The 144179-nt window shown below is 38.0% G+C and overlaps 8 protein-coding genes across 20 annotated transcripts; 4 read left to right on the plus strand and 4 right to left on the minus strand.

Annotated features, from left to right (window-relative positions):
- Positions 1 to 6780: 6780 nt before the first annotated feature.
- On the plus strand, positions 6781 to 7945 carry wfdc2 (WAP four-disulfide core domain 2). The gene is made up of 4 exons (XM_047374379.1): positions 6781 to 7084; positions 7241 to 7384; positions 7516 to 7647; positions 7731 to 7945. The coding sequence occupies exons 1-4, from the start codon at positions 6964 to 6966 to the stop codon at positions 7859 to 7861; spliced, it is 528 nt and encodes a 175-aa protein (XP_047230335.1). The 5' UTR covers positions 6781 to 6963; the 3' UTR covers positions 7862 to 7945.
- Positions 7946 to 16353: 8408 nt separating this feature from the next.
- pigt (phosphatidylinositol glycan anchor biosynthesis, class T) lies at positions 16354 to 28169 on the minus strand. The gene is made up of 11 exons (XM_047379027.1): positions 27737 to 28169; positions 25686 to 25863; positions 25175 to 25302; positions 23823 to 23923; positions 23536 to 23710; positions 23344 to 23441; positions 23032 to 23188; positions 22517 to 22717; positions 18836 to 19001; positions 18624 to 18707; positions 16354 to 18526 (listed from the first exon to the last, which is right to left on the minus strand). The coding sequence occupies exons 1-11, from the start codon at positions 28125 to 28127 to the stop codon at positions 18277 to 18279; spliced, it is 1929 nt and encodes a 642-aa protein (XP_047234983.1). The 5' UTR covers positions 28128 to 28169; the 3' UTR covers positions 16354 to 18276.
- Positions 28170 to 28882: 713 nt separating this feature from the next.
- On the plus strand, positions 28883 to 72558 carry phactr3a (phosphatase and actin regulator 3a). Of its 3 annotated transcripts, none has more exons than XM_047372747.1 (12): positions 28883 to 29200; positions 57103 to 57264; positions 58683 to 58850; positions 59620 to 59826; positions 61634 to 61862; positions 64060 to 64310; positions 64841 to 64994; positions 70680 to 70735; positions 70918 to 70979; positions 71066 to 71206; positions 71518 to 71594; positions 71934 to 72558. In XM_047372747.1, the coding sequence occupies exons 1-12, from the start codon at positions 29098 to 29100 to the stop codon at positions 71947 to 71949; spliced, it is 1626 nt and encodes a 541-aa protein (XP_047228703.1). In that variant the 5' UTR covers positions 28883 to 29097; the 3' UTR covers positions 71950 to 72558. The 3 variants fall into 3 exon arrangements, with proteins under 3 accessions (XP_047228703.1, XP_047228712.1, XP_047228720.1); XM_047372756.1 differs by having other exon boundaries at positions 57106 to 57264; XM_047372764.1 differs by lacking the exon at positions 28883 to 29200 and adding an exon at positions 56632 to 56705.
- On the minus strand, positions 72059 to 92422 carry sycp2 (synaptonemal complex protein 2). 6 transcript variants are annotated; one of them, XM_047372735.1, is made up of 47 exons: positions 92279 to 92421; positions 91498 to 91592; positions 91268 to 91408; positions 91042 to 91170; positions 90855 to 90959; positions 90745 to 90769; positions 90391 to 90476; positions 90204 to 90298; positions 90070 to 90104; positions 89843 to 89985; positions 89696 to 89748; positions 89366 to 89411; positions 89119 to 89217; positions 88935 to 88995; positions 88696 to 88844; positions 88429 to 88485; positions 88154 to 88231; positions 87948 to 88053; positions 87460 to 87575; positions 85608 to 85668; positions 85475 to 85520; positions 85290 to 85363; positions 84723 to 85162; positions 84504 to 84631; positions 84369 to 84405; positions 84211 to 84278; positions 84056 to 84101; positions 83428 to 83468; positions 83245 to 83305; positions 82949 to 83114; positions 82786 to 82850; positions 82524 to 82685; positions 81921 to 82061; positions 81693 to 81809; positions 81239 to 81389; positions 80369 to 80530; positions 80229 to 80275; positions 78131 to 78412; positions 77630 to 77681; positions 77302 to 77442; positions 76792 to 76964; positions 76482 to 76576; positions 76250 to 76349; positions 76011 to 76069; positions 74107 to 74185; positions 73802 to 73858; positions 72059 to 73055 (listed from the first exon to the last, which is right to left on the minus strand). In XM_047372735.1, the coding sequence occupies exons 2-47, from the start codon at positions 91519 to 91521 to the stop codon at positions 72999 to 73001; spliced, it is 4656 nt and encodes a 1551-aa protein (XP_047228691.1). In that variant the 5' UTR covers positions 91522 to 91592; positions 92279 to 92421; the 3' UTR covers positions 72059 to 72998. The 6 variants fall into 6 exon arrangements, with proteins under 6 accessions (XP_047228691.1, XP_047228681.1, XP_047228671.1 ...); XM_047372725.1 differs by having other exon boundaries at positions 81693 to 81812; XM_047372715.1 differs by having other exon boundaries at positions 81915 to 82061.
- A 2158-nt stretch (positions 92423 to 94580) lies between these two features.
- ppp1r3da (protein phosphatase 1, regulatory subunit 3Da) lies at positions 94581 to 100503 on the minus strand. Of its 4 annotated transcripts, none has more exons than XM_047369835.1 (2): positions 100379 to 100503; positions 94581 to 96850 (listed from the first exon to the last, which is right to left on the minus strand). In XM_047369835.1, exon 2 carries the CDS (start codon positions 96829 to 96831, stop codon positions 95899 to 95901), a length of 933 nt encoding a protein of 310 aa, XP_047225791.1. In that variant the 5' UTR covers positions 96832 to 96850; positions 100379 to 100503; the 3' UTR covers positions 94581 to 95898. The 4 variants fall into 4 exon arrangements, with proteins under 4 accessions (XP_047225791.1, XP_047225774.1, XP_047225764.1 ...); XM_047369818.1 differs by lacking the exon at positions 100379 to 100503 and adding an exon at positions 97160 to 97416; XM_047369808.1 differs by lacking the exon at positions 100379 to 100503 and adding an exon at positions 97155 to 97416.
- Positions 100504 to 100680: 177 nt separating this feature from the next.
- On the plus strand, positions 100681 to 106205 carry fam217ba (family with sequence similarity 217 member Ba). Its single transcript, XM_047369797.1, has 4 exons — positions 100681 to 100816; positions 100906 to 101002; positions 102703 to 102767; positions 102882 to 106205. Exons 1-4 carry the CDS (start codon positions 100698 to 100700, stop codon positions 104323 to 104325), a joined length of 1725 nt encoding a protein of 574 aa, XP_047225753.1. The 5' UTR covers positions 100681 to 100697; the 3' UTR covers positions 104326 to 106205.
- Positions 106206 to 107037: 832 nt separating this feature from the next.
- On the minus strand, positions 107038 to 114028 carry ttll9 (tubulin tyrosine ligase-like family, member 9). Of its 3 annotated transcripts, XM_047373875.1 has the most exons (15): positions 113910 to 114028; positions 111293 to 111339; positions 111117 to 111209; positions 110878 to 110989; positions 110736 to 110773; positions 110588 to 110651; positions 110414 to 110482; positions 110218 to 110308; positions 110066 to 110106; positions 109880 to 109967; positions 109681 to 109739; positions 108432 to 108628; positions 108064 to 108177; positions 107692 to 107816; positions 107038 to 107517 (listed from the first exon to the last, which is right to left on the minus strand). In XM_047373875.1, the coding sequence occupies exons 1-15, from the start codon at positions 113922 to 113924 to the stop codon at positions 107447 to 107449; spliced, it is 1224 nt and encodes a 407-aa protein (XP_047229831.1). In that variant the 5' UTR covers positions 113925 to 114028; the 3' UTR covers positions 107038 to 107446. The 3 variants fall into 3 exon arrangements, 2 of the variants coding, with proteins under 2 accessions (XP_047229831.1, XP_047229823.1); XR_007039498.1 differs by having other exon boundaries at positions 108069 to 108177; positions 110588 to 110773; XM_047373867.1 differs by having other exon boundaries at positions 110588 to 110773.
- A 10323-nt stretch (positions 114029 to 124351) lies between these two features.
- edn3b (endothelin 3b) lies at positions 124352 to 135363 on the plus strand. Its single transcript, XM_047377416.1, has 4 exons — positions 124352 to 124668; positions 124784 to 124985; positions 132654 to 132812; positions 134308 to 135363. Exons 1-4 carry the CDS (start codon positions 124614 to 124616, stop codon positions 134360 to 134362), a joined length of 471 nt encoding a protein of 156 aa, XP_047233372.1. The 5' UTR covers positions 124352 to 124613; the 3' UTR covers positions 134363 to 135363.
- The last annotated feature ends 8816 nt before the right edge of the window (positions 135364 to 144179 follow it).

Below are 144179 nucleotides of genomic sequence, written 5' to 3' on the forward strand. Positions count from 1 at the left end.
CAGGTGGAGTAAAGTGCCATGCGCAAATAATCTTTAGTTGGAAATATACCAAAGTGTCCATTAAATTAGCCCTCTTAAATTTATCTTCATTTTAACCTAGTAGGTTAATGAATATGTCCAAATAGGACATGGATTTCTTTTTTTTTTTACACAGTAACTTTATAAAATATCCCGACTGTGTGTGTCCCAGTTCATGGACTCATAATTATAGAATTTATCTGGGAGCAGCCAACTGCACAGGAGCACTGATGTGGTAGATGTTCAGTTCTGAAATGATCCTGTATCGTGTCCTGTCTGCCGTCTGATGGAGGGTGCAGGAGCCAGCAGAAAAAGGCACCGGGAGGAGCCAAGAGAGGAACAAGCTTTGATGAAGAAAAAAAAAGAGAACCAGGGGAGGAGGTGTAGGGAATGAGGAAGGAGGGGGTTAAAAAAACAGGGTTCTGAGACAGATCTAACTCTAGCATAAAAGTAAATTCAAATACATTATTCATGGATCTCTATGTCAAAATATCATTTACGTGTGCTGTGTTGACTCATGGTTTGTAAAATGAGAAGGACATGAAAAGAAAGAAAGGATGAAGGAAATAAACAACTCAGGAGGCTTCTCCTCTATTCTTGGCCAGAAAATAAAAAAAGAACCCCGGTGTACTCTCCCCTGACTTATTAGGCATAAATTATTTATTGGTGCCCCTGTTTATTATTCTTTATCCACCCATTAAGCAGCTACCTTGTCAGAGAACGTCTATCATCGAAGTTTGCATATTTTAAGAGAGACTGAGGAAGTCATGGATGTATTTTCTAAAAAATATTGACCTGAAGACTTATTGCATTGAGATTCAGGTTTTTTAAAGGTGAAATTTGCTAAATGGGCCATGATTGAATTGTCATGATTGATTAAGTCTTCTAGTCCCTGCTTAAAATCTGAGCCAAGCAAACCAGCTGTATGTGAGACTTTTTGGTTGTTCAAGCCTTTTTGGATTTCCTTCACAATGAAGGAGGCCACTACTGTACAGACATGAGCCTCCTCTGTCTCTCTGACAAGTACAACAACACCACAGCAACCCCCACAGGTGTACAGCAGTACTACCGACACAATCAGCTTTAGTCGTGTTTAATTACAGTAATAGTGGTTTCCAAATAGCAGGCCACTAGCAGGATAAAGCCAAAAGGTCATGAGACAATTAACTGGATAGAAAATCGGGCTACAATGTTCCCATGCATAAAAACATGTAGTGCATTTCAAGTTTACCAAATGTCAATAAGTAAAATAGAGTAAAGCATAAAAGAGGATCGTATAGATGATCATATATGTGTGCATGTGTGCAGAGGTCATCCAGCACATGTGACCTGCTCCACTTTTATTGTGATTTATAAGCCTGCTGGAGAGCCTCATCACTGAATCGCTTCATCCTCTCTTCTTTATTACACCACATTTGTTTTCATTTTCTTCCCAAGTTGGGGCTAAATAAATTACCTTACAGATTTCCCATGGGGCCGCAGAGCGGCCAGCTCCACCACCAATGGGAGGGCAGAATGACAAAAAGGGATTTCTCTGTGTGTTTCATCATTAGAGGCATTAGCATTATTTTAAACACTAAAAACATTATCACAGGATGATTATTTGTGGTACTAGCACAACTCATGATGGTCTACAAATTGATCAGGTTGACAACAAATGTAGCTTCTCAAGCCACCAGTCAAGAAGTGGTGATTAAGTAACAGTATCAAAACCTAAAAAGAAGCGGTTTATTTTAATCAGATGAACCATAGTTTACTCTGATTTATGTTAGATTTTAAATTAGGAGGCCTGCCTGTGTCATCCCTTTATGCCTGAGGATAAAATGAGAGTCTGAATCTGGTTCAGACTTTGAAAGATATACCTAAGATAAGGACATGAGAGTGGAGATAATCTGGCAATTGAGTTTAGCATACAGAGGTCAGTGACAGGTTAATGCACACTCTAATGGGGGAGGGTAGCTGAGGCCAAGGGGAGTAAGAATCATCATGGTGCAAATATTATAATTTGCTTTTAAAATACTGCATTTGTTTTGTTTAAAAAGGGAATTGATGAAGGCAATCATTATTTACTGCTCCATCCACTCCATACCTGTGTCTTCCATACAGGGTCACAGGGGAGCAGGTGCCAATCATCAGCAGTCTTTGGGCGAGAGGCGGGCTACACCTTGGAGAGGTTGCCAGTCCATTGCATGGCAACACAGACACATAGGGCAACCGAGGACACACCCATTCACACCTAAGGGCAATTTAGAGAGACCAATTAACCTAACAGTCATTTTTTTTGGACTGTTGGAAGAAGCCAGAGTACCCGGAGAGAACCCATGCATGCACGGCAAGAACATGGAAAATACACGCAGAAGTACCCTAGGCCGGGACTCAAGCCCAAGACCTTCTTGCAGACACTTATTAGTCACTCATACTTAGAGATGTTGAAAAATGCAACAAACCGTAGTGCTGCCTGACACAACTTTGTTTTATATAAATAAAAGTTATCAAATTTGTCTAAATTACCTTACCATGCATGATTAAACATGTACATGTTCAATTTTATATTCTAACTGCAATCAATTCTTTGTTAGAATTTAATTGTGTCATATATAACATTTTACAGGACCTTAAAAAATTATTCAGTACCTTTTGAGTTTTTTTATATTTTGAAACATTACAACCAAATATTTCAGTTGTTCATTATTAAGTAGAACGCAAATGGTAGAAGCTCTCCAAACATTTTGATACATCTAACTTTGCCAACTGTCATGCATAAGAATTCAGTCAGATATTGCTGATTAAAATTCACTTTGAACATTTCCTTCAGAGGTTGCCTGATTGATAGAAACAGTCCATGTCTGCGTAATTTAATCTCAGTATAAATCCAGTCCTGTGAAGGCCTTAGAGGTTTGTTAGAGAACATTAGTGAACTTACAGTATCAGGAAGACATAGGGACATAGCAGGCTGGTCTGGGAGAAAGTTGTTAAGAAGTTTAAAAATTTAAAACAAAATCACAAGGTTTGAAGAGGTATTTCTACAAAGCATTGACTTAGGGGGGGTTAATGCAAAATCATGCAAACTGTTTAGATTTTCATTTGCAAAACAAAAATCCTCCACCTTCCACCTAAGCACTACTTTGTGTTGGTCTATCACACAACTTCCAAATAAAAGACATTGGGTTGAAGTTCTAACCTGATAAATGTAAAAATAGTTCCAGGTGTATGAAAGCTTTTGCCACGGGGAGTCAGCTCTCCAGACTTTGTTGCACATCCACACATCTTACTTTCACTTACTGTCATTGTTGGTCATCTCTTTTCTCACCTCATGTTCAACATTCACAGCCAGCAGTGAAGTTGATAGCATCTACATCATTTCAAGGACATACAGTAACACCTACCACACAGCCAAAGCTGCTCACACAAATATAAAAAAAATCCAGTAACACTGTTTCAATGAATGAATTCCCAAGGAAAAAACAACAACAACAACAACAACAACAGAGGTATAGGAATGCAACATGGTTAATCTGTGTAAAAACAAGGTGTTTTCAAAGTTTGATTTTATGAGAGGTCAACATAAAATCCACATTTGTCTAGACAATATTAATAGGCTGTATGTGAACACATGCAACACACATCCTTGATGATGTCAAATATCATGTGCTTTTTGAAAACAAATGAGATAAACAACAACTAAGAACCCACTGACTGCTAAGCTTTGATAAGAACCAGCTGAACATGTAAAGTGGATGATTCCTAAACTCATGGGGAGAAAATTTCTCCTTGTTGCTCTCTGCAGCCCCTAAAATAACCATGTGGGCCAATCTGGTAAATTTCACCAAGACAATACAGTATTACATATTTACATCACATCTTAGTATTTGAAAGTCCACAATTAAAATCACATCTACATCAAAAACTCACATAATGTTCTCATATCCTATATTTTGGTTCATAGATGCAAAAAACGGACTAATTTCTAAGATTAATTTATTGTCAAGAAAGGCTTTCTCATCAGTTGTAGTTATTTAAAATTTTTGATTGATGGAAGATAAAAAAACGACTGTTCAGACTGTGAATATTGTTAAATAAAGAGCCCCACCTAGAGGTTTTAGTACTGCACCACAATTTCTGTTATTTTTCCAAACTGATGTAAGAAGACGTTGTGTTTGTCGTGTTGTGGTTTACATAGTTTAAGAAATTTGGAACCCGGTTTATAATCACATAGAACAATGTATCTTTGTTTAAATAAAAGAGCAGAGTGTTACTTTACAGGAAATTATTTTTGTCGTGTCGAAACAAGGCCACAAGTATGTCTTTGCATAACCTTTTTCTAGTTACCCAAGAGGTGTTGAAATTGGAATAATGAATAAAATTAGTCTTAGTGGTCTTTCTCCTTCACTATTTCACTTGTAATTTAGAATTATATCTTTCACAGACATTTCATGTTTTAACAAGTAATACATTGTGTCCTACATACATTTAAATTGCTATAGTTACATGCTACTTAAGCAAAGGATTGTGAGTATTTAAGAAAATAAAGTTATTATTGCAGATATCTGTCCAAAAAGTTAAAATGAGTTCAATCTGGGCAAACCATAACATGAATATAATACTTACATAATAGTAAAGTTTTAAAATGTCATGTTTCCAGGTTGCATTGAAACCCTCTCCCAGAAAAATATACTTAAATACTTCACTGGTTTGCTTCAAACAATATTAGCAAGATTGAAAAGCTTTAAAAATGATCTCCAAAATGTTTTACATACACATGTCGAAAAGATACACCGACACACTCTTATCACACTTTGAAGCACCACAAGGCACTAAGTGTGTAGTTACTATCTAACCGCAAGAAGGAATCAGAAGGTCGAAGATAGAAAATTCCTCTTTATACAAAACTATACAAAAAATACATTTTACAGACCTCTAGTGGTGCTTATTATTATTGCATCCACTAGAGGGTTAAACTGCACTCCTCAACCTCACTTGTCCTGCTACAGATGCACTTTCCTAGATTTTCAGTAGTAATATGTGTTCCTCTGTAATAAACTGGAGAACTGTCCAGGGTTTACACTGCCTGTGGCCCAATGACCTCTGGAAATAGGTACCGATCTCCCTGGTACCCTCGACATACAAGAGGGTATAGACAATCAATAGATGGATTACTTTACTCAGTGAGACAAGTGAATGAAACTGTCATTTCAAAACTGAAATTTAAAATACACTCAGGTTTATTTTGTGTGTTAAAACTCATTTGATCTGAAACATTTAAGGGTGACAAACAGAGGAAATCTGTCCAATCTGTATATTAAAATGTCTTTAAATGTGAATGCCTCCAGTCTGATTGCCAGATGTATCCAACAACAGCTGGTTCCAAGATAAATGATGAATGCAAAGTTACTCTTTATTTATTTCCTCATGTATAATATTCATCATGGACATCTACTGGTTTCTAATGCAGCTGTGTTGTCTGGAAAAGTTTTGCACTTTTAGAGTCTCAGTGTCCTTCAGAACAAAACACATAATTTTGTACAAAAGATATAAACATACCAGCAGATGGTCATAAATAACCGGAACACTTAAAGTTCTCATGACAGGTCGGTATTTACCGAAAAAAATACACCATTTCCCACACCCACTTCTTCTGTACAGGGTCGCGGGGTAATTGCTGCGTATCTCCAGCAGCCATGGGCGAGGGCGGCAGGGTACATCCCGGACAGGTCGCCAGTCCATCACAGGGTAACACACGGGACAAACAACCACATCCGTTCAGACCTAAGGGCAATTTAGGGAACAATTAACCTAACAGTCATGCTTTTGGACTGTGGTGGAGAACCCACGTATGCACTGGGAGCAGTGGCGTGCACAGACATTTTGGGGGGCAGGTGCTCAAGTGGAAAAAAAGGGCACCTTGTGCGGCACATGGAGCTGTCGGTTGCCTTTGTAGTGTGAGATTTATTGCAGGCACAACATGAATATAATTTATATGTATTACTAAGCACCCCCAAACCAAACTGTCTTGTGGGTTGAAGGGAAATGACCACCCAGGAAAAAAAAACTCAAAACAAGAATGCATTTGACAAAATTCTTAAGATTAATAAGGCAACAAAATTATCATAGACTGATTTAAAGTTAGATTACTGATTCACAACCTGAACGTCCTGAGTCAAATTTGAAATTTACGTTATCCTTCATTTTTTTTCTTTTTACACACTGAGCACAACGTGTTTGTCTTGACTATATCATTCTGTAGTTTTATCACAAAATGCCTTCTGCACCAAATAACCTTATGTTGTAGCAAAGCAGGTTACACTGCCAAGTTTACCAGGTAGGTCACACTAAATGAGTTATCTTCAGAAATGTGAGTAACCAGTGACCATTCTACAGTGTAAATCAACTATACCCAGAAAATGAGTTATAAAATCTTTATAGTCAAAATGAAACCAAAATCAGAGAATATGATATAGGTAAGCTGGACCAGCGCAGGTCCACCTCTCCGCTCTGCACGCAGTCCGTCTCCGTTGAGAGACACACGAGGCGGGACACGTACGTGTGTTGGCGAAGGAGGGATTTCAAAACGTGGGGCAATGGTATTATAGGCCTTTAAATTAAGAAATTTTACCGTGGGCCGCACACTATATACTGTAAAAAATAAAAATAAAATAAAAAGATTTCAGGAGGGCACTTTTTTCTCCAAAGGATAAAAGGGCAGGTGCTCTAGCACCACCTAGCGTCTGTCTGTGCACATCCCTGACTGGGAGAACATGCAGACTAGACCCCTGGCTGGGAGTTGAACCAAGGACCTTCTTGCTGCAAGGCAACAGTGCTACCAACTGCACCACTGTGTAATCCAGAACAAAACCAGATCAGATTAATAATTAAAAGTAAGGGCAGGCACAGGGACCCAGCAGCTGCACAGCCACCCTTAGTGTACTTAGATAATTATTCAAACAGATGTATAGGCGCACAGTTTATCTGTCACAAACAGTCATGGGGACACACTGGTATGCAATAGGTGCATTGATTTTAGCATTTGGGACATTTGTGCAGTCTTACACAATTTTATTTCCAAAAGGTAAGTTTATTTCTTGAAATCTTCTAAAAACTATTTGTCAGACTCACCATTATCTTTGAGAAAATTAGTTTGAATGTTTTACCCAGAAACAATTTGGTAACCAGGCTTCTTTAATTTTGTGATCTTACTTTATACTTCATTTTTTCCTTCTTTAAGATCCCCCAACCAAACCAGGCCAATGTCCACGTTTCATAACACACTTTCCAACTGGTGTGGGCTGTAATTGTGATCAAGACTGTCCTGGAGACGATAAATGCTGCAATTACCAATGTGGATCTTTCTGCCTGCATCCAGATTTCAGTAAGATTCATCATTTCCACACATTATTGATTATTTTTTATTTATTTCAGTGTATCATCTTAAACATATACAATTCAGTAAGAAGCATTAATCTTCATGTAAAAGTATTTTAAGTTTCTGTGTCCATTCAGTAAGGGCAGAGTGTCCTAAACCAAGTGGTGTGGGCACATGTGATGAAAAATGCCAAGAAGACAAGGACTGCTGCTGTGGTAGGAGATGCTGCTCCAACGGCTGTGGGCTTGAGTGCATGATACCAAAAATAGGTAATATATGAACAATGTAGCAACATCTCTCAGTTGTAGCTGGAGTATTTTGTAGCTGACTCTTTCTGTTTCTGCTGTGCCAGTGAAGCCAGGTCACTGTGGTCTGTGGTCACCGCATGAATGTGGGGACTTCTGCAAAGATGATGGTTATTGTACAGGTGACAAAAAGTGCTGCCCATCCTTCTGTGGTAATTTTTGTAAAGACCCCATCTAATCGGCTACATTTGGCAGATATACATTGTGTATCCTTGATTGCAATTGTTTGCATTCATTAATTGAATAAATAATTACAAGCTTGTTTTGTCTTTGAGTGTTTTTTCCTGCTTTAATTCTACTGTGCTGCATTAAGTTTGAATTTGTTTAGACATAATTTTTTTTTGTGGTTTTGTAAATGTATTAACAGAAGTTAATACATACAACTTATCTTCTACTTGATCAACAATCGCCAACATTACCAATAAGGTGACCCGTATGAAGAGGACACTGTAAACAATATTGCTGAAAAGTAGACAATTTAGGGGATTAGTTGTCATAAAAAGACTCAAAGGTTTCAAAACAGAAATGATCAGTATAAATGTAATGTAAAAATTGCAACATCTAACAGTTCAAGTTAAAGTTATTACAGAAAAAGCCAAAGTGAGATTTCCAAATCAAAATCTGGCAATAAGTATTTATTATTGTTTTTATTATTCAAAAACAAATGTAGTTCTGAAGACTTTATCTCTGACTGTGATGTTTTTTTCAATACCCAAGGTAACACAATAACAGATCTCTAGGCTTAAATGTTTTTAGATCATCAAATCATCATACAGTTTTTATTTTTGGACAAATGCAACATGAGCAAATGCAAAAATACGTTCTCACCCAAGAGGTTTCAAGGCCAAAAGCAATGCTGACTAAAAACAACAAAAAAGCCTCACATTTCCTAAAAGAAATGATCCCCAAGACTTTGGAGTTCAGTATGTAAAGGAGAATGTACAGCCATCAGTTTGTACCTTTAAGCTCAAGAGTTGATTGAGATGGAGTAGCACAAAGTTGTTTAACCTCAAACAAACCTCCAGTTTGGCTGAATTAAAACAAGTATGTAAAGAAGAGTGGACCACAACTTAACCACAGCAACATAGCCAGGTTGGTTCGCATAACGTTTTCCCCTTAATAAATGAAATCTGTATGTCTGATATAAAGATTTGTGTGATGTTATGAAACGAAATAAAAAAAGAAATCTGTATTAGATACACCTACAAACTAGTACTGGGTTGGGTACCATCGTTTACACCCTTCCATGTGAATCACACAGCTAAAATCGAGACTCAGCAAACTAGACAACTTTTTCTGTTCTCTTATGATACTATTTTGGTGAGCCTGTGTGAATTGTTGCCTCAGTTTCCTGTTCTTTGCTGTCAGGAGTGGCAGCTGATGTGGTTTTCTGCTGATGAAGCCCATATGGTTTGAGGTCTTGTGTGTTCAGAGATGCTATTCTGAAAAACGTGTTGCTAATTATAGGGTATTTGAGCTACTGTTGCTACCGTTATCTAACATGGTCTGATATCAACAGGCCGTTTTATTTTATTTTATTTTTTTTTTAAATGCCACTCGCTAGATATTTTTACTTTTTTTGGGCCATTCTTTGTAAAGCGGAAAGATGGCTGAGTGTAAAAATTCAACTAGATGAGCTTGATAATCCTTTCTTCCTCAAGTTGTCTTCATCATGTCTAGATGCCTAAATGTGTTGAGTTATCAGCAGGTCATTGGAAAACTTGCTGATAGTCAAAAATTGATAGTCAAAATTGCACCAAGCAGGGCAAAGGATAGACCAGCAACAGGCCATGGATTAACATACAGCTGCAAACAGCTTCTGCACAACTCATGTTTTCAGGGAGTTTGGTCCAGAGGTGAGGAGAAGTGAAACTAAACTGTACGTCTCCTTGTTTAATTCTGATCCTGAGAAAACTGAGTTGTCATATTCCTAATGAGGTTAGGCAGGGGTCTGCAGATCGCACGTGCCTCTTTTTGCCCTCCATAGTGACTCTTCATAACTTGGGGCCAAAAAGAATATATAAATATAAATAAAACTATAAAAGTATTTTTAAAAATTGCTAGTTTAGTTGTCTACTTTTTAAAAAAAATATAAAATAACCGCTTAAAATTTCCGCAATGGAACACAAAATAGAATAAATAGAATCTTGTTTTTTTTTTTAAGAATTTGATCACTTTTGGCAAATTTCAGATGTTTCTAAAAATTGTTATAATAATATGGTTATTTCATTTACCTTTAAAGATTTTTTTTTTACAATAGATACTCATAAAATCTGATTTTCAAAGGGCCATTTAGAGGACAAAATCTTTGTCCAGTAAGAAAAAGTCCTAAAATGGCTCTTTGAATTGTTAAAGTTCTTGACCACTTCGTTAAGGTAAGAAGATGGTTCTGAAAAACCACAGTTAACTGTCTGTATCATGGTAGTGTATATAGAAAAAAGAAAGTTTTGTAACATAGTAAAAATGTCTAATACATATGTATTGAAGAATCAGGCCTTTTAAAAACTGCTGAAAAACACAAAATTCAAAAACTGACACACAATTTATTAGCATATTTTATCAAAGCATTTGTTAAATTGAAACTGGATCTGTGCAGCTCAGTAGCAGTGTGGGTGGTATGGTGTCAACCAGAGGCCTTTGCGGCTGGATTACCAGTGAGAAATAAGAGTGACGGCAGAGGAAGGTGGAAGTAGCAGTGGATTTATTCAGGCGCACACCATCAAGCCCAACAGCATCAAGCCTCACACCATCAAGCCCAACAGCATCAAGCCTCACAGCATCAAGCCACAATTGCAGCCTTAAATAGGCACAGCTGATAAAAGGACTAAATCATTCTCCACATGGAATTTAACATCTCACAACTTCCAACACAAACATACATTTTATCAAATATATACATATTCCCCCTTACTTTTTATAAATATATATATATATTTTTTTAACTACACACCCAAACACCATAAAACCTCACAAATACTAAGTGCACAAATCCCCCACATTTTCCATGGTCTCTCCCGGAACCTATAAATGGTGTCTGGACCCCTGGGGAAGTATTTGTCCAAACACCCTGGAGAGGACACAGAAAAGACAGGTGAGTCACTTCCTTAGCACAACATTTGTCCTTCACTGACACTTTTTAAAACAGACTTTACACAAACATTTGCTCAAGTTTCACAACAGTAGACCTTATTTGCTCTGACTCACAATTCTCCGGGGCTCCAGCCAGCGTCCTCCACTGTGGTACAATCCACTCACCTGCCGGGGCTCCAGCCTGCGTCGTCTGCTGTGGTCCAGTCCACTGTTTCGTCGGGGTTACCTGGGCAAACTACATCTTCAGAGCAAGTTGTAAGTTAAATATCAGTGTGCTTTAAATGTGTGTATATATGTTCATTTATATATATGATGTTAATGTGTATATATATGTTCTTTTATATATATGATGTTAATGTGTGTATATATGTTCATTTATATATACGATGTTAATGTGTGTATATATGTTCATTTATATATACGATGTTAATGTGTGTATATATGTTCATTTATATATATGATGTTAATGTATGTATATATGTTCATTTATATATATGATGTTAATGTGTGTATATATGTTCATTTATATAAAGGATGTGTGTGTGTATATATGTTCATTTACATATACGATGTTAATGTGTGTATATATGTTCATTTATATATATGATGTTAATGTGTGTATATATGTTCATTTATATATATGATGTTAATGTATGTATATATGTTCATTTATATATATGATGTTAATGTGTGTATATATGTTCATTTATATAAAGGATGTGTGTGTGTATATATGTTCATTTACATATACGATGTTAATGTGTGTATATATGTTCATTTATATATATGATGTTAGTGTGTGTATATATGTTCATTTATATATATGATGTTAGTGTGTGTATATATGTTCATTTATATATATGATGTTAGTGTGTGTATATATGTTCATTTATATATATGATGTTAGTGTGTGTATATATGTTCATTTATATATATGATGTTAGTGTGTGTATATATGTTCATTTATATAAAGGATGTGTGTGTGTATATATGTTCATTTATATATATGATGTTAGTGTGTGTATATATGTTCATTTATATATACGATGTTAATGTGTGTATATATGTTCATTTATATAAAGGATGTGTGTGTGTGTATATATGTTCATTTATATATACGATGTTAATGTGTGTATATATGTTCATTTATATATATGATGTTAGTGTGTGTATATATGTTCATTTATATATATGATGTTAGTGTGTGTATATATGTTCATTTATATATATGATGTTAGTGTGTGTATATATGTTCATTTATATATATGATGTTAGTGTGTATATATATGTTCATTTATATATATGATGTTAGTGTGTGTATATATGTTCATTTATATATATGATGTTAGTGTGTGTATATATGTTCATTTATATATATGATGTTAGTGTGTGTATATATGTTCATTTATATATATGATGTTAGTGTGTGTATATATGTTCATTTATATATATGATGTTAGTGTGTGTATATATGTTCATTTATATAAAGGATGTGTGTGTGTATATATGTTCATTTATATAAAGGATGTGTGTGTGTATATATGTTCATTTATATAAAGGATGTGTGTGTGTATATATGTTCATTTATATAAAGGATGTGTGTGTGTATATATGTTCATTTATATAAAGGATGTGTGTGTGTATATATGTTCATTTATATAAAGGATGTGTGTGTGTATATATGTTCATTTATATATATGATGTTAGTGTGTGTATATATGTTCATTTATATATATGATGTTAGTGTGTGTATATATGTTCATTTATATATATGATGTTAGTGTGTGTATATATGTTCATTTATATATATGATGTTAGTGTGTGTATATATGTTCATTTATATATATGATGTTAGTGTGTGTATATATGTTCATTTATATATATGATGTTAGTGTGTGTATATATGTTCATTTATATATATGATGTTAGTGTGTATATATATGTTCATTTATATATATGATGTTAGTGTGTGTATATATGTTCATTTATATATATGATGTTAGTGTGTGTATATATGTTCATTTATATATATGATGTTAGTGTGTGTATATATGTTCATTTATATATATGATGTTAGTGTGTGTATATATGTTCATTTATATATATGATGTTAGTGTGTGTATATATGTTCATTTATATATATGATGTTAGTGTGTATATATATGTTCATTTATATATATGATGTTAGTGTGTGTATATATGTTCATTTATATATATGATGTTAGTGTGTGTATATATGTTCATTTATATAAAGGATGTGTGTGTGTATATGTTCATTTATATAAAGGATGTGTGTGTGTATATATGTTCATTTATATAAAGGATGTGTGTGTGTATATATGTTCATTTATATAAAGGATGTGTGTGTGTATATATGTTCATTTATATAAAGGATGTGTGTGTGTATATATGTTCATTTATATAAAGGATGTGTGTGTGTATATATGTTCATTTATATAAAGGATGTGTGTGTGTATATATGTTCATTTATATAAAGGATGTGTGTGTGTATATATGTTCATTTATATAAAGGATGTGTGTGTGTATACATAACACGTTTTTAAATAAATACTAACAAATGAAAATTACTCAGCTTATTGACCTCTTTGTTTAGATATTTGCTGATATTGACTGTAATGTGCTCTAGCATGCTTATGTGAAGGTAACCATATAAAAGGGAAAACAACTATATATTCAGTAGGTCCATACATGCTAATAGGTTGCTGTATACTCTACATCATGAATAAATTGAGATATCCATGTGCAATAAATGCACATTCATTGGGGCCCATTACACCTTGAAAGTCTTGTACTTCAAACAGTAATGAAGTGTCAACAACCTTAAGTGGACTGGTCATAAAACTTAGAACAAAGGGTTTATCTGAAGGTCATGCACCTGCTGTTCTGGTGTCAAAACAACTTTGACAACTTAAATTAACCTGGCATAAGAATTACTGTGCTTTATGCTCAAATTTCCCATTTGATAATACTGGGTCCTCAATGCAGAATTTTTTATAAAGCCAAGATCATTGTGCCCAAGTGGGCTTTAGTTACTCTTTTTGATATACACGCAAGAGTTAATGTTATTTACAGAACAATCTGTCTCCTGCCAGGTTAACTAATTGAGTGTAAAATAGAAATCACATTTAGATTACATTGTTTTAGCAGTTTACAGCTCTATGATAGCACTTATGAAGCACTAAATTGTAGCTTAAAATACTTTAAAACGGTCTACAATGCACAATAAGCAACCATATTATGCTTTATTTGTGGCTAAAAAAGTTAACAAAAAAAAGGTGCTTTAGAACGCATGTCCTTTTGGTGGGATCGAACCCGGCTCTCTCCCCTCCCCTTCTCCCCGTCCCCCTCAAATCTTCCCCATCTTATACAGACGATTGTTCCCCAGCTTGAGCGGTCTGTATGACTGGAAAGGCACTATATAAATTCAGTCCATTTACCATTTTTAGCATTTTGCTAAAACATGAAACAACTGACTATACATAATCTAATAGTAGTGATTCCACAATTAAATTTCTTTTTTTTTTTAGGATTTAGTTGAACTTTTTAGGTCATTTTTTTGTTGATTTTCCTGTGTCGTATAGATTGTTGTCCCAGTGCTTTGACTAATCTTTTCATTTATCAAGCTTGTTCTCACTCTACAGGAACAGAGCAAAATTAATATAAGGATGTTCAATATATAGCACAATCTGCATTTTTCTTAACAAACTCAAATATTTACTGTATAAACTGAATGAAGCTCAAAGACAGAGCTTTTCTGTGCAAATATTATTATTATACAACACTGTTTTTAAGAACTCGCTCACATCTCTGTTGCATGGAGCCGACCAGCTTTTGTCACCGGTACACAGGTCTGGATCACATTTCCCAATCCCACTACAGTTCTTGGTTTTGCTTCTGAAACATCATGTCTGATGTCACTCCCCATGTTTCTATTGCATGAAGGTCTGGGGTTGGGACTGAACACTTCAAAACATTAATCTCATGGAAATGAAATCAACATGTTTTTTGCTTACTGGTGTGTTTGAGGTTGTTGTCTTGTTAAAATATCCATTTCAGGGTTTTTTTCCTTATGGGCAAGAGGCAACAGGACCTCCTCAAGAACTTTGATGAATGAAGACTGATCCATGATCTCTGATATGTGATAAATAGTCAGTCAGTCAGTCATTTTCTACCGCTTATTCCATAGTGGGTCGCGGGGGAGCTGGTGCCTATCTCCAGCAGGCAATGGGTGAGAGGCGGGGTACACCCTGGACAGGTCACCAGTCCATTGCAGGGCAACACACAAACAACCACACACACACTCATTCATACACCTAAGGACAATTTAGATTGACCAATTAACCTAACAGGCATGTCTTTGGACTGTGGGAGGAAGCCGGAGTACCCGGTGAGAACCCACGCATGCACAGGGAGAACATGCAAACTCCTGGTTTGTCAAACAATAGGTTTGACATTAAACATCTATCTTGACACTTGAGCTACCATGCTCTGTGCACAGTTTACTGTGGCTTGAATACAGTATTTGGAGGTCAACTGACAATTTTTCTGCAGTCCCTACTCAAAGAACGATATTGCTTGTGTCAATGTGTTCTTCATCAGATTGCAATCCTCAGTATCTTATTCCAGTTTTGAGAGGCTTTTTATCAGTAGCTTGGTTTTATATAAATGTCTTCTAATTGTATGATTTTTTTTTTAACCAGGGGTTGATCATTGGCTGAGTCCATTTTTAATGGCAGTTTTCCATTTTCTTCCAGAGCTTTCTGGTATGGTTTCAATGCACTATATTTACTGCCTTTATCCTTGGATAAAGGCAATTTGATGCCTGCACAGAATGAATGAGCTCACTAACTGAACATCACATTACTCCTATACTCCTATTACTGTATCACTAACATATTTTTCAGGCTATAAATGGGCCAGTAACTAAGTTTTAAAGGTATATTTTATTCATCCATTGTCTATACCCGTGCAGGATTGCGGGGGAGCTGGTGCCATATCTCCAGCGGTCATTGGGTGAGAGGCAGGGTACACCCTGGACAGGTTGCCAATTCATCACAATCAATACATATCATCTTATTTATGATTAGCAAAGATTTACAACAAACCAGCTAAAGGTGCAGTACAGCATAAACAGCTAATTTCTTATTGAATCCAAATGTATGCCTTTTACAACTACAATTTCCATGTTGTTTAAACCAGATTGACTTTAACTGTAACATTACATTCAATATTTTTATGAATAATTGTTTTCACTGTTTCTCATCTGACTTGGTGGATCCACTTGCCTGGACTGAACATGGTTTAAAGCTGACCAGATACCAACCTATTTAGAATATTGGTTTATCATTTAGATACACACTGTTGCTTTGTTTGCAGAGGGGAAAATGGCAGACTGACCGTGTAGATATCTGGATTTACTCTCGTCTCATCTGCCAACAGCAGGGTTGATTTTTGTTTACACTAAAACGGTCACAAGATCAAATAATCTTCAGTTGTAATCAGAAAATAAATGTTGTGAACACATTTCTTAAATACAGAATAAGTTTGTTACTCAGAGAATTCTGCTCAGTCACCTCTGTTTATTAATATTAATTGGTTAAAAGCATGATAAATGGGAGCATAGGTAAGTTCAAAAAGATAAAAATATTTTAAACTGATTAAACACAGTGCTATAAAAAAAGCATTTGCCTCCAGTTTTCAGTTTTTTCTACTCATACTTAAATGTTTCAAGCATCAAACTAATTTTAGATGAAGATGACCAGAATAAATAAAAAATGCTATTTTCAAATGATGATTGCATTTATTAAGGGTAAAATAATCTAACCAAACCAGCCTGGTCTTACGTGAAAAAGTTTCCCACAAACCTAATAAATAGTGGTGCCCCCCTTGGCACCAACAACCTCAAACAAGCATTTACAATAACTGGCAATGGGTCTTTTACATCACTGTAGAAGAGTTTTAGTTGACCGTATTGTGTAGAATTATTTCAATTCAGCCACACTAGAGGGTTTTCAAACATGAACAGGTTGTTTGAGGTCATAGTACATGAAAACCTTCCTTTTTGTACCATTCGGAGGTGGACTAACCCATATACTTCGGATCATTTTATTGCTGGATAACCCGGCCTTGATTAATGGCTGGATCATCTCCTTCAGGATTTTCTGATAGAGACCAGAAGTCATGTTCTGTTAAATTGTAGAAAATCACCCTGGACCTGAATCAGGAAAGCAATCCTAGATCATCACACTACTACCACCTTTTATTGGAGCTATGATCTTCTTATAATGATATGCTGTTAGTTTACCACCAATGTAATAGGATGTTATCTTTGGCAAATAGACAGGGTTTTGTGTTCTTTATGATCGGTGGATTTTGCCTTGGAATTTTTGCCCAGTCTCTTTCGTTTCGTTGAATTCTGAATACTGATCTGAACGTAGGCAAAGTGAAGCCGTTTTTCTAGGGTTTTTTCTGTCTTCTGGATGAGTCGATTTACTCTTCAATTACTCTCAGATAATGACTAATAATCTCACTGAGGTTTGCTTAGAAAACAGCTTCGTAGCCCCATTAAGACTGATTAGATTTGTTTCTCTTGAGTTCTTGAGTTTTGTTTTTAGATCAGGACATTTTGTGTTGCTTTTGATGTCTTTTAGCCTACTTCATGTTGTCATGGAGGTTCTATCTGTCTGATTTCTTGATTCTACAGGCCTGCTAGTAATCAGGCCTGTGGGTGACAAGTGAATCCTACTTGAACATTTAAAAAAAATGTGGTTCATTACAGTTAATTCCTGTTTTAACAAAGGGGCAATTACTTTTTCACAGAATCAGTATGGTTTGAATAGCTTTTTACCTTAATAAATTAATCATTTAAAAACTGTTTTTTGTATTTAGTCAAGATATGTCTGTCTGATTTTAAATTAGTTGGATGAACCAATTCATTTAAGGGAGGGAACAAAAATACGTGGAGGATGAAAATACCCACAGAAAGATTGTTGTTAAAAGCTTCTTAGTGTTTGGAACAGGTGTTTGGAAACATGATGTTTGGCTATGGGAAACCAAATTTCATCGTCCAAGCTGAGAGTTGCCAAAAGGAAAAAAATGTCACACTGACAAAAGACACTGTGACTTAACGTGTCATTTTGTCTTATCTCTCCTGGCATGGAGATATCAAACAGCAGGTCAGAAACACAACCAAAGCTAAAGGGTAAAAACTCAGAACTATGTTAACAGCAACAATATAATGTAATAATGTTCATGTTTTAAACATTAACAAAACACCTTTACAGTTATCAAGAGCACATTTTCCACTCTCTTACATTTAAAAAACAATAACAAAAAAATCCCAATAAAACTTCAAGTTGTCCTTTTTATGTACATTCATACCAGTGCTCGATTTCTTCCCTGAATGTTAGCGCTTTTGGGTTTTTCTCTATTTTGTGAAGGGCCCACTTCTGTAACAAGCTAATGGGCCCCTCTGATACTGCCTCAGAGAGGCGGTACACCCCTCATCTTGCGGATAATGTTGGCTATCCGCTTGGCCAGTCCTGGGTTGGGTTCTTCTATCTGGAAGCTTCGGGTCAGCAAGTTGTAAAGGGAGCCATAACCCACGGCCACAACAGTACACGTTAAACAGATGACATTGTAAGGCATGCTAAAGTCTGGAGTTGGCAGGTTGACCAACAGAGGCTCTGTGTAGACGCGCACGAAGTAGCTGGACTCTTCTTTGCAAGGAAAACTGGAAGGAGAAGTGAAAATTGTAATTTTTAAACACAACGAGAAAACAAGAAGTAAGCAGGAAAATTTAAGCGCAAATTTAAAAAAACTCAACTCACAAAGTGCTGAACAGAGGTTGCTCCTCAGTGATGTTTGTATTCATGGCTACAGTACTTGGCACAAGAGCACTGATAACTGAAGAGCTACATTTAAATGAGAAACAAGTTTTAATTACTGAAAAGAAGGAAAGGAAGTCGAGCTCAGAAATATACGTTCATTTTTTACTTGGAGGAGAAACTTCTGACTGATGTGACAGGAAGTGTGTTCATACCCGACGTAGAATCCGTGGTTGGGATCAGGTGTGTACTCGGTCCATTTGAGCAGAGCCCTCTCGAACTGCACTGTAATCTCAGTGACGGAGTGTGGAGGAAGCTGGACCAGCATCTCCAGCAGGTGGGGCCGCACTCGGTCCTTAGATGGCTCATAGTGGATATAACCTGGCATAAGAAGACAAGAAGAAGAGCAACAACAACAAAAGTTTTTATGTTTGCACCACTCCCTTCTAATATATAAATAATATAATAACACATTCAATTACATATATCATTACTTGTTGAATGAAGCAATTATATAAAAGTTTAAGGAAACAAAATCAGAACAAAGCTATAACCATTAACATATAAAGCTGCCTAACTCTTTCAAACAGGAAACCAGTCTCATGTGCACCACCTTGTGGTAATACTATGCAACTACAGAGAAGCAAAAAAATATTCCTGATGAAAACCTGCCTTTTAAAAGTATGCCTACATGTTCAACTAAGTAAAATGCTCTTACTCATCTTTCAAGGGGTGAACATTTACAAATACTCCTGCTTCTTTGTTTTTTTTTTTTACAAAAATATAAAAAAGAAAAAAAATATTTGTATATTTCATGCATATGTGACAAAAAGAGGAAACATCTTTCAAATAATTTACAGGTCCTTCTCAAAATATTAGCATATTGTGATAAAGTTCATTATTTTCCATAATGTCATGATGAAAATTTAATATTCATATATTTTAGATTCATTGCACACTAACTGAAATATTTCAGGTCTTTTATTGTCTTAATACGGATGATTTTGGCATACAGCTCATGAAAACCCAAAATTCCTATCTCACAAAATTAGCATATTTCATCCGACCAATAAAAGAAAAGTTTTTTTAATACAAAAAACGTCAACCTTCAAATAATCATGTACAGTTGTGCACTCAATACTTGGTCGGGAATCCTTTTGCAGAAATGACTGCTTCAATGCGGCGTGGCATGGAGGCAATCAGCCTGCGGCACTGAGGTCTTATGGAGGCCCAGGATGCTTCGATAGCGGCCTTTAGCTCATCCAGAGTGTTGGGTCTTGAGTCTCTCAACGTTCTCTTCACAATATCCCACAGATTCTCTATGGGGTTCAGGTCAGGAGAGTTGGCAGGCCAATTGAGCACAGTGATACCATGGTCAGTAAACCATTTACCAGTGGTTTTGGCACTGTGAGCAGGTGCCAGGTGGTGCTGAAAAATGAAATCTTCATCTCCATAAAGCTTTTCAGCAGATGGAAGCATGAAGTGCTCCAAAATCTCCTGATAGCTAGCTGCATTGACCCTGCCCTTGATAAAACACAGTGGACCAACACCAGCAGCTGACACGGCACCCCAGACCATCACTGACTGTGGGTACTTGACACTGAACTTCTGGCATTTTGGCATTTCCTTCTCCCCAGTCTTCCTCCAGACTCTGGCACCTTGATTTCCGAATGACATGCAGAATTTGCTTTCATCCGAAAAAAGTACTTTGGACCACTGAGCAACAGTCCAGTGCTGCTTCTCTGTAGCCCAGGTCAGGCGCTTCTGCCGCTGTTTCTGGTTCAAAAGTGACTTGACCTGGGGAATGCGGCACCTGTAGCCCATTTCCTGCACACGCCTGTGCACGGTGGCTCTGGATGTTTCTACTCCAGACTCAGTCCACTGCTTCCGCAGGTCCCCCAAGGTCTGGAATCGGCCCTTCTCCACAATCTTCCTCAGGGTCCGGTCACCTCTTCTCGTTGTGCAGCGTTTTCTGCCACACTTTTTCCTTCCCACAGACTTCCCACTGAGGTGCCTTGATACAGCACTCTGGGAACAGCCTATTTGTTCAGAAATTTCTTTCTGTGTCTTACCCTCTTGCTTGAGGGTGTCAATAGTGGCCTTCTGGACAGCAGTCAGGTCGGCAGTCTTACCCATGATTGGGGTTTTGAGTGATGAACCAGGCTGGGAGTTTTAAAGGCCTCAGGAATCTTTTGCAGGTGTTTAGAGTTAACTCGTTGATTCAGATGATTAGGTTCATAGCTCGTTTAGAGACCCTTTTAATGATATGCTAATTTTGTGAGATAGGAATTTTGGGTTTTCATGAGCTGTATGCCAAAATCTTCCGTATGAAGACAATAAAAGACCTGAAATATGTCAGTTAGTGTGCAATGAATCTAAAATATATGAATGTTAAATTTTCATTATGACATTATGGAAAATAATGAACTTTATCACAATATGCTAATATTTTGAGAAGGACCTGTATCTACTTTTTCACAGTACTGTAGATCATAACATAACCTTTAATTAGCTTAACAATGATGTCACTGTGCAGCATTTGTCCCCTGGCCAAGCCCCCGTATGTATGCATTTTTATTCTTCCTTGTTGCATTTACACACAAACTATATGGTAATTTAGTTAAGTTCCCAATACAGCTGTTTCAGACATTTATCTGTTTTACCTACAAAATAGGTCTAAAATTTGGATTTAAAAAAACCTTTCATTAAGACAGCATTTCTAATTGCACCCACCCTAAAGACCTTCAAGGCTGACATTTCTCTAATAATTTTCTCTGATAATCTCTAAAAAATCTCCACATTTTTTTAAACATAGCTGCTGCTGTAATCTCACATAAATCTAAGACAAAACCTGTGCTGTTATTTAAGCTATTGGAAATGGCCAGGGACATCACACCGCAGTGCATTCTGGGATTGTGTTGGCTGCCTGTCAAATCAACCAAGATGCCATCTATAGGAGGCGGTAGGAGGATAGGGAGAAAACTAAAAGATGGACAGTTGTATTTATTCTAACAGTAACTAATGTAATAATTGACTTCATGGCAAACGAAGCCTTTAAATGTTTTGGATAAGTATGAGATTCCAGATGAAGTGAACCGGTGAACCTGACTTACTACTACAATTTTTACAGTTTTGTTGATTTTCTTGAATTTTTAGTGTGTGTTTACAAAGACACACACACATAAAAATAAACCAAATTCAGCTATTTGATCTCGTTGGGCCCCGTCTTGCTTGGTACATGACAACTCAAAAAAAGTAAAAGCAATAAACATTTTACTATTTAAAATAAAACAACAAAAAAAACTCCTTAAATAATTATGGCTGTTTTTAAATTTAGTGGAGTTTTTCCAACATCTCAAGGACAGAAGTTGGTCAAAGCACAGCAAACGGTAACAATTTTATAGAGAAATCATCATCACAGAAGGATCATATTCATGGGTAGCTACACAGTTAAAGTGTGCTTTAATGATAATGCTGGTGATAAACTCTCAAGGTAAATTCGGAAATGAGCAATCATCTTTGTTTACATCGTGTTGATAGCCTCCAACTCTCCATCTGTAAATGCTGGGATCTTAATCCCAGCGCACATGAATCTTAGACTTTGTCTGATGTCAAAGTCTAGATCTACCAAAGTCCGACACAGTAGTCACAGACAGCGAAGCTACAAACAGAGACCACTTGCTACAGTCATCTGTACGATTGTTGAGAAAAGTTAGAAGTTGCTAATTTATGCTGTAGCAAACCCAAAGCTAAACCCACTCGTTGCCTGCAGCAAGCTTCAGCACAAAAATAACTGAGGCTTGAGTTTGCATTGTTAAGTTTAAAGTTTCCTTATCTCTACTTTTATTTTGGCGACAAACTCCTCTACTTAAATATGCATTAAAATATGCACTCACTGGGCTTGTTGTCCTTTCCCTTGCTGGTGACGGTCAGTGTGTGGATGTAGAGACGCAGATACCAAGGCACAGAGTCCAGAAGCAGCACAGGAAAAGACCTGAAGGGGTGGTTGTTGTACATTAAGGTGTGGATCTCTCCGGTCTGCAGCCCGTATCCGGCCACGTAACGCTCAGCATGGAGCAAGGGCCGAAGCATGTCACCTTCACGAAGAAAATGAGACAGACGGTAATGATTTGAAACAGAAAATCATTCTTAAAAAACATTAACCAAAAGAAAACAACTTTTGTTTAGGCAATGTAAAGTGAGAACTTCATAGAATAAAGTGTATAACTGAAAAAAATGTTTTTTTTTATTTTATTTAACTGGTCCAAAACAATGTCAGAAAAATAAGGAAAAAATTCACAGGTTCAGGTAAAACAAATCTACCCTCTCCTCCTCCTTGTGTCGTAAAACGTCAAAGACAACATTCAGTCAATGCAGCAAAGCTGTGTCAGCCATCGCTTTTGTCACTCACCCTCTTTGGATTTCCAGCGAATCAGCACATTAAGGGAGCGCACAGTCCCAAAGGTGACTTGTTGGGTCAGGTCGTAGACAGAAAAGGTCCGTCTGTCCCCCAGCACCACCGCCTGGCTCAGCAGTGGAGTAGCTGGACTGAGCTCAAACTGCTCCTCCTGGACAAAAACGAAACCCTCTTCTTTCAATATAACCTTGAACCAACAGAACAGTTTTCTCCCCTGCCACATTAATCTGACACTTCTTTGACGATTTAATTAGTTTATCTGAAATGTTTGCATTATTAAGAAGAAAACATTATTTGAAGTGGAACCTGAGGGTTGTCTGTGATGTCGATGTATATTTTACTGGAGGCCGCCAGTGGGCAGGCGTCTGTCAGGGTCCGAGAGAACATCTTAAACAACGACCACTCTGAAGATAGAAGTGAATTATATTACCAAAGACCAAAGGTATATTACGAAAATTCAATTGTGGACGAATGCAGGATGAGCCGTCTTTTTCTGACCTCGTTTGCCCTGTCCAGAGGTGTGAAGGTCGAACACCACATTCAGCGTCTGCCTCAGCTCCAAGGACATAGTTTTGCACTGCTGGTCCTGACAAACTGGTCTTATATGCACAGCCTGGGAATGAAAACTGCTGTGGAAGAGTTTCTCGGACTTTAACAGCACAGCGAGACCTGCCTGCAAATTCATAGTTGCCACATGGAGGGAAAGAAATGTTGGTTGATAAAACAAAAAAATAAAATAAAAGGCATCAAGAAGGCAGAGACAGACACCAGCAAAAGGAATTCACCTTGGATCCACAGGGCAACAGTTTTTTCCAGGGTGTCAAATTTTCAGTGCAGACTATTTCTCGTGGGAGGGTGGCATAGCGAAGGAAGCGATGGTCTGTACCTTGAATGTCAACATGGAAAACAGAAATGCGTCTTTCAAGAAGCACATTTTGAATAGAGGGTTTAATCAAAATCTAGAGTAGTGTGAAAAAGCCCTCCAATTGTTGTGGGTTAATGTGTCAGACCTTTTAAGAAAACCAAGCAATACAAAGATGAGTTGCATAAACATGAAATGCAAGTTATGACTAATAATAATAATAATCAAGGATGTTCTCAAATAAATGCAGGCCATGTGAAATAATGTGGAGAGCTTTCTTTAGAATTCAACCATAAATCCTCTAAACATTGCTGATAACTGGTTGATGTTAGAAAAAGACAAAACAAGTCTAAAGAAAAAATAAGCGAATTGGTTATATTTCTATGACACACACGATAACAAACAGCAGTGCACAAAACTTCATGATCGGACTCAAATAAATAAATCCGAATGCACCAATTTTCCCATTACTGATAAATGGCAGGTGAAACTCTGAAGAATCGGATTTTTTTTCCACATACATTGAATGCAAGAAAACTAAAAACTAACACTGTTATCTGGCTTTAAGCTAAAAATTATCAGAGAAATCAGGCAGGTGACCAGAAGCGGACGATTTTTAGCTTGATTGGCTCTGACCGGTTTTTTGAACAGACAACGTCCTACACTATGTGCTACAAGGTTGCGCCTACAACAACAACCTTTAGGTTGGATGCTGTTCCTGAGGGCAATGTGAGCCATTTTTAATATCAGTGAGGTGTTTAAAATAATGTCATGGAGCAGGGAAATGTAAGAAGCTATTTAAAAAGAAACAATATTTTCTACATGTTGAGACACATCCGTAGTTCATTCTGGCAGTGAGAGAATGACACTTTTGGCAGATAACAGAAAGGCTAAACATATGACAGTCGAGTTGCTCTTTTTTCATTTTGAACTTTAAACTTCTGTGTCTTATAGATCATGCTGGCTTTGGAGATGCTGGCAACCTTTTGAAAATTGTAGAGTTCAAGGTAATGATGTACCTTCTCTAGAATATACACATGTAATGCTAGCCCCACTAGCTGCTAACATAAGATGTTACACTAGCCTAAACTCCAACTCCATTATCATCATGACTGTTCTAAAATAATAGTAAACCCAGCTTTACAGTGACTGCTCTCTCAAGCAGCAGAGAGAGGTCTCCTCTGCTCTAAATATAAATAACAATTGTTTGTATGAGTTATACACCTTAGAAATTCATAAAATGCAAAAATGGAGGCTGAAAAAGCTTTGCTGTACCGTTTGCAATTCCCAGGGGTTTGAAGGAGGCGCTGGGCTGAACAGTGTTGGTGGAGTCAATGAAGTTTAGTGATGCACAGAAGATGCCTGACAAAACATTAGTCAGCTCCTTCCATGTGGCATCCACACTACAAAACCAGAGAGAAGGCAGGAAAACGTTGACATGACAGACAGAAACATCAGAAAGCAGCAAAACGTAAACTATATATGTATATATATATATATATATATATATATATATATATATATATATATATATATACATATATATATATATGTATATATATATATATATATATATATATATATATATATATATATATATATATATATATATATATATATATATATATATATATATATATATATATATATATATATATATATATATATATATAAAACAAAAATAACTATGCTTATGTTAAACGTTTTATTTTTAACTTTTGTTTCACAGATGTGTCCCAGGTAAACAATCTATAACACTCTGCAGTCACCAGATGGCAGCACTCACTCAGTCACAGTGTCCTGGAACCAAACCCAGAGCTCAGCTCCAGGAGGGGACGGGTGATAGGGCTGCCCCCACTGCATGGTCCTCCAGTAGCCCTGTGTGAAGGAGATGTGCAGCTCTTGCACTGAGAACTTGGAGATGACCTGACCCAAGGACTTGGGGAAAAGCCTGTAGTGGGACACTAAGAAATAGAACCACAAATTTAATATTAAGAAATGCAAAGCAGGTTACATATGAAAGAAAGACTTGCTTGAGACATTTATGTTTTGCATCCTTCTTCTTCTCTTTAGCTCTTCTTGCAGTAAATTTTCAGGAGCAAATTCACAAATTTCGTGGTCTTTCTTCACTGTTTCGGTTAATCGGTTAGTTCGCTTAGCTTGAAACTCAGCGTTAGAGTTGTGGTGGGGAATCAATGTAACACAAAGTAGAATATGTTGCTGTCCAAATGGTTAAGTTCTGTTTACATCATGTATCGGACTTTATGTGACATGCATTTCAATATAAAGTGACTTGGAAAAGGGTTCATTCCCCTTTAACTTTTTCACATTTTCTCATGTTAAAACTGCAAACATCGACTTGTTGGCATTTTATGGGATGTTTCATGTGTCATAAACATGGTGGATAATTGAGGAGTGAAAGGAAAATGATTAAACATGGTTCTCAATTGTTTTTATGTATAAAAATCTGACAAGAGCAGTGTGAACGTGTTTTCAACACCTTGAGTCAATCCTTTGAAGAAATACCTTCCATGGCAATTACATCTGCAAGTCATTTGTCCCTAATTGTTTTTTGGTCAGAAAAGTGGGCTTGGTTACTATAATGGCAAATGGTGCAATGAGTTACTATGAAGGTCTCAAAGGAGTTCTGAAGTTGGGTTAGTTTTCTTTATTTCTTGCCATGCCCAGCTTGTCAGTTTAGGTGGAAAGATGTTTCTTGCTAGGTTTGCTGTTGTGTGTGTCTCAGCGCCCCCTTGAATGTTCAGAGTTTGGATATTATTTTGCAAAATAATCCGGCTTAAACGTTTGTCTGCTGGAAACCTTGGACTTCATGTTCACAAATGTTCTCCTACAAACCTCAGAAGCCTTCACAGAAAAGCTGTTTTTATAATAAGATTAAATTACACACGGATGACTTGTAAAGTCAAATTATAATACTGGAATTTATTTAGGGGTATTAAGAGTAAAAAAAAAGGCTGAATACAAAAGCAAACCACATTTTTAATAATCCTGTATTACAGTTACAGTTATGCATTAATTTGTGGTGATCTATAACATAAAATCACCTAAAATTTGACAAGATTGATGTGAATAGCTTTAACACACATTGTATGTGTTTCCACTATGTGAGTGGAAAAAAAAACACATAGCAGATTAGGAACGTGAAGCAGCAATCATACAAATATACACTTTACACATCTGCAATAAATCTAATTGCTCTAATATTTATTAGAGACATTATTTAATGGCCCCATAATGTCAAGAATAACAGAATTCGGTATTTCTAAAACGAGATTCTGGATTATAAATCGTAGACAAATAGAGTTGAAAGATTTTGTTGTACAGTATTTGCTAACGTGTCAGAAGTCTAAATGGATTCAGGCTTGCATCTATTAATGGGCCACACTGTTGTAATACATGCAGAACAAAGTCTGGTACAGCCTTGCTGATAAACGTCAGGCTTACTCTGTGTGGTACTTCAAAACCTGAGTACTGAGTACCTTTATGCAACCACTTCACCACAGATCATTTTATATCTGTGATCCTAATAAGTGGGGTGGCCTCCTTGTTTCTTCAAACTGCATTCTGAGTATTGATTTGAGGCACCAATATATTATTATCCTATCCTTTGTGATTCAGTTAGTCCTGGGATTTGATAAAACAGAACTCTTACTATGTCTACCATGTAAAGGGGACAACGATTGATCTTAATTAAATTGAACATTAGAAAACGCATATTTAATTGAATTTAAAATAGGCATTTTTTTCTTCATTGAGAGCGATCGGTTATGATATGACCTTTCATCCATGGTCAGTCACTGCTGTCGGCTGGCTTACCTTTGCTTCCTCTGGTGAAGTCTGTTTCCCACACGGTGCGGAACTGGAAGCTAGCATAAATATCTCCTGAGTGAAGCGGTCTGATGACAAGCTCCTCCTTAAATTCGTCGTTAAGCTGCGGAGTTGGTGTCAGGACCGAATCTGGGACAGGAAAGTCCTGTTTGTGGGCTGCTGCTGCAGCATCATCGGGAACTGCTTTGTCAACCTGGGTTGCTTCCCACCGTCTCTCCTCTAACGGCTGTTTCGCCGTGTCGGCGGCTGTCTGTGGATTATCAGCCACACTGACACGATCGTGACCCTGCGTGGTTTCTTCACTGCTTACTACCACGTACCACGTAGAAATAAATACAAGAAGTAACCAAGCGCAGCGAAGGCACCTGTAGGCTGCCATGTTTCTACTGAAGGGGTGATTTCCTTCCGCCTACTGACGTCACATATGAAACCAGCCAATAGCCTGTTACCATTTTGAGTCCCGTGACAGTGACTTAGCTGGGCTTTGTTTTAAGCAACACATTTTATTTAGGGGGACTATTTTATTTGTAATAAAGATGCCTGTTGGAAATCTGTATGGAAATTATTAAAAAAATTATTTACATGTTCTAAACTACTGCTGATATTTGTCAACCATAATAAAGAGCTCAGTTTTATTATTAGAAAACCATTAAGTAGCCTAATACAGAAAATTAGAACACACGAAATACAGGCAGGAATTATTATCATTAGTATTATTAATACAAAGAAGAAGGGTTTTATCTACACCTGTAGCAGACGGCTTACATCCTACATATATTCCTCTGACCAATGTTGCTTTATATGCGCATTTTTAAATCAAATTACAAATTAGGGGGCAGCACACCTGTTATTATTTTGACAACTCAATCTAATATGGTATTAGCTTGTAGCTACCCAAAGCTATGGACCCTGAACCCACTATGCAGGTTCGGGTTACTGTATGGTCGTTTAAACCACCATAAAAACATTCAATACAAAATATTGTTTGCAGCGTTCTGGGGTTGAAATTTTGATTGTGTCGCTGGACAGGGATGGGCATCATCACCCCGCTGGTACCACCGGGGGCACATCACCCCCCCCCCCCCCCCTTTCACATCCACACATCGTCACACACGGCCCAGACACACACACACACACACACACACAGGCACACATCCACGCGCGGTGAATTTCAGCCCGGCCATGGCTCCCTGGTAGATGCTCAAAGCGGCTGTTGTCAGAGCGAATTAAATCTCCCCCCTTTCCTCTGCTCTCCTCTGCTCCGCTTGCTGGTTCTCCTCCTGACCTCACTTGCCTCCGCTCGGGCTTTTCAATATTTTATTCAGGATTCCTGCGCTGTCTTCTTCTACATGGCTACATCAGATGGACTAGACGGCTGTCTGCAGCGAGGCAGATCTCAAAGTGACCCGAACATACTCACGGAACCGGGCATCGATTTGGCTGACGGCACAGGTAAAGATGAACTTGGCATTCTTATGGTTATTTTTAACATTTATTTAGAATTTAGCCGTGTGCTTATATGCTTTATTTCTTAACGATGGAAAGATGGTCTTATACCCGCTGGGATGTCACAACAGCAAGGACAATTAGCGCTATGCTTCCAACGCTGGATGTAGAGTATTGACTGAAACAGTGAATCGTTGCGCTGCAAATTGAAAATTAATGTGCCATATCAGCGTCTCTGAACGGCTGCTATGGCTGCACGCCTTGCCACATTATTATAAAGACGCCTGTAGCTCGCTGACGTGGATGCAAGCAGTGGGCTATTTAGGCTGTTTAATATTATATTGATGTGTGAAGCTTTCACTTATTGGCGGATTTTTGGCTGCAAACAGCCTCCCTGGTTAGGGCATGTTTGGTAGTATCACCAAATCCGCATGCATGTGTGGTCCATGATGCCAGGCTAAGCGTATTTGTTGTCTTATCTCAGCCTATGCTGCCGCGCTGTCGGTATTATGGGGAGGAAACATGGGTCTTGGCTTTAGGGTTTAACACAGTTTAAAGCTGCACATGCACATCTTATATTAGGATACCGAAACCTCTGGCTCTAAATATTGACAGCACTCACAACCCCACCCCCCTTTATTACTTCCCCCATACTGAAGTGATGACTGGTCAATGCCAGGCTGCACACGTGATGCAAGCCATAGATGGAGATACTCCCCTCAAATCAGGCTATAATTTTAAAGACAATATTGGGTACTGCTTCCAACATGGAGTCATTGTTTGTTTCCCTGGGGCCTGTTAGTCATCCTCTTGAATGTGGCATAGGGCTAATGAAATGATCTTTCATTAATAACAAATAACCAGTGGTGCTCTGCACTTCTATTGCAGATAAGGTGCTTCCCCCTTCAGCTTCCCATTCTTAATTTGTCCATATAACTCCTCTGAAAATGCATGGATTGATTTTTACGTAAGCGTGAGGCTATTTATGGTCAATTCATGTGGGCTTGGAAAGGGCTCATTGTTTCCTCCCACACGTGGTGAGTTTTACGCACATGAAGAATGCTTGAGTGGATGATTCAGAAAAAAATGCCATGTCTTTTCACCTTTCGACTCATTTCTAATGAAGCCAGCTTGTTCACACCTGGCTGCACTCATCAGCTGCCCGCAGAACATTTTTAATGGACCACTGGCTGAATTCGGCCCTCCCAAGGATGGTTTAATTCACACGTAGGTGAATGTGATGATGTCACAGCAGGTCTTTGACACACCTGAATAAACAACACAGCAGCTTGGCAGATCCGCCACACAAGTGACAAGAGCTGAAGCCATCAGCGTGCAGTGAAATCAGCCTTTAAAGACAACAATATATAAAAAGGGGAGAATAAATAAAATTATGACAGCAAAGTACAGCGTCAGTGTCTGGTGGTCCAAAGTACACAACATGGCCCAGCCCTCCTTTGTATCAGATCATCACTGCACCAATGTCTGGGGCACAGGTCTTTGCCAAAGGATTACTTTGGCAAAGACTGCCTTTTTCTCATTTTACAGTGGCTCATGCAGCTGCAGAGGAGAGGCTGACACTGTATTCATCCCCTGACTCAACACTGACGAGAAGAGTCAATAGAGACAAGTAACAGCTGAACATCCCACAGAATCTGAGCAATGTTGTCTTAGAAAGAGATAACAGAAGACTTCCACTGAGAAGTCTCCAATAGTCTAATTCTACTTATCTATCATTTACTGAGAATGCCATTTTTAGTTCAGTGGGTTTATATACTCACTGGCCACTTTAAGAGGTACACTAGTTCAATTGCTTGTTAACACTAATAGCAAATTAGCCAATCAGATGCCATGGAATCAGAGTGCACTAAGACATGTTGACATGGTAGAGACAGGTTTACAGAGGATGGTCAGTAGCTCAAATAAGCGCTTGTTAAAACCAAGGTATGCAGAATACCACCTAGTACTGTCAAACCTTGAAGTAGATGGGCTGCAGAAGATCACATCAGGTGTCACTCCTGTCAGCTAAGAACAGGAACCTAAGGCTACAATTCACAAAGGTTCAAGAAAATTTTATAATAATAGATAGGAAATATGTTACCTGATCCAAAAGCTCCTGATTTTAGCTGCAATGTTAAAATGGTAGGATTAGATTTTGGTGTAAACAACATGAAAGCAGGAATCTTGCATCGTATCACTGGTTTACGCCGCTGGTGTAATGGCGTAAGGCATATTTTCATGGCACACGTTAGGTCCCTTAGTACCAATTGAGTGTCATTTAAATGCCCTCTCCTCACTGCTTATTGTTGCTGACCATGTGCATCCCTTTATAACCACAATGTATTCTGATCTCTACCGCCAGCAATACAAAGCACCATGTCATGAAGCTCCAAGCATCTCAAGCCAGTTTCTTGAACATGACAATGCGTTCTCTGTATTTCAGTGGATATTATCATGTCAATATGGACCATATTCTGGTTCATATCTCTGAAGTCTTGCTGAATCTATGCCAAGAAGGATTTAGGAACTTATGTAGGCAAAAGCAATTTAACCTGGTATTAGTTGGATGCACCTAATAAAGTGGCCAGTGAGTGTATGATCAAAAGAAAGGTTTTCAGTGTACTATACAGAAAAAGACCAAAATGGTCAATTCAAATTTCACATTGTTCAATTTTGGAAATCCTCATTTACCTATAACTTTCTGTCAATATAGATGTAGCACTGTTATAAATTGTTTAGTCACTACATTTAGACAGCCACCTTTCAGAGTCCCCTGCTAACAAAACGCCACTTTCACTCTAAGCTCCACTTTGTCATTGCAGAGTGAGGACCAAGGTAATGGGGTGGAGAGGACATCTTGAAGCTTTGCAGACAGAAAATCTGTCCAGGGGAGGATTTTTCCTTTCTGTTGTTTTTATTCTGTGAAATAGCTCAGCTGTCCTACAGAAAGCTGAACATAGCTAGATGATCACAAACAAATACTTCAGAACAAGAAGTGTGGACAAAGTTTCAAAGACACAACAAGACCAGAGATATCAACTGTAATTTCAAATAAATACAAAACATGACTTGATAAAAATCAAAATCCTATATATATTGCCATTATTTTTATTATTGAGTAATTAATTTAATAACAGTCCAAGAAGTTTTATTGTTTTCTATGTTTGTGTAGCTGTGGCCCTACATCTGTTAATGAAGCTTGAGAATGATAATGATGAATTATGTTCAAAGGAAAAACACATTTTTTAACAAGTCATTTAGTTTCCCATAGTCTTGTAAAGTCTGGAAAAGTATGTTATGTGCTTTTTTCATTTTTCCACACCTGGGAGGCATAGAAAAGGTTTCCAGATTTCATTCTTTAAAAGACAGAAATCAGAATTTCCCTCACTCATTCAAGAAATAATCGCCACTGTATTTTTTTAATGGTGTTTCAGCTAATACAAAAAGCATTAAACGGATATTTTAAACAAACAGAAAAGGGGTTTAAGGGTCACAAACCATGACTGAAGGACTCAAGGTAAGTATTTAATGCTTAAATGTCCAGAACGTCCCCTCCTTGAACCGCCACCTTAACGTAGTGGAGGGGTTTGAGTGCTCGAACAATCCTAGAGGCTATGTTGTCTGGGGCTTAAACGCCCTGGTAGGGTCTCTCATGGCAAACAGGGTCTGGGTGACGGGTCAGACTAAGAGCAGTTGTTCAGTTGTTCAACATTTTGTGGCAGTTGGGGTCAGGGCCTCTGGACTGGCAGACCGGGGTGGTGGTCCCCTTTCATAAGAAGGGTGACCAGAGGGTTCCAACTATAGGGGGATCACACTCCTCAGTCTCCCTGGTAAGGCCTAAGCCAGGGTATTGGAGAGGAGAGTCCGGCCGATAGTTGAACCTCGGATTCAGGAGGAGCAGCGTTGTTTTCGTCCTGGCTGTGGAACACTGGACCAGCTCTACACCCTCTGCAGGGTACTCGAGGGTTCATAGGAGTTTGCCCAACCGGTCCACATGTGTTTTGTGGACCTGGAGAAGGCATTTGAGTGTGTCCCTCGTGGTGCCCTGTGGGGGGTGCTCCAGGAGTATGGGGTCGGGGGCCCTTTATTAGGGGCCATTTGTTTGAACTGGTCATTGGTGAAACCAGTATAAACATCTTAGAGCTGATGTCAAAAGAGTTTTGGCAAACTGCAGATGTAGCATAAGCCCCCTCGAAAATCAGATTGTTACAGTCTTATGAACAATGGACCATTCTCCTATCCTACCAAAAGCAGGATGTAACGTAAGAGCAGCATATTTGAGATGAAGAAGAAGAAGTAGAGGAAAATCAAAATAAGAGCGCAACTCTAAAGATAAATGAGTTTGAAAATGTCTCGTGTGGCTACATGGAGTAGTGAAGAAATGCAGATGCACTAATACATTTGAAAACCAAAGTAGCAACAGAAACCTTGGTGAGACTGACTTTCTTCTTCTTGATTTGTTTCTTTTCGATCAGTGTAATACTGCCACTGAAACAATCCGTTGCAACTGCATGACTTTGTTTGGTCAAGTCTAAGAAATCTTTGTGTGAAAGCAACCCGGCCAACTGCAGGTGTGAATATTCTCACTTTTACTGATCCTTGAATCGGACCAAGAGTGTAAATGCGCCTTAAATATAAGGTTGTCCCAGTATCAAAAAATGCATTGAAATAGCTCCGTTTAGCATTTTTTCACAAATAAAAAAGTTCTCATAAGTTTGACCAGTTTAAGAATTTTAGATTTTAAATAAGATTAATTAGTCCAGATTCCATTAAAGACTTGACTGGACATGCATACGGGCAATGTACAACCCATTCAGGGCACAACTGACATAATAATTTTTATTTGTATTTGCCAAGTGCTAGTGCCACCCCCTTGGCCATGCCACCCTGGGAGCTGAGCCATATCACCCAAATCAAAACTTACAAATGTTTTTGACGGCGACTGCCTCCCCTCAGATTAGAGCAATGTCTTATTCATAAATCCTCTGTTACAGTCAGGCGTTGATCAGTAAATATGAGTCAGCCTTATATAACATGCTCACTGTTTAGCTTCTTAAAAATATAGAAATAATAATTTATACAAAATAGGATTAGTGACACAAAATACCTTACGTAACATTAATTTCAAACGCAGTTTGAAATTTTAATGAGTTGCGTTAGGGTAAAAACATTATAATTGGACTTTGTTAAGTCTCATTGCAGGATGTGCAACACGTAAATATTTGCTTTTCAGTAAATTATCTTTTCAATAACATCTAGTAGAGCCTTGCCAGTAGAGATGCCTAGCTGAAGAAGTGGAGCTGAACAAGACAAACGAAAAGTCATTTAATCAGAAATTGTAACACTAACCTGATAGCACCACCATGCAGGAAAATATTTTCTTGTCTGCCCTGTAATGATGCATTAAAGTACCTTTAATGATGTTGAAAAGACAGGTAGAAAAACTGGAATTACTGCAGTAAAGTGGTCTTCTCTGCTATTGAGAATAAAGTCTTATTCTTAGCTAAAGAGACACTCAGTCCAGAGGAAAAAAGTCAAGGTCCATCTACTTGCAACACTTAATTTTACCTACTGCTTGAATTACAGTATTCATATGTGGTATATGAGTGAAAGTATTTTATAATTATTATTTTATTTATTTTTTTTGCTTTTAAGCGTAGTAGATAGTACTGTACAGAAACTGATTCGTAAGACTTATAGCTTTGCTTAAAAATATCTGTACCCCCTGAACGTTTTTGTGTTTTTTTCCTATTATGACAAGGGAGAATATGAAAGTCCAACATAAAGTGGTGGATAAGTCTGGAAAATTTTATTCTGATACCCCTTAAATAAAATCCAGTGCAACCAATTACCTTCAGAAGTAATTCTCTGATTAATTAGAGCCCACTAGTGTGTGATTTTAATATAATTTAGGGATGTTATGTGAAGCCATCAGAGGTTCTTTACAGAACATTAATGAACAAACAATATGATGACCAATCAACTTAGCAGACAGGTCAAGGAGAAAGTCTGGGAGAAAATTAAAGCAGAGTTAGGTTATAATGTCATTGTAACAGCCTTGAAATGGAACTAAACCCCAAATCAACCTTTTTTGAACATTGACTGTATAAACTGGACCTTAATGGTATTATCTTTATGTTACTGTGCAATTTTTCATTTTCATGTAAACTTGTTTAATTCCGCAATATTTGTCCTAAAACAGTATTAGTGCTGCCCTCTTTTGGTTGAACGGCAGTTACTGCAGTTGAATTTTCCTATTGGTCAGTACAGCTTGGTACATGTCTATGTCACAGCCCTGTGTTCAGGTATAACACCATCTCGCTCAGAAACGCCCCCATAGCGAGTCAGGATTTGGAATTGCGAGTATTGATCAAACTGTTCTTTGCATTATACCTTCAACCATACGCTTTACATGAGATAATATAAATTACAGGTAAATGTAAACTTTCTGAAAGTTTGTTACTGCTTTCAATGTCACCTCATGTTAGCAATGATGCTGCTATCACTTTACCACTCAGGTAAAACTGGACCCGTTCTGTCCTCCACTGCCTCAGCAGAGCCTGCTTGGGGCATTGCTGAATCAACGCCTTGAGCCAGCGGCTTGAACTGATAAGGTTCAGGCCCGCTGGGCTCCATAAAACCTCCCTTAGCCTCCAGTGACAAGGGGATGGAAAAGGTCTCTCCGTGGCGAAGCTACCAGCATCGCTCTGGCCATTCTCGTCTTCCTGACCACATTACCGCTTAACACCCTCCATTCATCCTCATACTTGGCCGTACCCCTCCGTGTCTCTTGGCACTGCCCATTTTCATGGCATTTTTCAAAATCTGTCTGGGGCAGTGGCGATTGCTCTAAGACTGCAAGGGAAGCTCAGCTTCCCCTAAAATGTCAAAAAACAAGTGATTAAATATATACTGTTGTGTGTACATGTCATTGACTAAATATGCGCAACAATGCGCTCAACTTTTGTTCAGATTCAGCTTCTTATCACTGGTAACGACGCAGCTTTCCTCTCACTCATTCCCGCAGTTTCACAGTCCTTTAAACAGTGAGTTCAATAGCAAAGCAAAAATGCTGGGCTTTGTCCCGCCCATCTAACGCTCAGCGTCTCTCGGGGTCTATGGGGCAGTGGGCCGGCCTCGGCTGGCCCAGACACTCAGCTTCTGCATGATGATTGGATGATCTGTCTGAGGCTGAATCCCTTTTTGATTGACAGCGAAATGAGCAAATCAGCGATCTTGAAATGAGCTTCCCCTCCTTGAAAGACCAGCATGCGCCACTGGTCTGGGGGTAGCGTTATGCTTTCACATCGGGTTTAGTTTCACTTTAAACATCTGCTCATTAATCAATCCATGCTCAATAGATGTTTCAAAAAAGGAAAAGCTGCAAACCTACCAAGATTTGGCCAACCATTTAAACTGACAGGCCATGCAAGGAGAGGATTAATCAGAGACACAATCAAATGACCTCATGGTAACTATGGAGGAGCTGCAGAGATCCACATCTTAAGTGGATGATTTCCATCTGTTCACATGAAACTGTTATTCGTACACACAACAATTTGGCTTTTATGGCACAGTGGCAAGAAAAAAAGGTATTGATGGATTGATGGCAGAAAACCATAAAAAGTCCTGTTTGCCGTTTGCCACAAGCTGTGTAGGGGACACAATAAACATGTGGAAGAACTGGCTTTGGTCAGATGAGATAAAAATGTACTCTTATGGTCTGCATGCAAAATACTATGTGTGTAGAAAAACCTCTTAATACAGATCACCCTGAAAACATTATGTCAATGGTGAAACATGATGATATGATCGTTTAGATTTTATGGGAAAGTAGTTGCGACGAAATACAGGGCAATTCTGGAAAAAAGTCTTTTTAGATGCTACAAAACACTTTAAACCAGGTCAGACCCTAAAAATAGAGCCAGAGCTACAGTAGAATGGTTTAGATCAAAGCATATTCATGTGTTAAGAGGGCACAATCAAAGTCCAGACCGTTATCCAGCAAGCAAATCCAGCAAAATTGAAAAACTGATGTTCACAGACACTTAATGAAGCCGCACACACATTTTGACAAGAAATATCAATCCTCATAGTATCTGAATAGGCCTGTGCCACTACACAAGTCTAATTAAGACTTTAATGTTTCGTGGCAAAGCTGTAATCCACAATGGAGTCATGACCTCCTCATCACAGTCAGCTTTGAGGAAACTGAGAATCAGTCAAGACCACTTGCTACAAGTAGCCACTGGTGAGCTATTCAGTCTGTCATCCATGAGAAGAAGAAAAGTATTCAGTGACGTAGAGTCTACAAGTAGCATCTTGGTTGTCAAATAAATACTTACAGAAAAGTACACCCACCCAAAGTGAAGTTGTAATAGTCGATCTAAAGGGATCATTTTCCTATCCTATGACTTTGTCATGTTGCGTGACAGCAATAGGAAATTGGCACTGAAAAGTAAAGGGAGGTCAGAAAAAATCTCAAACTGCACTAAATTAGTCAAAGCGGGACACAAATCTCATTCCCTACTTTTTTCTACTACAAAAGAGTAAACACTGAGAACTTGCTGAAGCGCACCGGTACAACAAGAAGAAATACTGCGGCAGTATGGCTTAGATATTTGTAACAATCTTGAAATGGAGAGGAGCAACATCAAGAGTTGCATCAGAAATTAAAACGATGCCAGATTAACAAAAGTTCACCTGCCGTAGTGTTGACACACAGGAAGGGGTTGGTGGGGTTTCACAAAGCAACTGCTATCTGCTCCATTTTTTTACTACTGTCTTGCCTGTCCTTCTGGCTTTATTTCTGCACCAGAACCACAGATTGCACTTAATACACAGATGCAGAAGCAACCAAAAGGTCCAGCAGGTGCAAACAATTGTCTGCTGTTTTTGTATCAGGTTGCACTTGACTTTTCTTCAGCCACAAACTAAGCAGGTGCAGAAGTAATCGAAGACAGAGAGAAACAAATATTTACTGATGATGTCCAGAAACCGACCTGATGAGACACTCCTCAAAACCTTAAGAAGAAAATCTAACTGTATTGGAGAGTAATCATATAAGGAATAGCATAAGTCATTAGGTAAGAAATGCTTCATTCTGTTAACTGATTTACTCAAAGATAAAATGCATTGATTTCTTTTAAAAATGTATCAGATTGCAAATTTAGTAGATACAGTGTAAATGAATATACTGTATTAGTTTGCTATCAGCAGGTGGTATTTTTTCACTTAAATCAGACTTGTTGGAATTTTACAGACTGATGTTATCAATATGTTGCATAAATTAAAGGACAGGAACTTATCAACATTAGTTAAATTCTCTTTTTGAACCTTTTTTTTAAACTAATATAGTTTTTCCATGCATAACTATAGGAACATTTGTTGGTGTAAGAATTTAATTGCCAAATGTCCTTATGATATATATTTTATAAAAACACTTCTATTGACTTTAGATGAGGGATTTCTAAGAGCAATTTACGATTCAATACATATTTTGGTTTCACTCCATCTTCCAGCTGTCTAAACAAAAAAAAACTGAAATTTAGCATATTTCTAGTTTTCTTCCATTTAGTAAAGGTCAAAGAAAAGTGTTCAGCACTGTCTGCTGTGACTCATATTGGGGCCTGGCAATCCTGACATATGAGTGTGACTTATTGAAGTAGGTGAGAATGTATTATTTGATATTGATGTTCAACCTGCCAAAATAGGTCTTCAGAGAATATAATTCATGTTTTACTGCAAAATTAATGACCTGTTTTATGTTTTCTGTTGGTATCATTCCATTTAGCTCTCAATAACATTTGATCAATTTCCCTTTTTTAGCCCTTGTGCTTTGTGTAGATGTTTCCAACAATCATTTTTTTATGTATTTTCCCAATCTATAAATTTGTTAAGCCTAAACTCAAAATAAATGTTAGAGATTTGCATAACACATCACCACCTTTAATATGTGTCCTTTGTCTAGTAACCAGTGCAGCAATTCTAGGGTTAGGTACTTATTGTGTCATTTATGGTTATTTTCAAAAACAGTTAGCATGATAAGAATTATTCAGCCTTTAATAATAATGGTAAACTCCAATCAATTATTTACCTAAAAAAAATTTTAGTACCCAAACATTTTAGTATGATTGGGATTTTTTTTTTCTGTTAACCTTTTTCCACTGTTGGTTCCATGAAACCATCAATAAATGCTCCGTTAATCATAATTTGATTGAATCCAGTTTTTATGTCCTGTTTAGCAAGAAAGTTGTTCGTTATTGTTGAAGTAGAGTAGTAACGTTCTCTTTCTGATGATACCTAAGTTTTATTTTAAGAATAGCATTTGTGTTTGAGAGGCTCTGGCAGTATGCAGTGATTAATTTACAGTTAAAAACAGGAATGAAATATCAGATTAAATAACACAAAATATTGTGGTAGAGGTTTTCAGCCCAAATCATCAATTCCTGATAGATTCATACAGTAAATCAGAGGAAAACAGTCATTTTGCAGGCAGCATTGTCTTACAAGTTAATGAGTTTTGAAGTTTTCTCCTCATGGTGTCTTGTGATCATCAACACTAAATGCTTGAGTGTTTTAATTAATATAACTGAAAACCCTCAAATTTATCACCTGACTGATTTCACTGTTCTGTTGCCAGTAAGGCCAGTGGAAAAGCTGTAATTCCTCTCTGTAAAAAATAAGAAATCCTCCACATTGAAGTTAAGACGCCACTTTGGGCTCTGTTCTGTTTGGATTCCTCGCTGTCCTCCTGTCGCCTGTGAAAAATGACAACAACCAATGTCCCACATAACACCAGCTCCATGTGGACGCGAAACAGATTAAGGTTTGACAAGCCATGTGTTGCTGTGGTTGTATGTATGCACACACCTGCAAGTCTATGTGCTTTTCTAACTTGTGAATCCATCTCCACAAGAATAAAAAAAAAAAAAAAAAACAGGTACATGTTAACACTCAAAATGTGCTAGACGATAACAGACAGACAGTAAAACAGAAAACGCTTGGCGCACAAAGACCTCAGCAGCCCTGAACACCTGGTAGATTCCCTGGTGTAAAAGAAACATGAAATGCAGCTATTTAGCCTCTAAAGGTTTAAGTTAAATGAAGTTCAAGAAATTGCAAACTGCCCGATTTGAAGGGTAAACTCCTTCGAGCATTGAGTGCGGATCAGTGGAGGCACATTTTGCAAAATGGCAGGAGAAAAGGACAGGAAACTGAATGAGTGAGCCAGAGATGAGATGGAGAGAAGGAAATGAGGAGGTGGGAGCTGTTTTTGAAAGAAAGCAAAGATCTTATCCTAATTGCAAGCTAGCTGCAGCAAGATTTTAGATGGTCTATAGGACAGCAGGAACAATGAGGCAGTGGAGATGTTGGTCTTGTGTTCTTAAGGCTGCAGGAGCTTCAGGACTTGGGCTCTCTTTAAGGATCCTAATGAAAATTTAGGAAGCAGTTCAACAGAGAAACCGACAATTTTTTCATTAATTTTCTTCTGTTCTTATCCTTTTAAACTACTGTGCCTAGCCTTTGAAGCTTTTTCACAATTCTTTAACCGCAACCACAAATATCAATATATTTTATTGGGATTTTATGTGATGGGTCAGCATAACGTACGATGCTAAGTGCAAGGAATATGATAAATGGTTTGCACCTGGTTGAGACTGGGGGAGAGATTTGAAACTTGAAAATCACAGTTCACATTCGCACTTCAACAAATCTGACTGAACTTGAGCTGGATTGCTAAGAAGAATGACCCGAAAACATCAGTCTCAAATCTGGAAGAGAAATACCCTAAAAGACTTGCAGCTGTAACTGGATCGAAAGGGGTGCTGAATACAAATGTATGTCAAACTTTCAGATTCTTGTTAGGAAAAAAACAAATTGAAAGCCATGTATCATTTTGCTTAACTTCAAAATTATATGCCAATATTTGTGGGTCTGCCACATATAATCCCAATAAAATACATGAAGCCTGTTGGTGTAGTGTCACAAAATATGAAAAGAAGTTTAAGTTTCATCTTAGTGTATTCAGTCAAAGTTGAATAAAGACTAATTTGCACCAAAAGTGCTCCTGAAAAACATTTAAGTAGAAAATCAAATCTTATAAAAGACAAAATGAAACATACCAATAGACAAATGATGTATTTTCTGCTAATGCTAATTTGAATTTTGATCAGCATAATCCTAAGGAAAATAGAAATCCTGTTAATAGCCTTAGTGGAGAAAAACCAAAGTTTCAAAAGCACAATGGTTGGGGTGTGGCTCATGGTGCAGAGGTAGAGCACGCGACCCGTACAGAGGTCTCAGTCCTCGTCGCGGCTGTCCCAGGTTTGAGTACTGGTCTGGTGATGTTTGCTGCATGTCTTCCCCCCTCTCTCCAAAAATAAAGGCCACTAGTGCCGCAAAACACAATATTTTGAAAAAGCCCAACAGTTTGAAGTGACTGAAGCGATGCACAGATAAAGCACAAAACATTTAATTAAGGAATAGGAAGTAAAGAGGAAGCCAATGCCACTGAAAAACTTTCACACATACACACAGATGGAGAAGTCCATAACTATAAAGCAACACTAAACTCATTGGGCCTGCTGAATATATCCTCCAAGAACATAAACAATCATTTCTCAACCATAATTTTACAGTTTTCAAATAAATTTTTTACATCATGTTTTTTTCTATTTTTTGCCTGATAATAAAACTAAAAATCTATTCTCATTTTCTCCATTGATGTGTTCATATGCCAGATTAGTAGTGTAAAATATTGATAATCAATAAGCTATTGTTTTATTTTATTTTTATTTACTGTTGTTCTTTATACCACACATACATACGATCTGTTTTCTTGTCAAATAAAAAAACAAGAAAAATAAGTTTAAAAAAACTATTTTGAAACATGTTTATGCTTCACTCTCTATTTCACACACCAGGTGCACCCATATGCCAGCACTGGATGTCCACAGTCGTCCTTTTTATAGATTTTTAGGTTGTCCAGTCATTGTCCCTACTTAGCTCAGAAGCTTGCATTGAAATTTGACTTTTTTAAGCTAACACATCCTGTGCAAATTTAGTCCTGAACAAGATGCTGAAAGTGGGTCTTGATATGCTTGTTTGATCAACCCTAACCCCCTTTTAACCACATTCAATTATCAACTGACATCTTTATCTAAACATTTCTTATATCTGATTTTTGTCCCACATTCATGCATTGTTTAGATAAAAAGGCAAAGTAATGTTCAGTTATATTTTGCCTGCAGGGAAATGTCATACTGATGCTATTAGGCTTGTCTCTAAATTTTACAACAGAAAGTCTCCAGGAGGTGATGGCGCTTTATTGAGTTGCAAAATAAAAAATCAGTAATAATGCAATTTACTGCAAAATAAAATTACCACACTTACACCAACCTCAAAATAGATGCCTGAATGTTCCTATATTTTACACAAACACCAGAAATATGATGTATTGCACCTTCACATCTCTTCATAGCCTCAGCATGTTTCTCTCCTTTTAAATCTGCCACACTGAGTCAAATAAAGCTGCAAGGCTAGAAGAAATTTCTCTGCCTCATCAAAGCTGAACACTTTTGTCTATAACCAAAAAAGAAACAATAGAAGACAGGCAAAGAGTAGGGAAGAAAGCTACTAATGAACACGGTAAAGTAAAAAGAACATTGATAGGGGCTGTTACGACTAAGTTTTGTGTCACAGAACTTGAGAGACAGTGAAACGTGGTTTAAGGCCTTTGTGTTTATGTGTAAAAACCACTTACAGTGCAGTGTTACTGAGAGGTTCTTTCAGGCCATCTCTGGAGCTAGAAAATGAAATACATAATGTACCCAGATCGGATAACAGCACAAGAAGGAATACACTCATAAAATGAAATGAATTGAGACTTTTCATTGAAATGTTACACTGACTGTGTCTGAGTTGTGAAGATGAAGGAGAGGGAAGGATAGAGAGACTCTGGCTGTATTCACTATATATCACTCATTCACAAGCAGCTTGCTATTTTAACTACATGTTTGAATGAGGCTAAGAAGCTACAGTGTTTAAACCCACCTTTCAACAGACAGGCCTTAAAAGTGATACAAACAGATTGACACAAAAAGCACAAAATTTGGTTGACAAAAAGGCAGCACTTTCCATTCCTTTGGTATACCTGTTTAATCTGTGCCCATCTCCAGGGGTCGTTGGGAACAGGTCAGAAAAACAGTTTCAAAACTAAAATGTTTCTGTGGCAAAAAAAAATCATATTTTCATGTTGTTATGAAATTGTATTATAATAGTAATTATATGAAATCAAAAAACACTCTAGACAGTGTTTCATATGGCTTATGATGGGCCATCATTTGAAATTATTTAGGTATAATAATTATGAAATGCAGTATACATTGCCCTTCACACTCAAAGGCTACATATTATCTGGAAAAGATGTGTAAAAAACCTAATCTCACACTAAAACATTTAGAAAACGTCAACGTTTAACTTAAGTACATTGACACTTTTATGAATGCCTAAACATTCCTATAAAATGATTAAAATTAATAAAAATCAAAAATTCTTTAATTTTCTTTAAGTTGATCAGAGAGCCTTGGAAGGTGAAAACAATGTCAATACCTCATAGCTATTCTTCAAAATGGGAAAGATAATAAAACATGCTGCACATTTTATGTAGATGTGTTGATCTTCATAGGTCAGGAAATGTCTACAGCAGGGGTCTCCACATCCAAGCCTGTGATAAAGGATAGAAGATTTCTAAAGAGGAGGTAAAAGTTATCCCCACATCTCACCATTGGAGAACCTAAATAAAGAGTGATATCATGCAATCACAAGGTTTCCATGATGACCTTTAAACACTGTCTACATACCGACCAGTTGTTAGGGAGACATCCAAAGACGAAACCTTTTCTCTTCATCACAAACAAAAACATGTGTTGTTTACTGAAGCGATAAAAACATGGATGTGGTAAGATCACACTAAGACTGAACTTTTTTGGTAACAAACACACCTTTGGTTTGTTTTAAAATGAATGATGAATATGTGCAAAAACACATTTTGCTCTTTGTTAAGTATGGTGAATGGTGTCTGGTGCTCTGGACCCATTCCTCTCCCAAAGCCTAAGAGAACATTGTTAAAGTGCATTGCATCATGAAATGTTTGACATACCCGGAGATTTAAAAATCTGTTGCTATCTGCCAAAACATGGAAAATGACCATTATCGGGTCTTTTAGTATGATAATGAACCTAAACACATAGCTAAATTTGCAAGCTTGTAAATTGTTATGAGACAATACTAAGTGCTGCCCTGGTAGTAAGGAGTGTTGCACAAAATGCATTGGGTTGTTTTTTCCCACTGAGCAATTGCTCTTAAGCTAAAGGTTGAAACTTTCAGTGTGAATGTTGTGCTACTCCATTAAAATATGAATTTACACAGTATGCAGACAAATGATCATTAATAGTATTTTTCTTTACCAGCTTTATTGTTCAAGTTGAGTTCTTGAATATATGGAGACAGTCTTACTATTTTCATTACATATTCAGTTTTTATACCTGTCAACAGTATGGAGATAACAGGAAAGGAATGTACATGATTGCTGCCTAAAACTCTACTTTCAATAAAATGCTCCACCATGTTTTGTATCAGGTTTTGTCAGTAAAAATCGACAGAGTAAAAGCAGGGACAGGACCGTTTCTGATATTCCACGATGACATATTTAAACTAGGCTATCCTGCTGCCTAATGATCATAACATTTTTATCCAGTTAGCCAAAATTAGCAGCAGTGAATTTAACTAATCCTTGGATCCTTGTAGAGGTTGTTATCACATACCAGTGATTTGTAACACAACTTTGATTTTTAGACTACTTACTTAAGTTAAAAATCACCCATTTGCCAAAAAATATATGTAATCTGAAAAGGTGGTCATTAATTTTTCTTAAAAATCCTAGTAATGTATTTATAATTCAAGAGTCTAAGAATGAAAAGTTTGAAATAGTAAATATTTCTCTATCTCTTCTGAAAGTGTAAGCCTGACCTCAGTTTCAGTAATGGTCTTCTGTTCTTGTTAAAAAGCTAATTTCTGAGAACAAGATTAAAGCCAAATAATTTAAACTACCAAAAATAGCAAGCTAAAGGACCATAGTTAAACAGGGTGTAGAGAGGGAGTGGTTTGGGTTTTGCTTCAGCACCGTGGACAGCTCCAACCGTTCCACTGCAACAGGCTGCTGAAGCGTGCAGAGCCGTGGTCTGTGTACTGATAAGTCTGTCCTGGATCGCAGATGCCTTGACTCATCCTGGCCCTTGATCTGCTGGGAAACATGCACAGTTTTTTTTCTCTTCTTTTGCATCAATGACACATTAACAAGGAAAGTACAATGTGCAGATCTGGGCACAATATCCAATTTAATCATTTCATATACAGCATCTTTTCCAAGAGAGCAGATCCAATCCCAAACTGATTTAAGAGTTTTGCTTTCATCAGTTAAACTATCAGATAATATATTGTTGATAATAGCATTATTACACGAGCAGCAAAAGTAAAATGTGTTTAAGTAGACCAGAGAAAATCTCTTCCAGACATTTAACATGTCTGCCCATCGCCCCATTGAGCTTTTACTGCACATTTTACTGCAGGACTGATTCAAGTTTCAGAAAAGCTTTTTTTTATTCCAGACAAGTTACAAAACAAATCTTGAGATATTGTGATCCTGTTTGGTATTTGAATAAATTGTATTGTAAAAAAATAAAAGTTAATTCTCAAGCAGTGCATGATTAGATGTAACTTTATTATGATATACGTAGCTTCTCACTATACTGCATTGAAGTTCACTCAAGGAGAAAAAAGTATGATTGCGGAAAAATAGGAAAAAAAGTATTTGAATCTCAAACAAAACATGGCTCCAGACTTGGTGAAGAAGCATTTGTAGACATTTTCTGTAGCTGCTCACCAGCTTTGCACACATCAAAGGAGGAATTTGGCATGTTCCTCTTTACAGAAAATCTAAATCCTTTAGGGTTCTTGGCTGCAACTCAAAGCTTCAACTTCTTCCACAGATTTTCTACAAGATTGATGTTTTTAGACTTGCTAGGCCTCTTAGTGGTGTGTTTCTGACCAATGCCATGCTAGGAATTGCATCCATGACCCGTGTACAGATTTCTACATGAGAGAGGAAGGATTTTTGTAGCTCTTTGGTCATGCTTATGATGGAAGAAGTCTGAATAGAAGAATTAGATTTTGCTGACATCAGTACCGATTTACTGATTGTTCTGTATGTAACATGGGTACATAACCAATGTATGGGAGCCAACATTTTGGCTCGTTGGAAGGGTGTACATTTTATCACAGAAAGTCATGCAAACTAATTGTTACCTTGCATGTAATGCATTTTCTTCTTTTGGATTATGTTCCATCAATCTACGTTATGTTGGACCTACTATACATTTGGAGACTGTTTATTTGCATTTCAATGGTATAGTAAGAAATGTAGCTTTATTAAACTCATTGCATTGGCCTCCTATGCATTTGAGGATGTAGCATGCACAGTTTGATCAGCAGCTAAGCCAGACTGCCACTTTTCACCCTTCGCTTTTCCGCCACAATTTCATGGTGTTTTAGACAAAAGGCATTGTCATTTTGTTCTTTCTATTGAGTAGAAATTTGCTCTGGGGGAAATATGTGTGATTTGGTAAGATACAAGCCGATTGGAGTTTCCCAGTCTGAATTCCAACTTTTGTGGGTATTTCTGTTTATTTTTCTGACGTTCCAGCTTCTGAATTCAAATGTATCACATGCAGCAGTAAATGTGTTCCCAAAGGCTTAATGACCATTTAATTACAGGGTGCAAAAGGTTCATTTACAGCATCCACACATCAATGACAGAGAAAAAGCTGCTGGCTAATCATTCTCCTGGTCCTGCATAGGTCTGGATAAATACAGATCTTCTAAAAAATAAAATGAGGCATTCTTTTTTTAACTCAGCTTTGGGATTCCCTAGAGAAGTTGCAGCTTTGCCCACTCTACTGTATTCCCTGTTCTAGTACGAGTCATTGCTCAGGCTTTTAAATAATGTTATTTATAATGGGTCCTGCGTGGTTCTGTATTTGAGGGAATCCAAATGTAAGCGGGATCCTTGCTCTGTGGAAACTTGCTTTAAAACAGCAGTGCTAACAGTTGTGGATTTCTCCTTTCCCTATACACCTTGCACTGCCTTGTGCTCTTCTCTCTTTAGATCAGTTTTACTGCAGGCAAGCTATCAGCTTCGTCACCAAGTGTTGACACTAAAACGTCTTAGAAATTCTACATTGCAGTCTGTGAATATTTACTGGCTCTCTTTACATCTCTTATGAACACACAGATTTTACTTTAAGAATTATTTCAGCCCCGACTCAAACCGGTGGAAATAACAGCAATAAAATACACAGCACTGCTTACCCACCTGACTCTGCTACTCGAGTCTATTAACAGCCTTCTTAACCCCCACTCCACTCCAGAAACTCTGGTTGCTTTTATGAAGACATGGCTTCTCACATTTAAATCAGCTGTTATTTTCATACCATAGCTTTTTTGTTGCTGTGAAATTGTCTAACACGAGGCTTCCTGATGCTTTTGAGCCAGCTGCCAAACAGAGTCATTTATGATCACACCATCACAGTAAAGAGGATTTGCAACATGCATGTCTGAAGATATAAAAGGAACTGATTGTGTTGGTGTGAATCCTACACTTTAATGTGATTGACTACAGAACATTACACAGTATAAGGATGAACCAGGACTTCCATTACCTGATTAGGCGGAGCTTTCTGACAGAACAGACTAAAAGTTTTACTTTTGGGAGAGCAGGGCTTAAAACATTAGGATTGGAAATCATCCTGCACATCTTGACAGATCTCCCCCCTCTCCTGGCAGTTGCTGTTCAGGGGCAGTTAGGATTTTTTTTTCTTTCTAGGCTTTCCCTGCTGTGTGGGCTACAGGAAAACCACTTTTAGTCTTAACATTGTCAGCCCACTTGTTCAATGTGATCGCTGGAAGGAAGCTTCCACAGTTAGTCAAAGATAGCATCTTTTTTTTCAGTACGTGTCAATCTGTGTGTGCCTCTGCTTTTCTATGGGTCTAGGAGTTAAATATATTGTGTGTGCTTCTGTAGAAGTAGTGATAACATCTTCCATCAGTAAAAGGTGAATTACTGTCAGGTTAAAGTAGCATTTAAATATAGCAACTGATGCAGCGCTATTCAGGATACAAAAGCTTGTATTGTGTGGTTTTCTTTTGTCTTTTCCATTCATCACATGTAGTACTATTTGTAAAAAAAATGTAAATGTTTTAATTGAAGTTAGGAATCCTGTAAGAAACAAGCTTAGGAAATGATTTCTGACTTATATTAGGATATTTTAGGGACGGTTATTTAAAAGGATTTAGCTCCATAGCCGAACCCAAACTATCCGGATGCAGTCAAAGCAGATTTTTTTTTTTCTAATTCAACAAGGACCCCTTCACAGGATACGAAGATTTTTCATTGTATTATTTGTTGGGGTTTATTGGTTTAAATGGCTAAGTAGATCTAACTGTGTGAATGATCATGGTAAAAATTATAGGATTCCCCCCTTTTTTTTTTTTACTAAGGAATACGTTTTGTCAGATCCTTAAACTGATAACGTATGCAGGTATTGCAGTTTTGATAAAACATTTTACAAAAGTATTCATACCGCTTGTTTTTTTTTCTGTTTTCTTACATTTTGTTACATTACAGCCACAAACTTCAATGTGAGACCAACTGCTATGATCCACAGATGTTTGGGTTTTGGTTTTTGTTTGGATTTTGATCATTTCCTTGTTGTTTATTATGGTCTTAAGGTCTAGCCTTATTCAGGGTTTTGCCATATAAGTTAATTCCTTTGTGTTTAGTTTCTTAGTTTATTCTTGTTTTGTTTTCTGTACAGTTGGATTTATTTCTCTTAGATCACTCTTTTCTCTTTGGTTTGGTAGTTTCTTTGTGTCTTAATTTAGCTTCATCTATGTTAATTAGTCTCCCTCAATCAGTCTCCCTGCTTTCCTTCTGCCCCAGCTGCTCTGCATTATCCTCTGATAAACACACCTGCAGTCTGTCATTCTCCAATTTTCACTCAATATTTAAGCTCACTGGATGGTTTTGCTCATTGCGAGATTCGTCCTTTACCATTTCTTTGCCTCGTTACCCTGCCTCTTTCTCTGCCCGTGCTCCTTGTCCCGTTCTCTTGATGTTGCCAAGTTTCTGTATGCATTTTGGTCCAGCTCCTAACCCACACAACATAGAGTATAATTCTGAAGTGGAATAAAGGATACATTTTCTGTCACATAAAATCCCAATAAAATACATTGTAGTTTGTAGCTGAAAGGTGGCAAAATTTAAAAATGTGCTGTGAATACTTTGCAAAGCACTGTATAATTAATTATGAATAAACGTGAGCTTGTATCTGTTGTTACTGTACTCATCTGTCTGTCCATCACAACTCATAAAACTCTGAACAGAGCCTTTCTTCACAGTATGTAGCTCCTGTAGCCGTCCTAGATGATAAAGCAGTTATGGCTTACAAGCAAAGCCTCCCTCTGAAGCTCATTTTCAACACCAGCATATGGTAATAAACAAAAGCCTCAGGCATGTCCTATTGGCTGCTGGCCTGGCCGACATCATTTCTCTCCCTTGTTGCCAGCAGCCCACATGCTGGTCTTTTGCATGTTGCCTGTGATCACTTTGATGATTTGGAGGCTTGACCTTTGCAGACCCACATAGCCGTACACAATAATACTCGATCTCTTCAACAATTAGTTTTACTCACAGACTTGAAAAGGTACTCTACAAATCAGCAAGATTGAACAGTCCTAATTAATTTACATTGTTGTCAGAATGTACCACCTTCTTCATACTGCCACGTCTTTATAAGGGTTAATTAAGCTTGCGAAGTTAATATTAACCTGCGGTTTTCCCCTGAAGATGTGAATATGAAACTTCTTACTTTGAGAAATGTATTGTGAACTTTTTTTTTTTTATCCAGGGAGAGCAGGCAAAGGTATGCAGCAAATAGTCCAGGGCCAGGACTCGAACCCTGCGTTGAGGGCTAATAGCCTTAAAATGTTTTTAAAATATTCTTTTTAAATATTAAGTTAGAATTTTAAAAAAATGCACTTTTTACTGAACTATTGAAAATGCTTTAAATGTCTTTCAGTGGTGTAACTTAGATGTTTTCTTTTTTCTGTTTCAAAGGAAAATGACACATAGAAGCAAAACGGCTTAAAATATGAAGAAAAAAAAACTACCAGTTTCTGAAAAAATCTAAATCTAAAACCAGGGGGGTAAAGTGAGGAGGTTAGCTGGCGTAGCAGAAGGTAGCAAGGTGTTCCATTCAAGGACACATTATTGGTTTATTAACAAAGAGACGGGTGGGAAACCGAGGCTTTTAAGGGTCTGTAGGGATATCATAGAAAACTCTGATGTTATTTATAGCTGCATGTTCCAAACCCTGAAGCACAGATATAGTACAGTAAAGTGCACTTTATAAAGTCAAAGGCGATTTAAAGGTGCTAAAAACTTGCAGAATATGCTGGCGAGGAAATTATTATAATAATTCTAGTGTTTTAACATCTAAATGGCCAGACTGATAATAATTATATTCATAACTTGGGGTGAAATTATTTATATATTAGTTTTCTAACAAGTGAAACAGCTGCATTCCTGAAGGAATGAGCTGGGAAGTAAATAGTAGACCAGACAAACTCTATTCCAGACAGTTAACCTGTCTGCAGCCGTCCCCATAGAGCTCTTACAACTGATTTTACTGCAGGATGGATAACATTTTTAAAGGGCCTACGTTTTTTTTCCACACAAAAGTTCCAGAAAAGCAGCTAGATGTACAACGAATATAAAAACCTCTACAAACTCCTGTTCCAATGTGAGGTTTTTGTAACATAAAGAAAGACAGCAAGATGAATAATTTAATATTTTTTTCATTTATTTAATGTGACATATATCCTGTACAATTCAACAAAAACAAACAAACAAAACAAATCAATTAGAGAAAAAGTACAAAAAAAAAATAACCTGGTTGCACAAGTGAGCTAATCATTTAATTGATACTTTGTTAAATTGTTTCCAAAATTTATTTTTACCGACATCAATTATATAAAATCTGATTAACTCTAAATAAAGTTCAGCTCTTGACATTCGGTCATTTGCATCCTTTAGTTAAAGTCATAGTTTGGTGAAAGGTTACAAAGGATCAAAAAGATCATATAGTACAAAGGCATCACTCAGGCACAGTAAAGACTGTTACCAATAATTAGGGAAATACGGAGTGGCACAACAAAAACCGGACAGTTTATCATAATTTATAAAAAACTCAAGATTGTAACTAGCCAGGGAGACTACCAGAAGCCTGATAGACGCTCCCAACTAACCAGTACCTTCTGGTTAGATAGCAAAGTCATTCGTTTTTCCAGTTACCTAACCCAAACTACAGCTTTTGCAAGGTGTTGGCAAGTTAATAATAATGTAAACATCAAGGAAGCATGATTTTGACTGTGGAAATTAGTTTTTTTTGTTGTTGTTTTCTTTTTAAAGGAAACCATATATGTAAAACAAAATCCAGAGTAGTGTTGCCAGGGCCTTAAGTGGGCCGGTTAGCAGATGTGATCAACCCAAAACCCCATCTCAACAAAAGCAGCTAATATCCAAGAACTGTAAGGGGTTATTTTTAAGATGGCTTAGATACATAGTTATAATAACATTTATTTTCATGGCGAATGCTAGCATATTATTTGTATACAACAGAATTTATTCAATTTTGTTTAACAGCAATTATACTGTTTAGTCTATCTGTGTATGGTATAATCATGTGGTTTTGCCACTTTTGCCACACATGTTCAGAGAAGCATCTGGCGTATTAGCTGGCTGATACACCACTTAAATGGTGTGGATGGAAAACCAATTCAAAGCACTGCCGGCATATGTGGGTGTGCTGAAGGTGTTGACATGGTGCTCTAACTCTAGGAGAGGTAGTTTTAAACCTAATACCAGGGTTTCCACACTGTATTTTTGTTTTCTTTGGCTTGCTAATTGTTTTGCATCGAGGTTTTAAACTGTGCCCAAGGTTCTTCTCCTGGGTTTTGTCTAGATGTCGAATAACCCTAACCCTAAAATACAATATATATATATATATAAATAAATAATTTTGAAATGGAATGGTTTTAGGAACCCTGTTATGCAGATAGGAAACAATTTTTGCATTTCGACATTTGATCATGTTACAATTACAAAATTCAATTCAGTTTATGGGGAAAATGTGACCAACACAAAGTAGAAAGAATAAACATGGTGCAAGTGCAGTCTCCTCTTGTATTCAGCTTCCTATACACTAATTGGTTTTAGAGGTCCCCTATGTAACTAAACCCTTAAGTACAATTTAATCCCAAATAAATGTAATATATTTTGTGAAGGCTGAGAGCAATTTTCAAATCTATCGATCATTTTCCTTTCACTTCAAAATACTCACCAAAAATGCTTCATTTATGACATAAATTCAGCGTGAGATCTGAGTAATTACTTTTTTCTGTTCTCTCCAGTTGATTTTTATCATTTTAGATGCATAAAGCTGAATGAATTGTGTTACTAAAACTAAGATCCTGCAATGGAGTAAGACAAACTGCATGGATTTAAAAGCTTTATTCATAGCGGTGTGGTATTTTTCCTATTTTACATGTGTTCTTTAATACCTCCCAGAAAGCACAGTCATCAGATCAGTTTGTCAGGTGATCCAGCTTTGCTTCGTCTAACATCACATCCGAAGCTGTGCATCTGATGTTATCCTGCCAGTTAATGTGTATTACTTTCATTATCAAATCTGAAAAGGTCAGAATCAGATTTGAGACTGATATTTATTCTACATATCCATTCAAACCTTTTCTTTGTGTCACCAGGGAACAGCAGCTGGGATTATTGGCTCTCCATCATTTTATAGGTCATATTTCATGTTTATATTTTCTCAGAGGAGGGATTTTCCTTGGTTCACTCCTTTTTTTGTATACTTGGAAGGGAGGATGTGCTCAGTCTGTATATGTTGGAGATCTCTGATGGTGCTGACAGGGCAGTAATACAAGGTGTGGTTCCTGGAAGACTACTAACTGGTGCAGTTTTAATATTTTATTTCAAGTCATATTAACATATTTCCTACTTTTTTCCATTTCTTATTCTAACTGGGTTCTACCTTCTGTAATTCTGTGACATTGTCCAAAAATATTTTTTTGGATCATCCAAAAGTATTTTTAAAATTAAACTTTATGAAGTGCAAAGCTGTGACGCCACCCTCTATTTGTAAAACCATCCTGCACAGATTTGTATTGGAAAGAGGATTTTGAAATACTAACTGTTGGTTTATGCATGTGTATGATGCATGGATTTAAGAAATCCTATTTGCATTTGCATTTTAATTAGTGCTGCGCATCATCTCCACATGGCCCATGCAGTCCATTCATGCCTATCTGACATACATTTTGATGCATCTTCTCTTGTGCATGGACATGTTTTCACCTGACTCCTCTTTCTGTCACAGCTGAGGGTTTCTCTAAATAAACACCCCTTCTATGAAAATTAAGGTTGCTTGAGATGCATCATAAATAGCTGCTTTGTGAATGGCTGAAACAGTGTTCTCTGGCAAGCTCTTCCGCATAGCAACAGCCCCGTCCCTCTCTCTTCTTCTTCTCCCCTCTTTTCTCTGGAATCTCCCTTTGCACCCCCCCACCCCCCTTCAAAAGATACAGACAGACCTCTGTGTGGCTCACCTACCCACAATGCACTTGGTGCTGCCACTGGCTTCAGATAAGGAGGCTTTCTGTTTGGAGGGGAGGTCTCCTTTTCCCTTCCTCACCTCTCCTTTCTGCTGTAAGCTCCAGCTCAGCTCAGTTACCCCCCCTTGCCCACTGCTCCTCCCTACACCCCTCCGCTTCACTGCTGCGGCAGCATCTGGATGTAGTTGCCATGGTAACAGCAGCAGGCCAGACCCCACCCCCTTGCCTCTCTCTGCACACACACGCGCTCTTCATACGCAGACACAGCGCCTCATCCTCCCCTACTCCCCTCTTTACTTCTTTAAGTCCCAAACCCCCCCACCAGCATCACCGCCGACTGGCTGTGTTTCCTTCAAGCTTGACCTGGATTCAATATGCGCTGCCGCGTCTGTCAAAGTGATGATGGTGGTGATGCAGAAGCACGGCCAGTTGAATGATCTACTTTTAGTGACAAAGGAATTAAACCACCCCACACACGAAAAACTTTAAATGACCCTTTTTTTTAAATCTGTTTTTCTCTTTTGCACATTTCAGCGATTTTTTTTGAACCACTCTCATTCCTTTGTCTTTTTCCCTGTTTCTCCTCTCCTCCATTCCTCCCTCAGCCATCACCCACTTCATCGTAAAAACCATGTGCTTCTAACAAGGAGGCAAAGGTTTGAAACAAAATTCAGCTGTATCCTCCCTCCTCCATCACTCTGCTAGCCCCCCTCCCTCCTTCCCGATCCTCCCCCTTCCAGCTGACTGTTTGAACAAAGATATAAGCTTCATGAAGGCAGATATTGCTTCATTATTTTTTTCCCCTGTTGTGTCACATTGACGTATGTACCTCTTTAGGGCATGGTATTTAATGTGTATTTCTGTTTTCTTGGCTACCTCAGAGACTGGCAGCCTGGCGGTGATGTCCACACAGAGATTTATAGGCCCACACTTTGCCTAATATGAGTCACAGCTGTCATTCATTCAAATGTTTCCTGTTGACAGAACAGAGGGAGAGATAGCAGCATGGTGTATGGGGATCAATACTGTTGGACTCTCATGCACAAGTTTGTGTGTATGATTTGTAGTTTGGCCAAAACAGTTTCAATCCTAAAATTGGCCCATTAATGTTTTGATAATCCCTGTATGTTTTGTTTTGCCCGGGTGCTTTTAGGCTGATTTGTATTTTATTTTTTCTTCTGTAATTTGTCTGTGCACAGAAAGATCTGCAAGCTTTTTATGGAAGCTAACAGGATTTCAGAAATAGAGTGAAAAATAATTTAGTGCATGCAGAACACAAACAGGAAGGGCGCAGCTCAACCAACCTCAGAAACAAACAATGGATAAATATTTGTGGATTTTCACTTTGAAAAAACAAAAATGACAAACAGGGTTATAGATTAAAAGAAAAAACATACATGTAAAAGTTATACCATTTCTAAACTGAGTCAGAACTAATAATCTGCAATTTATTTTAAATGTATTTTTATTGCTTGAATTTTTCCACATTTTGTCAAATGATAACCCCAAACATCAGTTTATTTTATTAGGATTTTATGTTTTATGTTGGATGTATACATTTTTATTTGGTTCCAATAAATTAAGAATTTGTAGAACCACTTTTTGCACAATTACAGCTGCATGTCTTTTGGTTTATCTCTCTACCAGTTTTGCACACATAGAGTTTGATGTCTTTGCTCGTTCTTCTCTGTAAAATAGCATACATTCAGTCAGACTGGACGGTCATCAATGCTGACCATCTTCGCTGTACCTGTTGAAGCAAAAAATCCCCACAGCATCATTCTGTCAGCACCATATTTCACAGTGGGGATACTATGTTCAGGGTGATGTGCAGAGAAAGGTTTCTGCCACACTAGGGGTTTTACATGTAGGCAAAGAAGGTACATTTTGTTTGACCTGACCAACTTCTTTCATATTTGCTGAGTTCCCTAGACGGCTTGTGGTAAACCGCTTGATGCCTCATGGCTTTCTTTCAGCAATGGCCTAAATCCAGCCACTCTTCCCTACAAGCCAGATTTGTGAAGTGCATGACTTGTTATTGACAGACTCTCCCACCTGAGCAATGGAACTCCATGGCTCATCCAGAGTAACTATGGTCGTCTTGTCTGCTTCTCTGAGCAATGCGCTCGTTGCCTGGCCTGACTGTAGCTGGACATCTTTGTAAGTTAACAAAGAAGGTCCAAAACTTGGGATAGTTTATAACCAAATGCTTCTTTAAGCTTCCACACCACTTTATCCCTGACCTGTCTGCTGTTTTCATTGGTCTTCGTGATGCTCTTTGTTCACTGATGTACTCTAACAAACCCCTGAGGTCTTTGCAGAACATCTCTATTTATACTGAGATTAAAGTACACACATGCAGTGGACTATTTACTGACTTCTCAAGGCAATTGGTTGTGCTGGATTTTATTTAGGGTATTATTTCTTGTAAAAGGTTTGACCATCCACTGCTTTGTGGAAATAAATATGTTCATCCAACCCCAATAAAATGCACAGAAGTTTATGGCTGTGCTGTGACAAAATATGAAAAAGTCTAAAGGATGTTTAAACCGTACTTTTAGCAGAAGAAAAAAAGATGCAGAATCTTCAGAATCTATTAGACACTAAAATGATTATTCTTTTTCATGCAGCTGCATGGCTGAAGCACCTGTTGGTCACCAGGACATGCATCTTTCATGAGGAAGCCTGCGTCAAAGTGGTGGTATATTTCCCCAAAAAATTTAGACTGGGAGAGATATTTATTTTGAAAGATGATGTATGACTCAGTGGGAGGGAAAATAACAGCCCTAAGAGAGTGTGCCGTGATTGAATTAGTCTTTCTAATTTAATCTGTTCACAGCACTTGGACTCCATCATGGTTTATTCAGTGAGGTGAGCATACTAATTGGGCTCCTGTGTTCTCTCTCCCCTTCTTTTCTGTCACATTTTAACGTCATCCTATCAACTCTGAATCTCCATACTTCCCATTGCCTCCATTGTCCATTTTTGATCCTGCCTGTCCATATATCTCCAAACACAATCCTCATGTCATCGACCACAAAAAAAAAAACCTCTCTTCCATTCTTTGGACCTCCTCTCTATCTCCTTTGTTCCTGTAGTAGAACATGTGGACCAGCAGAGGGTGCTAAGAACAGGCTGCCTGGTGACGGGGGTTCACACTCCACCCATCCGACACAGCAAGCTGGCCACCCTGGGGCGAATCTTCAAGCCCTGGAAGTGGAGGAAAAAGAAAAATGAAAAACTCAAGCAGAGCTCCACAGGTACAGTGGAAGGTTTTAGAGCTGATGGAAAACTAAGATCTCCATCGTTCACACTAATGCTCATGTGACCATATTAGTCCTAATCCTTTCTAATAAATTAGTTTAGGGAAACCTAATGAAGGGATGTGGGTGAAGAGATGTGACAATTTAGGATTGAGCCATTTGAATTAATCTAGTCTGTGTCAATTTCAAATCATGCTTGTAAAGATCGCTGTGGATTAATACTCCAGTAAAGCCCCACGGATGTTCTGGGTGATGTAGTTTATGTGTAAGAAGGGCGAGAAATTGAAAGAATTTTAAACAAAGTATTGAAAATTATTTATTGAAATTAAAAGACATAATTTTCTTATAATGTCAACTGCTAATATGTGTAATATTTTAGAATCAAAATGCAACAATATCTTGAAATTCAAATGTTTGGTAGTTTAGCAAAATTAGAAAACAACAGGTGCCAGGTACACTGCCTTGTATTATTCCCCACACAGATTTCTTATGCTTATACCTTTTGTCATAACAACAAAAAAAAAAACATTATAATATCAGATAGATAAAGAAAGAAATATTATTGGAGTAAATACAAAAAGCTGTTTTGTATGATAATTTAATCTATTAATGGAAAATCTAATTTAAAGGGGCTTATGTAAAAAAAGTAATCATAAACTTCTGGTGCTTTCTTTGAACATCAGCTGCTGTCTGACTTGATTTTTCTCTTATTGTTGAAGTTAAGTAATGAGCTGCACGGTGTCGCAGTTGGTATCACTGTTGTTTTACAGCAAGAAGGTCCTGGGTTCGACTCCTGGCCAGTCTTTCTGCTTGGAGTTTGAATGTTCTCCTTGTGCATGCGTGGGTTCTCTCCGTGTCCTTTGACCTACTCCCACAGTTCAAAAACATGACTGTTAAGTTAATTGGTCTCTCTCAATTGCCCTTAAGTGTGAATGGGTGTGTGGATGGTTGTTAGTCCTGTGTGTCTCAGTGATGGACTGGCGATCTGTCCAGGGTGTAACCCGCCACTTGCCCATAGAGCGCTGGAGAAAAGCACCAGGTCCCCCACGACCCTGTACGGAAGAAGCGGGTATAGAAAATGGATGGAATCAATCAAACAAACAGTGATAGTGTATCATGAATAATAGAAACTGATGAATTGATGCACAATCCCCACATCCTTAATTCCTATTTTAAAAAAGAAATAAGAGGTTTTTGGTTCAAAGTTTTGTGAATTACCATTCAATTGCTTTCCATTCAAGAGTTGCATTATATTCGGTTGCACTGCTTTTAACTTTAAGTCCTGTGCATAATCCTCAATAGAACAACAACCTAAACTATTCCTTTAAGGGAAAATTGTATACTGTTTATTGTTAGTACTTCTACCTGATTACAATAACTGACTGTAATCCAGTGATTCTTCTCTTCTTGAACAGATGTAGCATTATCCAGCGGTCTCATGTGCCACGACCCCAGTTCTCCCATCCAAGGCTGCTGCTCAGATGGGACAGTCTTACTTGGTGGATTTGGGGGACCTTTGAATCCAAACCTCACAGTCAGCAGTGTGGAGTACCTTGGTCCTGAGGAGGACCGTCCCTCTTCGGGTATAATTCTTGTGTAATTTAGGCATTGTGACACAGAAAAGCAATAGTTGATGAGAAAAAGATTTGTGGAGTGTCTGTGTATTTTCAGTTAAACTTTGCAAGAGGAAGAAAATTCTGGACTGAATTGATTCAATTTGAATTAGTTATAAAGCACTTTGTTTTTACCAATAGAGGGCAGCAAAGACAACTAAATGCCATTCTCTCCCATGTACCTTAGACTATCCAGATAAGTATATTTGTACAATTGTTTGGTTTTTGATATAGGTAATTGGCTCACTGGCAGCCCAGGGCAACATGACATCTGTCAGTTACCAAACTAGTTTTCTATTGTTTTCTTTGAGGTTTTTTTTGCAATTCCAGTTTTTTGAAGTTGTTTTTCGATTTAAAGATTCCAATGCCGTGCTACATTAAGGAGCTATTTAAGTTTTCGAAAACTGATCTGCAATTTGATCATCTCAAATCAGGAATACTTAGATGGATGGAGGGAACTGCAACTGGTATACTGTGAATAGAGACTTGTAAAAGCTCACTTTGAGAATTTTGAAAACTTTATTCTATTTCTAAAAAATAGCATTTTCATTCGTTTTGTTCTTGCCGAACTTGCCAAGTTTCAATACATGTATGAACTGCCACTAATCATAAACATTCAGCTTATTCCTTGCAATTAACTTGTCTCAGCAAATTGTATTTTAGTTTATATTCTATTGTATGAATTGTAAGATCCTGTAAACTGACTCCAAATACATTTTTTTATGTAAATGTGCTTTAGTGGCTGCTCCATTTCAAGACTGCAACCGGTTGGAGGAAAATGTAGCACTATCTATAGAGAATGCAGAAGAGGAGGCGGGGGATCTACCTGAGGGGCTGCAGGACACAGGAGAGCACATAGAAGACAGATCGGAAGAGGAAATCATTCCAAGAACATCACCACCACAAGTACCTCCTAAACGTTTGCTGCAGCTGAGTTCTGGAGACGGTGAGTATATATAGTTCTAAAAAGATACTAGTAAAAGGGAACAAATGTGAAAAATATGTTAAACTCAAAGTATTCCTTTTTTATATTGATTCCTCTTCTTGTGTCCCTCCTTTGCTTTCAACATTGTGTCCTTTCCTCTTTCATTCTTCTGTTATGGTGTCCGTCCTTCCTTCCTTCCTTCCAGTTTCTGGTATTTCCAGGATGTTTAAGGTCTGCCTACTGTAGAATGATCTAACTTGAACTAAGAGTGAACTTTAATATTTATAATTCATTATGAAGGACCTAAAAGCTGGAAAGGTGGGTCTAGAAAAGTCTGTCATTTTTACATGAAGTGCAGGAATCCTGTAGAAATTAAGAGCCCAGAAAAAAAATTAAACAACACAAATATATTAAATTTTGAGGTCTCTGTAATAATGACAGAAGAGAGTTAAAGTCCAGGTTAACTGAGATAGGGCTCCCAGACTTCGTTCAAGGCAGTTAAGATAATAAAAACAAACTGGATCTGATTTCTAAATATTATAGCAAACATACTTCCCATCTCACATCATATTTTAGCCCAGTGGGTTTGCACTGCACCAAACGATCAATTTTGCAATAAAAACACAGGGGAGAGAGTGATGTATCAAATGAATGGCTCCAATTTGGGGATACAGTCATGCAAGATCTGATTCTTAATTGTTTTATGCATGAGTACAAACCCTTATCTCTTTTTTATTCCACCGGATGTCTTCCAAAGTCTCTTAGTCATCTTTCCTGTTGAGGAAACGTGACTCTTCTCAAAAACAAAAATAACTCAGTGCTGAATAGGGATTGTTAGGAAGGAGAATTAGGGTCACTTGGAGAAAAAACGGTCAATGTTTTTTAGTGTATTGTTTTTCTTTTACATTACAGAATACATACATCAAAATATTGAGAATAAAGTGGAAATAAATATTTTATGAAAAGCCGGAATGCTGAAACTGCTGTGTTTATCCCAAACAGGTTTGATAGGCATCGCATATATCAATCCACATGATGTTCATATCCTAAAAGAGAAGAATTTCTTTGTTATTAAATCTAATTCTAATGCATAAAGGTTCAAGCTCATTTACATGAGGCAGGCTACACCCTTTGCACCTTTTTCTCACCATTTCGTCTTCTTTCTCATTATTTAGATTTTTTTCTCGTCATATAATCATTCTTTTTTAAATGGGTGAGCAACATAAAAACCATCCTCCTCATTGTATTTCTCCATCATAGGTTGCGCTGTTGTTGATGGCTTAATTGTTAAATGAATGAAAAAAAGAAATTTAACTATAAAGACTGAGGAGTTCTAATGACAAATGAAATATGACAAAATGCTATTATTCTTAAACAAATCCCTGAGTTTAGTTAAACCTTTGTCATGTCATGGCTGAAAAAACTTTCTGCGTCCCTGTAAAAAATCTGGATTGGTGAGGATTAGGGTGAATGTGGAAGTCAGTTTAAGCCTCTCCCCTCACATGTGGAACTGATCTCCAGGCCTTCAGTGTGTTTATTCTGCTACTCAAGTTATTTCTCATTATTATTTTTGTCTCTATTTCATCATGGATGACTCAGTATCTAACCAGATAAAACCCAAACTGAGCATGAAGTTGGTAGATCTCAATGTTTAGACCTGGTAACTGGATCTACCCAGTATAAACTTTAAGCTGACACAGAGACGTCTAATTTCTAATGTAAACATGTAAACAAATAGTGAGAGATGAATCCTAAATATGTAAATAAACAGCCACATGAGAAACAAGATCAATTTAAATGATTAACAATTATTAATGTGCCTTTTTAGATTCAGGACCTGTTTCGCTCCCTACTCACCTGCCCAACTCCTACCTTCCCAAAGAGCCTCCACCCAGGGCCACAGAAAGCCTGGCTTCAATGACCCTGACACTACGAGGGCCCCTGGCAAACTCCTCAGGGTCTCCACATCTAGGCAATATGATCCACCCTCCAATGCCCCCCAGCTGCATTATGGAGGAGCTGCAGAGAGCCTTTGCTTCCAAGAATCGACAGGAGAGGTTAGTTTGTTTGCTGTAAAATGTAGCCTTTTTCTACTTCTGGATCTCCTTTTTATAATTTATTCAGTTGTCACCATTTTTATCATATTCTTTAAGAAATAGCACAAATAACATAGAATTGGTCAGAAAAAATGCATTTAGATCTGTATTCTTTACAAAACAAAAAAAAGATTAAATATGCTTCTAATATTGATTTTTCCTCAATCCATAAAACCTATTATCCAGACAGCTGGTTATGCCTAATTTATGAAACACATTTTTATCATGACACTGCCTACTTTTAACAAGCAGGAGCCAAAATGAATAATTTTACATTATTAATTTTTAATGTTAAAGCTTTTAAACTGTATCAGGTCTCCACTCAGATCCCAGAGCAACAAATGTTCGACCCAAATTTATCCGGTGTGTCCAGACTTTGAATGCTGCCGAAAAGGTTTTTCTTTTGCATTTTGGATTTCCTTTCACAAGCATCTCAGACTAGTTTGCTGGATCTCTGGCCTGTTCTTCTTGACAGAATTGGTGTAACTGAGTCAGGTTTCTATGCAAGAGTGCTCACACATGACTTTTCAGCTTTGGTCAGAAGTGTGAGATCAGAACTTTGTAATGACCACTCGAAAATATTGATTTTTGTCATCTTACTAATATCTGTCATATTGGTTATTGCCCAATTTAAAAACCTATTTGTGCCTAAATTTTAACTTTGTGTTTCAACACCAGTCCCTCCTGCAGCAAAACACTCCAACAACATGATGCTGCCTCCACCATACATCACAGTTGGGATGGTCATGCTTGCAAGCTTCTCCTTTTTCCTCCAAATGTAACAATGGTCCTTCTTCACATACACTGTAATTTTAGCTTGATTTGACCACAGTACATATTTCCAAAGGTTTATTGTCTCTGAAGGCAATTGCAAATGTTAATCTGGGGTTTTGTGTTGCTTTTGGAGTAATGTCTTCTTCCTCACCGAGTGGTCTTTAAACCCATGTCAACAAAGGACTTGTTTCACTGTGGATCCCAAAACTCTCTTAACAGCTTCCATCAGATTCTTTACAAGGTCTTGTGCTTTTCTTCTGGGGTAGATGCACACATTTCGCTCCAAAATGCTCTGGGACACAGAACCTGTCTCCTTGCAGAACAGCATAAAGGCTGGATACCCCATGTTGTAGAATGGCATATAAATGTTTGAACAGCAGAATAGATTGTTATGGATCCAGGTGTGAAATATACAGATATATTAAATATACAGATATACATGGCACCTTCAGGCATTGAAGAAATTGTCAGTCAGTCAGTCAGTCATTTTCTACCGCTTATTCCATAGTGGGTCGCGGGGGAGCTGGTGCCTATCTCCAGCAGTCTATGGGCAGGAGGCAGGGTACACCCTGGACAGGTCACCAGTCCATCACAGGGCAACACACAAACAACCATGCACACACTCATTCATTCACCTAAGGGCAATTTAGATTGACCAATTAACCTAACAGGCATGTCTTTGGACTGTGGGAGGAAGCCGGAGTACCCGGTGAGAACCCACGCATGCACGGGGAGAACATGCAAACTCCATGCAGAAAGACCCCTGGCCGGGAATTGAACCCAGGACCTTCTTGCTGCAAGGCAACAGTGTAACCAAGGATAAACCAGACTTGTCCACAGTTCTTTTCTCCTCCTGATATCTTGGCTGATTTCACAATGTCAAACAGGGAAGCAGTATGTTTTATATTAAAATAGATTCACAGGCGTGCCTCCAATTAATTCAGATGTTGTGAATTAACCTATTAAAAGCTTACAAAGCCATTACATCATCATCTGGGCTTATCTAAATTGTTTGAAGGCATAGTTATCACTCTGAATATAATTTCTGAATTTTAAGAAAGTAATACGAAAATTCTCCAAAAAATTATCTCTCTCATTATTATGACATTTAGTAAATAAAAGTATTTTGGTAATCCTAGCTGATGCAAAACACATAAAGCTTTTCTCTGAATAATCATCAGACAGGGAAAAAAAATGGTTATGTGTGTTTTTAATATAGTTTAACACGTGGTTTCAACTGTATTTATTTCTTGTGTTTTAGATAAAGAATAGTCTTACTTTCAGCTTATCTTTTAAAAGACGTCAAACACTGTTAATCTAATACTGTCTTTTACTCTTTCATTGTCAACATTAAGACTCCATCTGTCCTTCTGTGCCCCCTTAGTGTCCACGAAGGATGTGAGCAGGGCTCACCCCCACGGCTATGGTGCTCTGACGGACGGCTGTCTCGCTCCTGCAGCTCCGATAACCAACACACGTCGTCTTTGGCCAGTGGCTGCGTAGGAGGCGGAGGGTCTGACTGGCCCAAGAAGGAAGCGGAGGAGAACAAGGAGAACGTACGGCTGGACCAGTGCTTCTCCAAGACCTCAGGCCTCCCTTTCGACCTGGAAGGCTGGAACGAGTCTGTCATCTCTGGTGGGTCTCAGAACTTGTTGCTGAACATTTAAGCTGCAATCATTTAGACATTTTTGCATTGAAGAGTTCGGATCTCTTCGGAAAACATTTTATCAATATTTAGCACCTTATTTTAATTTAAGCTTTACACTCCCACTGTTTTGGTTTGCTGGCTACTTCTGCCAAGCTCATTGAAGGCACTCATTCAAGACTGTGTGAAAATTATAGATTTTTTTATTTTCAACTTCAGTTTAACCATAGTAGTCAATATTATTCAATTATTTTAACAGCTGTAATAATGTTTTGCTTTTTTATTACGGGCGAGAGGCGGGTGTACCCCGCCTCTCGCCCGTAGACTGCTGGATATAGGCACCAGCTTCCCCGCGACCCAAAATGACTGACTGACTTTGATATTATGGTACTTTTACTCAAGGTGTGGTATTTCATACCAGCCCATGCCTAGATGCCATGGTGTTCTGTAATGTTAAATTGGTTGGTAGTTAAGACCATGTCTTTGCATACTGGTGGAGCAAATATGTGTGGTGTTGCAGGTACACTTCCTCGCAGGCTAAGGAAGGAGCTGCTGGCCGTCAAGTTACGAAACAGGCCGAGCAAGCAGGAGCTGGAGGACAGGAATATCTTCCCAGCACGGAGTGATCAGGAGCGACAGGAAATTCGTCAGCAGATAGAGATGAAACTTGCCAAGTAAGAAGTGGAAGCTTTTCAAACGTTCTAACTGTAAATTCTGAGAAAATTCAAAAAGTCTTTAATGAGTTACAATGCCATGTCAAAGGCTTTGGGACTACATAAACCAATCAGTCATACTCTTTAGGGTGCAAATATCAAGGTGAACAACAGTGAGACCCATTGTCCACAAATGGAGAAAATATAAGACAGTGCAGGTACTCAAACAACACATCGCTTATTCATCCAGGAGGTATACAGAAGCCACAGCAGCATCTATAGCAAAGCAGGCCTCATTTAAGGTCAGTGGGCAAAAGGCTCAAAAATAAAATCCATTGGAGAGTGCAAACGCCAAAAAGAACTCAAAGGTCCGTCTCACCTTTGCCAAAAACATCTTGATAATTCCCATCATTCGCCACTTTTGGAAAATATTCTGTGGACTGTGACAAAAGTGAACATGTTAGAAGGTCTGTGTTCTGTTACATATGGTGTATAACTAACAGAATCTCAGAAAAAAAGACCACTACATCAACTGTCAAACATGGTGGTGGTAGTATGATGGTCTGAAGTGCTTTCCTGCTCCACGACCTGGATGTTGTAGCCATGAATTCTGAACACCTTTTTTCTCTTGATAAATGAAACCATCATTTGAAAATCGCATTTTGTTTTTCCTCAGATAATATCTGTCTGAGCTTAAAATTTGTTTGATAATCTGAAGCATTTAATTGTTACAGAAAAGCCAAAATGAAAGAAATGACGCCACTTTTTCATAGCATAACGTCTCAGAACCAAGACGGCAAAATGTTGTACAGTATATCTAGAATAAGTACTTCTTGATGTTACCTCAAACTTACTTCCAGCTAGTTTATGATGCAGGTGCTGCCTTTTAATGATAAAAATATTGCTTATGCAAAACAGCATGAATCACATACCACTTAAAGTTTAAGCAAGATAAACATTTTGGATCTTGCACAAGCTATTCAAAAATAACCTTTTTTTAATCCATTATTACTTTTTTCTCAAGACCAGTTCTTAGTCCAGAAAGCTTCAGTATAGTTTTAAATTTATCAACATTTAGCAATTTTAACTGAAACTGAAAATATTCCCAACAAAGGAAGGGGTGCGTCAGTTATAGGCAATTGTCCAAATAGATGAAAAATCACGGAATGTTTTTGGCGCTAGAAATTCACACTTTCACTTATTTCTTGAAAGCTTTCACATTACCGTCAGTCTATATGCCGATTATTTTGGGTTCAACAAGTGAGGCAAACTCCTTCCAGGACTTTTTTTTTCTCTGTGAAGCATTATAGATGTGTTTTTTGTACCTCTGTGTAAGGACATTAGTGGAGTTATTTTTTTTGCTAATAGAGCTGAGGCACATAATGTGCACAGACTGACCGCAGTGATCTCATGTGTGGATCTATCACCAGACTCAGGCTCTTTAACACCGGCATATAAAACAGAGACATACCAGAGCGTTACATAACCCTCTGTGAAATAATTAGCAGCCAAGCACAAAGTGCCACCCACACTTCAGAGAACAATATCCATCGGCTGTCTGGTAGGCAACTAATAATACAGCCTCTTCCACTATTCTTAGAATTACTGGAACAAAAGATTTTTCTAAGATCCTTTAAAAAGAGGACATTCCCCGGTTTGCAAGAGTGAAGATAAAGCAGCATAAAAGGCTGGTCGTAATGTAAAGAGCTAGTACAGCTATGAGTTATGATAAACTGATGCATGCCTTTGTTTCCTGTAAGTTTCAGAACATTTACTATTATGATTTGAATAATGAAAATTAACTTAAATATGTTCACCTAATAACTTATCTAATAACATAAGTAAGTTAACTTATGTTTGTTTTTCAGCTCTGGCTTGTGACTCAAGCGCTCTTACATCTTGGTTGCAAGACTTTAAAGCCTTCTTTAAATGGCAATGCCATTGTAGTTCTTATAAAAAGCAGCAATAAACAAACACACATTTAAGAAGTGTGTAAGTGTAGCTTTAGACCTCATATGGCAGATCTGGATATATTTAAGACCTTACAGCTGTTTTTATAGACCAAGTGAAGAAGTGACTTAGGGAGAGACGGTGGTTTTCGATGTAGCTTTGTTTTTTTTCGTATTGCAGCAAAGCAAAACTGTAGAGGACAATCTTTTCTAATTATAGCTCAACTGGAAGAAAGAAACACTCCCTTAGGTATCTGGTGAAAGACAAAACAACACCCTAAGCACCAATAGACTTCTGCATGGCTCCAACCTTTCATTCTGCTTCATTTGTGTTTGAGCCTTTGTGCATTGCTGCAGAACAGATGATGGATGATAACATACTGTCTCCCCATTGGTGTCAATGATAGATGACCTTTCTATCTATAGTTCCAGAGCAAGCCCAGCACTGCAGCCACACTGCCATGCTGTTTCTAATTTTAGTTCCTGCTACTGTTCAATAATGGATCCACCCTTCGTGTACTGCTGCCTCTTCACAAATGTCGGGGAGTTATATCAGCAGAAATAATACCAGCGTAGGAGGAGGTAGGGGCCTCGCTACAGTACGATGCGAAATAAGAAAGTTGAGAAAGGCTAATTTTACGTTCTCGGTGCAGTTGACAGCTGAAATGAACAACTAAACACCCACCCACATGCTGTTTTTTTTTTTCAGTTGGTAGGATATTTGATACCTTCCTCGGCTGGCAAACTTATTGCTTTTTCACCTTATTTAAAAGAAAAACAAACAACCAAAAACGGAAACTTTGAAAGATTTTGGTGTTTTCTGTGCATCTTGCAAAATAAAATCTTACTTTTATTCCAATAATTTGTGTTAAAATCAGTGTCAGTGTAGAAAAGATTCTCTTACTCTAAATTAGGTATTTTGTTCCATTTGACAAAAGTACATAATGTAATAATTTACTGTACCTTCAATTAAATTAAATTAGCTCTAAACTGATTCAATTTAATAACTCTGTTAACGTATTTATTTTTTCAGTAAAGGCAGGAAATGGAAACAGCAACAAGTTTCCAAAAATAGCCACTGGCTGTCATTTAAAGCACATACAGCTTGGGGGTGTGGTGATAAAATTTCCCTGTTACTAGGGAGAAATGAGAACTTTGTCTTCAAGATACTGTTGCCAAGCAACCCAGCAACCGGGTCAATATTACAGTGGATGCTCATACTCGCTGGGTCTTTGCTAGTGATTTTCCGTTGTGTCTGTTAAAAATGTAACTGCGTTTGAGGCTCTTTGCTTTGTTTCTCTGTTCGTTTGTCATGAGGGGAACAAAGGAATCGTGACGTCTGGCTGTTTTATCTTAAGATAGCGATAAAAACCAACTGATTTGATCAAAGGAGAAGCTTTCGACGAGCGAGGCAGCATGAGTGTCCCTCCTTTTATTAGATTGAAGTAACTGATGGAATTCCTGCTTGGGAATTTGAAAGCATTCTTGTGATGATTGTGTTCGTTTTCTAATCCTTGTTCTCAGAAGGCATTCCACCAGGGGCTCAAAGCACCATGCACTATGTACGGATGTCTATATCCTTGTCAGTTACTAAAGGCAGAACAGTGGATTGCTTATTTCGCAATAGTAGCGAGAATAAACTGTTCTTGGGAGAAGTGGAAGACAACAAATTAGACATATATCTCTCTCAGTTAATAAAAAAATAGACTCAAATGTACCCAGTGTAGCTGTGAAATAATGTTTTCAGCTAAGATGCAGGAAGTGCTTGTTACACAAATGTGGTAAAAGTTCGGTTTCCACCCAAATTGGATTAAGATTCCTTGTAGGAATAAGATAAAGCAGTGGTTCACAAACTTTTACTCACAAGCAGCAGCTTGGTAAATACCGTTTTCTAAGTTCAGTACCACAACAGCACTTAGTTAGTTTTATGTCATAAAATCCAACCCATATTTTGTCATGTGGGGATCAGAACCAAAACAAATGGAAATAGAGGGTAATGCAAACTTTACAGAAAATAATATACAATTGTAGGACTGCAAGATATTAAGAAACCATGCTATACAGTATGTTTTTATTGCAGACAAAAAACTCCAGATAGTCAGTAGTCTGTCCAGAATTGGAAGCAGCAAAATGGTTATGCGTAGGTACAAAATGGAGTTAAATTGGCAAATTGACCCAGAATTTCTGAAAAATGGTTTATTATATACTTTTCACAATTTGTTTCTCATTTAATCTCTCATATACAGTACAGAAATATATATAGCAGTTACCTGGTCACTGAGCTTTTCAATAAAAATCTCTCACTGGATTTTGAATTGGAACTGGAACTCAGTTAGGTTGGGTTCAACCTCTATTTGAAGCAAAGATCAATGTGTTATGATCTTTACGGGTTAGGTTTGTTTTTATCATTTCCCTGTTGTTTATTTTATTCTATATTCTTGCCTTATTTTCTAAATGTATTCCTGTGACCCATTCCTGGTGTTTGCTAGTTTCTTCCCTTAGGTAGGAGTTTGTCTTTTCCTTTAGTGTTTCTGTTCATCTGTCCTGTGCTAATTAGTCTCCCTTATCTTCTGCCAGCTGCTCCTCATCATCCTCATATTAACACACTGGCATCCAATGTCATTCTCCATTCGTCCCTCACATCACAAAGTTGTTGGGTGAATGAAAATATTTTTTAATCTATATCTACCAGAGGTATGAATAATTTGGGGCTTTCTTTTGTGTCCCACTGAAGGCAGCCAATGTATCACCACGGTTTGAGAACCAGGGAAATAAAATTATGCAGAAATAGATACAGAACTACTGTTGCTTTTTGTGTATGTGTCCTTGGCGCCTAGGTCTAAGTTTATGTGACCTAACTTTGATGTTTTAGAGAATCAAACTACAAAGACTCCAGAGTTTGCCAGAGTGAGAGGATGAATGGAGTCCTGTCATGTAGAGGCATTCCAGCTCTCTTTGTACTTTCCACCTCTGGAGGTGTACTGTGGGATATCCCACAGGCTGTCTGATGTTGACCTCTTTAAGATGCTCACATTTATAATTCATATAATGCCAACACACACTCACTCACACATACACACACAGGCACACTGCGGACCTTTTGATTGCTTTGATGGTGAGGGGACAACTGGGAGCTTAACTTAAAACTGAACTTCGGGTCAGCAAGTACTTAAAGCTGCTCTAATATATATATATTTTTTTTGTCAAATATAACTTCTTTAAAGAAACAAATAAAAGAGTCATTCTAAAATGAACTGATGCTATTATTAAGAGTACTATCGCTGTGCCTCCTGCCTCAGCGTAAAAGCGGGGGAAGCCTTAGTGGGTGGAGCTTCCTGAGGTCCCGCCTCAGTAACCAGGGAGACTAGCGGAGACGCGCCCCGTACCAGCCCATCACGACCCGCTTCAAAAGCGCTTGTGGCCGATAGTAGAGAGGGGGAGTGCCTGTGCTGCAGAGACGGAGTAGAGTTTCCCGCTGCAGAGATGCTGCCCGGTGACCCCGAGGTATAAAACTCGGTGGAGGAATTCTCTTTACGGGGATTATCGACGCGTTTTTCACTCTTCCAAATGTGGGGAGCCCCTCTGCCCAAATATCACAGCCGCGGTTTGGATGCGAGATGGAAACATAGGGGATTCCTCTCGAGATCGCGCATCGTGAAGAAACTACAACCGGTTTAAAATCAACAGAGAGGGAGGGAGACAGGACTGGAGACCTGGTCAAAATGGTTCAAAACGTGGTTTTGGTGTTTCTCCGCAGGAGGTTGAGCCAGAGACCGAATGTGGAGGAGCTGGAGGGTCGAAACATTTTAAAACGTAAGTCTTACTTAATGATCACTATGAGTATTTATTTTATGATTTATTACTCAAGAAAATTGAGTAAAATACACTTTATTTCCAATATTAAGGATATATAATTTTATTTATATGCTTTTCTCTTTCCTATACCCCTTAAAGAAAAATGTACATTTTTTCCAAATGTTTTTTATTTTTTCCAGAGAGAAACGATCAGACAGAGCAGGAGGAGAGAAGGGAGATAAAACAGCGACTAAACAGAAAGGTAACACACTTGGGTTAATTTACACATATCTGCCATCCTCAAACTATTTATTGGTTGAAATAATTATTGCTTTGTGGCTTTTCCAGCTAAATCAGCGGCCAACAGTTGATGAGCTGCGAGAGAGAAAGATCCTGATCCGCTTCAGTGACTATGTGGAGGTGGCCAAAGCTCAGGACTATGACAGGAGAGCAGACAAGCCCTGGACTCGTCTCTCAGCTGCGGACAAGGTGTGTGTTTGTCTAGATAGCGTTGTCACATAATAACCTTTAGGATCTAGCAAAAAAATAAATACAAAACTAATTCACTATTTAGGTCAGAGATTACAAAACTCTCCAAATTCTGTGACCTACCCCTGAAGACTACCAGCATGTTATCAGCTTATCTCACAAAATCCCCATGTTCTCTTTTAAATGTTTTATCCTGATTATGTGTTGTATTTCCCCTGCTGTCACACTGATGTCCACTGGTCGCTGAGCATCAGTGGCTCAGGATGCTTTTAGGGGATTCACTGATGGTCTTTTTTGCCTACTCTCCGCAGGCTGCAATCCGAAAAGAGCTGAACGAGTTCAAGAGCACGGAGATGGAAGTGCACGCCTCTAGCAAACACCTAACTAGGTTAGTGTTCTGAGCGTGCATGTCAGTGTGTAGTGTTTGAGAACCTTATGCTCTATTCTGGGCTGCAGCGTTCTATATTTAGCTCTCCTTGCTCTTTACGTAGAGCACGAGATGGCTAAAGATAGATGGGAGTGCTTCTAAACTGGGGAGGAGGGGGTTGTCCTCTGGAGAGCTGAGGGCATCGGAGACAGAGAGAAATGATGAAATGGTACAACGTCCTTGGCTGTGCATGTGTAGAAAGTGGGGGTCTGGGAATTGTACCAGTGACCCAAAGAGTTAGCTCTTGATTAATGGCTACATTGCTGGATTTGATGACACACAGTATGTTTGTCTTTTTAGGTTCCACCGGCCGTGAAAGTGACGAGTTTCTTCTGTGAAGAAATGCTGAGCTTAAAAACTTCCTGAAGCTGCCTGACGCCGCTCAGTGGTGAACATCAAAGAGCCCGAAGCCTTTTTTTTTTTTGTTTTGTCTTCGGCGTGTCTTTAACTTTCTTCCTACACCCTCATATTATCAGTATGAAGAAATGGGTGTAGGAGAAACGACAGAGGGATGTTTGCAGCAGTGCGTCCTGGAGACTGCTGGATGCAACATGGAAGCAGGCAGGTGGAAGAGACTTTGGTGGAAACCCTCTGACTCTCAGAACAAGAGCAGAGGGTGAAAAAAAACAATCCTGTCATTAATTTAATACTAATTCAAGGACTACTTTGACAAATCGGTGTGAATCTGTGTAGTGGGAGGAAGTAGTGCATGTGACCACCTTTTCTTAACTATTGAATAATGTGTCACTTGGACCGTGTACAGACTGTGAAGTCGGGTGAGAATGTGTTGGGGAGGAATTTGATATTAACTGTACATACAGTATGTCAATCAGAATGGGACTGACTGTGTCTTCACTGAAAAGAGAAAAACCTTTGTAAGCACTACTTTAAAACTGTCTCCAAAATACAACATGTTTTGTAAGAACGGCCAGTGTATTTATTTATTTTAACTATTTCATTTCCAGTTAACAATGAAGTTAATAAGTGGCTTAAAAACAACTAGATACATTTTCAGCATTCCAACTGCTTATAATACTAAAACGTTAATGCAGTGTTTTAAAAATATCGAAGCCATACAGAAGCGAATGTCCAGTTTGAATCATTTAGATTTAACCAGATAGTAAAGAACACTCTTAAAAGATTTTGAAACGCATCTAACAAACCACAGTGCCTATGAGGAACAAATCCAGCTCTAAACAACTGGATCAATCTACATAAAACAAAGGAAACTGGAGTAAAAACACTATGCGAGCATTTGAGTAGAAATAAGCACAAAAAAGCTACTCAGAAGAGTGCATCACATGTTGACATCCACCTTGGTTCATGGTGTAGAGTCACCTTTGACCACCTCCAAACCTGGCTCCATCAGGGGAAAAACAAAGCATGTAGTCCTCTCTTCACACTCTGGATCTCTTCTTCATGCTGTGAATGGTGAACAAGTGTCGGAAGAGGCCGTTTAAAACACAAAGCAGTACTGGATGTTACAGTCGATATTAACAGCACTGTTCAAATGCCACGGTTTTGTGATGTTAAATGTTTTCCAACTTTAGTGTGACACAAAACCAGGTATGATTCAATTGCAAATAAAGATATTTGTTAGAGAGAAAAAAAAAGAAGCTGCAGCAACCTGGTTGCATAAGTGTGCAAGACCTTGAACAAATACTCTGTTGAAACACCTTTTGATTTACTGTCAACATTCAGTCTTCTTTGGTAGGGGTCTGTCAACATCCCAGATTCTGCCTTGCCATTTTATGCCAACCCTGCCTTGCAAATGTTGCTGAAATCTATATTTTCAATTACTGTTTTCCATTGTGTATATAGCTATAACCTATAGCCTCTGCTGAAATTGAATCAAAGAGTGATTCAACCAGGTATTAGTCAAAGTGTGCACACTTACACAACAAGGATTTTCTCTTCTTATATATTTGTTTTCATTTGAATTGGACAAAATAAATGTCACATTAAAGGTGAAAAAAAGGTCTGCAAGTATCTATCTTGGTCTCATTTCCTACATGAGAAAAGCCTGGTATTTTAACATGGGTGTGTAGACTTTTTAAACCCACTGGATGTACAAGTTTTCAGAGAAACGTCGCTGGGCTGGCAGACTGAAGGACAGGATGTGAAAGGCAGATTTTAGGCTGAAGAATCATCTGTTGGTGTCAACTCACCATTTCATTGAGGAGTCTGTCCTGAATCGACTTCATGTCTTTTTTTATCAGGCACATCTGAGAACAGCAAGCAGTACAGAAAGATTTTAGATGAGTGAGTAAATCTATGATGTGAAGAGAAAAGATTAAAGAGTTCGGACACTAAAATTGATACTAAAACATGTTAATGCAGAGGGTGGAGTGGTCGACTTCCAAATAAAACTAAAGAAAACCGAAGCTAATGATTGGGATTTGGAATAGACATAATTATTTCCACGGAAGCAACACAGTAAATCATAAATGTGATGTGTATCTGAGAGTCAGACCTCTGATTTGAACATTCCCTCTTCGTATTCCCAGCTGTGACCAGATATGCTTTGGAAGGTTCTCTTCAGTGTATCATTTCTGGAGGGAAAAGACACACAACCAAAAAAACAAGAAGGGCTAAAGAACGTCGGAGAACATTTTAAAAACGCAGATTAACACATTTCAAGAAGAAAATAGGGAAAATTTGGCTTGCACAATGACTGCTAATTCCAAATTATTTATAGAAGTGAATTCATTTTATATAGTTTTTATTTATTTAAATTGGTGCCATATGGCCACATTTTTTTTTTATCAGGATTCAGTGACAATTGAAATATAATTAACAGACTGTATAACAATCCCACAACCCTGATTGATGATGGATGTTTTTATGTGACCAGCACAGTTGATATAAATAGTATAGATTATAAGAGAAATGGATCTGGTCAAGTGAAACCTCATTCCACCATTTAAGGCAAACATCTAACCAACAACACAGCATGTACAGAATATCAGGACTTTCAGTTCAGCTGCCATGTAAACAGATAAGAGCAAGCACACTGAATGCAGCTGGTGAAGTGTAAAGCACACCTTGCCTAAATACACTGCAACCATTCCAGAATACTGTTTCCAGGTGGGGCCTACATTTATGCTTCCTAGGAAAATACACATTTAAAATATTTGTTGATGACAGAGATGCGCCAATAAATCGGCCTAAAGACAGCATTTTTACTAAATCCGAAGTGAAAGGTGATCGGAAGTCAAACACTGAAATGCCAGACATTTTTTCCCAGTTTAACTGTGTCAAAACTAACTCCCACCCTTTATGGTCAATAAACACATCAACCAACAGCATGCATTTGGATGTACTTGGGTCTATTAAAAGGCAAGGTAAGGCATATCTGCTTTGATTCAATAAAAGGGATATTCGTGTAATTCCTTCATGTTCTATAAGATTTAAAATTACTATTACAGCAAATTGTTTTTTGTGTTAAATTCCTTAAATTCTTTCCTGGCAGGTTAGATTTCAGGAAAACTGGAAATTGGTATTGGTCAGGAAAAGCCGGATGAGTGCATCTCATTTTAATCATTATTTTGAAACTACACCTTTCTGTCAGAGTTGTGGTAAAATGGATAACTGTATGTAATGCCAATTTGTTTCTAAATGTTGCGAATTGAGTGTGGCTGCAATCAGCTAATCTGCTAATTTTGGCAGATTTAAAGTCTGTGATGTAAACACTGGTACAGCAGTGCCACTGTAACAGACATACTGTGTTGTGCATAAGCATGTTTAATGCACACGCCATGCTGTTTGTGTGACTAAATGTAACATAACTTCAGAATCAAGTTGGAAGCAGGTATGTGATACATGTTTGTACTATAACGTGGTCCTTCTACTTCGTTCATTTTGTTGGAGCAAAAATCATGTTTGGAATCAATGTTTAGAAAAGTCACTCTTTTAGTAACTAAGCCCCACAAAATAAAATTAAATGATAATTTTAGAATCAGACACAAAAACGACATAGCTTGGATTACAGAGTATGTGCTAGTTACGGCGTAAGAAGTGTGGGATTTCTAAGCCACGGTGGTAAATCTGGGTGCTGGCCTGATAACAGTCTGGCGCTGCATGCAGGCAATTTATCTGTAAACCCTTATTAGTTATATAAAGGAGTGGCAACATCTGTTCAGAAATAGCTTGTTCTGTGGGAAAACATATTTAGTTTCTAATGATAGCCCAGAGGGGGAAACTATTTACAGTCGAACCCTTTAGTTCTTCATTTATTTAATAAACAAGTGTGTTGTTCAATGTTTTACGGAGTATTTTAGACCAAGCTTGAGGAAAAATCAATGATCAGAAAGTGTGGCCGAAAAACAACACCACTCTTTCAGTGTCAGCAGAAACACACAGAAATCTTTAATTCACCTCTTGGTTTCCTGCTTCTGGTAGGAATGGAAAGTCATCATCTGCTTTTTCCAGTATATCTGCAACAGAGAAGGGCCCAACTCAAACTGTCAACTGTTTAAATGAACAACGTTAAAGATTTACACACAGCCTCATCTAAAAGACCATTCCATGAGGTGAGATTATTTTTTTTAATGTTATTTTGGCAACTTTGTCTCACAGTGTTCCAAGAGAGAAAAGGAAACAGGTAAGTGACCCACAGTCAGGTCTTTCTCCATGTTTTTCAGCCTGTTGTCATCCAGCTCCATCTTCTGGATTTCCTCTAAAAGGACATTTTGAACTTGGCCAAGCCATTGAACTCTGTGCAGAGAGGAAAACAATTAACCGCAGACAGATAAACCTAAGAGGGAAAGCCTTCAGCATGCAGCTTATTTCATGAATTTGATGAAAACGTTAAAAATAGTTTGCTCACAACAATACCACAAAACTGACCTGTTTTTGTCAAGCTGGACACCAATGGAGGAAATATGTTGCTGCACAGCCTTGGAAGACTGTTTATTGTAGATCTCCATCATCTTGAAATGGTTCTGAAAACATTTATTATAAAGGCATAAAGTGTGATCAAGATGAGTCACAGAAGACTGTGTTCTTGAAGTTAGTCACTGCTTTCTAAATCAGTCAGTTAATTGAAGTCTAACAAGAGTAGTCCTGTTGGTGCATGGTTTCAGAAAGGGCATGGGCATAAAACGACAGACTGGAAATTCCCTCAATTTGTTGTGCCTATAAATATGAGCATGTAAACCTGGAGCTTGTTTTTCAGCTCAGAGCTCAACTGCTGACAAAGGTTGTTTGGGTTCAGAGTCCTTTCTGGCAACTCTGAGTCCTCATCCAGGTCCAGGTCCCCATCCACGTCTTCAGCCTCCCAGTGACTGGAACTTATGTGGCTCAGCTCATCCATAACAGACACCTCAGCAACTGTGCGAAGAACATATTCAGACATATATTTTAGCCCAGGTGAATAGCTTTAGTTGTTCTAACACAAAACCGCTAAACATGTATCTGAAAATAGGCACAAGAATTCTCATTGCAAGATCAAATGTTTTTATAAAATTGCCCAAACTTGAACAACATGTTTGTTAAAAACAATATTTCATTGTGTAGAGTTAAAGATTTTCAGAGTAATGACATGTCTCACGGTTTTAGCTGATTTTATGTGCAATTACTACCAGTGGTATTCTGGCTTTTTAATATAGTTTATGTAAAGACCTATTTATTTTCGGGGGGCAGTCTAAGAGCGATTAATAGGCCTTACAAGACTTGAACAGTTTTCTTGGCTTCATTCGAGGACACTGCTGGCGTCTAATCTTGCTTTTCTTCTTCTCCTCTTTTTTCTCATCTTCCTCTGAAATCTCTGAATTACTGAATGATGAGACGCAGCGCTTACGAGAGGGTCCTAAAACATACGTCCACACATGAAACAGCGTTTCTTACAAGAGAATGCACTAATCTGTAGTAATCGTTCATTTGTGGTTCCCATATTATTATTTTAGTGATATAATGAACTGCAGTTGTTTGTTTGTCACTTGCCTCTATGAAATTTAGACCGAAAAACAAAAACATGAATAAAAACAACATTTTACCTGAGACAAGGTGGTCTGTCAGCTCAAGGCTCTTGTCAGAGACTGGTGTTTTCTATCAGAATGAACAGTGATGCGTTAGACACATATTTTATGGTCGTATATATTCACCAGTCTTAAAAATGTGATAATTTATTTCCACTTTTTAAAATTCTCCGCCCCTTTTAACAACCCCACCACATCCTACACATGTAATACCAAAATGCTTTCTAAGACTCCAAATGTTTTAAGTTCTAAATAAATCTTTTGTAGAGTAAATAAAAAAGTTCATTTCTATAGCTTTCCAACTTAAAACACATAAACTGCAAACATCAAAGAGACTGAAGGAAGGAAGAAAGGCCAATGGATGGATGGATGGAGTCTTATATAAAGGAATAGGGAAGAAAGTCTGGAAATACAAATATTACCTTGATTAGCTCCAGACATGGAAAACACTTAAATCAAATTCCATACATTTTCTATCCAACATAAATGTAAAAAATCCTCAGGAAAAGAGATAAAAACCTCTTTAAAAGACATGGTCAGCACAGCAGTGGAGTTAATGTTCCTACTGAGTACGGATGACTTCGGAGATGACCGGCTTAGTGAGCCCAGGGAAACTGAGGACACTTTACTGAGGTCAAGGTGATAACCATTGGTTAAGGTGTCCCCAGGGAACGGCGACTGAGGGGGAGACGGTACGGGTGGCTTGTCTAGCTCAAGAAAAGTTGATGTCAAGAGTGGATGTGTGGATGAAGACAAATAGGACTGAGGCGCTGAGGACAGACGCTGCTGGACTGCACAAATCTGGAAACAGATGAGAGAACATCATGACAAATCATACATGAAGCAGGAAATTAAGAAGTAGATGAAGTGCAGCAGTGATATTATCAGCTTGGATCATTTCAATCATGCGATTTCACATTTCATAAAATCTTATGCAATTTAACTTCTCAAACGACGCATTCCCATGAGGGGTCTAGTTTTAGTTTCAGCAAAGTGATCTCGTGCTACTCTATGAACTGTGCACAATTATGGGTTTGGCTGTTACAACTAAAGCTCTATAAAGGAGAACCTTCTATTATAAAACAATGGTGTTCCCTAAATTTCCGCGGTTTGTTTGAATCTTTCTGCCAAGTTCAACTCCTGAGAAGTTTAGATTACCTCCTGAAAGGCCTTCAGTTATCTAACAGTTTACATCGATACGTTTTTCTGTCAACGTCAGTGACTTCCACGGAGCGTAATGATATGTGAATCACATAAAGATGCTACATTTCAGACTCAGAGGGGAGTTGTTCAGTAACTAAATGTTCCAAGTAACATTTGACAACAGAAATAAAACTAAGCAGCAAAGACAGAGGGTTTCAATCTCATACAATAACCCTGTGATACCTTTAAAGGTACACTTAGTCAGAGGTTGGGTGCAGTCATTGGTTACTGAACAATTGGGTTCTCTTTTTAAATCATGACATGAGAACTTTCCTAAATGACCCTGATCAGAAGTGAACAGAACCTGGTTCTTTAAAGTCAATGACAGGCTGAGATCATTTATAAAAGTTGTGAATGCAAAACTGTATTTTCTCAGCTGCCCATTCTTACAGGGCAAAAAGCTACCTGCTGAAACCAAAGACACGTTGACCTGACCTTTTAGGGTCATCGTCATGTTTGAAAGTCTAAGTACATCACATGTGCAGCTTCCGAACTGAGAGCTAATTTTCCCTCAGAATATTCTGACCACCTGCAGCATTCATCTTGCCTTCAATTCTGACCAAGCTCTCTGTGCCTTTGAAACTCATGCAGCCCCCAAACATCAGCGATCCATCTCCACCTTTTCACAGCAGGGATGGTGTCTTTACTTGACAGCAAATTTTGCATCTATAGTTCATTGCATGAAGTTCATTGCTCCAAATATCTTTGTTTCATTCTTATATCTGTGCTGTCTGGTGCTCCATATGCAAGCTGCTTTCTGGCACTGATGTAGAAATATTTTGTTTTCTGTCTAATTGACCATGCAGCCCATTTTTCTTCAGGTTCCTCCTTATTGAACGTCTAAAAACAGCCTTTTATCAGTTTTGTCTACGTAACTATGGATTGGTTTCAACAGAATCCCTCATTTTCCACTTCTTAATTAGAGATTGAATACTACTGATTGGCAATTCCAATTTCTTACTGTTTAATATCCTTTGTCTGATTGATAAAGTTCAACTACCTTCTCTCACAGATCCACTTGCTTTCTGTGAGAATTCAGCAAAATCAGTGAATGAAACAAGCCCCCTGCTTGTTGTCAGGGCCCCAGAAGCTTGTTGACTTTTTATAAACATTTGCTAGTTACAAGCAAACAGATCAGAGATGAAGGTGGTTACCTTTATTCGCTATTTAAACCCATCTGGCCTAAACTTCCAGGTTTTGTAAACCTATAACCTTACTTGGGTAGTTTCTCTAGTCATTATAATTTAAACAAAACAAACGCAACTGTCTAATAAGAATTGGCTCAACACAACCACGAGCTGTATTTTTAAGTTTTAGACAGAGAACATGATCACCAAGTCAAAGCGTTTTTCTAACTTCTGAAACAGAATGGTTAAGAGTTATATTGGTTTCCAGAGTTAGGAGGTTGACGTACCTCTGCAGCACTGAGTTCAGTGGGGGGACTGGGTGCAAGGGTCTGACCTGCCAGTGAACAGGGAGAAGGGACAGACTGGATGAACAGAGTATTAGAAGAGTCCTGATTTTTCTCTGCATCGTAGAAAGAAGACGGTTTACATTGCCCTTTATTGCTGACTGTCGAGCGAACTTTGGGTAGCAGCAGGATTGGAGAGGGGGTGTCCTGGCAGGGAGGATTTCGGGTGGTGGGGAGTGGGGATCCCCGCGGGGTGAGGACAGCAGAGCAGGTCAAGCCCAAGGTTGGAGCTGACCTCTCAGCAGCTGTGAGGGTCCAAAGTAAACACAGATGTTCTAACAGCTGGCTTGAGATATTGGTCAGAGAGCAGAAGGTCAACATATACACCCTTTCTACATACTGTTTTACGGTTAACTACATAACATCATTTAGAGGAAAGAAGCACCACAAGCAAACTGAGACAGCTAAATGTACACATTTGCAGGTACAAACGTTTACAGAGGTGAATTTGTCTACAACAGAAAAAGATAAAACCTTAACAAGGTGCAAAAATGTTGTTTCTCTATGGAAAATCATATGTGCACGTATTCCTGTCAGACCGATTTTTATCTTTTAATCCTATTTCTAGAATAATCAATTACCATTTCCTTTTTTTTAACATAAATGCTCACTTCATGTAATTTAAAAACGTAAAGACTGATATGGATGGTAGCTATAATAATTCCTGAAACAAGAACTTCCCACTTGAATTAGTTGTGCTGCCAATGAAGGAAACCTAAGCTAATCTTACATTTCCCCCTACTGTACGCAAATTAGCAAAGCGTCAATGATCGGAAACATTTTCCCAATTAAAGAAGTGTCACAAGGACTCTAAAGAAATAAAAGTGGCCTATGTGATAGAAAGAAAACATCTGAATAACCGTGAAACATTTAACAAGACACTAGCTGATGTCAACGAAGCCAGATAACTGTTGTCTCTCTCTGTCGGTAATCAGCTCTGCGCTCAAACTTACATCTCATCTGTTCAATGAAAGGAGGGGACGGACAGAAAGAGGTATGGCAGGCAGCCAAGGAATCCTTCAAAGCGCTCGTTTGTTCTCGGCCTGGGATGACATTTTTCTTATTCAACATCAAAGTTTCCTGAGGAACGTTCACAGCCTTAACCTGTTGAGAAATGTTTTTATTCATTCTGAAGAGCTGGAAGCATGAAACAAAATCACAACACAGACCAAACAATTCATAGAAAAATGAATAAACGGCTGCCATTAAAGCTGGATGTTAACTTATATTGAGTAAAAAATACATAAACCCTGGTGATCATCTTTTATTTACTTTATTGCAGGTGTGTTTATTTGGGGGATTTTATCACCAGGAGAACCAAGTCCTCAAAGTCAAACTAGCATCAGCCAAAGGACTTTATTTACAAACCTTATTCCACAATTTACTTTGTAATAGCTGAACTCCCACCTTTAAGCCTGTTGTTTTGGAATCTGACAACGTGCTATATTTATCTGCTCGGTGGTCAGAGAGGCTATTTTTACTCTTCTTTATTGGTGGATCCTCTGCACAGTTCTCCTGGTTCCACTGCTGTTCAACAGAAAAAAAGCAAAAGACAGAGGAATTTTATACAACTATGATGTAAAGTATAAATATTTTTACAAATGTTGCATAAATTAGCGATGTATGTACCTCTACCTTGGAGGAAGGATGCACATCCAACACAGACTCTGTGGGTAGTTTCATTTTAGTTAACTGTTTGCTCGCAGTCTTTTTCTTTTTTGTCAGAGCAACCTTGTTCATTTTTTCTGAATTCTTCATATTATCATTGGGTGGACGCTATTTATAAAGAAAAAAGAAAATTTCATTTGTTGAATCTGACCAAATTTTGAACAATTGTTACCCAAATTGGGATTCATCATGTTCGGAAAAACTGGGGATAACTGTTGAGCATTTAATGTTTTTTGTAATATATAACAATTCATATACTAGTACAGTTATATTTGCTTACAAAGTTTATATACAACCTGACTTGTTCATTTTGTCAGTGTAAGAGCAAGCTAATGAAAATGTTATATAGCATTTCCTAAAGCTTAGAGCCATGATTTTGTGTATGCGTTAAACATATAGATGTGCTACAGAAATGTACAAATTAGTTACTGATGAGAGCAGATCATGGTGCAAAACATTTTGATCAGGACAAATCCGACCATTTGCGAGCACAATAAAAGTTGCACTTGTGTTACTTGTGCAGCTCCATTATTTAAACACAAAACGTGAGACGTAGACAAGCTCGGTTGCCTTGGGTGATTGAGGTTTCTCTGTTTCAGACTGGCTGTCATCTGTATCGGGTTCCTTGTAGCTTTTCGTAGAGGTGGCTGCCACTCTCCTGGGCCTCTTTTCAACTGCACATGGTCTACTGGGTGCTGCTGCTACCTTCACTGCCGTTGGGTGATTCACAGTCTATTAACAGAGATACTTCTTATACAACAGTGACACACAGTGGCAAAGTTGGATAGTGCTGCACCAACCTGGGGAACGTTATTAAGATGTAATGTCTTACCTGAGCAAGTTTGCTATTACCCTTCACAACTTTTGAAGAGAGTGATTGCAAATCTGGGGGTCTGTCTGTAAATAAATGAAAAATGAGATCAAAAGCACACTTTTTCTATAAGACCACTTTTATTGGCCATTAGTTATTCTCTAATAAATGAAAGATGATGGACCTGGAGACTGAGGAGGGACTGTTTTGGGTTTGATCTGTGCCTGTCTGGGGTACTGGATGACTTGGGGCTTGGGCTTTCTGGCTGATTCCCTCAGCCAGCTGACATCCGTCGGAGCATTGTCTGTGTCAGTGTCACTGAACAGATGCTTTTTCACATGTAGCTTGTTCTGCAACACAACACAAGTGAGTAAGTGACAATCAGATGTAGTCAACAAGCAGCCATGTTGCTTCAGACTGAGAAACACAAATTCCTTCAGTCTACTTTTAATAAAACGCAGCAGTGTAACTTGAGCATACTTTTGCCACAGGTTGTGCTTTCTTAGTCGTGATGAGAAGCGTGGTGGAGTTGTGGATGCCACTATGAAACAACACAAAAATTTAACACATCCTAAAAAATGCTAGAAATCTCGGAAGTTGCACTTTTTAATAATTATTGCGAGAAACCTCTGAGTAAACCTCTAAAGCAACTATTTGCTTTACCTGTTTGTGACAAGTGATTTGGTATAGCATTGGTTTTCTCCCTACAGTGCAAGAAAACATTTACAACACTTCAGAGTCTAAAGTAGTTAAAAACATTAAATTTTTAAAGCACAGGGTTTCACAATAGTTTTCATGTAAATATGTGGATGTATATATACAAATATTTCCACAGTGAACAGGCTGTGAAAATATGGAGCAAGCAAAAGGCAGAAACAATTAACAAAAGGAGAAAAAAAAAGGAGATAAGAACACAATGAATGGAAGAGACGAAGGGTGCAAGGAAAAGAAAACAAGAACGGAAGGACACACAGAAGGAATAGGAGATAGAAGGACATCAAGGAGAGCAGGGAAGTGACGAGAAGAAAGAAAGGCATGGAAGAAAGGATACAAGGGAGGAAACACAGGAAAAAAGGATGGACACATGTAAAGGGCACAAAGGGAAAAAAGAAGGAAGAAAAATGAATGATACAACGAACAAAATGACAGGAAGGAAGAACACATGGAAGGAAGGAAAAAGGAGGGAAAAACGTAAAAGCCCAAAGATCAAGAAAGAACATGTGGGATCCAATGACCCCACATGTGAATAAAGGAAGGAAGGAAATTAAGTAAAAAGGAAGGAAGCTGTTACCCCAATGCAGAGAGGTGAATCAGTGTTGAATGCAAAGCTATCCTTCCTACAAAACAGGAGTAAATACAACTTTAAATGCATTGGAACCTCATAATTTATCATTCCCCCCTCAATTCAAGTTTACGTCAAATTTTGTATTGCAAAATTTGTATTACATTTGTCTAACAGAGGTTGTGGTGGAGATCAAGGATTTCCTTTGACTTATTGGTCCACGTTTTTCCTTCTGTAACATTTAAATATTATCTTTAGTTAAACAAGCACGGCAAAGAGGTGAGAAAGTCAATTCTCAGACATCAGCTAAACAAAGACTTACGTAACGTGTTGGCATCACCTCCATGTTGAAGATTGGTCTACAGCAAAAAATAAATAAATCAGCCAGTTTATTGTGCTTTTCTCCACTGACATACGATCAATGATCTAAACCAAACATGTGCATAAATGATTATACCGGTTTATGAGAGGGGGAATCCAGTTCTGAGTAATTTTCTCTGCATTGTTTTTTCTTGTGGTTTGGGTTTTCATCTTGTAACGACTGGAGATGAGCTTCATCATACTAGCTGTGACCTCTGAGTTTCTCTGAGTTATGATCAAGAAAGAGAATGAAACTGACAAATTAAACAACTAGTAACATTCGAAAGCTTATGGATTAAATCCACAGAATTCATACTTTCTCTTTGCTTGAAATTGCCATCTTAGTGTAATCTTTGACCTCAGATTCTTTTCGGTCCTGGACAGTTTTATTTGTGAAGGTCTTGTTTGAAGCTTTTGTTGGACCAGTGTTTGTCTCCAGTGACATCTGAGCTTTCCTCTTTTCTTTAGATTGTTTGCTTCTCTGGGCCTTTTGCATTTTGGGAACACTCACAGAACCACATATGTTTTCCGAGTGTGTTTCTTCAGAGCCCCTTTTGGAGTTGGACATGTTTCTTTGGTCATCAGATGATTCCTGAGGCAGAGGATCTTTGTTCCTGTCATTGATGACCTTCTGCAGGCGCTCAGTGAGTTCAGTGTGGAACTCCTCATGGAAGACGAGGTGTGAGCCTGAAACTGACAATTTCTGTCTGGATGAAGGGCAGCGCTGCTGCGGTCCCACCACACTTGAATTAGCGTCTAAACAGAGAAAGGTCATACAGATATATATATACGTTTTTATTTATTTGGTAACTGAATATTTCATATTTATTCATGACAACAGAAAACTGAGCCATATTGATATCAAATGTCAAGATTTGTTTACCAGGTCTTCGTAAGGATCCGATTTTCTGCATTGTCGGCATTTCAGAGATGGACAATTTGCTCCAGTTAGTGCTTCTGCAATTTGAACAAACAGACCTCTTTAGACTCTACAGACTCTGTTCATATGAACGGTTGTTTTTAATTTGAAGTTTTGCAAACAGAGTGCAGGTTTATCGCTTGACTTACGTGTTACATGCCGCGCTGGGTTGTGTGTCAGGTACAAAATAGGCCTCTGAAAGAACAGGTGAGAGGTGAGCTTTGACAGGCTAAAGAAATACAGACAGATCGTATTTTTGGTAGAAAGCCATTACAGCAATACCTTGAGACTTTTCTTCTCCCCGTCCAGATACAAAGACATCATCTGCTTCTGCCACTGGCATCTGGTGTAAAGCAGAAATAATGCTTAAAACTGAATGGTACACAAATATTGTACAATATACAACAAGCTACATACAACTTCCATCTTCTAATGCTACCTTTTGTGAAAAAAAGAAATAGTCACTTACAAAACTCAGTTATGTAAGAAAACACCTTATGCTGTTGAGTATTTATGGAGTTTTACAAGTTGTAAATGTCGTTTTGACTTGTGTTAGTTGCCCTTACATTCCCACCTCTGGAGTCATGATCTATAGGTAAATTACTTTCAAAGATAGAGCTAAACATTTTATTGTTAACAACACTGTTGTTCACTGTTACCAACACTACACCTTCCAAGACCATTACAATCCTTATGGAAGAGAAGAACGGCTCGGATACAGATGGAACCAGAAGTCTTCATACGATGTGTAAAAAGGTACGTAACTTCTTCCTGTTTTAGGTCAGTTAGGGTTACAAAGATTATTTCTACTAGCTAAATGCCAGAATAAAAATAAGGAGATTTTCCAGCTAATTTCTTTAGAAACATCCACCCTCAACATGTTGATGTTTTGGATTAAATCCCTGGATTCAGGATTAAGGCCCAGTTTTAAGGTGTTTTCTTCTCCTTCCCTTCCACTTTAGCATTTAGCTCTGTTAGGGCTTAAAATAAGAAACACTTCTTTATAAGGGTGATACATCAACTGACCTTTCTGAGTCTTTGTAAGCAAACATATCTGATTTAGTATTACCTATATTATTTTTGTTTTTGCTTGTTAAGGAAGAACAGAAAATACAAAATATATTACATTCAATTACATGACTAGGGCTGCAACTAACGATTATTTTGCTAATTGATTATTCTGTGGACAATTTTTACAGTTAATCAATTAATAATTGGACAGCAACATCTTCTTCATAAGAGATTTTTTCAGGATTTGTACCAGGTGAAGCTACAGCTATGCCACTTGAGGAGTTCTGAATAGAGCATATTTACAGACAAAGAAGGTTTTTCATCTTAAATGCGAAATGTATATACTTTTTTATTAGATATATATATTTATATTTTATATATATATATTTTTTGGCTTACTTACTGCTCTGAGTGGGTTATCCTTTGAGGCAAATGCCATGTTTTAGTCTGTTACTTCCAATAAATGATTATTCAATCCCTAAATTAGTTGACGATTATTTCAATAATCGATTAATCATGATTAATCCGATTGTTCCAGCCCTACATAACACTACATATTTTACATTGAGAAATTTGCTATTTTTGTTGTTTTATTCTTACTGGTAATGAACAGTTACACCAGATAAAACAATTAGAACATTTAAAGCTAGACCTTTCACTGTTCAATTCAATTCAGTTTATTTATATAGCGCCAATTCACAACAAGTGTCGTCTCAAGGCACTTCACATTGTCAATTCAATCGAATCATGCAGATTTCAAGTCAGGTACATACATTCCAGGCAGCATTTCTCATAAAAGATCTGATTTTGGATTTATCTTATTTAATACAACAAGAATTCATCAGAAAGAAGAACCAAATAATACGGTCAAGTCAAACTGTCCTCTACAAGAAAGTGGTCAACAATTTGAAAAAAATGTTGACCAGTTTTGGTCTGGTTTAAGGTGGTAAAATCATGTTTGATCGATTATGTGCTTCGAATCTGTGCTCAACATATAATGCTTTCAAAAATAACTACATTCCATTATGTCCCATTACGACAAACTTCAACATATTTATTGGTATTTAATGTGATGGACCAACATAAATTAGTGCACAATTGAAGTTTTTCTTTTGTGACAAACCTGCTCGTTCTTGTTAACCACATTTGAGCTGCATGGTGTTGTGTTATGGCTGCAGGTCATAATAGTTGTGCCACACACAGAGACCTTTGCCATAGAGGTACTGCCTTTTTTCTTGGCTGTAATATACAAACAAGTAGAAAAGCTAATTGTTTCAAATAAAACAATTTGATTATTACAATTCAGATGTGTTGTAATCATCACTATGTCTTTAGTTACAGTTTTGTCATGCGAACAGACAAGGATCTTGAAAGACAGGTGGCTGTAAAAATGAGTGTTTCAAGAGGTGGAAAATAAGCTCAGCATTGCTAAATGAACAAGCTTTGCTGCAGAGCAAAGGATCAACCTTTTCCCAGTTGGAGTTAAACTAACTTCAGCAAGAACAATCTAATATAACCATTAAAACATCAAAGCTTGCATTTACTCATTTACTGCTTATACTCATAATTATATAATGCAACAACAATGTTACACTTGTAGGTTTTACCCACTTGATGATTTAACAGCAAAAAAACTCCCAGCATTTACACTTCCTCCCTCACTACTGCTGATAAACATTGTGGACTCTGACATCCTATGTTTGGCAGGGGTCACCATCTAGATGCAAGACAAAAGATAACCAGATATTTTCATATAATATTGAAAATGAATAAAGGACCACAGCATTTGTAATTTAGATAAAATTCAAAACTGTTGCCTGTGCAGTTGCAGTTGGAGCGTAGGGGACAGTGGTTTTCTCACTTTCCCCAAGGGACACCTGGCTCTCTGGAACGACCTGTGTGAAGATTGACGCGCAGCGGAAACACACCAACATCAATAAATGCCATTTTTGGCTTTACTAAGACAGCCTGAAGACATTCTAAGAAATACAATCACATGGACTCATCAACACAGGATCAGCACACTGTATTTCATGTGTAATAATCCCATTGAACATATCATGGCTGTAAATAATGTCAAACTAGTGCTTACCTGGGTGCTGTCCCCCGTTATTGTGGGTTTAACTCCAGTTTTCACCACACGGGTGCTCTGGCAGAATAAGACACCGAATAATTCAATAATTTATTGTGACCTAAGTATTTTCAGTAATTTACAGTAAATATTCATATTTAAAAATAAATGGTTTTCATTTTGTGGCCTGTCAGGTTTTCTCACCTTAATGCTGCATGGATTGTGCTCTAAACTGTTTCTAGAAAGAAATGTGGTGGGTTTTCTACATGAAGTGAATGGGGCACTAACTTTGTTTTTGTCATCTCCAAAAACATCGCGAGCGGCCTGTAGGATGTCCAGTGCGGAGCTGAAACGGATGGTGAGACTGGATCCTTCCACTGAATCAACAACAACTACCTCTGATAGCTTTATCTGCAAGACCTGCCTCTTGCCCACCTCTAGAGATAAAGAACAGCTTGTATTGACCTTTACAGCTTGGAAAGACCATTACCAGCAAAGACACAGAGTTATTTCAGTGCACTGGTAACCTGTCACCGTGTAGCTTTCGACTTCATTCTCGTTGATACAAATTGTTTCCCAGTGGCCGTCCTAGATAAAGAGAAATTCTGACTTAGTTGGACTCTAATTGAGGTTAACCTTTCATAAAATGCAACTGAAACATTCTGCTCAGCCTATTTTGATTCCCACACAATAGCCTTGGTGTGCCAGTACCTCTTCATCGGGCAAAGAAAAGTAAAAGGAGATGCTGCTGCTACCAAGGTTGAAGTCGATCCAGAATTCCTCGAGCTTTTCATCAGATGGTATGTGCAGCTAACAAGACAAACAGCTTTTTATGACACCTACTTATAGACTAAAAAATACTATTGATTGTGACTTTTAACTTAAACCTGGAGACAAGATAATCTGTGCATGTTCCAGTGCACCAATAGATATTTAAGTTGAAAATTTTGATACTGACCTCGTACTTGCCCAGATAAACATTCAAACAAGGGTAGGAGTACACTCTGCAGCACAGAAAGGACACTGTCATTCAGTAAAAACTAACTACACCTTCCTATCAAAAATGATAAAAAGCCAACATGTTTAGATAGGATGTGGTTAGAAATCACCCAAAAATTACAAGCATGTAAGCTGCTACAGTGTAACGCTGAAAGGCAAAGAGCAATGATAATACATTGTTTGAATTTATTTTGAAGAATTAAATGTGCAAAGGAACACCCTAAAACAACCTTCAATTTCATCAGCTTCAGTCTTGCAGTTTGTTGAGTTCTTGCATACTTGTACCTACCTTCTTTTGTCTCCCTGCATTCCATTCACCATGTTCAGAAACCTTCTGCAAGCCTAAAATTACACATTTACAGTTTTTGTATTCTATCTCAAAGACAAATGAAACATGTTACTTCAGTCAAATAATTATTACTATGAACTATTTTACCGTTTCAAACTCTGAATCACTGATCTGGGCAAAAGCACTGGCGACATGACCCATGCTGAACCATCGATCTGCAAGCTTCTTCCTCTGATCAGGAGTGGCCATTCTGCACAATGCTTCCATCAAGGATGACTGCAAGTCATAATCTGAAAAAAAAACATGTTGTATTTATTTTGGCTGAAAAAGTTAGTTGAGTATAAACTAAAATATAAAAAAAAAAAAAAACTCACCACCACCCTCCAGAATCCGACCTGCCAGTTTGGTCCTGCAGAAAAATAAACACACAATGGTTCAAGCAAGCATGGGCATTTTAGGAATCAATAACAATAATATTTACAATGCAAAGAAAAATACAGTTACATACATGATATCTGAAGCCGCTTGTGATGTTAGGATCTTCCTGTTTTTCTTAAACTCCACTGGGATTTTATCCAGAATTATATTATATTTACGAATCACCTGTTAGAGCAAAATAAAGGTGTTTATTTGTGAAGAAAAAAGCCTCAGTTTATCAAACTCAGTGTCATTCCCAAAAGACAAATTATTTCCACCTCTTTCTGGATCTGGATGTTGATTCTGGGGTCTGCTGCCAGTTGACCGACAGGATACAAAAAGGACTCAGTGACTTTGGAAGTTCCTGAAAACAACGTTAGGAAATAAATTTATTAAAGAGATGAAACACCTTCAAGTAATTCTACCACCTGATTAGATACAAGTAAAACACAAGTGTCACCATCAGAAGCAAATATTTATTTACAAAACCAACAACGAGAAAACAGACAATCTGACAAATGACATTTTTATAATTTTCTGTTGAAATATCTCTGTTAGTTTTGACAAAATGTTTTAACTAAAGAGAATTTACACAATAAACGGAATGAAAAATAGGAAATTTATTGACATACCCTCTTTGCACGACTCATGAACTACCTGCAACAGATGAACCGGGAGAAGGAATTTTAAGCGAAAATTACGCTACTCCACTAAATGCACTAACTAATAAATATAAGCTGACCATTAATGCATTTAGGAAGTTCTCAGAGAGCGTCAACAAAGTCTCATCCCATTTTGGGCCGTGTTGGATCCATAGTTTCCTGCATTTCTCAAACCACTGTACCATGTACACAGCAAAATGTGAAACTTGAAAACATTTACATTATAAGCATTATTAGATGTGTTGAGTGTCAATGGAATATACTTATCTTCTTAATTAGCCCTTGAGAAATTAAACCTGAGAGTCCTTGCCCACTAGGTAATTTCAGGTTTTTCCCACATTTGTAGAGGCTCGCAAGACCCAAACTGGCTGTAGTGATTTCAGTGTGGTCCAAGCTCTAAAGAATATAAAATGTTTTTGTTTTTCTTTTATAAAAAAAAAAAAAAAAAACCAGAATGATTGACTGCTAAACAACTTGTTGTTCCTAATCTTACCTGGGTGACAAGTTTATCCAATTTATTGAGGAACTGTTGGGAACATTTGATGGAGATGTCTTTACATGTGTTCATCTCCAAGAACGCATCAAGTAGCTGCACATCACCACTCTTTAACACTGCGTTGATTATATTCTCCAACTGTACAAAAACATAAGTTTGGAGGGTTATTAATTTCACAACTAACACTGGAATAACCTTTTCATTAACTAACAGTGATGCAAACCAACCTGAGGGCTCGGGCTTGGAGCCATTCTGGCTTTCAAGGGAATGCTTCCTGCCCTTAGCCTTTGCAGTGCTCAGAATAAACTGGGTAAATACATACCTGCCAATCACAATCTGACTCAACATTAGGTGGTTTATATTGGTGACAGTGACCTTAAACAGAAAAAAACGCCTGGACTATGCGCCATTTTCCTATTTCCTTACCTATCCAGACTAGAGGTCGGTTAGTAATTATAGTGTAATCGGGTCATAATGTCATATTTTCTATGGGTAAACTGGCACAAAGACTAAAATAGAAATACAAAGTCAATTAGTATGCAATTAAATTTAATTATACACTATATTAGAGCATAATTAGAACAATTTATGTCCATAAAGATGCATAACTATAAAGAAAAATCAGGTGATATGCAGTTTTTAAGCACATGGGTACGAAATCGGTATAACTGTCTCGGAGAATGTCTGGCAAACTGTTGACAATCCGCTAATGATATTGAAACGATATGTGCAAACACTAATTATGTAAGTTTACTTAAACTTAATATATATATCCATCAATCACCTAGGGCATTAATCCGTCCAAAATAAGCATATCTCAAAACAAAAAGCCCTTTTCATCTCATCGAAATCTACTAAGCTAGCTCATCATTAGCTTATGATAGCAGTACCTAACTTTACCTTCTGGGTTGGCTAACAGTTCTTTCTCAACACTAACATGGTTTTGAACGAACGCAAATATGTTGGAAAAGATGCACATTACATTGCCTTTAATTATGAGCTACTTACTGTATCGTAAAAAACCCTCACACAAATAAGATAAAGGTATATTTTTGACGGTTATTTGTGGTTCAAACGGCTTACAGCAGACCCGCGAAATCTATGTCAATTTCGCAAGCGCGTGGCAAGCAAATGAAGGTGGTAACTCTATTTTTGTAACCCCTCGGATTTAAAGACCCTGCACGGTAACAATCATACTGTTAGCCACTTAAAAGCTGCGGTTTTATTTTGCCACTATTGAAATCACAAGCCTAGTCTTTGTTATCCTAGATGTTACTGTGAAAACGTATGTTTAAAATTTTTGACACCCCTAAGCGAAATTCTGTTAGAATTATTATTTTTCGTAGGAATTTTTGTTCAGGCACATGGCAATATTTAGACCCGTTATTGCTTGGTGTCGTTTACGTTTAGTGTAGCGCAGTACAGGTCCTTCTCAAAATATTAGCATATTGTGATAAAGTTAATTATTTCCCATAATGTCATGATGAAAATTTAACATTCATATATTTTAGATTCATTGCACACTAACTGAAATATTTCAGGTCTTTTATTGTCTTAATACAGATGATTTTGGCATACAGCTCATGAAAACCCAAAATTCCTATCTCACAAAATTAGCATATTTCATCCGACCAATAAAAGAAAAGTGTTTTTAATACAAAAAACGTCAACCTTCAAATATTCATGTACAGTTATGCACTCAATACTTGGTCGGGAATCCTTTGGCAGAAATGACTGCTTCAATGCGGCGTGGCATGGAGGCAATCAGCCTGTGGCACTGAGGTCTTATGGAGGCCCAGGATGCTTCGATAGCGGCCTTTAGCTCATCCAGAGTGTTGGGTCTTGAGTCTCTCAACGTTCTCTTCACAATATCCCACAGATTCTCTATGGGGTTCAGGTCAGGAGAGTTGGCAGGCCAATTGAGCACAGTGATACCATGGTCAGTAAACTATTTACCAGTGGTTTTGGCACTGTGAGCAGGTGCCAGGTCGTGCTGAAAAATGAAATCTTCATCTCCATAAAGCTTTTCAGCAGATGGAAGCAAGAAGTGCTCCAAAATCTCCTGATAGCTAGCTGCATTGACCCTGCCCTTGATAAAACACAGTGGACCAACACCAGCAGCTGACACGGCACCCCAGACCATCACTGACTGTGGGTACTTGACACTGGACTTCTGGCATTTTGGCATTTCCTTCTCCCCAGTCTTCCTCCAGATTCTGGCACCTTGATTTCCGAATATGCAGAATATGCTTTCATCCGAAAAAAGTACTTTGGATCAATGAGCAACAGTCCAGTGCTGCTTCTCTGTAACCCAGGACTGGGGAATGTGGCACCTGTAGCCCATTTCCTGCACACGCCTGTGCACGGTGGCTCTGGATGTTTCTACTCCAGACTCAGTCCACTGGTTCCGCAGGTCCCCCAAGGTCTGGAATCGGCCCTTCTTCACAATCTTCCTCAGGGTCCGGTCACCTCTTCTCATTGTGCAGCGTTTTCTGCCACACTTTTTCCTTCCCACAGACTTCCCACTGAGGTGCCTTGATACAGCACTCTGGGAACAGCCTATTCGTTCAGAAATTTCTTTCTGTGTCTTACCCTCTTGCTTGAGGGTGTCAATAGTGGCCTTCTGGACAGCAGTCAGGTCGGCAGTCTTACCCATGATTGGGGTTTTGAGTGATGAACCAGGCTGGGAGTTTTAAAGGCCTCAGGAATCTTTTGCAGGTGTTTAGAGTTAACTCGTTGATTCAGATGATTAGGTTCATAGCTCGTTTAGAGACCCTTTTAATGATATGCTAATTTTGTGAGATAGGAATTTTGGGTTTTCATGAGCTGTATGCCAAAATCATCCGTATTAAGACAATGAAAGATCTGAAATATTTCAGTTAGTGTGCAATGAATCTAAAATATATGAATGTTAAATTTTCATCATGACATTATGGAAAATAATGAACTTTATCACAATATGCTAATTTTTTGAGAAGGACCTGTATACATGTGAGAAGTTTAGAGCCGCTGAATAGACTCCGCGCAGAAGTTCGAGAACAAACGCTACGTACGCATGTCCGCCATATTGTGAGAGGCGCGTTCCAATAATAAATACTGATGTTGACGATCAATTAATTTCGATGGATAGTTTTAAAATACATTTTATGCATAAAGATTCTGTATCATTTTGATAGAGAAAAATATTTTCTGGCAGATCAAAATAAGACAGATGTGCTTAAAATGTGCAAGTCTTAATTTGCTTCAGAAAATATACTAAACCAATTAAAAAAATAAAATAAATTGTAAAATAATTTATGTAACAATAAAGGGGTGGATGAAAAAATACTTTATTCTTGTGTTTTCACGTTATTTTAAATAAATAAAAATACAGTGTCATAATTAAAAAATATACATAAGTTGCTTATTGTTAAGGAGTGGGTTTTGCTAGTTAAGAATAAGGAATAACTAAGTAGACTAAAAGTGGTATCTAATCACTGATGGTCTTTTTTTCAGGGGTTTACTATGTTGAAAAGGTTAGGCTTGATCTAAAACCATCAAAACAGAACCTTGTACAGCTTTTAATGTTTCAATAAGAATGTCACCCAGAATATTGCATTGGTTAATATCCAATCCAGGTGTTTATGCAACATCTGTCCTTTTTTGCCTGAGCGTCAGTCTTTTAGCAAGTGACAGCTAGCACTATGCGTCACTATTCAGCTCTACAACTTTTGGATCAAAAATGTCTGCATTGTATTTTATGAAGCAAAACAAGGACAGTATGTTTTAGCAGAAAGGATAAAAACAGAAAGCATTAAAATCAGCTTATAACAGCAAACATTTTAACCTCAAGCTTTCATTTGGAATAGTAATTATAGTTAAACAAAATGTTTGGCACATTTCATTATTACAAGTCAGGAACACTTTTTGATTTTTTAATAGATTTTATATAACTAGAGATGCACCAATCAATTGTCCAGTGATCGGAATCTGCCACTATTTTCTCTTGATCGGTGATCGGCAGAACAAATACTGAAAAATACTGAAAAAAAAAACACATAAACAAACAACCTTCATGTACTTTGATGCACTTGGTAATTTAATAAATTAAATAAAAGTCATGGGCAAATGCTTTGACACATTAAAAAAGGATGATATTTTAAGTTATTTCCTGCCAAATTCCAAACTACTACATGTATAAAAAAACGTATAGCACTTGAACTTACTTAGAGCACTGAATTGAGCAAAACTCAGAAAAGGGAGGTTTGACCTCACAGTAAACTGGAAGTTGGTATTGGCCAGAAAAACAGGATTGGTGCATCTCTAAGTATAACATTTAAAATTATTCATCAGTAAAATGCTATACCATGTTGTTTAATGTGAAGTAAAAATATATACAGAGAGAAGATGGTGGAACAAACTAAATGTTTGTATGAAATCATTTATTCCATCAGTTATGCAGCATCTCTAGTTATCTCTCTCTGTATATTGAAATGCCTTAGTGCTTGCTCTTCTTCAAAGTGCTTGTAGACTATGTCTCTAATCTGACATCATTTTTTTAGTAGTGCTTAAATCAACATGTAAATATGTGTTGCTACTAGAAACTAGACACCAAGTGCTCAAAATAAATTTTTCATGTAGTCTGGATCCTAAATGAAATGCACCATACTGTCTTCACATTCTTTAGGCACAGTTAGTTTGTAGTTTTGGCAGACTAATTTATAATTCTTTCCATTGTTGTTATCCCAATATTCAGCCCCGCAGACTCTGTATTGAATGGCAAACTCCAACTGTGCTCCTGGTCGAAGGGATGGAGGAACTGGCAGGTGGAAACGAAATGTATCACAACAAAATTCCTGCCCTCTTCCTCCTTCTCCATCCCAGGCCTTGGTGACAGTGGATACCCAGGAGGCCTTAGTTTCAGCCGAACCTATCCATTCTGTAAATGAATACCGAACTGTAAGTTCCTTTTCAAAGTCTAGATTCAGGACTTGCGTGATTCCAATAACGCCCAGTTCAAAGCACAAGACCCTCTCCAGACACACTTTCTGCTCCTGGAGGCGCTGTAGGAATCCTGGCTCGTCGCCAGGTTGTTGGGCGAAAACTGGCTTTAGGTATGGCAAGTTAATCTCCAGATGCCGTCCGTCTGTCATTTCAGCACCCATCAGGAGTCTAAAGGTAACATGCTGTGGCACAAATGGGTCCTCACCCGATTTAAAAACCCTGACGTCTTCCAATTCCAGTCCCAGAGAGTCAACAAACCTCACACCAACACCTCTGCTTTGCTTCTTTTTGTTCTGGGTGGCAGAAGGCAGAGACCGCGAACGCTGTCGAATAATGGGCTTCGGCGTGGGCTCGCAGGTGAGGAAGCGATGGGAGTTTTGTTCTATTGGCCGAGTAACTCTGGGGCTTGGTGGGCGAATTGGGACAGGCTTTCTAGTGGTGTTGGGCTTGTCAGCTCGAAGCATTTCAGTCACGTTTATAGTCAAGCAGGGCCTAGAGCCACTACTGCAGCTGGACAATGGCTGTTGAGATTTGGAGGGGAGTATCCTCTCATGTCCAATGAACCACCCTCTGTCCATGTTCGCAGGCCGTTATCACCTAGGGGGGAAACAAATGCGCATCAGAAGGAGTTGTAAAGCAGAGCCAGATATGTTACATTAATTTCTTTAAATCTATTCTAAGCAAAACCTTTAGTAACAAGATGGAATGTTAATTTACTCGTTTTAAAGAAGCAGATGCCCAACATTTGCGAAAACTTTAACAAGCTGTCCGTCCCACTGCCAGATACTGAGTGGGCGTGTATGCTGGGAGTACGTGCCTGACTGCACAGTCTATCTAAACAGCTGCAGCAGTACTGAAAATACCTTTAATGCTTCTTCAAACAACCAAACGATGACCTCACCTTACCATACAAAGATATGAAGTGTTAGTTGAAAGCAGTTTGCAGAAACGCTGTAGCTTAGGGTTGATCCTCCATTTAAAGTAATGTTTTGCGGAACTGCGGGATGCCCTGCGTCATCAAGTTTGCCAGACGGATTTTAATCATAACTCCAGATTTATAAACACTAAGAGTGCACATTTAACCAGCGTGTAGTCGATAAAATTCATCTCACAAGCGCGCAGTAAACAGGAAGCGTAAAGTACGCAGACTCACTGGGTGCGCACCATTTGTTAACCAGCAAGGAAAACGGTGCTCCCGGTGGGCGTGGCTTGGACAAAATTGAAAACGGAGCATCAGCGCTCCCTCTTTTTAATGTTTACTAGGTTATTTATAGTCAGTCAGTCATTTTCTACCGCTTATTCCATAGTGGGTCACGGGGAAGCTGGTGCCTATCTCCAGCAGTCTACGGGCGAGAGGCAGGGTACACCCTGGACAGGTTTCCAGTCCATCACAGGGCAACACACAAACAACCACGCACACACTCATTCATACACCTAAGGGCAATTTAGAGTTACCAATTAACCTAACAGGCATGTCTTTGGACTGTGGGAGGAAGCCGGAGTACCCGGTGAGAACCCACGCATACACGGGGAGAACATGCAAACTCCATGCAGAAAGACCCCAGGTTGGGAATCAAACCCAGGACCTTCTTGCTGCAAGGCAACAGTGCTACCAACTGCGCCACCGTGCAGCCCAGGTTATTTATATTTATATTTTAAAAAATAAATAGAAATATAATACAGAGGTACCCTCCCTTTATAGGCTACTTCGTTGGGGTTATTGTACTCGAGGGTTCATGGGAGTTTGCCCAACCGGTCCACATGTGTTTTGTGCACCTGTAGAAGAAATTTGACTGTGTCCCTCGTTGTACCCTTTGGGGGATGCTCCAGGAGTACGGCGTCGGGGGCCCTTTATTTGGGACCCTCCTGTCGCTGTTCAAGTGGTGCAGGAGTTTGGTCCGTATTGCTGGCAAGTCGGACCTGTTCCCGGTGCATGTTGGACTCCGGCAGGCTGCCCTTTGTTACCGGTCCTGTCAGAACGTTTATGGACAGGATTTCTAGGCGCAGCCAAAGGCCAGAGGGGTCCGGTTTGGGGACCTGTGGATTTTGTCTCTTCTTTTTGCAGATGACCTGCAGCATGCACTGGGACGGTTCGCAGCCGAGTGTGAAGTGGCTGGTATGAGGATCAGCTCCACAAAGTTCGAGGCCATGGTTCTCGATTGGAAAAGGGTGGCTTGTCCTCTTCAGGTTGGAGCGGAGTTCCTGCCTCAAGTGGAGGAGTTCAAGTATCTTGGGGTCGAGTGAGAGGAGAATAGAGTGAGAACGACAGACGGATCGGTGCGGCTGCTGCAGTAATGGGGAGGTTCTGTCGGTCCGTTGTGATGAAGAGAGAGCTGAGCCAAAAAGCGAAGCTTTCGATTTACCGGTCGGTCTACTTTCCTACCTTCATCTCATCGCTTTTTCTCATCATCATGTTTTCAAATACTTCACCAGAGAAACAGAAATATATTTTACAATGACTATGACTGAATTGAATTTAATGTTTTTGTGGCGAAATGTTTCAATGGGAAAATAATTTTACAAACAAACAAAAAAATGAGTGCCCGATCAAGCTGATATAAAACTACAAAAACCCAACATCTGTATAACTGAATTCACCCATCTGGACAATTTTTGACACGTGGATTTAATTTGGACCATAGCAACTGCTCCTCCTATAGAAAAACAAAGCACCAGTTTATTTAAATATGTGAAGGCTTTCTGGCACAATTTAGCTACAATATGGTAAGAAGAAAGCCTTCATATTTAATCTCCCTGACATATTGTTTGTTTGCTTTATGAACAATAAAGAATTGTTCTCTGCTTGAACCCATATCTGACCTAAGTACCTTTAAACTGTCATTTATATCACTGATGTTTAAACCTAATTTCAGGTTAGTCACAAAAATCTTCTATTCTGTATAAATTGTGTCTTGAATGCTCAAAATATGAATGTTTTCATGATCTTAAAATTGTTTATACTCTTGTGTGAATATCTGATAAGAGATGTAATGGAGACAAATTATTTGGCATGTTTAGAAATCCAGTTTTGAAATTATCGACTAGTAATCTGTTTGTCTTTTTATTCAAAAGAAATGCATGTTTGAAATGTAAAATGTAAAACAGCTCCAGACTAGAGACAATTTAGTTTAAAGAAATAGCTTGTCCTTCCCTTAATTTAAAGAACACAGCAGGAAAAATAGATTCCATTTTCCTCCCTGGCTGTCTAATATGGTGTGGCTGCACATTTTCCAAAGTCCGCTTCTGATTGGCTGATCAGGCAGCCGTGGTGACTCCTTCGCCACATGCTGCCAGCTCCTGAGGCAGCTGAGAACTGAAACTTATATTGAGATGAGACATGAAAAGAGCATGAACCAGCTAAGACCCAGAAGCAGAAATGGATTTTCCAATACTGAGATAAGGTTTTTAACTATTTACAACAGATTTCTCCATCTGTCACCAGAGCTTTGCTAGATACAGTGTCTAAAGCCAGACTGTTCTTTGTTGACTGGTGAATATCTGTTTTCACTGAAATAAACATTGGAGAGTTTTTTGTATTCCAAGATAAAAATGTTTTCTTAAATAATTAACAAAGAAGAAGATGATACTTTTCAGGTTGTCTATCAACAAGCAAATGGTATTTAGTAGTTTATGTTTTGTTGCTTCAGATTTATTATTACTTATATCAGTGATTAATGATGTCGTAAACCAAAATCTTTCTGACACGTCAACTCTGACTGGATCCCGTCAGCAAAAAACACTTTGCCCTTCATTTAAGCCATATCCAATTCCACCCCTCCCCATCATTACTTTTAGGCGAATGCTCCGCCGGCTGATAGTTAAGAAACGCACCCACTGATGTTTCATGGGTGGGTGAGTAGTTTAAGGTTGACTGTCATGTGTACTGCTTAGTTTTTACTTCCTTAATCTGATTTTGTGCTAAAAACAAATCTTTACACATCCAGTGATTTAATGTGATAATTAAACTCCCATAAACAGCGTTTGTGGTGGATTCAAATCTCGATAACTAACGCTTGTACTACAAGTCCCATGATGCACTCTGGCGGCTCACTTCGGCACAGGCACCGAGCCAGTCAGAAGCAGGTAAACAAACCCGACAGGGAAACAAAGCGTCTGCTATTTTACCTTGTTGCATTCGTAATGATGAAAATGATTCCAGTAGAAATAGCTAAGCATTTTGCTGTCACGGGTTAACCTTAAACCAAAAAGCAGGATTGTATTTGAGCAGCGACGTAGAGTCGACGACCAAAACAGCAGTTCGTGTGTTAAACCTGCAGCAGAAGAGGAGAGGCTGGTGTCTTCGCATGATGCATTGCAGTACCTCTGAGAAAATGGGTGATTTTAGCCGTATCCTCAGACTAAACTGTCTGATTAGAGATGTCGGCTGGCTTCTTTAGCTACCGTGTAAGATAAGCCCCGTGCTGGACTCCAAACGCAGCGTCCCATGTGGTGCAACATGGGCCCCATCATGCAGGAGCGCACGGCTTCCACCACACTGAAGCGCGTCGTTTCCAAGGAGAAGATACGAGTTAAGAATACTGAAAATAGCGGGTCCCTTATCAGGTAGGTCGTGTTCTTAAACTAATGCGATTTAACGATATGTCATGGTGAGTTTTGTAGGCATTCCTGATGCTGTTGTCTTTTTTTCATAGCTCAAAGAAATGTAACAAGACCACGAAAACAGCGAGCCAAATGAAAAATGGTCTCCCAGGACCAGGTCAGGATAAGGACACAACAGTCGTGCAAAGGGTATGTGACTGACACCCTGGCAAATTAATATGCAATAGTTATTAATATGCAAAAGGTATTCGCACACTTTGGACTACAAGTCACTACTACAGTTACTACATAGAAACTGACATGACAGCATTTACAATGTGGTTCACATGGTTAAGAAACGTGTTGTAAAATGGGCCCCAAATGAGACTGTCCAAAGGTTAGATAACAGCACCATGTTAATTGCCAATATGAATGTGATTCAGCACAGGACTGGGTAAAAAGTAAGATCCATATAGTTTAAATGTGTTGAATAATTAGAACTGATTATCTTAACACCTATTTGAGACCCACCTAAGATCTACCAAGGGTGCCCAACTAGTTTTGCTGAAATGGATTGTATTAAGGTCTCACCCAAGAACCCAGTATGAAGTCAGGCACAGATGGTACCAATTCAGGATAAACAACATTCTTGTGGCCGACATACATGTACTGGCTGTTTAGTGTATAGGGTATTCATACTGCTTGAACCTGTTTGGGTTTTTTCATTTTACAACCACAAAACAAAACTTAATGTATGTTTTGGGGGTTTTATGTGATAAACAGACACTGTTTAGTGCCTAATTGTGGAGTGGAAGAAAGAGGATGCGGATTTTTCCAATTTATTTCCAAATAGAAATCTGAAAAGTGTGGCATGCATTTATATTCATTCTCCCTGAGTCAGTACTTTTAGAGTCACCTTTTGTTGCAATGACAGCTTTGCACATCCAGAGACCAACATTTCTGCCCATTCTTAGAATAATAGCTAAATATCAGCCAGATTCAGTGGAAAATATCTGTAAACATCAGTTTTCATGTTGTGCCACAGGTTCTTAATGGATCTGGTTCTGGGCTTTGACTGGACCATTCTAATACACAAATAAGCTTTGACCTATACCATTCAATTGTAGCTCAGACTATATGTTTAAGGTTGCTCTGCCCAGCTTCCCTGTCCATGCTAAAAAGCATCCCCCCCCACATGATGGTGCCACTACCATGTGTTGTATTGGGAATGATAAGTTCCAGGTGAACATATCATGGTGTGGTTTTAGTTTATAGCCACATATTGTGTTTTGTTAGTACGCCAGAGAGTTGATTTTATTTTGTCTGATTAAAGCACATTTTCCACTTGTTTGCCATGTTCCATACACAGCTTGTGCTTGTAGGAAATTACATACAGGATTTTTTGTGGCTTTGTTTCAACAATAACTTAAAGGCCATATTTGTAGAGTGTACAACTAATTGTTCACTTATCTATAGATTCTCCCACCTAAGCGGAGAATCTTTGCAGCTCTTCTATAAACTTCTTTGCTGCATCTTTGTTCAATGCTCTTCTTGCCTGGTGTAGATGGAAAACCCTTTCTTGGTAGGTTTGCAATTGAGACATACTCTTTCCTTTTCCAGATGATGGATTGGTCTGAGTTAATGAGATCATCGGATATTGTTTTACATTGCTGCACTGGGTTTTATCTAAGGGCATCAGAGTTAAGGGGGCTTGGTACATATCCAAGGCCCACTCTTTGGATTTTTGAAAAAAATAAATAAAAAATGTAAACTTCACAGATATGTGCAGCTCTTTGATAAACAATTGCTCTATGACATAAATAAAAAAAAAATGTTGTAATTTACAGTTGTAATGCGAAAAAATGTGAAAACCGTAAGAGTAATTTTGTACTGAAATTATTATTTTGCAGAGTGCTCAGTTTAAAGGTGGCAGGATGAAGTCTGGCGCTTCACAGAATGCCAGCAAAGTCTCAAGGTAAGAGTTGAGAATGTTATGTATTATTTCTGAGTGCCTCCCTTCAGGTACAGTAAATCCCTAAATCCTCCAAAGATACCCCCCCCCCCCCTAAACCCATCTGTCTCTTCTCAGTCCTGAAGAGGAGGGAGATTTAAGACCTCAACTTCGCAAACAGTCATCTGCACACAGGAAAGAGGAAAAACGAGAAAATCAACGGCTCTCACCGTGCGGCACTGAGCTCCTCCCAAATCGTCAGGGGATGGGAAAAAATCGTCGAGCCCTCTCTCTGCCTATTTCTCCTATATCAGGGCTACGGCACTCGCCATCCCACCCCCTATCGCATTCCCCAGTCCCAACCCCAGAAGCTCTACAGCAGCACTACAATCACAGAGAGGAAGACTCTGACAGTGCCAGCGATCTGTCAGACTCTGAGCGTCTGCCTGTTCTGCCCTCGCCGTGTACCCCATGCACCCCTCCTCACCTCAACCTTCGGGCGGAGATCATTAACACTAACGACTTCCTCCCGGACTTTCCAGGACCCCATGGGGCGGTGGGGGATGAAGATGAGAGTGAGAAACCCACTTACAATTACTCAGATTTTCTGCCTCCTCCTTTTAACTGCTGGAGCCTAAGACAGCTGGCAGTGTTCCTTCACACAGAGGGTCGCGGTGCCCCTCGGCCTAAGCCTGTGGGACTCTTAGAGAAGTACCTGGAGAGGCTGCTGCAGCTAGAGTGGCTTCAAATCCAAACCATGCAAGCAGAGTGCAGCCGTCCCCCTGGGGGTCGCGCAAGGCCGCAGAACTTCCCTTCTTTCACAGCTGCTCACTCCGCCAGGCCTCACACAGCCCCATCGTCCCGACTCAACTCCCCCAAAGGGCTACGGCACAGCTCACGAGCCTTCCCATTTACACCTGTCAACAACCCTCCGTCGCCTGCCTCAGCCCATCACCAGCTCTCCCGCTTTCCAGTTTGTCCGCACTGTAACATTCGCTATCCGCTCTGTAATGGAAGCTGCTCTCCCTATGCCTATCAGCGCCACTCACGGCTTAGTCCATTGCTTGAGCACAGAGCACATCCAGGAGCTGCGGCGAAGAGGAGCAGCAGTGAGACCCGAGCCGCCTCTACTGAAGGTAGGAGCCCTGGAGCTCAAGGCGGGGGGGAAGGGGCTCGAACGCCAGTTACCCCCTCAGCTGGGAGGAGTCATCTCAGGCACATGCAGGCTTCAGGCAACGCCAGGAAAGAACACCAGGAAGCCGGCACTAACCAAAAAGGCAGAGGGCAGGTGAGGAATAGCCGTGTCCGAGCCAACTCTGAGACAGATGTGAAAAAAGAGCCCAGCGGGATTAAAGGTGCAGCTGCAGAGAAACGGGGACATGCTGGAAGCAAGAAAGAGCTCATCGCTTCCAAGAGAGATGAGAGGGACTGTCAGAGAGCAGAGCTGGGAGGTCAAGCCTCGAAAACTGCCATGAAAAGAGCTGCTAAAGATCCAGCGAGTCTTTCTAAAGCTCCACCTAGCAGCCACAGCATTCCTAAACAAAATGGCAAAACAAAAAATGTGCACTTTGTTGCTAAGTAACCTCTATAGGCCTGAAGTATAGTGCTTTAGTTACTGGTTACTTGGTGAAGATCTCTAAACCTATGCTTACTTCGTGTAAAATCTGTGTAAAACTAACATGCTCTAACTCTTATACTAGCAGGATAAACAGCCTTTAAACAGTAGACATGGTCCGTCACTCAGCAGCTAGTAGACAATAGGATAATACAGGTGCATCCGAATAAATTATAAAATCCCCAGAAAGTTTATTTATTTCACTAATTCAATTCTAAAAATTTTACTTATGTAGACTAAATACACAAATATATATAAATATACATATATATTCCTGTGTCTCTGCTGGTGTGTTAAGGCAGCCCTTGTCATAGCTTGTCTATATTGTCTGGTGTCTCTCATCTTCCTCTTGATAACATCGTATAGATGCAGCTTCACACTCCTATTAATGCTGTGGCTATCCCTGTGGGTTGGGCAACTTTTGCTACAAAATTTTTTCCTTACACTTAATTTTCCATTGGCTACTCTCTGAACAGTCGGCTTCTTTAGCAGTGACCTTTTGTGGCTTAACCACACTGTGAAGGTGGTCCATGACTTCCTGCTGGACAACTGTCTTCCCCATGATTGTGTAGTCCATGATATCTGTTTTTAAATCCTTTTTTATCGGTAATACTCAGATTCTTTTCAGAAACTGAATTTTGAGTTTTCATTTGCTGTAAGCCAGTATCATCAAAGTTAACAGCAATAAACATTTTGAAAATTTGACTCAGTGGGTCTTAAATCTATATGGGTTTCACTTATTTGATCAGGTCACTAAAATAAATGAACTTCTCAATGATATTCTAATTTTATTTAGATGCATGTGTATTGGTGGCATTTATTTAACATGTAGAATTAAATGCATAATGCTGAGCCCTCCATAGACACAAGGCTCAGCATAAACACGCAGACAGCTGGGATTATACTCTGAATTTTAATGCACTGCACTGACATCCCTCAGTTCTCTACTAATCATAAAACAGATATGAAATAAATAAAAACAGATACAAGCATAATACATAATGATGTTTAACACCGGTCATTACATTTCATAAAGTACTCAAGCAACTTTTGATGCTTGAATGTATTATTTTTATTTTATTGTCGTTTTTTTATTTATTTTGTGACTTGTGTTTTGAAAGTTTTAAGTGTATTTTCAGCAGAAATGGAGGCACTAAATTGTCTTGTGATCTGTTTGAGATGTGCTGTTTTTTCCCCATTCAGTTTTTTTTTTTTGTTACAAGGGCTTTTCATCGTTGAACAGCTTGAATTGTTAACTTGATGTATTTTGCATAGAGCTCAACTCTTCTTGAAGGTGGTGGATTGTTTGCTATGAATGTAAATGTGTATTTTTTCAGAATTTCTACCATAGTTATATTTATGAGAAATGATGCTGTGGTCAACTTTTATTTATTTTTATCATCTAGATGTTTACATTGTCACAACAACAAAAAATAAAAAAGAGATTTTTTTGAAGAAGACCTGAATGTAACTTCTCTGGCTTCTGCAGCCATCCCAAGGATTTGAATGGAGGTTTGACACATTGTGGCTGGTAGGCTGTAACTGGGTGATGGTGTACAAATCCCCTTCACATTTCATTGCATTGTTAATATTACAGCGCTTTATCTGTTTTATAGTTTGATTTAAATGTTCAAAGCACTAAATTAATGTAAACGTGGTGTATCCAGACTGCACTCATTAAGTATATATTTATGTAAAATGTCAAAGCCATAGTGAAAGGGCCAGGACAGACAAATAATATTAATGTGTACACTATACACTACGACGCACGCTGAAAGATTGTGGTATTTTTCTCAGTGTTGAATGCAAGTATTTGTAAGGCATAGAAATAAATGTTTTGGACACAAGAAGAATGGTCCTGTGGTTTTTTTGGGGGGGAATATTCGTTTAAATATCATAACAGATCACCATACAGGGAATTGCAAAAGTACAAGGGTCTGAACTTTGACTGGGCCATTCTAGCACATGATTTTGCTTTGTTTTAAACCATTCCATTGTAGCTCTGGCTCATCTGACAGCATGTTTGCTATGTCCCCTACACTGCATATGGCAAACTGCAAATCATTGCTGTTGGGCGAAAACTTTGTATTTCTAGTTTGGTGATTTTCTTTCATTAATAAACTCAATTCATATGTTTCGTTTTTCTATCAGAAAGCATCTAAAAGTATCAAAAGAACTGTCTCTCTTTGACCAAACTACATTTTTTTTTCTGTCCTGACAAGTTCCAGATTTGGATATACAAGGTTTTTGTCTGACAGAACATGTTGCATTACCCAACTGAGCTGTGGATGTCCTTCAGAGTTACAGTTAATGCTGCTCTTGCCTAGCCTGTCAGTTTAGGTAGGTGGCCATGACTTGGTTGCTTTGCCGTTTTGTTATTCTCTTTTATGTCCAGATGATGAACTGAATAGTGCACTGAGAAAAAAAAAGCCTCAGATATTTAGAACCCAACCCTGCTTTAAACCTAACAACTTTATCACTGACCTGTCTGTTGTGCTCCTTGGTCTGCATGATGCTGTGTGTTCTCCAATATTCTCTAACGAACCTCTGAGACCTTCACAGAACAGCTTGTACTGGGATTTAATTGGACTCAGGTGGATTCTGAAGCCAATTAGTTGCTCTAGATTCTATTTAGGGTATCAGAGTGAAGGGGGATCGAATACAAATGCACACTTCGCTTTTCAGTTTTTTATTTGTTAAAACAAAATATATGACAACCCGTTTCTCTCTGTAAAATCATCCTACTTATTGCACATTCAGAATTGAGCTAAGGTTGAAATCAGAATCAGCTTCATTGCCAAGTTTGTAACAAGGAATTTGATTCCGATACACTGCTCTCATTGAGGATTTTTAAACGTTTTTTTTGGTATATATAATAGTGGAAATAAAGAATATATTTTTTAAATGTACATATATACACAATTGACTTTGAAAAAGGATATAATGTGAGATCAGTACAAGTATGCATGGTGTTGTTCTGGAATTCTGTGTTCATCAGTGAAACATCCTGTTTTTACATGAAGAAAACATTTATTTTGGGCCACTGAACAGTGTCCTTTGCCCCAATGGCAAGAATAGCCACACAAAATTACGCCTTCTTCTGAAATGGCAATGGTTTAAAAAGTTGGTGAAGCTGCTTTTCTCTGTCATTCACACATCCTGCAATACAAAACAGGCAAATACACAGGATTATTATACTTACAGTAATTCCGACTATTAAACATACACCTATTTACACAACAGTTATAAAGGATTAGCAGTTCCTTTTCAAATCGTAAAAATTAGCCATCAATTTCCATTATTAAGATTGCATTAACTTCACTGTTATGTTACCCAAGTATGTGTTGGCAGCGAAACATGAACTGCCAAACGTTTGTAGGCCAACATCCTCTCTATAGACAGGCCCATTGTTCCACATGAGATCATAGCCTCCCACTCTATTCTCCTTGCCAGTCAACCTAATGAGAAAAAACAATCCATTTGAATGCTTATCACCTGTACAGACTTTATCTTGAAGCTTGATTATATACTAGTCCATCTTTACCTCCACAGCATGTTCTTAGCTTACAATTATTCTATATAACATGTTTATAAGATACTGAAAGTCTGTATTTTTAAAGTTTGCATTGAATGCAAAGACATGAAGCCTTCACATCTTGTTTTAACATGTCAAAAAGTAATTCTGATAATAACGATGCCTTTGACCTTCCCTCCATATCAACAACGTTCAAAGTGTCCTCCAGCAGTCTGTACTTCATCCCATAATCCTCCTGACTGCTGGGCGTGTGTGATGGAGATGCATTCACCTCAATTAACCACCTGTGAAGAGGTGGAGGATGTCATTCAGCAAACATTTACTTAGCCTTTGGAGCTAGAGGGACAGAACACCTTTAAATGACAGTTGTTCACATTTGCACAGCATAAGGCCCTCTGTGGAGCTTTAACTTACAGAGGTATTTCACAGCAGAGGTATTTCTCATTTTAGACAAGTACATCATGTTCCATGTGGAAACAGAACAGAGGGATGCTAAAACTGTTGAAGGCTCACTCTGGTGTCGTAAATAAGCACTTACGGTTTGAGGTTCTGGTCTAGTAGTATGTCGTAACCATAGAGCTCAAAGCAGTGTTTGTCATTTATAATGATCTTTTGGACACTCTGCAGGCTTCGGATAAAGATGTTATCCATCTCTTTAAAGAGGGTTTCAACTACCTCTCTTCCATGCTTGGCAGTCAGGTATCTTCGAAGCTGTTGCATCTGCCATTTGCATCCCTATTTATATATAAAACCACAGCAAGGGACATTGGCATACCTTGAATACCATATAGCAACATGACATAAATAGACTTAGAAAATGTGAGACATATAACATGCATTGCAAAAGTAATCATGCCTTTTAAACATCTTTATATTTTGTAGCATTATAAACTTAAATCTTGAGATTATGTGATAGATCAACATAATGTAGCGCACGATTGTAAAGTGGAAGGAAAATGACACATTGTTTTAATTTTTTTTTTTAATATAGATTTTTCGTGCCTCTTATTTTTAGCTCCCTGCATCAGGACCATGTGGAACCCCTCTTTGCTGCAATTACAGCTACAAATCTTTACACTAGCTTTAAAGTTTGGTCATGCACGGTCTGGATAGATAGAGAGCATTTGGGGAAAGTAATTTTTTAAGTCTGGAGTCTTAGAGACTTAATTAATGCTGCATGAGAGGCCTCTGGCACTTGTTCCAGGTTTATGGTCGCCCACTTAAACTTCAACAGGAGTTCTCAAAATACTTTGACAAAATACTGCTGCACTTATTTTTAAAAGTGTTTTGCATTTAGAACTAAGATCGCAACATGGTTGAATCACTCATCGATGGTATTTGGCTATCTCTCTAGTTTAACTGTACTCTTTATTTTAGAAAGGTTAACTGGCTTCATGTTTAATGGTAAACAATTTATTTTACAATTTCTTCTGAGTACTGCTAAGAAGTACCATTAGTGGTGCATCTACCAGAGTTTGACAACAATGGATCTGAATTATTGTATCATTAGGGTCATTGACCTGGTGGAAACTGTTTCAAGCCCCAGTTTTAAGTCATTTACAGATTCTCACAGGGTTTCTTCCAGGATTTTACTCTATGTAGCTGCATTTATCTTCCCTTCAACACTCACTAGTTTCCCTGTACGTAATTTAAAAAAAGTCTCCACACGGCATGATGCTGCCGCCACCATATTTCACTGCTAGTTTACCTCTACACTATGTTTGGCAGAAAAACAAATACTTTTGCAAGGTATTATAGTATTTTCCAAGATTCTTTTTGATACATACCTTTTCAGGATCATACTCAGGAGCTGTTTTTTGAACAGACACATTAGTGAGGTGCATGTCTGAAAGGCAACACTAAGGAGAGTTTGGAAATCTCAATCAACAAGAGCCTGACAAATGGGATCAGTCTAAACTATTTAAGCCCAACCTTTGCTAGGGAATTTTCTTTCTACCTTCAAACATTAGCCGAATAAAGGGATACACTTGTCGTCGATGCTGCTCAGGCAAAAGCGAGTGCTTGAGAAGCGGGCAAAACCATCTCTGTATAACCATGCTTTTAAAGGAATGTACTGAAAAACAAACAAAATATACATTGTGCAGATATAAGGCTTCTGGCATGCAGCAATGTCACATTAAATAAAAACAATTTAAAAGGCTTTGGACATACTGATGTGACCAGAACATAAACTCTCAGATCAAACTTCCTGCCTGGGAGAATAAAAAACATGACAAGAAAGAATTTTCAACTTCTGTGCAGAAATGGGTATAGGATTTCTAATTTACACCACATTATTTTATATCATTATTTCAGCAGAATACCACTAATCAGGTAAGGGTTCTCAATATATCTCTGTGCTACGTAGTTTTCCACATGTGCTGCATCTTTCTGCTCTTCTGAGCGATAGCTTTCCTGTGAAAACAGAATTTTCAGTCTAATTACAAAGATATGCACTTAAAATGCTTTTTTAAGTTATTTATTTACAATTAACCGTATTGTAAAAGGAATACACGTTACCCTTTTCCAGTCTATAATGTCTTTCAGTTTCCTGAACAGGAAAATCCCTTTGCCCTGGGATTTTGCTACCTAAAAACACAGCAGACAATTTCAAAGATAAATGGGTCTTTCCGATAACGAGTAGAATATTATTTCTTTTGCACTGGGTCACATCTGTGGTTTATTTTAGCTCACTGGCTTCATGATCCAGATGCTGCCCGGGCTTCGATTGAACTCCTCTACAAAGAGATGATACTCGCTGGGCAGAGCAAAGGTGCAGGGGAAAAAGTCACATTTAGAAGCTTCCACACGACCAACGTCCTTTTCAAGACTTTTCTGGTACCTTTTAAGGTTTTTCACCATAAGGTTTTTGCGGGTCAGCTGTTTTAAAAATACAAAAGCACAGCATTTGGTTTGAATTTATTGCTGAATCAAAATACGCTTTGGTTTATCATCATAATGTGCCAGAACTGCTGATTCCTCACCTCATAATGGTTGCGAAAGTGATTTATTCTGACATGTTCCTCCATGTAAGTGTAGTCAAAATTCTCTCTAAGCCAACCCACATCACACCAGTTAAAGTCCCACTCTCCATCACTGGAAATAAGAGAAAACATATCAAAACAGGACATAAAAATAAAAGAAAAACACTAAGGTCTTTTTGCTTGAGGACCTTTTTCCACCTTCCTGCAAAGATTTTTTTCCATTAAAAACCTTAACTCACTCTTTGACTTCAACCCAGTTCGGTCTTTGTCGCAGGACATCTTGTATGGTGTTGAGTAAGCCACATTTATAACGCACACAACTTCTTCCCACCCTAAGGAGAGGCAGCAACAACATCACAGCATCTAGCAGCACATTTATCAACTACACATTAGCCAGTTTAGGATCAACACCCACCGTTCCTCACTTTTACCACTGTCATTTGAGGCTTTGTTTCCAGATGTCTGCAAAGGAAATGAAAGAGAATTAGGATTTAATGCAAACTCTTTTCTTCTTTTGTAACCAAGTACTTTAATGAAAGAACTGAGGATAAATACAAACTGGAGTTTCTTTTAATTTATTTGACATGGTTTTATGACACCTTAATTAGTTCCTCTACATATTACAGAGAGTAATATTCAAATTTATTGTATTACGATTTTCTAAAAGCTATGGACATTTATAACTTTATTAAGATTGTTTTATTTAATTTTTGCAAAATATTACTTCTTGAAACAAACAAAATAATTGGACTAAAATTATTAGCTGAGATGGAGAAACGTGATCATATACAGACTAGTCATATTCAGTAAATTAGAATATGCACTCCAAAGTGGCTTGTTTGTCAGATGAAAGTACTTTTAGAAAATACCAAGTTTTCATATGACTGACTTCAGGGTGAACCCCAACCTCTCACCCAATGACTGCTAGAGATGGTCATCAAACCCCCCTGACCCTGCAAGGAATAAGTGGGTATAGGAACAAATGTGATAATGATGAGGATACTAGTTGTAAACCCACATTTTTCTCACAGTGCTGGGAAGAAGTATTTACCAGACCTTTAAGATCAAGAAATAGTACCTGTTAACACGAAGTAGGCTAAAAGATCTCAAAAAGAAACATATTATGGCAGGATTTTAAGAAATTTAAAAACAAATTAGGAACAAAGTCATTCACATCTATTAGTGTGGAAAGGTTTACCAAGCCATTTTTCAGTCTTTAGGACTCCAGCGAACCAGAGTGAGAGCCTTTATCCATGAATAAAGAAAACACTACAAACATTTTCTCAGGGCTGAACCTCCCAAAATTACTCCAAAAGTGCATCACAGTTGAGCCCAACTAACTGACCACAACTGCAGGTCTCACTTGCTTCAGTCACAGTCAGTGTTGATTTTTCAACAAGAAACATTAGGGTGTTGCACTGTGTGGTTCAGTGGTAGTGAAGGCCCACAATTGAAGGAGGCTGTAGTCCCAGACACCCCATGTCCCAGATTTGATTCCAATCCCCGGGCCATTTTTTGCAAGTCTGCCATCTCTTTTTTTCTGGCCTCCTTCCCATGAAGCTGATAATTAATAAAGGTCACTATCGCAAAACAATAAAAAATAGAAAAAGAGACTGGGACATTGCTTTAGTGAAATTGTCCCTAGCCCCTAAAACCACTGCTGACCTAAAAGAACACAAAGAGATATCTCAAATTGTGAAAAAAAACAAAAACTTTTAACCCCAAGGACTTTTGGGAAAATATTCTGTAGACTTATGAGTCAAAAAACTTTTTGAATAGTATGCAGCCCCTTACATTAGTTGCAAAACTACCATAACATTTCAGAGAAAGAACATCCTACAGGGTAGGGGAAGTGTGATTATCTCAGGCTGATTTTGCTGCTTCAGAACTTGGGCAATTTGTCGTTATTGTTAGTACCATGAGTGCTGCTCCATAGCAGCAGAAAATAAAATAAAACACATGAAAATTACTATTTGCTTTGTTTGTATAAAATAATTCCATAAGTATGTAAATCAATTTAGACTACAGCAAAAGATGCTGGTTGTACAAGTATAATAGTAAGTTGTGAAAGGAAAACATAAAGGAAGACACAGAAATCTACAAAGCAATAGACAGTATATTAAAAAGAAAAAGGGTAAAACAAGTTAAATTAAAGGAAAAAGGCCAGTAACATGAGTCCACGGTTGTTACCAAAGTGAAATCGGCGGAAGGAAAATGTAGGTTTCGCGACGAAGTTATTTTTCAGGAAGATAAAGCAAATATTATCAGTGAGCACTGAGTGTTTTTGCTTTTCTTGAGGAAAGGTAAAGGCAAATCAACTGTATGATGTGGACAGCAAACAGTCTAGATCTGAATCCAATAAAACATTTAAGGTGGGAATTGACAACAATTGTGCAATCCTGATTTGTCAACAACTATAGAAGAGTAAAGGAACCTGCCTGCAGTGGATGCCTCCACAAACTCGTGCTTTCATAAAAACAAGAGGCGATGCAACAGATTTTTTTTTGTTTCTTAATTATTTTCATTTTTGATCTAAAAAGCAGGTGCGATTCTAATTACAACAATGCAATTTAGTTTTTCTGGAGAATGGCTAGCAAAGCTGATAAATAAAAGGACATTGTTTTATATTTATTATTTTCTTTTCTTTTTTTTAACTATTGAATGGCCTATCTTCCAAAGGTTGTATTTCTATCTTTTTTTTTTTTTTTTTTTCCAAGACTTTACTAAGTAAAACGTTTACTTTGTAACACCAGTTGTAAACAGCACTTCAATTACCAGCTCATTTGGCACATTAATTACTCCGAGCCTATTTAATGCTTGTACATTCCTTATCCAAGGAATTAAATTATCCCAGGAGAGACCACTAAGGAACAACCTCACTCTGCTTCCAAATAACCTTTAAACTCTATAAACCAAAAGAGGGGTTAAAACGAGCATAAATTGTGGTTTTGTTACTGCGAACTAAATGGTAAAGCTATTAAGTCTATGCGAAGTCCAACATAACGCAACTTTCACTCCTGCGTTTTGTTTACCTTGTACTTTGACATGGACACGCTCACCCTGAAGTAGCAGCAGCAGGCTATGGAACTTCCTTTCAAGGTTATGATATTTAGGACTGTCTGGAAGGACGTCCACGAGAGAGTCCGAACAGTTGTTGTCATGGTTACCACAAAACTTAGCGGATTGGGGAGATTGTCCCAAAGAGCTTCCCGTAGTATTCTAAATCGAGAGTTTAATTCAAAAGTATCATCCAGCCCTTTTTTTTTTTTTGGGACGGGAGAACATTTACAGAACTGATTAGCTTTAGACACAATTGTGTTGAAAAGATAATGTTAGAAAATAATTAAACAGTCATTTATTACTTTACATTTAGTGTTTTGATTACTATAAATTATTGAAATGAATTTAAATAGGTTGCATATACAAAAATGGACAAAGAAACATGGATTATTTTCTGTTGTTTATTCCTTTGATGATGACTATCTAATAACCACACGGGGGCACCAAAACCTCAAATAAGTGATGGAACGGCATCTCTTGTGATTCTGCTTCAAACGGACAAAGCAAACCAAGTGGACTGATCCCAGATAATTTCTAAATCTATACAATAAGCCAATAATTGTCAATGTAGTTATTTAATTAGAAGCAATTTATTAAAGAATCAGTGGCATTTTTATGTTGGACAAATGTTCTGGAAGGGATTTACTGAGCAAGAATATTATAAAAGCAAGCTGTCCTGCTTTGAGTAACGTGGTTTGCGTTTTGATCTTTTATTCATGCCATAAGATCAAAATCCTGTTCTGTTTATTGAGAAATTAATATTCCCTTAATATTCTTTATCTATGTTCCTGTTAAAACCAATAGATTCAGACTGGTCTGTATTTATTTTGTAACTAAAGAGAGTATATTTTCCCTCTGTATAGCACACCATGCAGATTCTAGTCATATGAATCCTTTTGTTATTCTTTGTATACTCAGATAAAAGCAGCTTTATGTGTACTGTTTATCCTGCCTCTGATGTCCAGGTGCTATCCAGCTCATGAAACATTGACATGTATTGTCTTTAACACTTTGGAGTAAGTAATATAAAAATAGCTGATATCTGGCTCAGATTCCCATGGAAAGGTAAATAATTGGCTAGAACTTCAATTTCAGCCACCCAGTATCAATAAATGATCTACCATAATAAATACTAATGAAAGTATCAGAATTACCCATAACAAAAATTACTTTCAGTTCAATTTAAACGTGGGTGCTCAGCTACCACAGTGTCCCAACTGGAAAGCAACATGACGCAGACCTCTCAGCCAAAACTCTGTTTCACAAGCTTCTCACTGAGTAGATAAATTACAATACAAGGGCTTTTTTGTATCAAATTTAATGGACATTAGGGGCGTTATTAAATTGAGTTTGAAAAACACTTCTCTTATCAGAGATAAGCCATAATTCAAATCACACGCAGATGGTGGAAAGAAAGTCCTACTTCTTTGATATACTGTAATGAAAACATCTTTATTTTAAAAATTGACTTCATTCTGTTCAGAGACACACAAGACAATTACTTTTACCCTAAAATCCATGTTTTTGGATTACAAAGGTAAACCTGAGGATCCAATCAGAACCCACACTGGCAGAGGAGTACAAGGAATCTCTGCACAGAGCAGACTCGAACCTGCACATTGTTGTAGATAAGTTATTTTGCTTGTTTACAATGCCTTGCAAATGTATACATACATCCAAATGTTTTCACATATAATTGCATTACTACCACAAACTATAATGCAGTTTATCAGTATTTTATGTGATTGACAAACATGGAGCAGTCCATGATTTTAAAGTGGAAATAAACGGATATATGGCTTTCTCATTGTTTTACAAAAGAAAATCTGAAAAGTGTTCCGTTCATTTGAGTCAAAACTTTCTAGAACCACTTTTTGCTGCAATACAGCTGCAACTCTTTTTGTCTCTACCAGCCTTGCCCATCTAGAGAAGGAAATCTTTGCTCAATTTTCTTTGCAAAATTGCTTAAGCCAATTTGCAAAGCAAAACTGAACATCGAGAATTGAACATCAATTTTAAAGTCTTCTTACAGGTTATCAACTTGTTTTAGTTCTGGGCTTTGACTAGGCCATTCTCACACAGTAATATGATTCGATCTAAACCATTTTATTGTAGCCCTGGGTGCCTGTTTAGGGTCATTGTCCTTCAGGAAGGTGGATCTCCACTCTTGTCTGAAGTATTTTGCAGGATCTCATAGTTTTTGTCACTGCAGAAAAAAAACATGTACACAGCAGGATCCTGCCACCACTGTGTCTAGATAATAATTGCCAAAGGATTCTCCCACCTGGCCTAATTAATGCTCTCCTTTCCCAACTTTTCAGTTTGTGTGGTGTCTTGGTAACAGTTTTCTTTTTATATATGAACTGAACATTTACTTTTATAACAATCTTATTTTTTTAAATAACTTTGCTAGTTGAGATTTTCTTGCAACCATAAAAGGGTTGTTTTGCACATAACATTTTCAAATAAATACTTTTCTCCATCCTATATTTCATTGTCATCAAAGATCAAAGTTAGCCTTTAGCCACAAGTTTCCATTTATATTACCAACTGCAGCACTGCCTTTCCCATTTGCATGTTTAGCTTGTTATTAGAGTTACAGTATATTACTTCTTGACTTGCCAATAGAAAACTTTGGTTCTCAGGCACAACAGTCATTTGAACCATTGGTGCCTCTCAGGGATCGACCTCTCAGCGATTTTCTTTTATTTGGAAACAGATTATTTGCGCTTGTTTCTGTGAAACATTTTTAGGTTTGGCGTCTCTCCTTCCTGAGAACTGCTATCTGTCTCTTGTAGCAGCTGTACATGTAATACATATCATTTTGGCTAACCATTTGTTCTTATGCAGCATGAAAAACAATATAACTTCATCTTCACCAGTATCTTGGAATGAACACTGTTTTTGAGGACCAACCCGCAATGGGTTTGTCTCTTTCAAAAATGCAGCCTGTGTTTTGTGAGGAAATCAAGCTGAATTCCAGCTTTATTGTCCATTTTAAATTGTCATATCCAACAGTGAATTTCATTTTACACACATTCTATGTGTGCCTCAGTCTGACAATGCTGGCCTCATCCCTTTTGGGGTTTTGCATCAATCTTCACCAATTATTGTGAGGTATCCCACAGGTCATACATTTTCCAGAAGGTGAAAGTCATCAGGCCTATTGAACTGTATGCTCCTCAGCAGCTAAACCACAAAACAGGAAGCTTATGGGATTTAGGGTATGAGCTGGAATCCTTTGGAGAGGTATGTTGCTGACTTTAACACCAAAAATGTTTAGCTCTTTTCCTTTGGTAGACAAGCACTGCACACTTGTTGCATATAAAGTTGGGTTGAATTCTTTAGGTCAGTAACATGAAGATAATAAATACAAGTTCAAACTATCCAAAAATTAATTTAAGGCTAGATAACAGAGTGTTTTAAGGGCCCATTGGTATACTGGGATTTTCAGAAGACCAAAAATGACCTTTAAGGCAAATATTACCTGGATTTAATGAGACAGACCAAAACAAAAAAGCACATAATTGTGAAGTGAAAAGAAAATGATGCATGGTTTTCAATTGTTATACTGATCAAGCCTGACAAGTTTATGTACAGCTCCCCTTTACTTTGATACCCCTAAATTAAATCCAGTGCAATGATACATTTTATTTAAAGGTGCTTTTCAGGTCATACAAGGTCAAGGTTACAAAAGTAAAAAACAATAAAAGTTAAAAAATGAAATTAAAAATCATCTTCTTATTGAACTGTTTATGAGAGAACATTAGCAAACATACATCATCATGTAGGCCAAGGAACAAAGCAGAAAGGTCAGAGATAATGTTGCAAAGAAGTTTAAAGCAGGTTTAGGTTATAAAGCAATATTCCAAACTTTTAACTTCTTACAAAGCACTGTTCCATCCATAATCTGACATTGAAAAGAGTATGGCACAACTGTAAACCTGTAACTGTAATCAGAGGAGCTGTCGATGGTAACTCTGGAGAAACTGCAAAGATCCTCCAGAGAAAGGTCAGTTTGCAATTTGGCAATGACCATGTGACCCAGCAATCATGTAGAAGAAGGCTCATTAGTCAGAACTGAAGTTTTTGCCTTATATGCAAAACTTCATTTGTGTAGGAAAGCTGACATTGCTCATTGCCCTGACTACTTCCTTCACATGGTGAAGTCTGGTGGAGGCCGTATCATGCTGTGGGAAGATTTTCTTTCCGAAAGCTATTCGGATAGGGAGAATGGATTCAGAGCAATCTTGCAGCATCGGCCTGGAAAAGACTTTGCACTGGGGCAGAGGATCACCTTCCAGTAGGGCAACAACAGCCAGAGATACAATAACATTGTTTACATGAAAGGATATTTATATATTAGGATGGCTCAAAGTCTAGATTCAACTGAAAATCCATGGCAAAACTGAATTTTTTTTATTTACAGATACTTTCCTCCAATATGTTTGAGCTTGCGCCATTTCACAAAGAAAGAAGTGGCAGAACTTTCAGAGACATGCCTCAAAACACTTGGAGCTGTAACTTCAGCAAAAGGTGGTTCTACAAATTATTGACATTTCAAAAAGATTTTGAAAACCATACATCCTTTTTCTTTCTTTTCACAATTATATGTTTCTATGTGTAGGTCTGTCACATAGAATCCCAAAATAATAAATGTAAAAAAATATAAAAACATTAAAAAAAACTTCAAGCAACATGAATACATTTACTACAACCCCTCTTATATGATCACAACCATTTAAACTCCCGTTGAGGTCTCTTGTAAATTACTGGGCTGACAAAAACACTTTTTTTATTTTGCTTCTGTACTCCTTAACTTAGTGGCAACACAACACTCTCTTGGTAATGAACGTGCATATCCAATTCACACAAATATGTTTTCTAATAAAACACGAGAAAGCCCAGAAAAACAGGTCAAAGTGGGATATGAAAAACCTCTGAAATTGAATGCATTTCTCAGTGTCTCCTTCTCGCCAACATTTGTTATGAAGATTTTCTTCTGCTGAAAGGCAGGATATAAACAACACCCTAAAGCAGAATTGATAAGTCTGACCTATTGAGTCAATGCTATGGAACAACAAAAAGAATAAAGTATTATGTCAAGTTTATCGCTATAAATAACCTGTAAGGTCAAAGATTTACTGCTATAATGAGCTGAATTGCAAAAGACAAAACTATTTCATCGCTCAAATGTGTTGCACAACACAAGGAGAAAGGAGAGAGATGTTTAATAGAGATACTATTACATTTACTACCCTCAATCTCAGTTTATTGCCTTAATTAGCAATGCCAAAACGAGTTACCGAAGAGATTTTGTCCCCTTTTTATTTAGTTCTGACTGCCCACTTAGGGTAAATAACTAACAATTAACCCACACAGCAAAGGCAGATTGAACTGATCAGAATGCACAAGGTCTTTCACAGCATGCACACATCCTGAAACCGCCAAACCACACACAGCCAACTTTTTTGATTGCGCTCTGCTCCACAACTCTGGTGAGGAGAAAGAAAACAGAATATGGTCTTAATTTATCTGGAATTCTCTCTGTTTCCCAGCATGGGGATTGTGCCAGAGGACTTGGGTATGGCACAAAACCTTAGCCTCAGGGAATTTGGGAGGGGACCAGAGGGCAGTCATAAGTCAGACAGATTTGGCTTCAGTTGATGTTTCAGTAGGAAAGTTAATGTATTTAATCCTGGGAGAAAATAAGTAAACAACTTGAGAGACTGTAGATTATTAAACAAAAAAGATTAATTATTTTCAGGAGCTTATACATTTTTTTCACATCAATATTCTATGCGATGTATTGATGTATTTCTGTTTGCCTATAGCTTTAATCTTCAGTTAATTATTTCCACAAGGGAGACAGTGCCTTCAGACATAGTTATTAAAGAATAGCTCACTAGGTTTCCTCTTTGTTATTCTGTTTTAGGCTGTCTGGCAGCCTGATTTTGGAGAGTAATAAATAACCCAAAGGGCCCGTGCAACTGAAGAGAAAGTAGACTTGCAGGCTTAGTGAGTGAAGTTTGTTTTAATAACATCGATTTGAGCATGATTCGGTGCTACTCCCACCTTAAAGTCATCCAATCTGTGTTCAGGCAGACAGACTCATTGCTACTTCCACCGCCTACATCACTGCCATTCATTAAAAAGATGTTCCTGTTTTACTGCTACATCTTTGGCTCACACTCATCACCTCACACAGTTTCTTTAATGAGGTTGCATCCATCCAGAGTTGTGTTCTTGGCCTAATCCCTCCTTTGCATTCCTGTGTGAATCAATATGACACTGGCTGCCTTGGCTGTGTATACAGGTTCAGCATCCATGCAGTTTTATTGGCACTTCATCACAGTGGCACATAAGATAACTATTACTGGTAGTTATCTGTTACACTGTGATGTTGCATTGACATGGATCCTCAGAAATCTGACTTTTTCACACATAGGCATCCTTTAAATCAATGGCATTATTTAATTAAATTAAGCTTTGATTTTACAAATAATGTTCCTGAGATTTTCAAAGCATGCAACATTTCTAAAATGTTCTGAAATACATTAAAAAACGTTTTTTTTTTTTAATGCAATTTAATACATGACATAATGCAAATAAAATTTAATTAGCTTATTTTGCTAGTTTAGAACTCAATATGGTTTGAGGTTTCAGCTGCAGCTGTATATTCATGAAACTTTACCATCTAAATGTCTTTGTAAGAGCAACATTTTAGCTATTTAGTACTATATTTTTTGTATTTTACTTACGTTTTATGCTATAGTGTTTTATTGTTTGTTTGGCTAAATTGTGTAGCACATTGTTCATTTTTTGTTGTTTTTAAAAACGCTCCAGAAGTCAAATTGGAATCTTACTCAGTGTAGCCTCTATTTAGATCATATTGACTGTTAACATTTTAAATTTTTCTTTGCCTTCCAAGAAGCTCCAAATATACAGTACAGACCAAAGGTTTGGACACACCTTCTCATTCAAAGAGTTTTCTTTATTTTCATGACTATGAATATTGTAGCTTCACACTGAAGGCATCAAAACTATGAATTAACACGTGGAATTATATACTGAACAAAAAAGTGTGAAATAACTGAAAATATGTCTTATATTCTAGGTTCTTCAAAGTAGCCACATTTTGCTTTGATTACTGCTCCGCACACACTTGGTATTCTGTTGATGAGCTTCAAGAGGTAGTCACCTGAAATGGTTTTCCAACAGTCTTGAAGGAGTTCCCAGAGATGCTTAGCACTTGTTGGCCCTTTTGCCTTCACTCTGCGGTCCAGCTCACCCCAAACCATCTCGATTGGATTCAGGTCCGGTGACTGTGGAGGCCAGGTCATCTGGCGCAGCACCCCATCACTCTCCTTCTTGGTCAAATAGCCCTTACACAGCCTGGAGGTGTGTTTGGGGTCATTGTCCTGTTGAAAAATAAATGATGGTCCAACTAAACGCAAACCGGATGGAATAGCATGCCGCTGCAAGATGCTGTGGTAGCCATGCTGGTTCAGTATGCCTTCAATTTTGAATAAATCCCCAACAGTGTCACCAGCAAAGCACCCCCACACCATCACACCTCCTCCTCCATGCTTCACGGTGGGAACCAGGCATGTAGAGTCCATCTGTTCACCTCTTTTGTGCCGCATAAAGACACGGTGGTTGGAACCAAAGATCTCAAACTTGGACTCATCAGACCAAAGCACAGATTTCCACTGGTCTAATGTCCATTCCTTGTGTTCTTTAGCCCAAACAAGTCTCTTCTGCTTGTTGCCTGTCCTCAGCAGTGGTTTCCTAGCAGCTATTTTACACAGGCTCCTCTTAACAGTTGTTCTAGAGATGTGCCTGCTGCTAGAACTCTGTGCGGCATTGACCTGTTCTCTAATCTGAGCTGCTGTTAACCTGCTATTTCTGAGGCTGGTGACTCGGATGAACTTATCGTCTGCAGCAGAGGTGACACTTGGTCTTCCTTTCCTGGGGCGGTCCTCATGTGAGCCAGTTTCTTTGTAGCGCTTGATGGTTTTTGTGACTACACTTGGGGACACTTTCAAAGTTTTCCCAATTGTTCAGACTGACTGACCTTCATTTCTTAAAGTAATGATGGCCACTCGTTTTTCTTTACTTAGCTGCTTTTTTCTTGCCATAATACAAATTCTAACAGTCTATTCAGTAGGACTATAAGCTGTGCACTGTATCCACCTCCTGCACACCACAACTGATGGTCCCAACCACATTTATAAGGCTTAAAATCCCACTTATTAAACCTGACAGGGCACACCTGTGAAGTGAAAACCATTTCAGGTGACTACCTCTTGAAGCTCATCAACAGAATGCCAAGAATGTGTGGAGCAGTAATCAAAGCAAAAGATGGCTACTTTGAAGAACCTAGAATATAAGACATATTTTCAGTTGTTTCACACTTTTTTGTTCAGTATATACAGGTCCTTCTCAAAATATTAGCATATTGTGATAAAGTTCATTATTTTCCATAATGTCATGATGAAAATTTAACATTCATATATTTTAGATTCATTGCACACTAACTGAAATATTTCAGGTCTTTTATTGTCTTAATACGGATGATTGTGGCATACAGCTCATGAAAACCCAAAATTCCTATCTCACAAAATTAGCATATTTCATCCGACCAATAAAAGAAAAGTGTTTTTAATACAAAAAACATCAACCTTCAAATAATCATGTACAGTTATGCACTCAATACTTGGTCGGGAATCCTTTTGCAGAAATGACTGCTTCAATGCGGCGTGGCATGGAGGCAATCAGCCTGTGGCACTGCTGAGGTCTTATGGAGGCCCAGGATGCTTCGATAGCGGCCTTTAGCTCATCCAGAGTGTTGGGTCTTGAGTCTCTCAACGTTCTCTTCACAATATCCCACAGATTCTCTATGGGGTTCAGGTCAGGAGAGTTGGCAGGCCAATTGAGCACAGTGATACCATGGTCAGTAAACCATTTACCAGTGGTTTTGGCACTGTGAGCAGGTGCCAGGTGGTGCTGAAAAATGAAATCTTCATCTCCATAAAGCTTTTCAGCAGATGGAAGCATGAAGTGCTCCAAAATCTCCTGATAGCTAGCTGCATTGACCCTGCCCTTGATAAAACACAGTGGACCAACACCAGCAGCTGACACGGCACCCCAGACCATCACTGACTGTGGGTACTTGACACTGGACTTCTGGCATTTTGGCATTTCCTTCTCCCCAGTCTTCCTCCAGACTCTAGCACCTTGATTTCCGAATGACATGCAGAATTTGCTTTCATCCGAAAAAAGTACTTTGGACCACTGAGCAACAGTCCAGTGCTGCTTCTCTGTAGCCCAGGTCAGGCGCTTCTGCCGCTGTTTCTGGTTCAAAAGTGGCTTGACCTGGGGAATGCGGCACCTGTAGCCCATTTCCTGCACACGCCTGTGCACGGTGGCTCTGGATGTTTCTACTCCAGACTCAGTCCACTGCTTCCACAGGTCCCCCAAGGTCTGGAATCGGCCCTTCTCCACAATCTTCCTCAGGGTCCGGTCACCTCTTCTCGTTGTGCAGCGTTTTCTGCCACACTTTTTCCTTCCCACAGACTTCCCACTGAGGTGCCTTGATACAGCACTCTAGGAACAGCCTATTCGTTCAGAAATTTCTTTCTGTGTCTTACCCTCTTGCTTGAGGGTGTCAATAGTGGCCTTCTGGACAGCAGTCAGGTCGGCAGTCTTACCCATGATTGGGGTTTTGAGTGATGAACCAGGCTGGGAGTTTTAAAGGCCTCAGGAATCTTTTGCAGGTGTTTAGAGTTAACTTGTTGATTCAGATGATTAGGTTCATAGCTCGTTTAGAGACCCTTTTAATGATATGCTAATTTTGTGAGATAGGAATTTTGGGTTTTCATGAGCTGTATGCCAAAATCATCCGTATTAAGACAATAAAAGACCTGAGATATTTCAGTTAGTGTGCAATGAATCTAAAATATATGAATGTTAAATTTTCATCATTACATTATGGAAAATAATGAACTTTATCACAATATGCTAATATTTTGAGAAGGACCTGTAATTCCACATGTGTTAATTCATGTGTTAATTTTAATTTGATGCCTTCAGTGTGAAGCTACAATATTCATAGTCATGAAAATAAAGAAAACTCTTTGAATGAGAAGGTGTGTCCAAACTTTTGGTCTGTACTGTATGCTGAATTGCCGTTTAACTGGCTTCTAATTAGAAGGATTTTACTTTTGTATTCATAACAAAAGAAAGGGAATTTGCATCATTTCTATAATATGCAGATTCTGAGACTTCAGTCTGCTGCATGTGCTCTGCAGCCTCCTGTTGGGGGTGTTGGGAGAGGTGTGGGCGTGTACCTTTGCCTCTCCACAGCCCCACACCTTGGATTTTGGCTTTTAGAAGAAGTGAAACCGTGGATTGTCGCTCCACTTTCTACGGATGTAATTTTATTGAGATATAAGCAAGTTTATGCTTGATATTAAGAGGGGGAAATATTTATTTAATTTTAATGCGCATGTTTTGAATTAGTTTTATGCCATAATTTTAAAGAAGGGAACGCAAAGACGCCACCCTGCGATCCGTCCGGACCATGTGAGCTCCACAAGGATTTACAACAAAGTTAATGGATGTACTTTCTCATCTTACTATGAATTATTTTTGGAGAGTTTGACGAAGCTAAAATGCTATGTTTCCACACAATGCTTTTCAGAATACTGACTCTGATTCTTTTGCAAGGTAAGTTTTATAATATAGGCCTATTTTATATTTTAGCATATGGGCATGTTTAGGCTGTTGTCGCTTTTGGATGTTTTGCACTCATTTTACATTTTTTGGCGTCTTTTTAATAAAGGGGTTTTGATGTCCCATGTGAAATCCAAGAGCAACCCCAGCAGTGTCCCGGCCTCCAAGGTGTTGGGCTCCTCGGGATCTGAGGCTTTACAGCCTTCTGAGACCTCAAGGTCCAGACAAAAGCGCTGCACCTGTTATTCCTACACGGACAAAGAGTGCGTCTATTACTGCCATCTGGATATCATCTGGATTAATACTCCTGAGTAAGACAGGATTTAAAAACAATAATTTATCTGTTCACAATGAATCTGTTGCAGTTTATTGTATTTTATTTTATTTACTTCTTTTTAACAAATGAAAGTCTGAAAAGTGAGGCATACATTTGCATTTAAATCCTTAAATCAAATCTTTGCAAAACAATGTCTCACTTAAGTCACAAGATGCAAATGTTTTCTATCTGCTTTGCTCATCCAGAAACTGAATGTTTTTGTCTTTTTCCTTTTGAAAATTCATTCATTCATTCATTAATTAGTTTCCTTAGGAAAACAAAAAAACTAATTGAGATGCATGTTATTCCAGGTAGTAGGAGAGGCTTGGCATTTAAAAATAGCATAGCTTTGATTTATCGGAATTTAAAATTAACTAACTGTGTGAACTTCTGCAAACTGCAGAAACTTAGGTGATTGAAAGACTGAAGAAGATGAACAATAATTAATGGTATCATCAGCATAAAGATAAGACATAGCACCAGGCAGGTTATGAAACAAGTAGTTCACAGAAATTGTGAACAACAGTAGCCCTAGTATCGAACCTTGAGGCACTCCTTATAGGACAGGAGGGCAAGAAGAAGACGTCCCAGAAGCTTGGACACACTGTGGTCTACCTGATAAATAGTTTGAAAACCAGCTTACAGTCTGGTCAGAACACCAGGTCTTGTAGAGTTTATTCATCTGAATGGAGTGATCAACAGTGTCAAACCCCTTTCATAAGTCAATAAAAAGAGCTGCATACTATTTTTGACCATCTAGGGTGTCAATAATGTCATTTATCACTTGAAGAGCATGATGAGTTATGATGCTGTGCTTTTTCCAAAAACCTGACTGGTCCTGTAAAAGCAGACCGGTTAAACCTATTCATTTTGAGTTAATCCCCAACCAGTTTTTCAAGAAGGTACACACAGTTTACAGATAGTGCTATAGTTGTTGAATGCAGATGGATTACCACCATTCAACAGAGCAAAAACATGGGCAGACGTCCATAAACAAGTAATCTTATTTTCGACAAGAGTTACGTTAAAGATGAAACAGAGAGGTTCTTCTCTGAAATCTGCAGCTCATCTTGGAAAGGCTAGAGATCATCAGGTCCAGCAGGTTTACAGGGATTTAACTGCAGTAAGTTCCTATGAACCTCATTTACACCAAACAGAATCCTAAAGCATTTAAGTGTGATGAAGAGCAAACTTCTTGTGCATTCCGTTTCTGTGAGTGCAATGATTCAAACAGGGATCCTGAGGAAATTAAATATTATTTGAGGCAACTTAGAATGGTTGGTTTGTTGGTTATGTTTTGTGTGTCATTAACAATACAAGTAGGTAATTTATCAATCATTTAATCTCCAACTCAAATTTAATCCCTCTCTAAAGCTTCTTAGGATCAGTTAAGTTTTGAATAATTTTGTTTACATAAAATTGGGATTTCGTCCTTTTTGCTCACGGAAATGTTTCATTTCTTGTTTCAGAATTAATCGAGGCCTCAGTTTTCGGAGTTTAGCTCGTATGACAATGGCTATAGCACAATGATCACTGAGGTAATTTGCAAATACAACAATACTTGAATACTTATGCGGACAATTAGTTAAGAACAAGTCAAGAAGAGAGGATTTCTTTTGGAAATGTAAGATTTGGCGTGTTGCCTCATTAACCATTTGTGTTAAATTAAAATGATCACAAACAGATTTAAAACAAGCAGAGACAGGGGATTGGCAGTCCCAATTCAAATCACCTGTGAAAAGAATCTCATTAAAATCAAAATTTAAAAAGTGATGATTTAAAGCTGACAGGGTCTAACTATATACAACTTCAAAAGCAAGATATTCAAGCTGTCTGAAGACCTGACTGCACATTTTTTTGGGACTGTTACATCTAAATACATTGTAACCTTTGATGGTAATCTCTTTGTCTGCAATGGATTTTTTCAGCCAAGTTTCCAGCAAAACCAAAATGTCAGCGCCAGGCTATCTGCTACAAGACTAGTGAAGGCTAGGTTGATGACGTAGGGTGGGTAAAATAGACCTCAGACAACAGTGCAGAGTGACAGAAGGCTACTGCCGCACAGGTTAAATACGGTGAGTAGCAGAACAGGTTAGGTGAACTGAGCCTCAGGTTATGGAGCAGGGTAAATGGACTAGTCCTCAGGCTGTAAAACATGGAAGATGGAGAAGGCCTCAGGCTGCAGAGCTGGGTAGATAAGATAGACCTCAAGCTGGGGAGCCGGGTAGATGGAACAGGCCTTAGGCTGTAGAGTAAATTACCTTGAACCACTCTGTATTGGATAGATAGCATCTATGAACAGATTTATTTTTAACATTTGACACAAATTCTCAATTGAATTTAGGTCTGGACTTCAAACTGGCCATTCTAACACATACATATGCTTAGATCTAAACCATTTCATAGGACCTCTGGATCTATCTTTGTCTCAAGTCTTTTGTAGCCTCTAACTGGTTTTCTTCCAGGATGGTCCTATGTTTAGCTCTATTTGTCTTTCTATAAACTCTGACCAGCTTCCCAGTCCCTGCTGAGCAAAAGCATCCCCACAGTATGATGCTGCCACAACCGTGTTTCTTATTAAGGATGGTTTGTTTAGGGCCATATGCAGTGTTAGTTTTCTGCCACACATAGTGCTATGCATGTAGGCAAACAAACTTCAAGTATGGTGTCATGTGACCAAACAACTTTTTTCCAAATGTTTGCACTGTCCCCTACGGAGCTGGTGAAAAACTGCAAGACTTTTTACACCTTTCTTTGTATATGGCTTCTCCCTTACTATTTGGGGATTTGGGGATAGTTGTCCTCTCGACAGATTCTTCCACCTGAGCTGTTAATGTTTGCAGCTCCACCAGAGTTACCATAGGGTTCTTGGCTGCTTCTGGGATTAATATTCAGCCTGCTTGGTTGGGAGGACAACCTTTTCTAGATAATGGACTGAACAGAACTCCATTTAGATGTTCTAAGCTTGGTATATGGATTTCTCACTTAACAGTACTTTAAATGTCTCTAAAGGTTTCTCCCTGATGCGTCTCTTGCGATCCTTGATCTTGATAATGATTGTTGTCTGATGTTAATCCTCTTCACAATTACACATATTGCGTTGTGTTGGTGTGTCACATAAAATCCTTATTAATATAAAATATATTAAGGCCTGTTGTTGTAATATATAAAAAGGGAATAATTGCAAGGTGTATGAATACTTTTGTAAAGCCACGGGATATTCTGTAACAGTATAGATCCTGCCACAGGTCAACAAGGACGGAGTGGAGAAATTAATCTGATTATTTGCTTGTGGGTTTATGCAACTCAGAGAGAAGTCATTTATTTTAAGGGAACAAGCTGCTGTCAAGTCATGCCTTGTCATACTCCCCCAAGGTGACGCAGTTTTGGTTCAAGTAATAACAAGCCCTATAAAATTACTTGTTTTCCCTCAGTTTAAATTCAAATGCAATGTCTGTCAAGTATTGTCTGGTGGAGCCTAAACCACAAGCCCTTTTCTGCTGGATTATTATGTGTGGTTAGTGTTTTATCCAGGTCTAATAGTTTTAATGACATTCAAGACCTTTTCATCGTAATTCTACTTTGAAGGAGCCAAAATAAATATAGTTTGACAATATATGCCTCAGAATTGTGATTGGAGCAAAGACTGAAACAGAATGACATAAAAACATTTTCTAGTAATTAGGTTGAACAGGGTCAAAATATACTCTAAATCAGCAACAAACATAAATTGTGAAGGTTTGGACAAAAGTAATAGGAAGAAAGTGTATAAAAGTTAACATCCTCATTAACTAATGCCAGTGCCATGGCAGTACAGCAAAAATATTGCAGGGCCTTTTGTAGTAAAACTGGTCTTTAATTCTGTGCCTTGCAAAAGAATTCATTGTCTTTGAACTTTTTCACATTTTCTCAAGTTACAGCCACCAATTTCTCAGTTTTTCATTGAGATTTTATTAGTTAATCATTTAATCTTTTTTTATAGAGCACTTTTAATACATAGTAAAGGAATCACAAAGTGCTTTACAGAAGATACAAACAGAAGGCAACAGAAAACAACAACAAACTAAAAAAAGTATCGAGCCAAAGAAGGCTAAGCATGGGGGGAATGTACAGAAATGTGTAACAGTGGTGTTGGTTTGAAGGACTGAGAAAATGCTGTTGCAGTAATAATGATAATTTTGGAGGGCATCATTGTAAAGTGGAAGGACAAGAATGCATTATTGTTAAAAACTTACTCACTTTGTGTGGGAAACTTGCACTGCTCATTAACATGAAAACACTTTTCTCCACTGTGAACTATGGTGGTAGCAGCATCATACTGTGGGGATATTTTCTTCAGCGTGGACAGGGAAGCTGGTCAGAGTTGACTGGGAACTACAGGGCAGACCTTGAAGAAATCCTGTTAGAGGCTGAGAAGGTCTTGAGCATGGGGAGGAGGACCACCTTCCACCAGGATGATTACCCAAAACACACACCCAGAGGTAGACAGAATGCTGTAGGACAGAGCATATTTACGTTATAGCCCAGTAGCCACTGCTGACCTACCCATACAAAGGCTCGAAGATACCAAACAGCTGAATGCAAGACATTTGAGTCAGTTCATAATTTTACTTGCAGTTCATTTTGAAATGCTGTTACCAGTATTGTGTCTAGGTTTGATACTTGGTTTGCTAACTAAATCACACTAATTTAGACCGAAAATTATTTTAACTTTATTGCTTGTGATAAAACAAAAAACATTGAGGGCGGCAGCATAACGAGATAATTATGTTTATTGGTGGTTGTTATTTTATTCTGAAATCAGAAGTCCTATTTCAATCACTAAATGATAAGCATAAGTATTTAACATAGAAGGAGTGATGTATGCACTTCAGAATATAAAGAAACATAAAAATCCCAAGGTGATATAACTTCCTGGAGGGTTTTTTTTCCCCGATGTCAAAATGAAGACAAAGTGCTTTCAGCAAAAGGCAGCAAGACCACAGATTAGAAGCAATGCGTTAAAATATAAATTCTAACACACCCTTTTGTCAGCATTGACACCTTCGTACCACATCCCAAGCAAGAAGTCATAAAACCATCCCTTTTTTTTATTCCTGTCTTCAGGTGCCAATATTGCCACAGGCTGTCTCAGATAAATTTATTACTTCAAAGCATGTCAGGACAAACTGACATACTTCAAATACCAAATGAAGCAATGAAAAGAACACAACAAATTCAAGACAAGAAGGAATAATGTATTTTTATGACTTGTGAAAATATCTGAATAAACAATAAAAAACAGGTATGAGAAAGTCGATCTATCTTGAATAAATTAACAATTGAACAAAGAATTAAATAAATAGATGTATTTTGCTTCCACAGGGGCAAATATGTAATAAAATCGTTGTACATGAAGCACAGGAAGAGAGTTTTGCCTTTCTTCCAGTGCCTTTCAAAGGTTTTCACAGCCTTTTCACATTTCATCATGTTTGTCATGTTACCGCCTCAAACTTCAATTTATTTTATTGGGATTGTGATTGGGATGTGACCGATCAACTCAGCGAAGTGCATAATTGTGAAAGTAAAGGAAAAGTGTACATAGTCTTTAAAGTGTTTCCCAAATAAAAACCCAAAGAGTGTGGTGTACATTTGTTTTCAGTCCCTGTAAATCAAAACTTTGGACAGCTGCCGGTCTTTTGAGAGATACCTAAACCAACTTTAGAAGTGGACACTTCTTAGCAAAATACATCAAACTCAGTCAGAATGGATGGGAAGTATTTGTAAACAATTTTCAAATCGTGCTACAGATTCCTACTTGTACCTAAGTCTGTACTTTGACTGCACCATTCTAACACATGAATGTGCTTGATCTAAACAATTTCGTTGTAGCTCTGATTATGTTTGGGGTTGCTGTCTTGCTAGAAGGTAAAACTTTGCCTCAGTTTCAAGTCTTTTGCTGCTGCCAACAGTTTTTTGCTTGCAGAGTTGGTCTGTATTCAGCTCCACCCATTATCCCCTAAGCTCTGATCAACTTTCCTGTCCGTCCTCAAGAAAAATATTTTCTCAGTGAACCATGGTGGTGACAGGGTGATGCGTGAACATATGGTGTGTTTGTTTTCTGCCACACAGCATTTTACATAAAGGTAAAACTAGAATTTATGGTCTCATTTGACCTGAGCCTCTTCTTACACATGTTTGCTGTGTCCCCTGAAGGCCCTGTGGCAAATGGGTTATGGCTTTCTTTCAGGAACTGCTTTCTTCTCGTCAGTCCTTCATTGTCGACAGATTCTCCTACCTGAGCTTTGTATCTCTGCAGCTCCTCCATAGTTTCCATGAGCCTCATGATTTATGAGTAAACTGAAATTAAATCACACACAGTGATTTAACACTATTGGACACTATTCATCATATATTATTAGGTGTTTTCTGAAATTCAATTGGTTGCAGTGGATTTTCTTAGGGGTAAGCAGAGTAAAGGGAGCTGAATACAAATCTGTTTTCAGATTATAATTAGTCAAAAAAAAAAAAAAATAAAACCATGCATTACTTGTCTTCACTTGATAAATATGCACTACTTTCTAATAAAATACAAAATGTGAATAAGTGTGTGATTACATTTGGATGACCCTGTAGAAATACAAAACTTCAGTAATGCTCCAATGTAGCTACTTCTTTACTCATACTTACATAACTGTGGTTAGACAATTTCCACATCTAATAGTGCTGTACATACAAGTGCAGACACCCCCCCCCCCTTCTTCCACAAGTTAAACTAAAAAGGATATGTTGCTGCAAAGCATTTCCCTCTTCACAAGCCCATTCTAGCATTCTCAGATCCTTTTGTTTTTTATATTAAATATTAACTCTGATGCACAGGTGCCAATTCCATCTGATCAGACAGAAGAGTGAAGATCTCTTTTACCCTAAGGACAATCAGGTATGCAGTTGCAAACAAGCAGACTGAAGGAGCAGGCGAGCACTGCAAAGTATAAGCAACAGGCAGTGTCTGTTACACAGTGGGTACTCAGTAAAACCCAGGTAGTCTGACATATTCTGACAAGTGAAGGTGGGAAAGCTATTCATCTGTCAATTAATCTTTTATTTCAAATGACAAGTGTAGCCTTGTTCACCCTCACAGGCAAGTCGTCTTGCACAGCACCCGCTGTGATACTCAGTCAGATTGTACTATTTTCTTCTTTGACCTTTAAGATCCAACATGTCACAAACACTTTTGCAATTTTTTTTCTTTTTTTAAATAAAATAATTCACAGATGGTTGAAAACAGATGAGACAAAAGAGATCAAAATGGCCGTCTGACAGCATAAGAATCGCTATCCAGATGGTGGGAATTGGCTTGAACAGACAATACAGACAAGCGCTTTCTGAATTACTGTTGTAAAATTGATTGATAGAAGTCATATATCAGTTTCTTCTTCACCTGATTCTCTGGTATGGCTGCAATTTCTACCTCACAAAAATGTTATTAAAGGTGCTCAAATTTATCAAAGATGGCTATCAGTTATTTAAAATAGACCCCGTTGAATCCCACCCGGTTTTATTATATACTCTTTAAGAACATATATTGCAAAAATTTGACACTCAAACAAAACATAGCACATCATTTTGTATTTTGGTCTTTAACTGCCACTGAGTCTGGGTGTCTGTTTGCACTTTTTCTTAGGCGCACTGTGCTTTATGGCATGTCTAACTACAGAGGACCAAAGAGAAGGAGACGTGATGCTGCTGCACCAGCGCCTAAAGGGGACTGGCCTCAGACGCGACGCTGCATCTGTGCTGTGACACATGCAGACCAAGAGTGTCAACACTTTTGTCTGCCAAGGTAAGCCTGACTCCACACTGAAATTTGTTCTGTTTATATTAAAATATAAAGCTAATTAGGCTTAAATAATACAGTGGTTATCTCCCTGAACATTTACTTTCAATTACCTTCAACCAAGATAGTAATCTAAAACAGTAGACATAAACAACTCAGAAACGGTAAAGAGAAGAGTTCAGTCGTATTGAATAAAACAGAATAAGTGTTCTGATGAGGCTTGTTTGTCAGAATAAAAGTATGTTTTCAAAACAACAACCTTATAACAGATGCATATTTTTTTCTGTATTTAAAATGTTTTATTGGTCTGATGTAATATTCTAATCTTACATGTCGTGTTTAAATTGGGTTTTCACTAGCTGTAACCAGAAAATCATCCTAATCCAGAGAATTAAAAAGCTTGAAAGCACCTGTCAGTGTATAATTAATCTATATAATGTGTTGCACTTGAGTTACTGAAATAAATTAACATTTCAATAATATTCTAATTCATTGAATATGACTACATAGGACTCTGGATGGTCTAGAGAGAATGTATATGCTCCAAACTTGTAATGTTTTTGACTAAGACTGTATAATTGGAAAAGGGGTTCTACAAACTTTTACTGCAAGGTTAATAATTATGCTACTCATGATGTCATGCAAAAGTATAAACATTGCTACAACAATACAAAATAGATATGTTCTAAATTATTTTGCACATATTTACTAGGGGTGCCATAAACTGTGAAGGACATTGTAATTATTAAAAAGTTTCAAAATAAAACCTTATAAACAAGAGCAAAGATGCTATGTAAAAAGCCTGTTTCAATGAAAAACCACCTATGTGGCATTAAATATATTTAACAATTCTTGTTGAATTATATTTCTCCTTTTCATATTTCTGGATTATATTGCCTTTTTCGTTGTGTATTGCTGCTATTTGACATTATAAGAAGCCTGTTGAGATCATCAGGTTCACTGAGCTCATAAGGTTATGATAAATGAAGAATAAGGCCACTTTGAATGAGTTTGAATGTACTGCAAGTATAACACATTAGTGGTAGTATCTGGCATGAATCCCATTGTTATCTTTGACTGTACTGTTCAAATCGATAAACTCTTTTATGTATGCTTATAAGTATGCTGATATTTTGCCAGAATAAAGCATTACTGTATTTGGGACTTTGGTTTCTCATCTTGAGCACATCATTGGCCTGAATCCACAAAGCTCTTACACTCTTGGCAAAGGCTTGAAATTAATATTAAAAGAACTCCACCCATCTTTGTTGCTGTTGGGTAAACTTAACCAGCCTTGTTATCTCTGCTTTGGAGTGTTTCTCCTAAACAAAGTAGGATGATTACTGCCTCTGGTTAAACATAAAGGTATCTGAACATGTCCCACAAAAACCATGTCCTTGTTTGTTATGTGTTTTTTCGGTAACCATCACTTAATGCAAGACTAATTTGAAGGGGTATTTCTTTAATAATATGGATGTTATGTCATATTTTCTCTTTAAAGCCCACATCAGGCTCGACCAGCCAGGAGTCTCCACAGAGTCCCCTGCTTTGGATGACCCCGCAACAACCATCCATCTTCTGCTGTTCTTCCTAGGTCAATGGATATTTTCCGCTCCTCTTTATCCCCTTGCCTTCACCCTCAGTTTGGCTCCTTGCCTCCCAGGTACAAAAGGTGAAAAGGAACAACTTCACAGTTGCACACTGCCAACATTCCTCAGCATTAAAACTCTTGGAACAAGTTCCATCTGGCCAACAGGTTTCAAGGAGTCTTTAGGAAAATTTGATGCAGACCCCTGGAGGCTATTCCCACTTTTTGTTCTCTTTTGAGAGAACCAAAGGGGTTGCTTTCACCATTATATCAATACAATAGCCAATGACCTTGCTTATGTCAAGCTTAATCAGACCAACTCTTTAGTATTGGTCTGTTCGTTGTCAACATATCTTTCAAAATTTGAATTGCCTAACCCAACATACTATAAGCTTGTAACAGTATATAAGAAAGTCAATACCACAAAAAGGCCACAAAGTAATAAGTGCCCGGAGTATCAATGGAGAGTAGAAAGAAGGAATGGGTGGGTGATATCTTGCCAAGAAAATAGGAAATCACAGAATAAGATTTGGGCCCACATGTAATGGTCCCAACAGTTTATTTAATTTTTTTAATTCTTTTTTTCAGGATTATTTATAGTCATTAGGTTCTGGCATGATCCGCAACTGTTTGTGTAGTAAGTAGTTCTTTTTACCTCTGTTTTATGTAGGTGCCTGTTTGCCGTCCCTTCGTGGTTAGGCTCTCTGTTGCTGTCTCCCTAGTTCCTGTGGTTCCTTCGTGCCTGTAGGTTTTTCATAAATGTGTATCCACCATTCACCTGCCGATGTCCTGTTGCCACTTTGGTCTTCTCTAAACTCTAAATGTGACAGAAGGCATCAGCTCTGCCGACCTCCAGAACTCTGTACCTCTGTGAGAAGACCTCTGGGTAATCCACCTGATCTTTGGGTTCTTCTGTCACATTTTGAGTTTGCAGAGCACCAAAATGGCAACCGAACATGGCCAGGTGAATGGTGGATGTATAGATTTTAATGAAAAACTTACAGGCATGTAGGAACCATGGGAACCATGGAGACAGCAACAGAGAACCTAACCACGAAGGGACAGAAAACAGGAACTTAAATAAAACTGAGGAGAAAAGATGAAAAACAGGTACGGATCATGACAGGTTCAGCTTGCTAGAAATGGGTTGTTGGTACCTTTTGCCTTCAGAACCGCTTCAATTCTTTGCTGCAGAGATTCAACAAGGTGTTGGAAACATTACTTGTAGATTTTGGTCTTTATCGCCATGATTATGTCATTGCTGTATTTTTCTTGACTGCACACTGAGGATGCACATCTTTGTTCCAACGCATTACAAGCTTGTCTCTTGGATTGAGATTTGATGACCGAGGATGCTGTTGGAGTGCAGTGAACTCTTTGTCATGTTCAAGAAACCATTTTAAGATTATTTCAGCTTGGTGGCTGGAATAGGCTGTGGTGTTTAAACAATGTATAGTTTGTGCCCCAAAAATACCCATAAACCATTGATAAACCATTTCTTAAACTCTGATGTGGTGAACGGTTATAGAAGATGGTCCATTACCGAATATGTAATGTAATATTTTTGTAAATATTTGACAACACAGAATAATGCTAACTTTGTTCGTTAACTAAGACATTTCTGAGTTAAAGAAAAAAACTAAGGTAGCATGATGCCAAGGAACTAAACCTACTGAAACCTAACTGTATCAAATGTCTATATTCTGCTACTTAGAGAATAATACACCGTCAAAAGGTCCGCCACAGTCAAACAATTAGGTTTCAGTCTCCCAGGGTCCTAGTGCCCTCCTGGTGACCAGTAGCTTAATTCTTTCGGTTTCAGTGGTAACAACAAAATATACAGACCTCCACATTTTTTTTTTTACAGTTAATTGGAGAAATAGTTCTCTTGATAAAGGAGGTAAAAACACCTTCAGTATAAATTTATTATGTGCACAAACAATTTCTTTTAATATTTTGTAGGCCCTATACCAGCTGATTAAATATTTAGTCTGCATTTAAATTTTACTTAATTATAGGTTCCTTTGTGTAGCACATTCAGCTCCTTTATCTTCTGGACGTGTATCACTTACCTCTAATTGAAATAGAAATGAAAAAGAAGAAAAGTTGAGTATTTTGTTGGTGTCTGTTTGTTCTCAGAAGTCAGTGCTTCCAATAAGAGTACAATAAAGTTAGAGATGGAATTTCAAGACAAAACACAAAGTTTCTTGTAGGCTTTCCATTGGACACAGAAGCTTTAACTGGGATTACATCATTTTTATTTTTATGGAAGGATGGTGTCTACTATCACATGTGTTCACTAATCATAGTCCAAGTCCTCATTTGGCAAAGTCTTTTTTGCCATCATGACATTTAGTTGGTCAATAGAATTGCTCCACATGTTTGAGGTTTAACATCTCCCTTGGTTTTCCCACAGATCCTGGAAAGTTTTTGGTTATGGACTCTGGTTTGGCCATTACAGAATGACAATGTCCTCTGTTGACGATTACTTCACTATTCTGCTTTCCTGTTATTCTCCTTTTGGAGAGTGAGCCCAAGGCCAAGTTTTCCTCCAGACTGACTGATGTTATCCTTCTCAATCCTCTGCAGCCCTTCTGTCCTAGGTTTATCCAAAGTCTGCGGATCATTTCAGGTCATCCTTATTATCCTTAAAACAGTACCTCAAGACTAACAAAACTGGCCTCCATTTCTTTAACACACACTCATACAACCTTGCATTCCTATCAAATCCTCTGGACATAGAGCATTACCTTTTTTTTCAAATACCACATATTCTGGGGTCAAGTACATTGTCTGTATGAAGACTTGGCCTTGGGAAACACTGGGCCTTCCACCAAAATAAAACTTCAAAGCTGTTAAGAAATTGGTAACAGATTTTTGTAGTGGACCAACTAAAGTTCTGACCTGATTACTATTCATAGTCTGAGGAGGAACCTGAAGTCAAGAAATGCAAGAACACTTTAACTTAAAAAGACTCGAAGACCACAGGCTTATCCAAATAGAGAGCTCACTAACTCATTTAGTTGCTATGGACACCAGTCAGAAATGACATTATGACCACTGACAGATAAAGTAAATAACACTGATCACATCTCATCATGGCGCCTGTTTAGTGAGTGAAATTTATAAGGCACCAAGTGAATTTTGTTTGTCCTCAAAAATAATGTCCTTGAAGTGTTCTCAATGTGAAATTTCAGAGAATCTCCAAAATGAAGCTCTGGTGGGATGTTCCCAGTCTGCAGTGGTCAATATCTCTTAAAAGTAGTTGAAGGAAGGACAACAGGGTTGAAAAAGTCATAGGGTCATTGGCAGCCAAGGCATGCTGATGCAGATAAGGAGTGACGGGTGACCTGTGTGTTCAGATCCAACAGACAAATTGCTGAAGACGTTAATGCAGGTTCTGATAATGGTGTCAGAATACACCGCACAATACAATTTATTACATATGTGGTGGCATAGCTGCAGATTAGTCAGGGTGAAAACTGTATTTCCTGATGGAAGTGGCTTCTTTTAGCAGGACAAGTAATGCCAACAAGTTTGAGGTGCTGGCTTGGCCTCCAAATTCCCCAGATCAGAATCTAATCAAGTATGTTTGGGAGGTGCTGGACAATCAAATCCAAATCACAGAAACCCAGTCCTTGCAATTTAGAAGACTTAAAGGATCTGCTGAGAACCTTTTTGTTGCCAGATATCACAGTACACCTTTAGGGTTCTACTGGAGTTCATGCCTTGATGGATCAGGGCTGTTTCAGCAGCAGAAGTGGACCAACATACTATTAGACAGGTGATTATAATGTCTTTAATGTTGGACATGGCATAAGAATTGGCTCTTGTTTCATTTTCAGTCATAAACACATTAGCCCTAATAGATAAAACTAATGATCCTAATGACTTATAAAAAAAGCTTGAAAATAAATCATGTTGGCCTTAACTGAACCCACAACAAGAAAGAGGTGGATAGAGCATGAGGCTTAAAGAAAAATGCCAGTGGACTTGTGAATGTTGCATTTTTTAAAAACACAAGACACTTTCTGTTGCTGGGATTAACCCCATTTAAGTTTTCTCAAAGAATCTAATGTTGAGTCTTTCCTTAATTCCTAAACTACGTACAGTATGTATAATGTCTATGTATAACTTGTATATACACATTAATGATTGCTGTATTTATACATATCTATACAATACTATGTATAACAGGACAATGTTAATGGAATGATTGATGATAATGATTTCAAGATTCCAGTAATTTGTCCAGCGAGTTAAACAGTTTTCATTGCTGGAACAGATTGTGAGTTAAAGGGAAATAAAGTCTCTTACTCTGTTGTTAATAGTCACTGTTGGAATGTGATTTGTACAGGTGCAAATGCGCAGCAAAGGGTTACACAAGCTGCAAACACACAAACACAGACAAAAAAAAAAGCAAGTTACAAACAAATGCAAGATAAAAATGCTGCAAATAGCAAAAACTAAAGTTAAATTAAATCACAACTGGGGTTTCAATAAAGATCGCTACAGTGACTAACATTACTATTACCGATAGAGAAATGCAAACTATTATAAATCAAAGTCTCATGAATGCAAATACTCAGGACGCTAATATGCTTCTGTTCTATGATATTGTGAAAGATTAAGTGTTTAATAAGACACGAAAGAAAACGTACCTTTTCTGTCTTCCGTCCAAGTTTCCTATGGGCATCCAGTTAATGTTTACTAAGGCTCTGGACCCATTGGACTTGGTGGTCGACTCCACCAAGTGGTCTGGCGCACTTCTGTTTTGTGGAGCTCGTTTGCAGCTTTTCTTAACCTGTAGTTGTTTTGCTATTTGCAGCATTTTTCTATTGCAGTTGTTTTATAACTTGCAGTTGTTTTGCAACTTGCATTTGTTTTTGCTATTTACAGCATTTTTCTTGTGCAATTGTTTTGTAACTATTTTTTTTATGTTTGTTTGCATCATTCATGTGTATTCAGCTCGTTTAACCATTTGTTGCACTTTTGCACCTGTCAGCCATCATAGATTTGTTATTCTTTTTTTCTGAAATAAAAAGATTTTCTTTCCTTTTTTGAGTGTATTAGGAAACTAATTGACTAAACTTTTGACTAATCTGCATACACAGGAAAAATAATTATTTAGGTTTATATGTGACCCCCCCCCTTAGCTAATGATGCTGTGCCATTTTGCCGTTTCTTTTGACATTCTTTATATGTACAGTATGTAAAAACATATTAATTCTCTTCATTTGAATATTGTTTTTTCCTACTATTTACAGCCTTCAGTCAGTCAGAACCAGAGTAAAAGTCATATACATAGATGATCTCGCTGTCATTATGAGTATTGAATTGCTTTCTGTCTAGAGCCCTACAACATACTTTAACTTTGAATCTTAGTTGCCTGATGTAATTCTATGTAATTGTTTTCCTATTGAATTAAGTTAAACCAGATATTAGCCCGAACATTATCTGTATATTTGCTAAAGGCGTATAATAAAACACTGATGCAGGAAATAATTTATAAAAGAGCTCTGCAAAGATATGCATGAAAAATAAGCTGTGGCGTGGAGGCCTTTCTACCTATCACCTGTTTATCTTGTAATCTTGAAGTAGCAAAGTATTTTTATTTTGAACTAATTTTGTGCAGTTTCTTTTTACATTTACAAATTCATATATACTTTTCATGTAATGAAGTGTTTTTTCTAATTAATTTCAGAAATGTTCTTTTATTTTTCCAAAATAAAGAAATATTTCCTCAGAAAAAACAATTTCTATCCTTTACCTCTGCAAATATATTTTTTCTTGAGATAACAAGAATTTTAAACATTTTCACATCTTGCTGTTGTTCCTTTGGAATGCCTACTCTGCTGCTTTTTACCTTTCCGAACACCTTTTCCCTTTAAGATACATAACATAAGCTCCTGTGAGCCTTTGAAACCCAAATACTGTTTAACATCCAGGAATGTTCTCTATGTCCAGCCTAAATAAGCCTACCCTGAAGCCTCAGAGTAAACCCTCTCCAGTCGGAAAGGCCTCATTCCCACAGCACACCATGGGAAATAATTTTGAGCAGACATCCTGACCGTGCATTGGCAGGTTCAGGGAATCACACTCTGGCTTAATGTTTATTTGAACTCAGCTAATAACACAGCTAATATTTAGTCACCAGCAACTGAAAGGCAATGAGAGGACTTTGGTCACATGAGCACTTACACTATAACATGATGTGGGTGATCTTCATTGTGTGGCTTAAATTTGCTGTATTAAATGTATTGTAGATACAATGTAACCTTACATATGCACTGAATTATTATATGCTGTATCTGCAATCATTAACTTATTAACTTACTCAGATTCCAAAAGACATTAAGAAATGACAGAATAACTGCAAATTAGAGCAAAATCCAAATTCAATGCATAGCACTGGGGGTTAGATTTCAGTGCCAGTGATACTTTTACACACAATTATTGTTCAGTTAAATAAAAAATTATATCCAGTGGTGTTACTATTTTGATAATAAAGGCAAACTGACAATAAAAACCCAGTTGGGTAATAAAGCAGGATGTCACTGATTGAAAAGCAAGCTGAAGAAAAAACAGCTACTTCTGTTTTGCGTGTATTTGAACTGATGACATCACCTGAGGCACACACCAAAGTGATCAGCTGGCATTGGTAAACCTTGCAGAGACTGAGTGAATTTTGACAGAGGTGTACATAGAATTTAAAGCATTTGAGTTGCCCTGGGTTAACCTTTAGATATTTGTACTGGACCCAATAACCCCCACACCATAAGTGATACTACTTTGGATGAAAAAGCTGAGGCCAAAGGTGTAAATTGCAATTATTGTCTTTAACTGGTAGAGATCATTTTATTCTCCTGCCTGCTTTTTTCATCTGAATGGTTTAGGTGTATATTCACGTCTTGTAAAAGAGGTTAATTATGTATTCTGCTTGTCTCATCTTAAATAGTTGCATTTCCCAGTACAGTGACAACGCATGCAGTCTGCAGTCATACTCATTTAGCTTTCCCAGACATCTTCCCTCTTTCTGACTGACAATGATTTCTTACTTCATCCACTGGTGTTGAATGATTATTGTATAGGGTGTACTGCAGGGGAATCTACAGTGAACACGCATTTGGCCTCTTACACATACATTCTGGTTTTGTTTGCTTGTCACATAGCTCATAACCTGAGTTAATAAAACTCTTTTTTAAAATGCTGATTTCATTTAGGGTCAGAGTTCATTATTTATCAATAAGACAGAGGCTCGACAAAAATGGCATCCATGGGGAACATGCTCTAAATGATGGAACCATGAATTCTGCTCTCTAGGAGAAAATCCTGAAGGAACATTTTCAATGTTCTGCTCATGTCCTCAAGTTCAAGCACACTTGGGTTGTGCAGTGGCTGAATGATCCAAAGCATGCCAGCAAGTCTACCTCTAAATGGCTAAGACATAACTTCAAGATTTTGCTGTGGCCTAGTCATAATGTGAACTTAAACATGACTGAGATGTTATGGAGTTATTTTAAACAAGACATTCATGCTTAAACACCCTCCAATGTGACTGGAATAAAACAATTCTGTGAATAAAAGGGGATCAAAATTCCTTCAAAGCGTGAAAGTCTTACTATAAGTTATCACAAAAATTCGATGGCAGTTGTTGCTACCAAGGATGACACAGCATGTTCCGTTTAGTGGGGAATTACTTTTTCACACAGGAACAGATTGATTTGGAAAGTTTTTTCCCCCTTAATAAATATAATGACCATTTGAAAATGACTTTTTGTTTTGGTTTAGATTAACTTTGTCTGAACTTTTTTGATGATGTGAAACATTTAATTGTGATAAAAATACAAGAGCAACTAAATCTGTTAGGGGAAAATACTTTTTCATATGCTGTATGATGTGCGCAACTGTTAGGAAAGGGCTCATTACAAGTTTGCTTGGCAATCATTTTCACTTGACCAAGTGGGTGATGCAGCAGTTCTGCAGGAAACACTTGAAAATTATCTTAATGGAACGTCTCAACAGTAGCATTGGATATTTGGCTAAAATTAAACATCTCGGATAATAAATTTGGGCCATTCCTCTCAGCCTGTCTTCTTCACAAACTGCTTTTATGTGTTTCATAGTTACCACACTTTCCTAAAACAAGTGCGATGCTCTCAAATTGCTGTTCTCAAACATTTTGCTGCAGTGACACAGAATACAAGTAAACACATTTGAAAGAAGTATTTAATTAAAAGATAAAAGTAATTAGTAAATAACAACAATAAAAATACAAATAGACTCGGTGAAAAAGTCTCTGATCTGACCCAATATGATGTCACCATGTGCCCATAGAAGCTTGTTGTTGGGAGGGTGGATTTTAGGTAGATTACCTGATTTATAGCAAAATAACTGACCAGAACATGTTATTCTGTAAGAGATAAGCTATATCTAAAGTGCATTTTACTGATTTTATAGAAAGGTTTAATTCAGAGATGTTGCAGTCTTTTGCAATAGTGTTAATCCTACTTCTAATAACCATTTTGTCCATACGTTCGAATAAATTACTGATACGAAATTGTAGATTTCTAAATTTTTTATAGATTTATATTTGAGAAATTAGTTATCTTTGTAGCTGTTAATATAGTTTCAAACAGGATAAATAAATCACAAACTTCTGAAAAAAAAAAAAAAAACCTCACTCAACTATTGAGTGAGTTTTATTTTGTGTTACCTATTTGCAGAACAACACATTCTTTCCAGCTGATGCTCACTGGTGTGGCATTTTCCCTCAAATATTTGTGCATTTTTGATAGAGGTAGCAGTTGTCTAATAAATTTCCAAGCCGGCCTTTACAAACATAAAACATAAAGCATCTGATGGAAGCAGCCTCAACAAGTATAATCCAGTGGCAATAAAATCTATGATTTGTGGCAATCTGTTCAACTGAATCAAGTTATCTGTAGATAAATGCAAAATAAAAATGTAGAATTATTTACTCAAACATCAATTCATCGTTTTTCTATACCTACTTAATCCAAAGATTTAAGAATCCAGCTGACTGAAGCTCAGATAGACAACAAAAACAGCCGACCCCTGGCAAAAGACAGGGAATCATGTCTTTTGCAGGGTAAAGTCTGAAATAGTACAAAAAACCTCCGCAGGGGTAAGCAACAAACACATAAGTAAAGATTTAGTAAGGGTACGGTGGAATCTTGAGGGTGCGAATGTAAGTCTGAGTGTGTTTGCAAGAATTAGACTGTCAACACTGATAGAAGTGCCATTGTCCTTGAGAAGAGAGGTGGATGTTTTATCAATAAGCTGCATAGTCCTATCAGCACACAGCTGGTAGGGGAGTGCTGGGGAAGAGCGTCGTATTTATATAACATCCAGGAGATATTTTGTCGATAGCCAGTTAGCAGACGTTGCCAAGGCCACATTGGGGATTTAGAAAAACAATAAATGTTGTGGTTCAGGCAGTTGTGAATTTCCAACCACCTTAAGAGTTTTACTGGTATGTCTCAATTGCGAATCCAAATAGCCAAATTTCTGGTACTTTCTGCAGATCTCGAGTGTACAACTTCTCCAAGATTATATCCTTTAACGTCTGAGTCCAATTGCTGCTGGGACTCTGTTCAAGACTCGTGTCCAGCTTGCGATTCTGCTCTCTTAACATTTCAGTCTGAGTGTTGATCGCTCTACAGACTCCATCCAACATCGCAGGCAGCTTTGGAACGCTTTAAACAGCCGCCCACGTTTTGCGAATCACTCTATAAGCCAGGTAACTACCAACTCCAAAAAGC

Source organism: Girardinichthys multiradiatus, chromosome 1 (genome assembly GCF_021462225.1).
Source record: "Girardinichthys multiradiatus isolate DD_20200921_A chromosome 1, DD_fGirMul_XY1, whole genome shotgun sequence".
NCBI classification, from domain to species: domain Eukaryota; kingdom Metazoa; phylum Chordata; class Actinopteri; order Cyprinodontiformes; family Goodeidae; genus Girardinichthys; species Girardinichthys multiradiatus.

Coding starts and splice junctions, on each gene's coding strand:
- wfdc2 (XM_047374379.1), top strand. CDS start 6,964: ATGTATAGGCGCACAGTTTATCTGTCACAAACAGTCATGGGGACACAC. Junction 7,085..7,240: donor CACAATTTTATTTCCAAAAG/GTAAGTTTATTT, acceptor TCCTTCTTTAAG/ATCCCCCAACCAAACCAGGC. Junction 7,648..7,730: donor GTGCATGATACCAAAAATAG/GTAATATATGAA, acceptor CTGCTGTGCCAG/TGAAGCCAGGTCACTGTGGT.
- pigt (XM_047379027.1), bottom strand. CDS start 28,127: ATGGCAGCCTACAGGTGCCTTCGCTGCGCTTGGTTACTTCTTGTATTT. Junction 22,718..23,031: donor TCGCTGGAAATCCAAAGAGG/GTGAGTGACAAA, acceptor TTCTTCGTGAAG/GTGACATGCTTCGGCCCTTG. Junction 18,527..18,623: donor CAACCTCTGTTCAGCACTTT/GTGAGTTGAGTT, acceptor TTCTCCTTCCAG/TTTTCCTTGCAAAGAAGAGT.
- phactr3a (XM_047372747.1), top strand. CDS start 29,098: ATGGCTACATCAGATGGACTAGACGGCTGTCTGCAGCGAGGCAGATCT. Junction 64,311..64,840: donor GAACGAGTCTGTCATCTCTG/GTGGGTCTCAGA, acceptor GTGGTGTTGCAG/GTACACTTCCTCGCAGGCTA. Junction 70,980..71,065: donor AACAGCGACTAAACAGAAAG/GTAACACACTTG, acceptor TGGCTTTTCCAG/CTAAATCAGCGGCCAACAGT.
- sycp2 (XM_047372690.1), bottom strand. CDS start 91,521: ATGGCTCCAAGCCCGAGCCCTCAG. Junction 89,749..89,842: donor GTGATTCAGAGTTTGAAACG/GTAAAATAGTTC, acceptor GTGTAATTTTAG/GCTTGCAGAAGGTTTCTGAA. Junction 77,443..77,629: donor GACAGACCACCTTGTCTCAG/GTAAAATGTTGT, acceptor CGTATGTTTTAG/GACCCTCTCGTAAGCGCTGC.
- ppp1r3da (XM_047369835.1), bottom strand. CDS start 96,831: ATGGACAGAGGGTGGTTCATTGGACATGAGAGGATACTCCCCTCCAAA.
- fam217ba (XM_047369797.1), top strand. CDS start 100,698: ATGTGGTGCAACATGGGCCCCATCATGCAGGAGCGCACGGCTTCCACC. Junction 100,817..100,905: donor AATAGCGGGTCCCTTATCAG/GTAGGTCGTGTT, acceptor TTTTTTTCATAG/CTCAAAGAAATGTAACAAGA. Junction 102,768..102,881: donor AATGCCAGCAAAGTCTCAAG/GTAAGAGTTGAG, acceptor GTCTCTTCTCAG/TCCTGAAGAGGAGGGAGATT.
- ttll9 (XM_047373867.1), bottom strand. Junction 108,629..109,680: donor CTGAGTATGATCCTGAAAAG/GTATGTATCAAA, acceptor ATATATAAATAG/GGATGCAAATGGCAGATGCA. Junction 107,817..108,063: donor GTTGTTGATATGGAGGGAAG/GTCAAAGGCATC, acceptor TTTTCTCATTAG/GTTGACTGGCAAGGAGAATA.
- edn3b (XM_047377416.1), top strand. CDS start 124,614: ATGCTATGTTTCCACACAATGCTTTTCAGAATACTGACTCTGATTCTT. Junction 124,669..124,783: donor GACTCTGATTCTTTTGCAAG/GTAAGTTTTATA, acceptor TTTTTAATAAAG/GGGTTTTGATGTCCCATGTG. Junction 132,813..134,307: donor CAACACTTTTGTCTGCCAAG/GTAAGCCTGACT, acceptor TTCTCTTTAAAG/CCCACATCAGGCTCGACCAG.